General features: G+C 28.9%; 10 protein-coding genes and 1 long non-coding RNA gene across 14 annotated transcripts; 7 read left to right on the top strand and 4 right to left on the bottom strand.

The window, feature by feature from the left end:
• Positions 1-565: 565 nt before the first annotated feature.
• Positions 566-15,933, bottom strand: LOC145757340 (uncharacterized). Its single transcript, XM_082572433.1, has 17 exons — positions 15,805-15,933; positions 11,978-12,100; positions 11,308-11,409; positions 11,087-11,111; positions 10,727-10,874; positions 10,044-10,248; positions 9,501-9,682; positions 8,886-9,072; positions 8,223-8,496; positions 7,694-7,843; positions 6,886-7,052; positions 4,894-4,986; positions 3,558-3,763; positions 2,297-2,446; positions 1,824-1,978; positions 1,540-1,677; positions 566-1,191 (listed from the first exon to the last, which is right to left on the bottom strand). The coding sequence occupies exons 1-17, from the start codon at positions 15,890-15,892 to the stop codon at positions 792-794; spliced, it is 2,793 nt and encodes a 930-aa protein (XP_082428559.1). The 5' UTR covers positions 15,893-15,933; the 3' UTR covers positions 566-791.
• A 3,299-nt stretch (positions 15,934-19,232) lies between these two features.
• LOC145763566 (uncharacterized) lies at positions 19,233-22,662 on the top strand. The gene is made up of 4 exons (XR_014288435.1): positions 19,233-19,383; positions 19,731-19,810; positions 21,807-21,868; positions 22,065-22,662. It is a non-coding gene; the product is annotated as an uncharacterized LOC145763566 (long non-coding RNA).
• Positions 22,663-24,356: 1,694 nt separating this feature from the next.
• LOC145763528 (long-chain-fatty-acid--CoA ligase 1-like) lies at positions 24,357-36,484 on the top strand. Of its 2 annotated transcripts, XM_082574987.1 has the most exons (15): positions 24,357-24,450; positions 24,942-25,076; positions 28,977-29,091; positions 29,543-29,610; positions 30,115-30,316; positions 30,869-31,077; positions 31,531-31,659; positions 31,803-31,906; positions 32,348-32,456; positions 32,752-32,879; positions 33,090-33,205; positions 33,696-33,964; positions 34,634-34,750; positions 35,085-35,285; positions 35,476-36,484. In XM_082574987.1, the coding sequence occupies exons 1-15, from the start codon at positions 24,400-24,402 to the stop codon at positions 35,611-35,613; spliced, it is 2,091 nt and encodes a 696-aa protein (XP_082431113.1). In that variant the 5' UTR covers positions 24,357-24,399; the 3' UTR covers positions 35,614-36,484. The 2 variants fall into 2 exon arrangements, with proteins under 2 accessions (XP_082431113.1, XP_082431112.1); XM_082574986.1 differs by lacking the exons at positions 24,357-24,450; positions 24,942-25,076 and adding an exon at positions 27,842-28,071.
• A 3,609-nt stretch (positions 36,485-40,093) lies between these two features.
• On the top strand, positions 40,094-54,384 carry LOC145763525 (long-chain-fatty-acid--CoA ligase 5-like). The gene is made up of 15 exons (XM_082574985.1): positions 40,094-40,804; positions 41,269-41,383; positions 42,709-42,776; positions 46,319-46,520; positions 47,305-47,513; positions 48,211-48,339; positions 48,682-48,785; positions 49,292-49,400; positions 49,647-49,774; positions 50,168-50,283; positions 50,890-50,961; positions 51,622-51,818; positions 52,116-52,232; positions 52,738-52,938; positions 53,811-54,384. Exons 1-15 carry the CDS (start codon positions 40,127-40,129, stop codon positions 53,946-53,948), a joined length of 2,583 nt encoding a protein of 860 aa, XP_082431111.1. The 5' UTR covers positions 40,094-40,126; the 3' UTR covers positions 53,949-54,384.
• On the top strand, positions 44,120-45,878 carry LOC145763529 (uncharacterized). The gene has a single exon (XM_082574988.1). It carries the CDS (start codon positions 44,138-44,140, stop codon positions 45,461-45,463), a length of 1,326 nt encoding a protein of 441 aa, XP_082431114.1. The 5' UTR covers positions 44,120-44,137; the 3' UTR covers positions 45,464-45,878.
• A 1,230-nt stretch (positions 54,385-55,614) lies between the features above and the next one.
• Positions 55,615-57,051, bottom strand: LOC145762185 (ribitol-5-phosphate transferase FKTN-like). Its single transcript, XM_082574632.1, has one exon. It carries the CDS (start codon positions 56,971-56,973, stop codon positions 55,633-55,635), a length of 1,341 nt encoding a protein of 446 aa, XP_082430758.1. The 5' UTR covers positions 56,974-57,051; the 3' UTR covers positions 55,615-55,632.
• A 607-nt stretch (positions 57,052-57,658) lies between these two features.
• On the top strand, positions 57,659-59,674 carry LOC145752638 (CDGSH iron-sulfur domain-containing protein 2 homolog A-like). Its single transcript, XM_082568946.1, has 3 exons — positions 57,659-57,842; positions 58,350-58,564; positions 59,177-59,674. The coding sequence occupies exons 1-3, from the start codon at positions 57,746-57,748 to the stop codon at positions 59,270-59,272; spliced, it is 408 nt and encodes a 135-aa protein (XP_082425072.1). The 5' UTR covers positions 57,659-57,745; the 3' UTR covers positions 59,273-59,674.
• LOC145752628 (uncharacterized) lies at positions 59,562-63,903 on the bottom strand. The gene is made up of 6 exons (XM_082568934.1): positions 63,782-63,903; positions 62,387-62,526; positions 61,667-61,790; positions 60,914-61,520; positions 60,567-60,718; positions 59,562-60,379 (listed from the first exon to the last, which is right to left on the bottom strand). The coding sequence occupies exons 1-6, from the start codon at positions 63,887-63,889 to the stop codon at positions 59,873-59,875; spliced, it is 1,638 nt and encodes a 545-aa protein (XP_082425060.1). The 5' UTR covers positions 63,890-63,903; the 3' UTR covers positions 59,562-59,872.
• Positions 63,904-67,958: 4,055 nt separating this feature from the next.
• LOC145742272 (uncharacterized) lies at positions 67,959-74,208 on the top strand. The gene is made up of 2 exons (XM_082560058.1): positions 67,959-70,441; positions 71,362-74,208. Exons 1-2 carry the CDS (start codon positions 67,978-67,980, stop codon positions 73,953-73,955), a joined length of 5,058 nt encoding a protein of 1,685 aa, XP_082416184.1. The 5' UTR covers positions 67,959-67,977; the 3' UTR covers positions 73,956-74,208.
• A 244-nt stretch (positions 74,209-74,452) lies between these two features.
• Positions 74,453-81,746, top strand: LOC145753408 (uncharacterized). 3 transcript variants are annotated; one of them, XM_082569823.1, is made up of 12 exons: positions 74,453-74,589; positions 76,055-76,285; positions 76,682-76,806; positions 76,908-77,010; positions 77,223-77,258; positions 77,875-77,910; positions 78,003-78,038; positions 78,695-78,730; positions 79,437-80,749; positions 81,338-81,373; positions 81,547-81,582; positions 81,711-81,746. In XM_082569823.1, the coding sequence occupies exons 3-9, from the start codon at positions 76,708-76,710 to the stop codon at positions 79,466-79,468; spliced, it is 378 nt and encodes a 125-aa protein (XP_082425949.1). In that variant the 5' UTR covers positions 74,453-74,589; positions 76,055-76,285; positions 76,682-76,707; the 3' UTR covers positions 79,469-80,749; positions 81,338-81,373; positions 81,547-81,582; positions 81,711-81,746. The 3 variants fall into 3 exon arrangements, with proteins under 3 accessions (XP_082425949.1, XP_082425957.1, XP_082425963.1); XM_082569831.1 differs by having other exon boundaries at positions 81,550-81,582; XM_082569837.1 differs by lacking the exon at positions 78,695-78,730.
• A 42,670-nt stretch (positions 81,747-124,416) lies between these two features.
• On the bottom strand, positions 124,417-125,771 carry LOC145742283 (uncharacterized). Its single transcript, XM_082560068.1, has 4 exons — positions 125,712-125,771; positions 125,153-125,281; positions 124,971-125,120; positions 124,417-124,902 (listed from the first exon to the last, which is right to left on the bottom strand). The coding sequence occupies exons 1-4, from the start codon at positions 125,769-125,771 to the stop codon at positions 124,417-124,419; spliced, it is 825 nt and encodes a 274-aa protein (XP_082416194.1).
• Between the last annotated feature and the right edge of the window lie 18,408 nt (positions 125,772-144,179).

Raw genomic sequence — 144,179 nt, forward strand, 5'->3', positions numbered from 1 at the left:
AACATTTTCGGCGGTAAGGCTAATAAACACGAACCAATGTAAATAGAAAATTCGTTTCTGCTAGGACCCTATATATACATATATTCCATAGACGCATAGCCGTGTTTTTATATAGATCGTATTAAATAAAACTGTAATCAGTCATTAAGACGGTCCTAATATATATTGAACATATTAGTATTGCTTTCGTTTTCGTATTTGCTTGTCTGTTAGAGTAAAATAATATAAATAAGTTAAAAATGTTTGTTTGTAAAACTCTTGGTGTTTGAAGTTTATTTGTCGACCTTGTTCTTTTAACACATAAATATTAAAGCTATAAATCCTAAGACTCTTTTGCAAATAGAAAATTTTACGCAGTTTTTGTAGTTTTATTGTCACTGAGTTTTTAATAACACGACACAATCGTAGAAATAACATACGTTGTAATTGTAAATACCTGCTTTTTTATTTCGAATTCTGTACATAAACATAAAAACAAAACAACATCAAGCATCGATAATAAAATAACAATTACAATAATAACTTCATGAATTAATTTTTTTTATTTATTTACATGTTTTGGGATGAAGTTTTTTCCTATAGACTTGAGGTAGTTTTTACAGATTGCTCGTTTAATAAAACACGTCGAAAACATAAAACGATTAGATATTGCGTAAAAAGTTATCATCTTTGCAATGGTGTGGTATTTCGGTTTCAATTTGAAGCGCTATTTGCTTAAATTAATCGTCTTTTTTACGTGAAAACGTAATTATGAGGTAAAGCGTGTGTTGAAAACGCTAAACAGTTGCTTTTTAAACTGGACTATTAGCGTGGCCGTTAGTAATAACAGTACTATCAGCCATGCCATCAATATTAACTGTAATATCGCCTGGAAATAGTCCAAGGTCACTGTTAGGTATATGTCCGTTACTGATAACAGTACCACTTCCCTCGTTGCTCGTAGGCGCTTCAGTGTTGTTCAAACCGGTTTGAACACAGCCGTTAGGTTGCGCTGTGGAGTTGTCACGTCTTCCGATATCAAGTTCGTATTGCGATGCGTCGAAATCTTCTAAGACTGAAATAGTTGAGCTTAGGTTGAGGTAAGTTCCGTTGTTTTTGCTGTCGAATGTTTGGTTGAGTTTGTCTTCGAGTTGGGTAAATGTTGGTCGTTTCAAAGCCTCCCATTCCCAACAGGACAGCATTATGGTGTATCTGAATAAAGTTAAGGGTCAAAATATGTTCTACATCAGATTATAAGTTCATCTTAATAAACAAAGTGCACATGGCTAATTATAACATAACCACTATTAAATTAAACTATAACCCTACTTGCCCTAATGATATCAATTAACTTAATCTACTACCCCGCTTGCCCTAACCATATAAATTAACTTAATCTACTACCCCGCTTGCCCTAATCATATCAATTAACTTAATCTACTACCCCGCTTGCCCTAACCATATAAATTAACTTAATCTACTACCCTGCTTGCCTAAACCATTTAAATGAACTCAATTATGATTACTAGTATACTTTTATAAAAATTAAACAAAACTTACAAATAATCACTGCATGAATGTGGACGTGGCATCCTGTATCCCTCTTTTAATGAATTATAGATTGACACTGGGTTCATTGAAGGATAAGGTGCGGAGCCCAGGGTCACCATCTCATATAATAATATTCCGAACGACCATCTAAAAATTTTAAAATAAAGTTTATTTATTTATTTTTTTAAGTATTCGTTTTATAATTTTAAAATATTCTTTTTTTTTACAAAAATATTTTTAGCCATGTTTTGAAATTATTTAAGTACCACAAGGTGATGCTAATAAGTACTTACACGTCACTTCTCCATGTAATGGGGCATTGACCCCCTGTCATTCGTTCGGGGCTTACCCATTTAAAGGGGACTCTTCTTTCTGTTGCCCCTTTAATCATCCCATATCTGTATACGTCATTTGCCAACCCAAAGTCTGATATTTTGCATTGTAAATCCTGTAAAAAGGGCAAGATAAACTTAACGCTAAAGTACGTGCTAAAATATTATTTACTTTTATTAAAAAAAATGTGTTGGTATGTCCTTCCATTGTAATTAAAGCTTTAATTAAAAGTCGATATAATATACTGGTTGTATATATTTTATTTAAAAATTATTATATATAAAAATTTGTAAATAATTGCAATAAAAAATCAATTTACTATTTTTTAACTCAGAATTAGACTACTTTTAATAAGATTTACAAACGTAATTTAATCTAAAAAACAAAATACAAAAAGCACTCTATATCATCATAAAAATGTTTATTCACTCACCTCTCCCACAAGTATATTCCTAGCTGCAACATCACCATGAATTACTTTCGCTTTTGATAGAAATCCTAACCCACTAGCTACTTGTCTTCCTATGTTGTTTAAATTTAACTCAGTGAATTCGTAGTTTGGGTCTTTAACATGCCAGTCAGGCTGTAAAAATAAAAAATTTAATGTTAATGTGGATGACGTATTTGAAATTTTTTAAATTTTTATACTGACTTAGTCATGATGAGTTAAAATCACATGTAATAATTTTTTTTTATATATATTTATCCTCATGTGAGAAGGTCGAATGCGCGACTTAGACATAGAGTAACAACAGTTACCTCGACCAAGTCTCGAGTTGACTTTAGCAGTTTGGGATTTTATATAGATAATAATTGCCCGATAGTTAAGCTGCTGATAAAGTGCTGACTAAGCAGAAGTTAATACCGTTTATAGCGCCTTACTCAAGTGCGCTACAGCATGAGAGCAGTGGGGATTGAACCCGCGACTCTATGATGGTGTAGCAAGTGTTCTTACCATACATCACGCTATTAATTCCAGGCAACTCGAGACTGGGTCGGAGTAACTGATGTTACTCTATGTTAAAGTCGCGCATTCGACTTTTCCACATCGAGAATAAAGGTATATACAAAAAAAATTGAATAACTGTGCTTACATTTTAGAAAATGGTTTTACATTTTTTCCATTGCGTTAATACATTGTAGAATTCAATATGTTACTATAAGTTAATAAATAAATTTATGCAAAAAATATCAAGGCGTTATTTTAAATATATTATACAAAAAAAATTAGTTTTTTTACTTTACGTGGTATATCTGAGTGTTATTTACTAGGCAAAATCTATTTTCCGACTTGTTTTTTAACCTTTAGTATTTGTTTGTATATAGACAAAGATATCTTTTAATCTAGAGTAAATTTGGGGTCAGAATTTGTGGTCACAGTGAGGGCAAAATTTACTTTCCTAGAAATTTTTTACAGGTTTTATCGAAATTTGATTATCAACAGTTAGCATTTACTAAAAATAAAACTATTTTTAAAGCCCCTTTGTATGATAATATTTAATTGTTTTGCGTTTGAAATGGAGAAAAATGTAAAATTCTTGTTACGAAATTTAGGAAAATTAATTTTTCTTATATATTTGCAATTAAAATTAAATTTCTTACCCAAAAACTTTAATTTTAAGATCTATTTTTTAAATTTCTTAAAATTTAAAAATTTCTCTTTGTCAAAAAATCAAAAAATATATTTTGCTTACATCGCGGGCCTTCCATAGAAAGTGCAACAAATCCCCGTATTTCATAAACTCGGTCACTAGGAGGGGTGATTTGGGGTCATCATGGTCACCCATACCCTCTGTACACACCCCTAACACCCCCATAACGTTGCTATGGTGACCTAGTGAGATTAGAAGACCCAGTTCGGCTAGAAAATCTTCTTGATGGATGGTTGAATAACAACATCCTTTAATTTAAAGTTTATTTATTTAGTAAAACTTAATACTCAGTTTAAGTTTGGTAGGTAAAGAATTAGATTTGTTTAAACAGACTTATATTTTGATCCATTTAAAAATTTTTTTTAGTATCTTTTAGTAGATTTTTAAAAGCTTGAATTATTTTTGGAGTTTCTGATTTTAAATCAGGTGTCAAGTTATGTTTTTGTTTTATCCGAATTATGTAGAAATTGGCGAAGTACAAAGAGTAAAAGTTTTTTTAATTTTTAAAACGTTTTTTATACAATTACTTTCAAGTGTAACGAAGTTGAAATTCATAAACATGCAAATTTTAAAATTTGGTTAGTCATGATATATTCATTTGGTTTAAAAATAGAAACTTGGTCTGTTCGATTTCCATAATTTCCAGACTGTTTCGTAATTTTTGGCAAGGACTTGTGTGAATTTATGTTTAAAGTTGTAGATACAAATGTCAAATAGTAAATGAGTTTTTTCGTAGAAACGTGGTCACTTTAATGTTTTTGTGGAATATTTAAAAAGTTAATTACAATTTTGCAGTAATGTTGTTTTACAATATGATTAAAGTATGACGTGTTACAAGGTTTATAAATAACACAAGTTGAAAGGGTCTAAACAAGGCATAAAACATTGTTTTTTTTTTGTTTTTTCTTCATACCCCCTTAAGAGAATAGGTTTTTGGATATTTTTATCGGGTAAGGGTGTGCGGTTTGGGACGTGTGTGAGCTATTCGTGAACGCCGGGCTCAAGGGCGAATAGTGTGGCAATGGTGCGGATTGAACCCGAAACCTTTCGGCTCGTAGTCCGATGCCATGACCGGTTTACCACACTACCGGACCAAAAACATTGTTCCAAAAAAAAAAAATTAATAGCCTGCCCTCTAATTAGCGTTTAAATTGTCGTAATATGATAGCAATTTAGAACTAATAATGTCAACCAAAACTGTAGTTTTTTTTTATTTTGTGGGCCTATAAATTAGACATATAATATCCACAAAGCCTTATCATTTATGTATAAGTAAATTAACTTACAAATATAACTGCTATAGTACGACAGGTTTTGTAGAGTATTATTTGGAAAATATATAGTTCAGTTTAGATATAAGATTTATACTATATTGTACCTGATAAGGACTTAACAGCAACAACTTTTTCCTTTCCGTCTTGATTCAAAATCGCTTTATGAACAACTCCAAAATTTCCCCGGCCGACAACACCTGATAGAATAAAAGCTTTATTTATTTGTGTGTTTATAGAAACGTCATTTTTTATACAGTCTTTAGATTAACACTTCACAGAATTCAATGTTTTTTACTCTGAAACGTTTTATCTCCTTATTAGTAATTTGGGTTAATTGTCCGTGGAATAATAGCGTTTGTTTAGCCAACAATGGAGCCGTGCCGATACCTTAAGTTGTCGTTATTGTTTATGGTATTGTTGTAAATAAAAGCAGAAAATGTCGCCGCCATTTCTTTGCTGTTACGGCCTTCATTTAAATCGTTATCTTAATATAAACCATAATAAATAGAGCGTCAGTTGTATAGGTAAGCGGGTTAATTTATTGAAAGAATTTTATCTGAAAACTTGCGTGAACTTTCTTGTATTTGGAGGTAGTTTTTTTCATGTCCACGGGCTGCTATGTCGTGATTTCTTATCAATTTCAAAACAATAATTTCGCTGAAATCTGGTTTGTGTGTTACGTTTTTGATACAGTTTTCTTTAATATTTTATAATATAAAATCCTTATTTTGGGTTCGCTTTTTTTACTGAATAAAATTAAAATAAATGCATAACTTTTTTTAGTAGGTTTAATATTAAATTTTATGGTTTCTATGTTATATTGTTTTATCTAATACATATTTGTTTAATTTAAGATTTAAAACTTAATCTTTAAATTTTCTTTTCAATTCAAAAAGTTATATTCGTATTAAAAATATATGTTTTTATTCTTGTTAAAACTTTCAAAATAATTGTAATTTAAAATAAGTATTTTGTAATCTTTTATTTTTATTAGACCTTGGGTTAAATTTGTATATTAATCTTATGTAATATCAAGTTTTCGTTGAGTATATTTTGGACATTAGTTCTACGTAAAAACTAATTCAAACATTGATAATATTAAAATTATATATTATAATTTTTTTATTATAGTAGTTATGGTGTATTTTTGTAATAATAATAATGATAGATTTTTTAAAGATGATATACTTAAAATTTTTCCTTTTAAAGATAAGGACTTCGTTCGAATAATGTCTAAAAAATTAAACTATAAACCCAATTTAATCTTCTATTCCACGAAGCCGTTGCCATTTGAAATATCGCAGAACTAACTGCGAAGAGTTTAAAATTTAAACAATGCCTGTAATGTGGTATCTTCTATTTATCCGACTTAAAAAAATTACCCACAAATACATACAATAAATAAAAAATTAAGATACGTCAAAAACTAAATTAAAATATGTGTTTTTCTAGTTTAAGTATAAGTCAAACTACAATACCTATAGGCTTATTAATTAATTCTTTCATGTTAAATGCCTTTAACTTATGGAGGGTTGATGTATATTTCTAATAATAGTTTTCCGAGTCATGTTACTCACATAAGTTCCCTAATTAATCATCGCACTATTGTGCCTATAGGGATGTCACTATGTTTAAAAACGGATTAAAATAAATTTTATAAAAATAAACACTTTTAAGCACAATGAAAATGACGATTATTTTAATGTTTTTGTGTGAATTACACAATTGTTCTTTCTTAATTTTAACTTCATTTATGTAATTTTTTTTTAAAGACTTTAAAGCTATTATTTTTTGTTACTTTTTAAATTTTTAAGTTTGTCCCTGACTTTTTAAAGCTCAATAGGTAAAAATGGCAACATGCAACATAATATCCTGGGTTGATTCCCTGATTTTATGTCTAAGCAACCTTCAAGAAAAGGCTGATTGTAATTACTCATACTGAACCAAAAAACCAGCGGTTTAATGATTAAACAAAATGGTCAATAATATTTAAAAAATGGACTTAGCTATATTAACAAATGTTACTTCATGTTTATGCTGTGAATTCAGCCTTTTTGCATCAAGGATAAATATATATAAAAAACAATTAGAGTTACCTTGTTGTTCTATATCCTCTCTCGCTATCTCCCATTTACTACCAAACACTTCTCCACCAACAGACACCATCCTATTTAACTGGTTGTTATTGGTGAAAACCAGTGGCATGGTGTAACCAGGTCCTGTTCGACCAGCAATAAATTTGGAGTGTTTAATTTCCAACGCTCTAAATATTAAAATAATTGATTTTTTTTACAGGATTTATAAAAATAAAAAATATAATCGTTTTTTTTAACAAAATATATACACACATCTTTTTGTTTAGTTTTTTTCCCGCGTTATTTAAAGTAATTAAAAGATTAACAACACATGATATATTGAAGCGACGGAAAAAGTGACAAAATCAATTTATTGGTTGAAAACATGTAATACATAATAACAGACCGGCAGCGTGGTGTAGTGGTAAGAACATTTGCTACACCACACATGAGGTCATGGGTTCAATTTCCACTTATCTCATGATGTAGCGCCCTTGGGTAAGACGCTATAAACGGTATGAACTCCTGCTGAGACAGCACTTAATCGGCAGTATAATTTCTGGTCAATTATAATCTATATTATATTCCAAACTACCACAGGCAACTCGAGACTGGGTCGGAGTAACTGATGTTACTCTACGTTTAAGTCGCGCATTCGACCTTCCCACATCGAGGATAAAGATATATACAAAAAAAAAGTTTTTAAGATTGTATAGCGCATAGTCACCAAATCTAGAATTATTGAGAAAAATTGTTTTACGTTATCAAAAAAAAAGAAATGTTGTTCAACTTAAAATAATTTGGTTTTAGTTCAAAATAAAAACCGAACCTTTTCTGTAGCACTCTGTATTTCCAAACCACAATCAAAACAATAAGAATAGAAATAACTGCTACCGGTATCCCAACACTTATCCCTATTATGAGTCTTTTCTCTGTGCATCCCGTGCCATTGATGTAACCATCGCCGTAATAACTATCTCTAAAAATTTTAACATGACATATTGAGATTAATTTATACCTCTGATGTTTGTGGTTTGTTGTTTAAGATGGTAAAGTTACATCTTTGCTTAAACTCTATATCTTTGTTACTGTTATAGTTGTTATATAGATTTAAATTAGGTTAATTGTATAGCCTAGTTATTATTACATGTTTGCTTACTTTTTAGTCTAAACTTTATGGATAAAATTTTAATGATTTTTAAAACCAAAGGTGCCTATAAGAATAAAAAGCATATAAGCTATACCAAAAACTAGAAAAGGGTAATTTATCGCTGAAAACATAACATTTTACTCGTTATAGAATTATCTTAAAATCCAATCTACATCCGCTTCAATAAAAATAATTTTTGATTACTCACGAGCAAAAGCACGTGACTCCAAGACTGGGTGGATCGTCATCAACACAATTAGCTTGGGAAGAACACGTGGTCTCGGTCACACCACGTGACTCACATGCGTTAAAGTTTTTACATCCCGTGCCATCATCCCACGTGACTGCTATTCCGTTGCCCTGGAAACCGGGGGAGCATTGACAGAATGCTTGTACATTGAGTGTCATGTTAGCGTCATTGCATGAAGCATTGGCGTCACAATAACGCGCGTCTTTTTCAGTAATTGCGCATGCGTCGATGTCTGTGTAAAAAATTTACTCAATTTGAAACAAAAATGTGTTGAATGTAAAATTATTGCTTGTTTAAGTTGCTTTTGAAAATATATATGCGCACCACAAACAGCAGTTTTAAATAATTTTGTATTCTTATTAATTGAACATATAGTGTCCACGAAAACTTATTACATATCGATTGTTTTTAGTTCAACGAAGGGATATTAATTAACATAACAAAGATTAACATTAAGTGGTGCAGTTGTCTTGGCCTTAATCTACGGACCGCAGGGTTTGGGGTTCGAACCGCACCAACGCTAAACTATTGACTCTGCAGCTCAACGTTTACTTATCCATTAAAAAGAACAAACATTGAAGTAATGGAAAAAAAAATTACAAATTGGTAATATCAACATACCTCTAACTTCGAAAAAAACGCTAGCTGCGTCTCCATAACTTTCACACTGTGTTCCACAATTCTCATGACTGGGTCGTTCTAATAGGGGATATAATGTTACTGTTACTGTCTGATTGTAGACTACTCCGACTACTGTGGTGTAATAATGGGGGTCACTGCCCTCGGGTTCAAAGTTTGACCTTCCAGGCTAAAAAAAATAAATATTACACTTTTAGGTAAAAGTGATAATTTGTTTGTTGTCTTATTTACTTGGCAAAACGTATATGAATTTACGTTAAGTAGACTAAAATTAAGCAAAATGGCGATTCTTCATATATTGCTTTTTGTAATACTATGTTCAAAAGTTAAAAAAAGTTATCAAACATCTTGTTCTAATGTTTTTTTGGTGCAAATATAATACCATAAACTAGAAAGGGTTTTGTACGGCTATAGGTTAATTAATTTAATTTTACAGCATTTCTATACCTACATAAATTATATTAACTTTCTTAACGTTGTTTACGCGTTATATTAAATATATACGCAATGAATGGCAACCAGTGGAATCAAACCCAGAACCCTGTGAAGTAAAGTTTAAAACATTACACTAACTAATACTTTTAAACTTTAACTTACTATTTGTGAGTTAATTAAGGATCCTTCTCCCTGAAAAGCCAACACATAACTTGTTACATTTCGACCTTGTACAACATCATGAGGTGGCAACCAGCTCAATATCACTGTCGCTGTGTTATCGTAGTTGTGACTTATATTGTAAACCCTAAAGTTAACTGGAGAACTGGACACAGTTGATAGTTCTGCAAAAAATTAAAGTTTTTTATATTTATATAACTTTAATGTTGACCTCACGACCTAAACATAGAATAACATTAGTTACCCCGTCCCAGTCTCGAGTTGCCTTTGGCAGTTCGAAATATTATCAATTTATAATTGCCCAATATTAAGTTTAGTTTAACGGTTTATAGCGCCTTACTTAAGGGTGCTACAGTATGAAAGTAGTGGGGATCGAACCAAAGACCTTATGCAGTAGATCTGGGTGTTCTTACCACTACATCAAGTTTTTATATTTTTTGTTATTTTAAATATCCTATTTTTATCATATTTGGGTTTTTAAAAAGGTTTGACCAAGTATATTAAACCGCAAAAATTTAAACTTACCGCTTATATTTTGATTGGCTGTGCAAAACTCATAAGCAACCAATCGGGACACGTTTAAGGTTTCGACTAAGTGATGACCGCAGTAAATTAAAACTTTCTCTGATCTAATAGTGGCTTGAGAATCAGGGGATAACCCAGAGTAAGGAGTTATTTCAAAGGTGTATTTGCGACCAAATTTAGTTGGCAATGTTATGTTGCGAACGTCCTATGTAAAAGTTATCAAATAATTAATAAAATTTATATACATAGGAGCTTGGTTAAAGTTATACGTCATGTATAACCATGATAAATAAACTGCTGTTAGTGGTGTGGCTAAATTTATCACTGGCAATTATCAGTAGGTAGTTGCGACCATATTACAACAAATAAAATGCCGACAGAAAGGTGGGCTATCGACTCTAGCAAAAAAGCAAACTTTTTCCCCCATTTCAATAAATAATTAACATTTTGTGTTTTTATGATGCTGTTTTAATTAGGCTAATGGTCGATCAAAAAATCATTAAGTTTTTCTTAATTTGTTCCTGAAATAACTTTTTTTTTAAAAGGCATGTAAAAAAGAACAACACAACAATTTGATTTGTTTTTAAATTACTTTAAAGAAAAAAAATTGAAAACTTATTTTTTTAAACTAACTAACTGTTATTTAAATTTATTTTCGATCAATTTTAGTTAAAAAAAGTTACCTTTTGCAAAACTTTGCAGTTATTCTGAAGGTCTGAGCAAAGTCTGCTAAAAAAACAATTTAGGTCGCCAAGTTCTTTCTTGCAAGGTGCACTACAATTTGTATAAGTTCCATTTATGTCATGAACCCAAATATTTTCACCTTCGCATCTGTAAAAAATAATTTAATATTTTTATTTAACTTTAGTTTTTTTTTATTATTAAATTTTAAATTTTATTTTTAACTACAACAATTTTTGCAACAAGTTATTTTCTGAATTTAACTATTTCTAAAATCATCAATTCTTGATTTAAAAAATAAAACTTTAAAGTTGTTAAAAAAAAAACAATGTTAAAAGAATTTAAAGATAAATTTAACTTACCCTGAGTCTTTTGGTAGCGGAATTACTAAAAAAAACAAAATTAAATATTACCAACAATTTTAAAAAACTTGGTAAAATTAACTCAATTATGTGTTTCAATTTTTATTTTTTTTATTTATTTTATAATCTTAAAAACTCACAAACTATGCACTACATATAAACCTTAGTAAAAGGTAATAGTACTATACGCTTTATAGTCGTTAAAATAATTTCTAATTTACCTCCACCGTTTCCAAAAGAAAAAATTGATCTTTTTGAGAAAGCCGCCAAACTTTTTTCATCTTTGTCATGGAAACAGTAAATAAATCCGTCTAATTTATTGTCTACAAAAAAATTTAGTTTTTGTTATTTTTTTAACAAATTTAAATAAGTTTTTCTACTGATTTGGAATCAACAGAGGTTATTTTAGGAAAATTTTTGTTACATTGGCCAAGTCGTGAGCTGACTGAGCTAGTTTTGAAATCTGAACTTTTAATCATTATTTGCCAAAGTTATTTGCCAAAACTTTTAATCATTATTTGCCAAAGTTTACCCTATACTCAAAGGCGACACAAAAGCAGTGGAAATCAAACCACTGGCATGCCTTTTTTAATTAATTTTTTCTTTGGTGTGAGATGCTCGACTTTACAGCCTTAACTTGTAGTAACATCAGATACCTCGACCCAGGCTGCAGTTGCCATTGACAGTTTGGATTATTTTAGATTATAATTGCCCGAAATTCACACTGCTGAACAAGTATTGGTTCAGCAGAAGTTTATACCGTTTATAGTACCTCAATTAAGGCGCTACACCATAAGGGATCAAACCCAAGACCTGATGTAGTAAAGCCAAGTGTTCTATTCGCTACAACACCCTGTTGGTTTTTCTTTTTTAAAAACATTAGTAACTAACCAGTTGGGACATGAACGTCCCAGGTATACGTTGTCGATATTTCGTAATCGTCCAATTTCGTGTAATCGGTTAAAGTAAAATTAACATGTTCAGTTAGATTGGATATCACTACGTTTGGTTGACCTAAAAAAGTGATTGTCAGTAAAGTTTGTTAGTCTTCTTTAAAATGCTAGTTTATATTATTTACAATTATTTAAATTTATTTTTTTAAACAAACGTAAAACTTAGGTCTTATTTTCAAAATTTAAGTAAAGTTAAATCATTTTAAAATTTCTTTTAAAATTATTATAGATGTTTTAAAAACACTGTTTTTTTCATTTGCAAAAGCCCAATCGTTTTGAAACAAAGCTTAAAATAGTTTTCGAAATAGGATTAAATTTGGTTGTATTGTGTGGTCTTAAACTATCCTTTCTCAATATTTTCACTTAATTCACAACACGTGAAAATAATCCAAGAGATAAACATTTGATTTTCTGCTAAATTGAGTTAAAACACACGATTCTTCATGGTTTAACCGCTTTTTGTTAAAGGGGGAATAGATAAACAATATTTGTGTAAAGGTGTTACTATTTTAAAACACAATACTTTTAAAATTTAGTCAAATATAATATACAGGTATTTTTTTTAAATTTTTTACACATTATGTTATTTTTTAAATTATTTTTTAATAAACAAAGGTTTATAAAATAAAATATCGCTTTACCAAAAATAAAATATCGCTTTTTTTTGTTACGTTATATTACAAAACACATTACTAAGAAAATCAAAATAACAATCACGTTTATTTTAACAATAAAAATAACATATGTTAATTATCAAATTAAAACGAAATGAGTTGTTTTATATAGAAAAAACGTATTGCACGTTATAGGTAGATAGGTTAATCATAATAAAAGCGTGTTATTCCTTTATCACAAACCGTTTAAGGTCGTATGAACGTTTAACACGTTGGATTAATGCATTTCACGTTTACTATTGATACATTGTATTGTTGTAGATATGTTTTTTATGGGCGTGTTAGTTTAAATGCGTTTTTGTATGTCATGTTTTTCACATCCTTTACCCTACATTTTGTAGTAAGACATTTACATTAATACCACGACCTATTGATACGTACATACATCCTTATTTAAACAATTTATCAATTTTAAACTAGGCTTTAAGTATCTCTATAAATGATAAAAGTTACCAAGTTGCCCAATTTAAACTAGTAACAGTTTAGTTTTTAATTTTTAAAAACGATATGACTTACCTATTAGTATGATCTAATAAAATCATATATATATATAAAGGAAAATTTTATTAAAATTTATATGTATTTAGAGAAATATATTTAATTTAAATTTCAATACTTGAATGGAATATTTAAATGAATAACATTAAACAGCTGCATTCAAAGATACAAAAACTAATTAATTTTGAATAGGCCTTTCAAAGATATGCATTTAAAGATACTAAAATTTATTCAATTTTGAATAGGCCTTTGAATTTAAAACATGGGAAATTTAAATATCGAATTATCTGATTGTCTAAATGTCATTGAAATTTAAATGATTTATTGAAAAACGAAAATAAATTCTAAGAACGAATTTAATGGTTTCAATCAACTGTGGAATTTAAGCTATTAACCACATAATTATTCTTTGTATATTAATCATTTAATATTTTGCAAAATGTGCCTTTTTTGGTTTATAATTTTTTAATTGGTCAAAATCTTTTTTTTTGAACTTTAATTTTATTCAATTTAAAATATTAAAAAAGATTTTACAAAAAAATTAAAGTTTTTGTAAAAGTCGTTCGTCTTGATTTTAATTAAGTAAAAACAATAAATATTTATATATTTGCGGCTTGTGACGTCATAATATAATAAATACTAAAAACGAATAATCAAAATACGAAATCTTCAAGTTCTAGAATTTTGGATATTTTATCTTTTTATCGAATATATACAAACTGTCTTTATTTATTTTGGTTGGTTTCTTTATTTTTACTTAGAATTTTGACTTTGGAAGATTTAAAAGGTTGATTTTGACTTAGTTTTTAATCTTTTTTGTGAATTTTTAATATTAAAACATTAAAATTTTATTTTTTTTTAGTAATTAAAAAAAATGGGCAAAAATTTTTAAAAAATTATAAGTCTGAAAAAAAAATTTAAAATTTTTTTTTTTCTTAAAATCTGTTTCATTTTAATTTTCACCTTAAGTTGCAGCTATTAATTAAAACAAAAGTTCAAAGGTTCCGGTAATAAAAGTTCAAAGGTTCCGGTGAAACAAGTGAATAATTGTTATTGTAAAAATCCAAAAAAAAATTTCAAATTTAAATTTTGCAAAAAAAAAATTTATTTTTTTTAAATAAAACTTAAAAATGTTCAAATTTTTTTTAAATTTTGTTTACTATAAAAAAAATGTTTTTAATTAAAATTTTCGAAAAATATTTTTGTTTAAAAAAATTCGATTTACTAGAATTATGATTTTGCACAAAATTTCTAAGTGTTAGTTTGTAATGCAACATTTTTAATCCAAAAACTACGTCATAAAGCCAACAAAAATGGCACAAGGCCAGCAATTACCAGAAGTAAGTATGTAATTTCTACTTGTAAATTGTTAAGCCCGTTAAAAAAACAATAATAGTTAAAATTTTGAGAATTTTTTTTTGTTTTGGAATTTCCCAAGTTGTGTTTAAGCAAATGCATTTATTTATTTACCAATTAAACAATATAAATGCATAAAATAATATAAAAAATATATCAAATTTGTAAATTAATTTTAGGCAACTAAAATTTACTTTTTACATTATAATAAAAAATTTATTAAAAATTATGAAAAAAATGATTGGTACATTTTTCAAAAGACTAAATAATATTATTATATGGTCACCATGCTTTATTTAAATTTCTTTATGGAGTTAAATAAAGACATTTTTCCTTTAAGTTTGTATAGATTAAGTTTAGGTGTTTATTTTCTATTTAAAATAAATTGCTCTATAATAAGGCTTATAATTCACTTGGATTATGGTAAATCCCAGTTTGTATAACAAAATTATAAATGTTTATTACTTAAATACTCTGGTCTTTATTTAACAAAAAAAAAATCATTTTTTATAATATTTCATGTTAAAAAATTTTGGTTGTTTTTTTTATAATTATTATTTTTTTTGTGATTTTAATAATTTAAATTCTCTTTTTAATAATTTTTTGTTTTATTTTAAATATGCAGCGTTAAAACGTTACGTAAAAAATCGTTTTTTATTTTTTTGATAACTTATCAAACTATTACTACTGTAAATATTATTAAATTTTTTTTCTGTATAAAGTCGAAACAAAACAATGTGCACGTATTTCGGCATAATACCGCGTAAGTGTGACGTCATAAGTCGCATTATGCTTTGGCAATCAAATCAGATCAATCAAACCAGGTTTAAAAAAATCATTTTTTTGGCTTTGTTTAGAATTTTGGTGAGATTAATAAATTCCGAATCGTAAACTTTTAACAAATCTGAGGTTGATCAGATTTATGTTAAATTGAATGGCCAACGGCAATTAAAGAGAAAACTCGAATTTAGGAATATGTTTTTTTAATGAAATGGTTTTATCATTTTTCATTGAATGATAGCTAATAATTACAAATATTTCAAATATTTTTTACAATAAATTTTATTTAAATTTCCGTACGAATATTTTACATTTTTGTAAACATATATATAACAATAGATTGTTCCTATATAAATATACAATATTAACATAGTAAATGTTTTCACAAATTTTTTGAATCTATAATGATAAAAAAAATTTTTTTTTTTGAATTAAAAATTAAAATTTCTAAACTTACCGTTATTGGCTCCAATACAGTTGGCTTGACTTCGCTGGCAAAAAATTAACAAAAAAGTTAAAATTATAAAAAATTTAATTTTTAACATTTTATTTATATTATTTTGTTCTTATAAGTAGAAAATTCATTCTCTAAAAATATAAAATAATCTTTTATTTTAATGTTTATTTTATTTGAAAATCAGTCAGTTTAATAAATTTATTATTGTTTGCAAATATTTGCATATTTTTATTTATCACTAAATTTTTTATTTTTAAAACATTTTTAAATTATTTTTTAAGGCTAATTAAAATGCTTAGATGCCGGTTAATTGCACACTAAAATATCAGTATTGCTTGCATTATATATAGGGAAAAACAAAACCGCAAAATATATTTTTTCTCAATATTTTTAGTTGCGTTTGGGAATTGCCTTTGAACTAAGATTTATGAAAATTGTATTTTGTACCGAATTAATTTAACTAATTGTTTTTTAATCGCAAAATGAATTTAAAATAGTTGCACGCTAACTTTATGTCAGCCGGAAACAGAGACACAACCCAATAAATGTCATTTGAAAAATGATCAGAAATTCTTGGCACTTAAAGCACTTTAGTCTGATTACAATTACTAAGCATTTTTGATTCTCAAAATTAATATTTTTTCTTGTAAAAATTTCTAGGAAACATGTACTTTGTGCTGGTTAATTTATTTTTAATTAAATACATTTTTTTAGTAATATATTCCTTTAGTAATATATACCCTTATTTGTGCTGGTTAATTTATTTTTTTAATAAATTGCATTTTTCAATAATCTATACCCTTATAAATTTGAATAAATAAATTTTAATGGAAATTTTAAAAGACTTCGAATATCTTGTTTACCGCTTTAGCCTCAACGAAATTTTTATTCTATGAGGTCAGTTATTCAATTCTAGTGTTTCGTTATTATTTGCCACTAATAACGTCACAATCTCAGTTGTTACGTGCGATCCTAATTGTTAATTTCAGCTGAGGTTAATTCTCAAACGCCTTAAAACCTCGGTTGGAATTATTTTTAATTGAAATTACTGACATTTTTAAATATTAGTGGTAATGTCTATTCAATTTTTTATGTCGGAGAAATTCAATTCACTTTTTAAACAATATTATATGCAAATATCATATTCTATAGATATTTAAAAAAACATTTTTCTAGCTGGTATTTTGTTAAAAATTAGGTAAACAACTATATTTAAAAAACACAGGAATTTCCATGTTTTTAGCTTTATGATATTACCTATTTATAACACACACTATACTACTAACATTGACTTATAAATCTAACTTTGATTCGAACTGCAATTTTCTCTTTATGCAGGTATGTCAAAAAAACTTTTATATCACTTCGTCATATCGTTAATAACACCGCTTTACAAGCGTGATTGATTAGGTAAAGATTAGGCTTCGACAGTTGCTTGCGTTTTTCGTGATTTTCTCTCAAAAAAGGTGATTACTTTAGTAATGTTTTTACTGTTATTTAAATGGGTAAGAGTTTTTTTTTAAATCGTTTGAATGTATTTAAATTAAAAATGAAATTTTATTTAAAAATTAAATCTAAAAAACTTAATTTTTTTTAAATTCTTAAACAAAAGAGTTTTAAAAATTTATAAAAAAAGAAGAAAACTTAATTTAAAAATAAATAAATAAAAATTTCTGTGTTTTCTTTCCTGTAGTTTTTTTTTTATAGAAATCGTGTTGTTTATTAAAAACAAAGTGATGAGAAATATTTATTTATTATATTTGCGGTTTATAAAGTTTTTTAATCGTTTTTTTATTACCGGCTTTTCTTCAGCTCCCGCTAACGGTAGAAAAATTACTGTTTTGTAATAATTAATATTAAATTTCCTATTTAAGTTGTTGTTTGTGCTGACAAGAAGTTGCAGACAAAATATGAACGATTTGGACATTTTGTTAAAAGAATATTTATTTTCAACCTAAGTAACTTAATATTTTATTAAATTTAATCTTCTGTTAAAATTGCAAGGTTAAAAGACATGTATAAAGCTGTCTTTTAACTATGTTCAAGGCCTAATACGGGACGTGTATAATTTGTCTTTCATTTGCATAAGGACGACTTCTGGTTGCCATTGACTACCATTCGCAGGACGACGACTTCTGGTTGCCATTGACTACCATCCGAAGAAAGACGACTTCTGGTTGCCATTGACTACCATCCGAAGAACGACGACTTCTGGTTGCCATTGACTACCATCCGAAGAACGACGACTTCTGGTTGCCATTGACTACCATCCGAAGAACGACGACTTCTGGTTGCCATTGACTACCATCCGAAGAACGACCACTTCTGGTTGCCATTGACGACTATCCTCGGGACGACGACTTTTGGTTACAATTGATTATCATCGTGACCATTTTTATGTTAATGTTAGATGAAGGTGTGTCAAGTTACATTTTTGCTGTTGGATGAAGGTGTGTCAAGTTACATTTTTGCTAAACAAAGAAAAAAGTTTGGGTATTAATTTTCAACGCTGTTTTATATACCTGATATTGTATTTTATTCTTTTAAAAAGGTGAAACTACAGTAACCTGACTTTATTGTTTAACGACAAAAACATTGTAATACAGTTATCGAGGAAATTCAATAGTATAAATATGTTTTGAAGTTTAAAAAAATGTCTTAGTATTATTAAAGAGTATAAAAAAATTAATATGTAGGTAAAGAAATTATTATGGTCGGTAGGTAACAACGTCAGTTTAAAATTTTTAAATATAACTTTGTTGTTATACTATAAGAATATATAAGGTACAAAAATGATAGAATATTTTTTACGAAATCTTCGTAAAAATTTACGAAATCTTACGTAACTTACGCAAACTCACATACGTGTGAACGACTCTGTTCATTTTAAAAGGTTGCACAATCTTGCACTACGTTACGTTGCGTACGCCGTGTGAACGGGCCTTAAAGCGCAATAAATATCATTGCGAAAGTCTTTGTTTAACGAATCAAAAATTAACAAACCATAAAAATATCTAGGCCCATATTTGATTTACATCAAACAGTTTAAAAGTAAAATATTAATTATTACTCAAAATAAATAATCCGTACCACGCAGTTAAAATGTTTATAGCACTTACTGGAGCCACAAACAGTTTTGTGAATGTTTAATAGAAATTTATTATTTGTTCATTAAAAGTTTTGTTAATTTTTCAACTTACAATTTATTCCCTGTTGCATTTCATCATTTAAAATGTCACGTAGGCTTTTCATTTTTGCTTTAAGATTCAAAAAAATACTTTATACCAAATTATTAAATAAGTGAGCTCGGCGATTTTAGAAGCATAAAAGATTAAATAAAATTAATTAAAAAATTGGAGTCATTAAAATTGTGGTTTTTACTTTAAGGTAACTGTAAAACTTAGGTTTAGGCCATTTGGGGAATTATTAAACAGCTCAAAATTTTTACGTTAAAATATCGTTTATATTTATAGCAATAGACTAGAAGTAAAGGTTAAATTGTTATAAATGATTGTGGACACACTGTTAGGCAAGTTGTATTACATTTACTAAATAGGAAAAGTGATTTTGAAGAAAAACGTAAGTTTCTTACAAATTAATTATTTTAATATTTTATATTTTTATTAAATATTAAAAATTAGTTTTGACTAGGAATTTTACTTGTAAAATTTAAAAAAATTATATTAAACTACGAGTTTGTAAACGTTTATTACATAGGCATAGTTTGCGCATGCGCGGATTTGGTTCCGCTTTCGTACTTTAATTTCTAAAATAAAATAAAATCAGTTTTATCTAAAAATGTCTCTTTTTCCGCAAATAATTGAATATTTAAAAGCCATTTTAATCCCAACTGAGGTAAAACGTCTTTTCAGTATAAAATCAGAGTTATACTGTAGTGACTAAATGTGTTTTTACTTTATGTTTAGGTAGAAAGGCTTGAAGCTTTTCTGAAAACCGATTTTTTGAGAGGAGCAAATAATTTTACGGTTTGCATTTATATATTCAGGTAACTAAACTATACTTTAAAAATAAAAATCTAAAATGCTTAAGTTCAAGTTCAAACGACAAATATTTGAAAATAAAAATAAGACACAGAGTTTTAGAGTTTCCTAACTATTAAACTTGCTAAAACTAAACCCTTTTGTTTATACCCCTTTTAAACTAAATCTTCTGACATTTAAACCCTCCTTAATCCCCATACATTTACACACAACCTAATCCCGCTACTTGATTAACTTAAAACTAAACCTACTTTTGAAAGAACCACTAATAATTAAAACCTATCCAACTCAACCATCTTTTCATTTTTTTATATCTTATTTCACTCATTCAATTTCTGAAAAAAAAGGTTTAAACAAAAAGGTTTAAAAAAGCAGTTTTTTGTAAGGTTCAAATGTAAAAGTTTTCCAAAAAATAGTTTAAAAAAGGGAGTGTAAATAAAATGGGTTTAAATTAAGAAGTTTACTTGTAAAGTACCTAATCAAATGTGCTAAAATATAAGGGTTTTAATGTAGAGGGTTAGTTGTATAGAGTTCAGCTAAAAGGAGTTTCTAATAATTAGGTTTAGTTTAAAATTAAAGGCGTTCAGATGTAAGATGTATAAATGTCATAAATACATTTGTAAACGGTTAAAATAAAAGAGCTTAAATTAAGAGGTTAATATGAAATAGGTTTAAAAAGAAGTTTAGATATACAAGTTTTAATGTAGGAAGTTTTTACGTTTGCAGCCACTTGAAGATTTCCAAACAAAAGTAAAATAACATAAATTGTAAATTGGTGAAGTTGTAATTTTTTTCCAACTATACGGTATTTTGTAATATAAGACTGTTAGGTAAATTGGTGAAGTTATACTTATTTTCCAACTATACGGCATTTTGTAATATAAGACTTATTCAATATGGTTTATATAGTACATTTTTTATACAAAAAAATCTAAAAACATTTAAAGTGCCATTTAGACATTACTTTTCTAATAAAATAATTTAGTGTTACAAGCTAACAATAAAAATATCAAGCAAAAAATTGATTTAAATAAACGCCTTAGAAACAATAAATAAACTTTTTGCAAGGTGTAAAAATAATCCGTATAACATATAGTTAAAAAGGGTACCATTAAAAAGCCAAACTTATTTCCACTAAGATTATATTAAACTTATAAAAAGATCACTGTAAGAATAGTATTGCTAAAAAATTGCATAAATAACAAATCCATATCCAATCTGTTAATCTTTTATTAATCTTGCACAATAGTGCAACAAATAATATTTCTGTTAAGCTGTTTAAAGAGAAATTTTATATCAAATTTAAAACAAGTACTTAACAGGATCTTATAGCATATATATAGTTGCCTTAAATTTAGGCTAAGGATTTGGATAAGAGTATTTAAATAAGAGAGATTTAATATCGAGGTTTAAAAGTAAGGAGTTTAAACAAATGGGTTCAAAAGTAAACCATTTCGCTTAGGGGTTTGGGTCATGTATGTTGTTCGGTTTTAGACAAAACATAATTTTACTACGGGTCTCTTAAACTAGTATGTAGTAATTTTATAGCTAATTTATAGCTGATTTATAGTAATTTTATAGCTGATTTATAGCTGATGTTTATTATTTATTGCATTTTATGTTTAATATTTGCACTCTTACAAGTAGAAAGAACACATAAAAATTTGACACAAAACATAATTATTCGAGAGATTTTTTTCCTATTGTAAACGGCACGTTTTTTTAGTAGAACAGGACAACATACGATACAGGGGTTTTAAACATAACAGAGTTGAAAGGGCTATATATATTTGTTTACAAGTTCCTTCGTTTATAGCCAAGTTTTATTGTAGTATAACATAAATTGTAAATTTGCAACTTATAATTTTTGAATGGCAGTCATTTAAATTTATGAAACTAATAAATTTGTAAACCGTTGTAATTATAGTAATGCTTAAACAATAATTAACTAGCAAGTTGTAATGTATAAGCACTTCAATGGAATATATGTTTTGTTTCTAGCAATCCTAATGATGCTGGAAACAACCCAGTAAACATGGCTTACGTAAGCGATCAAAGACTGGGTAAGAAATGTGATTACGATGACTCTTCTGTTAAAACTGGTGTTTATATAATGTTACACATAAGGAAATTGTTATACCAAATGCCTTTTACATACTAGTATTGCTAAATTTAACGTATTACTTCAGGAAAGTAACTAAGCTTTTATTGAACATTTTAAATTGTAATAAAGCCAAAATTGTTTTGTAATTATTTTAGACTTTGCTATTGGATTTAAACGTGAGATTATTTTTAAAAATGAGCCAATGGACGACCTGGTAACGCAAATAGCAGAAGAAATTATGGATGACATCAACAATGGGCTATTTTTTTTGTTTAGTTAAATGCAGAAGGCATTTATCTGATTTCTAACTATAAATTTATCCAACTGCCAAACTATAAATGCATGCTATTTTACCATATTTTTTACGTTTAACATTACTTACTACAAACATCTGAAATATGGTCATTTTTTAAATATATTTTTTTTAAATTTGGAATTATAGAATTTTTTAACTTCGTAGTTGCTTTAGGTGTTTCCATTTTTGCTGCCATTGTTCGAATAAAATTTCTAAAACAATTTATTTGCGTTAAAATGTAGAATGAAAATTTGTATTGCGTTTGCGAGTATTAAAAAAAAAGTTAAATCTTATTTAGTTAGCACTTAAACTTTAAAACCAAAAATATCAATGAAATTAAAAGGATGACTATATGTTTGATTCATTGTAGTTTATTGCGCATAAACTAACTTTTTATTGACATTAGAAACAATTTAACATATTTGGTTGGAATTATTTGTTATCGTTTTATATTTCATTAAAACTTAATATTAACTCCTATATTAATACTTATTTTCAAGACATATTTCACTTTTCAACTTGTTTTTAAAATCTGTGGTATTTTTTTGAAATCATAGTGTTAGTGTATTGTTTTGTATTATTTTTTAAATGTAATGTAACCTTAGCAGAAAAAATAAATAAATAAACTTAGTTAATTTGGGTTTTGTTATTAACTAGTTAAATTTACAAAAATGCATGGCTTTAACATATAAAGTTAAAACATATATTTTTTATAAATAAATTCATTTTTAATTAAAAAAATATACCAAAACTATAGGACTTAAATTTAGCTATTTTTAATTTTTGGTAATGTAGATTTAGAAAAGCGCATTTTTGTTCGAAAACAACGTTTTTTAAATCGTAAGATGTCAATGAACCATACAAAATTTGTATATTTAAGACATTTTTGGTACTTACGTACTTTATCTAACAAAAGCACATTAATGTAACAAAAGTTAAAAGATCCGTTTATAATTTTTTTTAAGTTAACTTAAAAGTTAAATTTTAACGAGAAAGTCAACTTCGTTAATCAACGCATTAACGGTTTGGTGCCCACCTTTGGTTAAATTTTTCTTAATGTCGCCGATGGTAAAAAGTTTTTGAATTTTTTTAAGGAAAGGGTGTGCTGTTGTGTTGTGTTTAAACTATCTGTATTCGGCATAAGGGCGAATAGTGTGGCATTTATGCGGCTCAAACCCGAAACCTTTCGGCTTGTAGTCTGCTATGAACAGTATACTACAATACCAGAAAAAATTTTAAGATTACGGTAATACACGATTTTATTTTGTAAAACCCACTGACAAAATCAAATTATCTTATTAAAATATTAAAAAACTTGCGGATAAATTTAAAATAAAATGACTCACTAACGTTTAATGAAGCATTTCATGAATCAGCGATTTAAATTTCGCAACACGGAAAAAAAATGCAAACGAAAAATTTTGATGATTCTGAGAAAATTAGGAAAAAAATTTGAATACGTTTTAATTCTGACTAAGAAAAAGTTTAGCGTTAGTTTAAAATGAACTAGTTAAATATATACACAAGGTTTTAGGCTTTTGAATATGCTGGGTTTTAGGACTAAATATTACTAAATACCGGCAGCGTGGTGTAGTAGTAACTAGTAAGAACACTTGCTACACCACCATGAGGTCGTGGGTTCAAACCCCACTGCTCATATGTTGTAGCGCCATTTTAGTCTAAGGAAGGGCAGTTTTCGACGAAATCTCGTGCGTGCAAGCGTAAAAATTGGCGTGTCCGCGCGTGCACACGTACTAACAGATTAAAATTTTCAATCTACGCGTGCACGCGTGATTTATGTTAGCGTATTTACCTTTAATTTTGCATTTACTTTTAAAGCCAGGCGTGCAAAAGTAACAGAGTGCAAAGTTAAATATTGACAAAACTAGCAAATAGGTTTTGTTAGTTTGCGGCACACCACGTGGCTTGGTGGTTAGTTACATTGTTTGCTTAATTGAAATAAGTTATGTATTTGTATAACCACTTATAAAATTGACAGTTTGGTAAATTGTGTAAAAAAATAGCAAGTTAGCATAATTTTTAATAAATTGATTTACGCATGTACTTTTACTTTAAGTAGTTTTAAACTGTGGACTGTACAATTAATATATATACTTACTGGTTAATTCATTATTTTAATGTTTTTAGAAATAAATTATTTAAAAACTTTTGTGTATCAAATTAAAATATACAAAATGTCGCAGTTAAAGAAATTTATGCCTGACTATGCAGCATTTTTTGAACAGGTAAACTGTAAAGTTACAATAATATTATTTTCAATTTTTTAGTAAATGAATTCTAATGCATATATGTTTATAGTATATAAGCATACTATAAACCGGCAGCGTGGTGTAGTGGTAAGAAGACTTGCTACACCACTATAAGGTCGTGTGTTTAATTCCCACTGCTCTCATGCTGTAGCACCCTTGAGTAAGGCATTATAAACGGTGTAAACTCCTGCTGAGCCAGCACTTAATCAACAGTATAATTATCGGGCAATTATAATCTATAATATCCCAAACTGCCACAGGCAACTCGAGACTGGGTCGGAGTAACTGATGTTACTCTATGTTTAAGTTGCGCATTCGACTTTCCCACATCGAGGATAAAGATATATACAAAACAATATATATATATATAGCATACAAGAATACTATAATTACACTGATTAAAAAATGAAGTTTTTTTAATTAATTGATGTTTTCTGACAATATTTAATAAAAATTTTTGTTTTTAGTTATCAACGAATCAACTGCTAGGCCTTGGTGCAGTTGCAATAATTACTCTTTATTGGTTGATGAAAAAAGATGAAAGAGAACCACAAAAACATTTAATTAACATCAACAAACAATCTGCTATTACTGGACATGAGGTAAAAAAATCATCGTTTTATTTTTGTTATTTAAAATTTTCATAAAACTTAAAAGTGATTTTACTTTGAAATTTTGAAAGGGTTTTTGAAATTATTTTAAATTTGTAAAGTCTGTATATATTTAATCTAAAATTAATTCAGAATATTTCCTGCAAGGACGTGCTTTGTAATTAGTCATTACGACACATAATTAATTAAATGTTCGTTACTCATTTTTTTGTTTGTATAGTTTACACTTTAAACCAATAACATTTTCCTTACACATAGACACTTTTTTGTTGGCTGTTTTGTGATATTTATTGTTTTAAAATAGAAATTAAAACCCCTTTTTAATGTTTGAATAAACTATTAGTTTAAATTTTTAACAGTTAAATTGGTAGCTAGTTATTTTTCACCTTTAGGATAATCAATAATTTTACAAACATAATTAATTATACTTAACTACAGTAAAACATGGCAAATACTTACAAACCTAATTTATCTTTTATTTGTATTCAGTGTTGTAAATTTTATTTATAATTTTACTTTAATATTTGGTATATATAAATAGGCTATATAACAAATATACAATTTTAAGTTAAAAAAAAATTTTATCAAAATTTATTTTTCAAATTTTTAATTTTTTTTATTTATTTTAAAAATCTATTTCTACAAAATAATGTTAAACCAAACCTTTAAAAAATTCAAATTCCTAAGTAAATGAAATACGATACCTAACAACCTACGCCACGTTTTGCTTTCAGGTTTTAGCATAATAACCGTTCTACCGGTTGTATAGCTTCGATTACTTCTTTAAGTGGTAGTGCTTTTATTCACTATGTGTAGTAGTCTAAAGAAGAGTGTTTTTTATGGTAAAAGCGTAAATGGAATTTTAATATTAAAGTTTTTATTTAAGTTTATGTATTTATTAAAAAAAAAACTTTTACATATTTTTATGCATTAGATTTTATGCTATTATTTAACTTAAGGTTATTTTGTATAGTAATGGTGTAATTTTTGGTAAGCCTTTTTAAAATCAATATCTACAATTGCTGTTATTTTATGAGTATAGTTATAGTGTAAGATGTTATAATATTAGAATGAGTAAAAGTGACTAACTAGAGCTAATAGTCATATTTTTCAGGGTAGTAGTTTAGGCATTAGCCACACAAAAATATATCATCAAAATTATATTCTTAAAAACCTTATAATATATATCGTGCAAAATTAACATTTTATTTAATTAAAATAAGTTTAAAAGCGTTATCTTTAAAAAATAAAACCAACTTGATATTTATTTTAACAAAACGTGTGTTAAACAATCACGCTATATTATGACGTCATACAATACGTTGTTTATCGTACGCGGACGAAGCTTACTACGCTTGAGAACACACCAATACCTCTGTAGTCTACATACAAGCGATAGATTTTCGCCCCCGGGCCAGATTCGCGGTTAGAGCGCCTTAGGCCGGACCGTTAGTTAGAGCTACTACATTTTTTAAGATTATTAAAGATGACGTCAGCCTGGTTGTTGTAGATAGGGCGGTGGTCAGTACGCAGAGCATTTTTTTTGCAAGATTGACATTACGCGATATTGATGTTAATTGTAAATTATTAAATTAAATAAATGTATGTAAATATTATAGTTAGTAATGAAGCGCTATTATGTTTTTTTTTTTTTTTTTTTTTGCGCATTGATAAAAGTAAATAATAAATACGATATACAATTAATATTACAACAATGCAACTGGAAAAAAATGACAAAATCAATTTAATGATTTAAAACATGTTATTTTAACTTTAGTTATTTTAGGTTCTGTAAGTAAGGATTGTTTAGAATCGGATAAAGCTATGTTGTAACGTTGTTATGAGTGTATTGTTATATATATTTAGAAATACCTGGAATTGTAATTTAAAGTGAAATATATTGGGTCACGTGGTTTATTTTTACCTACTATTTCTTGTTAGTTAAATTACTTTCTGTTTTTATTTCTAATATTTTTAATAAATTTAAATTTAAAAATTTCATTATAAGAAGAAAATATGGTTTAAAAATAAAAAAAAGGTTTTTCTGAATTTTGAAATCAAAAATTTCTGCCTCTGATAGTTAAATAAAACTTTAATAAAAATATTAATTACAGAAAAAATTTTAAAATATTTTTTTTACGTCGACTATATAGCCCGACATAGTTAAAATTTTTACTTTGTTTGTTTAGGAAAAGTAAACAACTTCGCATAGTATTATACGCGTTGCTATTTTATTTTCTGCAACTTTTATGACACTCTTTAAAAAATATCGAATAGTAGGTAGTTAAAGTTCTATATAATAAATTATGTTTTTTATTGTACTTTACCCTTAGTTTCAATCGTCGCTGACAATTGACATTTTGGTTGAAACTTTCTAAATAACGTTGAATGTCAGCTAGAATTTAAAGTATTTATTGTTAAGGTTATACATGGTTTGCAGCATTATTTTTGTCTGCTGCAATAAAAAAACGTTCTCAAAAATTTTGAGAGTTGGCTGTTTTAAAGAATCCATGTTTTTAGAAAGGGTTTTATGTTTTTTTGGCAATTAGAATATAATAATGTGTAGCCAGTGTTATATAGTTTAGGCAATTTGTAGTCTTATATAGGTAAAAAGTAGTTAAATATCAAAATTACATTTTGTCCAGATTGCAAAAAAATTTTTTTGGTAATATTAAATTTTCAAATAGTTTGCGATTATTTTTACGGTTCACATACAAATGCAGCACAGCTTGTAAACTTCGACATTTTTCAGTTTTTTCAGCGTTGTTAAAAGTTACTAAAAAATTTGTTAAAAATGTCGGAGCAAATTGAAACGGTTGAGCAGTCAACCCAGCAAGCCGAAAACATTCAAGAAAACGAAGAAAGCCCCCAAGAGCCGGTAAACGGTCACGTCACAGGCGATGACGACACGGCCAATGATGACGTCACGTTTTTTAATAAAATGCCGGTGCCCGAAATTTGCGCAAAACAAACAGTTTTTGTTGATGTAAGTTTGCAACGAAATATTTGAAGAATTTTTTTACAAATTGAATTGTTGCCCTTTTTTATGAATTTATTTTTGCATAGTGTTGGGTTGCAACATTCTAGAACGATTTTATATTCTAAAAGGTACAAAAATAATGTTCTTGTTTATATGGAACTATATCTAACTAGTTATTTCATTTTTTGTTGTTGCCAGGAAATTTGTTATTTTTATGACGTCATGTATAAAATGACGTCAAAGTTTGTGATTGTTTGTATAAATCAATTTAAAAAATTTTAATTAATCTGACATTTTTTGCAAGTTTTTTGCAACAACCCGTGATTAAGAATCGCGTCACTCTGTTATTGTTCCGTCGGCGAATTTAATTATGACGTCATAATTGTTTTCTGTTGCGTTATAAAGCAAGAGTCATCAATTCGTCACCTGCGATCGTTTTTTCGCGTTTCGTTTAAAAACGCGTCATAAAATGACCTAACAATACTTCCATTGTTTTAGATAATCACTCTATTATGTATGTTGTCCATTTCATTGGTTGTTTCTGTAGGTAACGTTTTAAAATATCGTGATTTAGAAATGTTTAGTAATATCCTCTTACATGAATGTATCTCTGTATTATTATTTCTGTGGGAATTTAATAAGTGTTGGACTTTGGATGGGTTGGGATGATTTTATATTCTAAGTTGTAAACATATTTGTCATGCTGTTCTTCAACAGTTACTTAGTTACTTAAATTGCTGTCATAGAAAAATGTCTTGTTTTTGCAAATTATTTTCTGAAAACAACTTTAAAAAATGCAAATAAAAAATCCACCAATTTTTAGTATGTCCCATAAAAAATATAAATTTTTTCACAAAATTGTAATTTTTTTAATGTCATGATGTAACAATTGTTTTATTATGACATCACAGGGTGAAGAACAAGTGAGAGCCTCACCCTTAATGAAACCGGGGCAACCAATTACTTGCCTCAACCCGGGAGTTGACACTCTGCATGCTGCTTTCATGAACGGACTTAAACTATCGGGTGAGGGTTGATCTTTAGTTTTCATTTTATTTAACTTTTAATGTTCAGGCTTCCAAATTGGCAGGATGGTGTAGTGGTAAGAACACTTGTCTTCACTACACGAGGTCCTGGGTTTGATCCCAATTGCCTTTATACTGTAGCCTCCCTGGATAAGGCGCTATAAACGGTATCAACTCCTGCTGAGTCAGCACTTAATCAGCAGCATAATTATCGGGCAATTATAATCTATAATATCCCAAACTGCCACAGGCAACTTAAGACTGGGTCAGGGTAACGGATGTTACTTTATGTTTAGATGAAGTCTACCTTCTGACATCATGAATAAATTTAAAAAAATGTCATTTTTATTTACAGTTTAATTGGTTTTTAGCTTTCAATGCAGGATTTTACTTTTATTTCTTTGTTAGGTTGATTTGATTTGTTTAATGTCAATTTTTTTTGATTTTTTTAGAGGGAGGACCTTGCATTGGTTGGAGACCAGCACCTGGAAAACCATACAGTTGGTTCACATACCAAGAGGTGGTTGTTTAAATTGGTATTTACCCATACTACTAAAAACCATTTGAGAACGAAACTTTTGCCTTAAAACAACATTTTACTTAAATTTGGGTCGGTTTTTTATATAAATTAACTGGCACTTTTTAGAGGAGGGGCAAGGGTAGAACGGGGTTAATAAAAGAGTTTCTTTTTTTGGGCATATGATTATTGGTCAGATGGTTTTTAATTAAATGACAAGGAACCTTTTAAAAGTTACATTTAATTTTTATTAAACATTTATTATTAATGTCAAAAAAGTTATTTAACAGCTCGGCATAGCTTTTGATACCCCCACAACCCAAGCTTAAAATGCCTTTTTCTATCTAATATATATTTTTTAACTTAGTTTTAATTTTTATCCATGCTTATATGTATTTAAATCCTTTATTTGTGTTTTATTTCGAAATATTTATAACATTTTGTACATATCTTTTTATTAAAAATTTTTACGTAAAAAATTGTAAAATGTTTTTTCTTGATTTTCAGGTTTTGGACAGAAGTCAGCATTTTGGTTCAGGATTAATCCACCAGGGGGCAGTAAGCGATCCTTCTCAATTTATCGGAATTTTCGCTCAAAATCGACCGGAATGGAAAATAACCGAACAAACCTGCAACTCATTCTCAATGGTGGTGGTTCCCCTCTATGATACTCTGGGACCAAAATCTATCCAGCATATTATTACACAATGTAAGTTACGGAACTATTTTACAATGTAAAATATTTATTCAATTTTCTAAATATATTATACTAGAAAAATTTGCAGTAACTAATTCAGTCTCAAGTTGTACTAAATTATTAATATTGGCCTTATGATATTCTCTGTTATTTATTTTACTCTTACATTTATAACTAGCAATGGGAAATTGTGATTAGTCGTTTAATTTAAATACATAACATGCCATAAGTGGAAACCAAACCCTGTCCTTAGTTTTTGAAATAAACCATATTTACAAAAAATGATTTTAAATAAATTTATGTTAATATTTAAATTAGTCGATTGCAAGCCCTATAAGCTGCATTTATTGTTGTAATATGGTGATAACTTTTAACTAATATTTGCCAGCAACAATTTACCAGCCAATTATTTTGTAGGCCTTTAAATTGATCATACATATTTTATATACTTATACACTTATTCATATCATCCACCAAGCTTTATTATCTTGAAGAGCATTATTTGTAAGGGTTTTGATATGATTTATTTCATTGTAATATTTTGAATATTGTTTTATTATTAAGGTGAGCTTAAAATCCTTGTGGTTGATAACAATAAGAAAACAGAAACAATTTTAAATGGGGTAAAAGAAGATCTATACAAGGTTGAAATCATTATTTTGATGGATGATGCTAGTGACGGTGTTAAAGCACTTGCTGCAGAGACTGGAGTAAAGTTATTGGGATTCAATGAAGTCATGGAAATAGGAAAAAATAATCTTAAAGACTTTGTAGTAAGTGTTGTTGAATTTTCATTTTGTTACCTGTAAAATATATATTATTCACTATTTATATAAATTTTAATTTATCAATTTTTGAGCGGTATATTGTTGACGGCATTTTGGTCAGGGAACTTGACTTTATTACACAAGGTTCTGGGTTTGATTCCCACTGCTACTTTAAGTCGATTTTTGGAGTATATTGATATATACAGTATGAACTTCTGCTGAGCCAACACTTAATCAGCAACTTTATTATCAGACAATTTTAAATTTGTAATATTTTAAACTGCCAAAGTCAACTTAAGACTGGGTCAGGGTAACAAATGTTACTCTATATTAGTTAAGGCTGTAAAGTTAATCTTTCTACATTAGACTTCAGGTATAAATAAATATAAAAAGGTTTAAAAAACACTAAAATATCCAAAAAATGTAATTTTAAACTTTATTTACTTATCTACCCTTTAGCCTCCAAAACCTGATGATCTTCATACGATTTGTTATACAAGTGGAACCACAGGGTTGCCAAAGGGTGTGATGTTAACTCATGGTAATCTTGTAGCTAACATAAGTGGAGTATTTGCTATTGGAAATGATGTAAGTTATTTAAAATAAATAAAAATCTGTTTAACCGATTTTTAAAATTTGGCAATTCAAGGTTCGTAAAATCACCAACTCTTAATAAACTGTATTAAATTTTTTTTTATGCAAATAAAATTATAGCTTTTATTATTTTTTAGTCTTTCTTGAAAATGAACAACCAAGATGTCCATATATCTTACCTGCCACTTGCTCATGTGTTTGAAAGAGTGGTTGCAGCCCAAATGTACAATATGGGAGGAAGGTAAGTTTATGATAGAATTTACAACATACTAGATTTTTTAATGTTCTAGCCTCTAAATGTGTTATGGCTTATACAACCTGCAGCATGGTGTAGTGGTCATAACAACTGTCTTTAGTGCATGAAGTCCGGTGTTTGATCCCCACGGCTCTCATGCTGACCTTACCACATTAAAGATAAATATATGTACAAATAAAGTTATATATATATAGTATTACCATGACCCAGTTTGGATAATTTTTAGGTTTAATTATTGCCATTTTCACTTTTGGCCGTGACTTAGCTAAAATATTTAAGAACTCTATTTGTTATTTTGGACATTTTGGCTTGCTAGCAGTTAGAATTAAACCCCAGACCTTGTGGTAAAACACATAAAATGTTTACCAACTACATAACAATATTCACAGTATTTCAAAATTAACTTTTTAATTTTTTATATTTTAGTGTTGGGTTCTTTCAAGGAGATGTTAAGCTATTATTGGATGATGTAGGTGTATTGAGACCAACTGTTTTCCCTATGGTTCCAAGGTTAATTAACAGAATGTACGACAAAGTAAGTTTTACATTTTAAATATTATTTATTTTTGCCTAAACCTAACTTTTTCTATTTTATTTAAACTTATTAATAGTTGACCGTTTTATAAGCATTTTTAATTGTTGCAATATTGTCGCAACTTTTGGCTTATATTTGCCTCCAATAATTTATCCGCGCACCACAAATGGCAGTTTTTTTATTATGTAGGTCTATAAATTTGACTTATCTCATCAACTAAGCTCCAAGCTCCAGTGTTCGGCCTTTAAAATTAAGTTTAAAATTTTCAAAAATAAAAATAAAACATTTGTTTTAGATCAACGCTGGCGTCTCAACTTCATTTGTTAAAAGTTTCTTGTTAAACCAAGCTTATAAATCAAAACTAGCAAGTTTGAAAAAGGGAATCATCTCTAGGGACACATTCTGGGATAAAGTTGTGTTTAAGTAAGTAAAAAAATGGGGGAAAATCTTTCTTAATGATCTTTTTACTATTTTTATATTTTTTAGTCCCTTAAATGAGTAATTTTGCAGTAAAAAAGGCAATTTTGATTTTACACATTTTGATCCTAAAAAGTTTTATTTATTTAGTTAATTTTTTGTCTGCAATTAATTTTTTGTCTTTTTTAAGCGTTTTATTTTTGTTCATCTTTTTAGAAAGGTGCAAAACATGATGGGAGGACGTGCAAGGATCTGCATCACAGGAGCAGCTCCTGTCTCCCTGGAGGTCATCAACTTCATGAGATGTGCTCTTGGAGTCAACTTTACCGAAGGTCAGTATTCATATAAAAAAGTAAAACGTATAAGTTTAAACTGCAGTTTGCTGTGCATTTCTTTACTATTTAAATTTTATTGTTGACCTATGTACAGTGCTGTGAGACATGCAATTAGTGGTAATTGAACCAAGAACCTTATGTTGTGGTGTTAAGTCCCTAACTGCCTCATTTAAATTTTACCTTAGGCTTAGCTTATGTACATATAGTGCCTATAACTTTATATGTACAACATGCAGTCAGTAATAATCAAACCCAGAACCTTATATAGTGATGCACAGTGCCTTAACCACTTAGATAATTCTTTACACATGTTGGTCTATAATGATACTGCCTTTAGTTTTAGCATATATGACATAAAGGCAGTGGTAGTCGAACCAGGAACCTCATGTGGTAATGCTCAGTGCCTTAACCACTTCATAATGCCATTTTTTTGGGTAAAAGTACCTAGTACTTATGATAAATTAATAAAATGCTTTACAATTTTCAGGATATGGACAGACTGAAGCCACAGCTGCTATCTGTATAACTGTACCTGGAGATTTCCAAACTGGGAGCGTTGGAACTCCAGTGGTTTGTAACACAGTAAAGTTAGTTGACGTTCCTGAAAAGAATTATTTTGCTAAGGATGGCAAGGGTGAAGTGTGTGCAAAAGGAACAAATATATTCAAGGGTTATTACAAGAATGAGGAGAAGACCAAAGAGGCTTTAGATGAGGATGGATGGCTGCATACTGGAGATGTTGGAATGTGGCTTCCTGTTAGTTTTATTTATTATTTTATTCAGTTTATCCTCAATATTTAAAAAATTTTTTCTGTTTTAAAGCAGCAAGTTTTTATACTTTTGTATATTTAAAAGTTATTTTACAATTATCCATATGATATTATCTTAGTTAAAGCTTTATTTTGTACAAGTTGAAAATATTATTAGCCTTATGCTGTTGCATTGACTAAGACAAAAGTTATTGACCGTTATATGCTATAAGTCCGGCAGCGTGGTGTAGTGGTAAGAACACTTGCTACACCACACATAAGGGCGTGGGTTCAATCCCCACTGAGCTCATGCTGTAGCGCCCTTAAGTAAGGCACTATAAACGTTACAAACTCCTGCTAAGCCAGCACTTGATCAGCAGCAGAATTATCTGGCAATTATAACCTATAATATCCCAAACTGCCACAGGCAACTTGAGACTGGGTCGAAGTAACTTATGTTACTCTATGTTTAAGTCGCGCATTCGACTTTCCAACATCGAGTATAAAAATACATACAAAAAAAAGTCGATATATTTATTTTGGAAGACTATAACCTGGACATGAATACATCTATATGTTGTTTACTAAACTTTGGTATATATTGATTCACCCTCAATTGGCAATATTTAATAATTTAACATACCATTAAAACTAATATAATTTTTACTGTTTTTAGAACGGTTCACTAAAGATAATTGACAGAAAGAAACATATTTTTAAACTGGCTCAAGGAGAATATATTGCCCCAGAAAAAATTGAACAAGTATTAGTTCAATCTCCAGCAGTTGCACAGGTATCAATAATTTGTTTTTTTAAGCAAATTACATTTTGCATTAGTTAAAACATATAAGATGTTTTCTATGGTACAAAAAAATTAACTTTCCCTTATTTTGTTGTGCTTTTATTATTTCCCCATTTCATTTACTAGCTGGTGACCTGCTATTGAGTCAGTTTTTTTAGATATCGTAATGTTGTTCTAACTAATATTTTTCGGCGATAATTTACTTGCGCACCACAAATGGCAGTTGTAATTATTTTGTAGGCCTATAAATTAAACCCAAAGATATGTGTATGTTCACCAAGCTCTATTACATATAGATAAGATATTTAAATCTGTTTTTTTGCAGGTGTTTTTGCATGGTGAAAGTCTTAAAGCTTCCCTTGTAGCAGTTTGTATCCCAGATCCTGAAACCTTTGTGCAATTCTGTAAAGATAAGGGTGTAAATGCCTCATATGATGATTTATGTGGTAATAAAGATGCAAATAAGTTGGTTTTGGAAGATGTTCTGGCCATTGGAAAAAAGAGGGGACTAAAATCTTTTGAATTGGTAAGTTTTTGCTTTTTTAAATAATGAATATTATAACATTTTGTTAATAGCAGTTTGTCGAATAATAGCAAGTTTTTTTTGTATAATTTTTATTGTATTAAGCCTAAAAAAACAAGTCAATTGTAAAACAGGGTATATTGTATTTTTAACTAAACAGGCACATTTCCTTAACTTTTTGTTTTGTATTTAGCCCAAAAAGATTCACCTTTCCAGCGAGATGTTTTCTGTTGAAAACGAGCTGATGACGCCAACATTTAAATCTCGAAGACCTCAACTTCAGACAAGATATCAAGCTGAGATCGATGAAATGTATCAGGGACTTGATTAGAATATTGGATTTTTAAAAAAGTGGAAATATATCTTGTGTATTGATAATTGTTTGATATATGAGATATGTAAATGAAAACTTTTTCATATTCAAAATATTACAAAGTATAATGTAAATAATTAAGTTTCGGTAAAGAGTACTACTTCAATATAAGTATATTCCATGGATCTGGACCAAATTTTGTTGTAAAAAGTAATACTTATGTTTAAATTATAGGAACCAAATATTTATAGTTGTCTGAACCAATAATTTAGGTGTTGTATATGTAAACCAAATCCCTAACTAAATATTAAACTATTTCATTATTATTTTAAAATAAAAATAACCTTATTTTGCTTTTAAATAGTTAAGTTATTAAAATACACAATTTTAAAACTTAAATATTTAAGAAAAGGTGTAAATTTTTTTTTTAAAATTCGAAAAACAGAACAAAATAAATAACTTATTCTTGTAACTTATTTTTATAAAAATGTAAAACTTTATGTTAATAAACGACGAATAATTTTGTTAAAATTGTATCATAAAAAATGTAATTAATTAATCCTAACAGTTTGTAATAATTTCTGTAAATTTTTGCAGGTAATGTGTAAATTTTTTTGTTTGAATTAATATGAATTTAATTTTGTTATGTAGCAAGAAGTATTTTATGTTAATATAAAATATTATAACTTAACAATTCCAGACTCAGTTAATATTCTATGTGTGTATTGTATTATGTAAATGGTATTTCCTTATTTAAAAACTTTATAATCCAAAGTTAGGAATTTTAAAATAGTATAAACTATTATTAAATGCTATGCAAATCAATTACAGGTTTTTGACCAAATTTAATGCATGAAAATGTATGTTTTTTTTCACTTGAAGGCTTTAAATAAATGTATAATTTTGTATGTGTTGTGTAATTCTATAATGGTTGAATTTTTGTTAATTTTTATCTTTCTGTATTGCAAAAATGTAACGAACAATAAATAATGATATTTACCAAAAAAGTTAAAGTTGATATTATGTTTTAAGTAGGCAAAAAAGAATTGCAAAAATATAACTAAACTGTAAAAAGTGTTTTGACCACTACAACACACTGCTGGCCAAACTAGTAAATATGCAAATACGAAATGCAAACATGTTGAACAATTTTTTTTGTATATATCTTTATCCTCGATGTGGGAAAGTCGAATGCGCGACTTAAACATAGAGTAACATTTGTTACCCCGACCCAATCTCAGATGCCTTTAGCAGTTTGGGATATGATAGATTATAATTACCTGATAATTATACTGCTGATTAAGTGCTGGCTCAGCAGGAGTTTATACCATTTATAGCGCTTTACTCAAGGGCGCTACAGCATAAGATCAGTGGAGATTGAACCAACGACCTCATGTGTGGTGTAGTATGTATTCTTACCACTACACCACGCTGCCGGCGGAGCTAGTAAATATGCAACGACAAAATGCAAACATGTTAAACAATTAAAGTCAAATGTAAAGGAAAACTAGATTTTTTTGATAAATTAAATTTATTATACAAAATACTGGCAAAGCCTTTTGATACATTAATTCATTTGTTCTTTTTAAGTAAGTAAAAAGTAATGCAAGCATATCTTTGTTTATATATAAAAAATTGTGTAAAAAAAATTTATTTCAAATCATATTATTTATTGAATAAATCTGTTTATCATTTAAATTTAAAATTCTATTTTTAGGATAGAAATAATATTTAATTTAAAAAATGTCTGAAATTTTTCCCGCCCAATTTGGACTTTGAGCGAAACGTAAAAATGTTTTGAACTTTAGTAACCCCGATAGTAACACGAAACTAGAGTTTAAATCATGATATAATAATATTTGCCAATTTAGGTTTCTAAAACACTTAATTGTATTATAAAAGTATTTTAAACTTAGAAATTAAAGTTTAAGATATAATTTAATGTATATTAATAAATTGTTAGGATAAAAATATAATTTTTTAAGCCTATAACATAGAGTTAGCTTCAGCAGCGAAGCATTTTCCTAGTTCAAAATTTTATGACAACTTACTTAATATTTGCTTTCAATTTTTAAGGTAAGAAATCGGTACCAAAATGTTTAGTTAGTATTAAAACTATTGCAAAGAAGGGTACAGCTGAATTGTTATCGTTAGAAACTTTACCTCAATAATCGTGAATTAAAAACGTGACAGTAAATTGTTAAAACATATTATTTTGTCATGAAAAGCCAATTTTTAATAATTTTGCTACAAAATTGCGCGGACTTTAGTCCTAAGCAGTCTGGCATTTTAAAATTAACAAATCTAAGATGGGCGTTGGTTAGACTAGATTTTGCTATAACTGCTTGCTAAAATTAATTACAAACCGGCGTATAAAAATCAAGCTATGACATATGGTATTAGAAGCTTATAATTGCTATCATTCGTAGCAGTAGCAGTAATATAACTGCGCAAACCTAAGTCTTGCGGCTATTATCTTACTGTTTATTTATAGTGGACATTTTTCGTTGTGCTTGGTTTGGTATCTATAGATTAAGAAAGGAATGTAGTAAAACGCCAGTATGTTGTAAGGAATTTAAACTTTAGTGTAAGTAAAAAGGTAGGTTACTTTTTAAAGGATAACTTGTAATTTACGCTGTAGTTACTATATAGTTTGGGTATATATAGGCAGATAGGGGTAAACTTTATAAATATGCATTTCATCAAACCGCAAAAAAATATAAATTTGACCAAGTTTGTAAAGGTAAAAAGATCGTTTAAAGACGGTAAATACAAGTGATTCAAATTCATATTTTGACATATTAACACATTTGTATTATATGGCAAACAGCAGACTGTAACAAAATACAGTAGCCGGGGAATTAGTATTGCCGGAAAACTGATATTATAATAAATTGTCTTTTCCTATTGTAGAGTATTACGAGTTATATCATGTTAAAACGTTGTGGATGGAGTTGTACCCAAATTCAGCTTAAAAAGTCGACAAAAATTTATATAAAATTCCTAAAATTTAATATTACTAGAGTTATTATTAGTTTTAATAAAACATTATTTGTAAAAATCGGTTTAAGGACATATAACATTAAATGTTCTGCTTTAAAATTAGTCTATTACATGTAAATGGTATCATTACATAATGTTTTTTATTTGTAGTTAAGTTACTACAGCGTAAAAATCGCACTTCGATCAGAATACGAACCGCACGAATAATGCTTCATGCGCAGGTCCAAAATGTTAAAAATACGCTGAGTTTGGGCCTGAAACGAGCAAGGAAGCAATAACACTACTCGTCTGCTCGTATTGCGCAGCTAGGAAACAGCAGGTCGAATGCTTGGGTGCTTTATGGTTAGGTTACAAAAGTAATGTTGTGGTAGATGCATAGGTTATAGTCATAGTAGTAGTGGTTGAGTAAAAGGTGATGTCATTTTTTGGTTGATTTAACTTAAGTTATTTATGTTAATTTTAACCCAGTTTTAAAAGTTTTATTAGGTGTAGATTATACGCAAAACTTAAATATATTTAAGTAAAAAAGCGCATAGTTACAAAGGTTGTGTTTATTTTTGCAAACTACATATGAAAATTACTACACCTTTTTTGGCGTTGAAGAGAAAAGGTCTATTGTTTAGTTTTTACGTTTTTGATAAATCTGTTTAAAGAATTACCGTATATTTACATTCCTTAAAAAATTTACCATTTCTTTTGCTTTAAATGGTAAAAATATCAGAAAAATAAAAGCTAAAAACGTTAATTTTTGATTAATTGTCGTTTACAATCTAAATAAACGGTTAGTTATAGTTTAAACTATTATTACATGCGTAACTAACCTTAATTATTAATCATCTTAAAAGCGTTTTATTGGAAGTATCAGGCAATATACAAAGCACGTATTTATTATCATAGGGTAGTTAATATGTTATGTGTTATATTTGCAGTTTTACGTGGGTAGACATTTAATATTATAACGGTTATTACGTAGGAGCCTAAACTACGTTGACTTTATTAAATTTAGCGTAAAAAAATACAAAAACGTCATTCGATTTTTCTTCTGCTAGTATAATAAATCAATTTTACAATTTTGTATTGGCATATATGTTTTTATCAATTTTTTTTTATGTTTAATAAGCATGATAAGGCAACAATAATAATTTAGGTTATAATAAAATGGAGGAAATTAACTTATAAACTCAGTGTTTAGGGATTAAATATTTCTGAATGTTGTAACTTGGTGTTTTTTATGGGCTTCACTTAAATTTTGATATAAATTGATAACAAACCATAACTGTCATCACTTTGTCATTTATTTGTTTACAATTGAGTTATATTTAGTTAATATTTTAATTAAGTTTTTACAACAAACTTTTAATATATATATACTACTATAAATAAAGAAGTTTTAGCTTTAACTGTTACAAAGTTATTTTTAAAATAAAAAACAAATGCTTAAAAATATTTATTTTTATTTTATGAATGTTTTGCAGCTATTTTAATTTATATTAATTACAATTATAAACAATAAAAAACACCATTTAAAATGGATCCGATTGACACCTGCCCTCCAACCGAACCAGAGGTTAAACCAATTGTAGAAGAACCATCGCAACAACCAGATGAAGCATCACCAAACAATGATGAACCAGTTGAACAAACTAAGGAACCAGATGTAGAAGAACAAAAACCAGCGGATTTCGAGACACCAGCTGAACAAGAGCAAGATAAACCAGATCAACAAGAAGAAACACTAGATCAGCAAGAAGAAACACCTGATAAACAAGAAGAAACGCCAGCTCAGCAAGAAGAAACACCAGTGCAGCAGGAAGAAACACCAGTACAGCAAGAAGAAACACCAGTTGAGCAAGAAGAAACACCAGCTCAACAAGAAGAAACACCAGCTCAACAAGAAGAAACACCAGTTCAGCAAGAAGAAACACCAGTCCAACAAGAAACACCAGTAGAAAATGAACCAGAAGCTGTTCAAGAACCAGTAGTTGCAGCACCAGAACAAGAAGAGTCAAAACCAGATACACAAGAACCAGTTAAGGAACCATCAGAAGAAACACCAGCAGAACAAGAACCAGAACCAGGTCAAGAACCAGAGGAAAGCGACAAAACACCAGCAGTAAATGGAGCAGCATCAACCAGTATTGAGGAACTTAATTACAAACCAATGATGGTTCCTGAATTGCTTCAGATGCAAAGTATTCCGATTGATGTAAGTATATAGTAACACAACTTTTTAATTTAATCTAAAAATACAAAGATAAAATAAATTTTGATATGAGAAAACCAAATTTACAGCCAATTGTTTATTGGCATAACTTATATAATGGTATCACATAGGCTATTATAATTGTTTGATACTAAAGCTGCAAATTAAGTGTTTGCTGAGCAGAAGTTTAAACTGTTTATAGCGCCTTAACTGGTGTTACAGTATGAGAGCAGTAGGAATCAAACCCAAGACCTTATGTTGTAAACCTAAGTATTCAAGTTAGGTTAAGTTTTACGATACATTGACTATGTTGTAATGACTTTAAAAATGGTTTTGAGGGCTCGGATAGTCCTGTACTGCAAAATCAGCACTGATAATAATGTTATGCTCCGCTAGCAAACAACAAAATGTCCTAAAAATTTAGTTTTTATTAATGTTAGTCACTTCATATTTGTTAATATTAATAGAGAAATGAAGCTGAACGGGCATCACCAATTATGTTACCAGGAAAACCAATTCCTTTCTTAGTAAAAGGTGTAACAAGTCTACATTACAGTTTTCTGCATGGAATGAAGGCATCAAGTAAGTTTTTTTGTATATATCTTTATCCTCGATGTCGGAAAGTCGAATGCGTGACTTAAACATAGAGTAACATCAGTTACTCCGACTTAGTTTTGAGTTGCCTGTGGCAGTTTTGAATATTATATAGATTATAATTGCCCAGTAAATAAGTTGCTGATTAAGTGCTGACTTAGCAGGAGTTCATACTGTTATAGCGCATTACTCAAGGGCGCTACAGCATGAGAGCAGTGAGGATTGAACCATTGATCTTATGTGTGGTGTAGTAAGTGTTCTTACTAATACTCCACGCTGCCGGTCTATTTTATAAAAGTTTCTTTATGTAATGGATGGCAGTATTTAAATAATATTTACAATTACCATTAATAAAGTTTGGTATACTAGTCATGGCATTAAACAAGAGTTAAAGGATTTCGTGTTTAAGCTAGGAGAATGCCATACTATTCGCCCTTAAGCCTGGTGTTTACAGATAGCTTAAACTTGTCACAACACACCTTTCCTTAATAAAAATATAAAAACCTGTCATGAAAATAAAATAAGTTAATGCAATTATCAAAGTAAAAAAATCAAATTTAACTAATTAAGATTTTGAAATATTTTTAGTAAACAAACTAAAAATAACAATATAATAACATTTTTTTATATTTTTTTGCTTTTAAAAATGCTTTAAAAAATATTATTAACAAAATGTCTCGTTCGCAAACCAAGTTAATTTATTTTTAACTTTTTCCTGAACCCTTCACTTAAATAATGCCAAGGGGAGTCAATTAAAAAGTTATTTTTAAAATAAATTATTATTTTTAGGTAATAATTGTGCCAAATACCGGAACTTCATAACTTTTTTGTATCTCAATTGTTTAAATTTAAAACTAGCTATATAGTAGAACAACATAACAACTTATAAAAAAACTACATGTATTTAATAAAGTTGGTTACTTCAAAATTATAATAATCAAAATAATTTGGATTTCTCTTTATTTCACTTTTAAAATGATTTTTTTTTGGTAGCTTTTAAAAGATCTTATTTATTAAAATTAAATTGTGTCATATTTTAAACCATTTATTTTTGTACCATTTACAATAAATAAAGTTTGGTAGACAATATATACAAATAAATGTAATTACAAATTATAAGCCTACAAAATAAAAAAATGCGTTGACGGTGTGTAGGTAAATTATTGTAGACAAATTTCATTTAAAAGTTGCAACTATATTAGGAGAATTAAAATGCCAATCGCAGGGCGGGCTATTAACTAGTTTTAATATTAGTTTTTTGTTCGGATTGTGTTATCAGAAATGCATAAAAAAATATTTATTTTAAATTCTAGATAATGGACCTTGTGTGGGGTGGAGACCAAAGCCAGATTCAGCATATCAATGGATGTCTTACCAGGAGGTTAATATTTGTTTTTATTAACTTACATTTATTTATTCTTCATGTAGATATTTCATCCTAGTTTTTTTTTATTTATTTTCAATATTGAAAGGTCGGCTTTCAGACTTAAACATAGAGTAACATTTGTTAACCCAACCCAGTCTCAGGTTGCTTTTGCCAGTTGATATTGATCATATTTGCCCAATATTTAAGCTCTGATTAAGTATTGACTTAGCAAGAGTTCATATCATTTATAGCACTTTACTCAAGAGCACTACAGTATATGAGCTAATTCAGATAAAAATTTTTGGCCTATATTGGATCAAATTATTTTTATATTTTTAAACAAATGGGTTAACTAATTCAACCGTTTTTAATGTTATTTGTGAAGATCAAAATGGGTCCAAAGATGCAGTAAAAGGGATAAATAAACAAACATTTTAATTTACAAATTACTTAAGGTCACTTTGGCATATAGGCAGTTGGGATTTAACTCAGGGCATTATATAGTCATGCCAAGAGCTTTTCCTTTTGAATTTTTATAATAGAAAATACTAAGGCCTGTAAATAAATTTTTGTCTGTACTTGAAATAATATGGTTGTACCTGTATAACCTTTAAAAATTAAAAGAAAAAATTTTTTTTTTTTTTTTGATCCATGTGAAATTGTGTTGTAATTTCTACCTAACTATTTTGAAGTGGGATATTATAATTATACTTACATATTGTTAAATATTGATTAGTCAATGGGGCATTTAAGTGAATGACAAAAAGTAATTTTCAACTTTAGGGAATTACCCCTTTTTTTCTCACAAAAAAGGTATATATACAAAAAGGGGTTACATCATGCTTTGTTAATTTATTTGAAGAGTAAATGAGAATGATTATGTATGGTGTAACTTTAAAAGCCCAGTTTATAGGTATACAGTATTAAAATAAAGGCTTTTTTATTTTTTTTACAAGTTGGCATTATTTATTTTTAGCTACGTTATTATATATTTTACGTATAATAAGTCTTAATTGTCTACCTAATTAGGCTTATGTAATTTTCTTTTTTTAAATAGGTTTGTTAATTGTGAACAATAGATATACTTAGTTGCAGTTTTACTGTATAGGTATTACTATTTAAAAAAGTTTTTAAGCATGGGTGTTTTAATCTATTATATAACAAAAAAAAATATAACAAAAATTTCTAACTGCTAAGGTTATGTAGAATAATTAAATTTAAAAAATATGTTTAACTTTTAAACAAGGATTAAGAAATAACAGTTTTTGTAGTTTATAACGTTATGAAGAGTTAATAACAGATATGAAAAAAATATGAATGTTTTGTGATACAAAATGGTATTTTTTTTAGAATTTAGATATTTATTATTTCTAAAAATGGCAAGAAAAGTGACTTATCAAGAAGCATATCAAAAAATTAAGAATGGATCAAGATTACCTATAGAAGAATTTTCATTACCAATAGAACAGTTTGATTCTAAAAATTTAAATGAACTGAGTTTGACTTTGATTAGAAAATGTGAAGATATTGTCCCTTTTCGCAAAAAAAAGGACCCAACAATTTCATTTTCATTCTTTGAATTTATAAGGTTTAAAAAAATTGGTCATTTATCTGGAAATGAGTTATTAAAAGCCTTTATAAGTATTTTAAATGATAAACAATACTGCAAGGAAGGAAAGTGTTTACTATTTTCAACTGATGGCAAGACTTTACAATTTGCAATTTGCTTTTTTCACAAATGGCAACCTTGGTTAGTTCCCTATCAAAAAAATGAACCACATTTAGTTAGAAATTTGCATGAGAAGTTATTTGACGAAGCGACCTGTCAATCAAAAGCCTTTTCTCAAAGAAGCTGTCGTTTTCATTATTCAGACGATCATTTGAAAAAAATAAGAAAACAGTGTTTTTCAAGTTTTCCAAAGTTTATGTGCAATAAAATAAACGAAACTAAGCTCGATTTTCAACATGCTTTCGCTGGTATTCTTCTTTATATTGCAAATTCTTTACAGTATTATGACAGGAGTTTTAAAAATGATCCTGTAGCTGATCTACCAGTAGCTGCAGCTGTTAAACTTGCCATTCTTGACACGAAAAAACCTGAAAAATTGCAAGCAGTTTTTGGACTCCATAATCAGCTAATTAACCCAGACAACCACTTGCCTTCAAATGGTTATGTTATAAAAAAAAACATTCGATCCAAAAAGGCTAGATTAAGAAAAGAAGCTATTGAGCCAATTATAAAAAGTGCTTTGTTTAAAGGAATGGATGGATCAAACAAGTATAGATTAGATTATATTAATTCTGTTGTATGTGAAATTAGAAAATTTTATCAGCTCCCCCCTCTTGAACTTGAAAATACTCATTCCACAAAAACTTCGTTAAAATCACCCAGTATTAATAGAATCAAAAGCAAAAAATTCAAGGTTGTTGACAATCCTTTATCTCCGGCTTGGGATATCGGGTTTCCTCAATGTTTAACCAAGCGTAAGAAAGGCAAAAAGTACAAAAAGCCGATCAAGAGTCAAAAACCAAAACGAAATTGGAAGATCAAAAAAAAATATTTGGCCGAATATTTCTCTCAGCTGAAGCAATGGGTATTATTAAATCGACCCAGAAACTTTAGACCTGTTATAAACTCCGCGCTTTTTTTGATTTTTTTTTTATCTTTGTTAGCTTTAATGTTTCCTAATATATGGATTTAATGAATATGTGCAATGATTATTAAATATTACTACTTTATTTTACCGATGATGCAATTTGCTAATTTTTTATTAACCATTTCTTTTCCAAATATTCATAAACAAACTTTTGAACAACTTTATCAAAATTTTTTACCTTTACAATTTTTTTATTTTACTCTTTTTTATAAATTTTATATCTAATTCTGTGTATATATATGCCTTACACTGTATTGTTAAAATCTTGAATTTTTTGTGGTTACTTTTATTATTATTATTATTGTTTCTATAAATTCTTACGTTCAAATAAGTGCACTTCTTCTTTTTCTTACAGTTTTTATTTTTTTATTAGCAGTGTCTCACATTTTTTATTTTTTTATATTTAATAAGTTCAGTATAGAACTGTAAATTGCAAAATATTGTTAAAATATGTACAGAGTTTGGCAATTTGTAGACCATGAAATAGTGTTTTATAATTTTCTTATTGCATTTATATTTTTTTTTTGTATGTTTTTTGTAACTGTCGCTGGTACGTGAAATAAGTCGAATAAAAATTACAAAATACACAAACATTTTAATTTCATTTTTAAGCATTTGTTGTCAGCTTTACTGTAAGAATAAAGTTAACATATAACTTTTACAATATTTGGTTATTAATATATTCTTATATTTTTTACTTTGATTTTTTTTTATTTTCACTGCCCTAAGTCAGCTATATTAGTTTAATTTGGGGTTTATTTTAGTTTCCATTAACTCTGTATTAAATAATATTTCCTAAATTTAACTTAATACAAAAACTTATAACATTTTGTACACATTTTTTTTATATTTTATTAAAAAAATTTAGAAAATTGTAAAATGTTTTTTCTTGATTTTCAGGTTTTGGACAGAAGTCAGCATTTTGGTTCAGGATTAATCCACCAGGGGGCAGTAAGCGACCCTTCTCAATTTATCGGAATTTTTGCTCAAAATCGACCAGAATGGAAAATAACTGAACAAGCCTGCAACTCATTCTCAATGGTGGTGGTTCCCCTCTATGATACTCTGGGAGCTGATTCAATCCAGCATATTATTACCCAATGTAAGTAGTCTGTAATACTTTGTACACATTTAAATATCTATTTGTGGTATGTTTTATTAGATATATATTTTTAACCTTGATGTAAGAAAGTTGAATAAAAATTACAGTTTAAATAAGCTTCGGTTTCATTTTTTAATCGATATTGTATTACAAGTTTTCTAAAGCCTTTTTTTTAAATATTACTCCATACCTGCATAGAGAATTAAACCCAGGATATTTTTTTTTAAATTGCCACAACCTCATTAAAAATGCAATCTATAAAATAAAACTTTAAACTATTACTTGATTGCCTGTTCTTAGATCAATATTTTAATTGTCATAATATGGTCATAACTTTCAACTATTATTTGCCCAGAATAATATTCTGGTCACTACGAACGACTTTTTTATTTATTTTATAAGCCTATAAATTGGACATACATATATATTTATTTTTTTGTATATATATTTATCCTCGATGTTGGAAAGTAGAATGCGCGACTTAAACATAGAGTAACACCAGTTTCTCCGACTCAGTCTCGGGTTGCCTGTGGCAGTTTGGAATATTATGAATTATAATTGCCCGATAATTATACTGCCGATTAAGTGCTGGCTCAGCAGGAGTTCATATCGTTTATAGCGCTTTACTTAAGGGCGCTACAGCATGAGATCAGTGGGGATTGAACCCACAACCTTATGTGTGGAGTAGCAAGTGTTCTTACCATTACACCACGCTGCCGGATTAATATTGTCCACCAAGCTTCATTATATATATATAGATAATTGTAAAGTTTATTTAAAACAGGTGATCTGAAGATATTAGTGGTCGACAATGTCTCAAAAGCCACAAATTTAATATCGGGAGTTAAAGATAACAAATTTTCACTAAAGATTATCGTTATAATGGATGAAATTACTGACGAACTGAAATCTTTTGCTGAAGGAACTGAAGTTAAACTTTTTGGTTTTAAAGAAATTGAGGAGATTGGAAAAAACAATCTTAAAGATTTTGTGGTAAATAATTCTTTCTAAATTTTACTGACAGCAACAAAAATAAAAGAATTAAAGTGGTACTATATATATTACAAAAAAATGTTATGAAAATTTATGTGGAAAGGCTGACTACACAGCCAAAGCATAGCAATTGTAACTCAAACCTAGTCTCAAGTTGTTTTTGGCAGTTTGGGATATTATTGATCATATTTTTTTTGTATATATCTTTATCCTCAATGTGGAAATGTTCAATGCGCGAACTATACGTAGAATAACATCAGTTACTCCAACCCAGTCTCGAGTTGTCTGTGGAAGTTTGGGATATTATAGATTATATTGCCCAATAATTATTCTGCTAATTAAGTGCTGGCTCAGCGGATGTTTATACTGTTTTACTTAAGGGCGTTACAGCATGAAAGCAGTGGGGATTAAACCTACGATGTCAAGGTGGTGTAGCAGGTGTTCTTACCACTACACCACGTTGCCAGTTTTTTTACCACTGCACCATGCTGCCGTAAATATTGTAATAATTTAAAGCTAACCATTTTTTGGGCTTTGCAAGTGTGTGTATGTATTTAGAATTTTACTTTAAAGCACTACAACATAAATGAAAGCGGTGGGAATTAAACCCAGGACTCCAAGTCAAGGCACTACATCACCTTAAAAACATTTAGTATTTTTTTAAATATTTTTCAACTTAATCCAATTTTCTTTTTAGCCCCCTGGATCTGAAGATGTTCACACAATTTGTTATACTAGCGGGACCACAGGTTTGCCTAAAGGTGCAATATTGACCCATGGAAACTTGATTGCTAATATGGCTGGGGTGTTTGCTCTTGGAGAAAGGGTTTGACCAAATTTTTTGTATTTTTTTCCAAATTTTTTTCCAAATTTTTTTTTTTTTTGAGAAAGGGTTTGACCAAAACTTAATATTGAAAAAAATTTACAAATAATAAAAAACCTGCTGATAGTTTTTTAAAAGGAATTTACACTATTTAAAACACATTTCTACAAAGTTTAACAAACGTTTCAAGTTAAATTTTTTTTTTTATTCTTTTACTTTTACATTTTAATTCAGGGATAAGCTATTTCGACTATGTCATTAACTAAATAAGTTTAAGTGTTTTTAACAAATATTAAACTAACAACATAAATTATAACACAAGTAATGATATTCTTGTTTTTTTAGACCTATTTAGATATGACCAGCAGTGAGGTTTATATTTCATATCTACCTCTTGCTCATGTTTTGGAAAGATTGATTGCTGCTCATGTTTACTTTATTGGTGGAAGGTTTGTGTTTGTTCATATAAAATATAAAACAATTTTGTAAATAGTTAAATCAAGTAGGTAGTAGGTGATTAATGTTTGTTGTTTATGCACTTGTTTGTGAATGCTTTTTTTGCAATAGCATTTACCCTATTAAATCCTGAGTTGGATTTCTACTGCTAGTATGTTGTAGCTTTTATCAGTAAGTTGTTTACTGTACTAACCCTTCCAAGCTAATATGATCAATTGTATTATATTAAGTTGCTAAAGGCAACTTAAGCCTGGGTTAGGGATATCAACTAACATTTAGGCTATGGTGTTAGATATTTTTCATCTTTGGAAAAATTGCAATATCAAAATTTTATCTATATTTTGAGGGTATTTATGAATTAAGAGACTGAATTAAATGGTTTTAAATTAAAAGTGTATCTTAACCCTTTTGCAATTCATTGAATTCATATATTTTATTGAATTCTGTTTGTTGTATAGGTACTGATATTTGGATTTAGGTTTTTGTTTTAAATTTTTAGAGTTGGATTCTTCCAAGGAGATATCAAGTTATTATTGAATGATATTGCTGAGTTAAAACCAACCATTTTTCCCATGGTTCCAAGGTTAATGAATAAGATTTATGACAAGGTTAATTTAGTTTAATGTTTTATTTATTTACACAATAATTATCTTCCTAAATTTGATATTTTTGTAAGAAAAAAATTACAAACTTTGTTAAGACATTTTTAAGAATATTTATTACTTTGTGTAGCAAAGTATATTAACTTATACAAATTTGTGAATTATTTTATCTAAAATTTTTAATACTTTATTGTATTTAGCTAACTACAACTGATTAGTTTATAAAATATAAATATGTTGTTATTTGTTTAGATTTGGGCCGGAGCAAACCAGTCAATAATCAAGAAAACTCTTCTGAAGAAAGCTGTTAAATCTAAGATGGAGAAACTAAACAGAGGAATAATAACAAGGAAAACATTTTGGGATAAAATTGTGTTCAAGTAAGTATAAGATAGTGAAGTTTACTAAATTTTTGTATAAATATCTTTATCCTCAATGTGGGAAGGTTGACTTCACCTAAACATAGAGTAACATTTGTTACCCCGACCCAGTCCTAAGTTGCCTTTAGCAGTTTAAAATATTATTGATTATAATTGCCCAATAATTAAGCTGCTGATTAAGTGAAAAAAACTGTAATATCTATAGAAAATACAAAATAATTTTTTTAATAAAGTAAAATTTAAAAAAAAAGATTTATTTTTAAATTTAAAAACTAATATGTAACTCACAAAATTATTAAAATAATTTAAACTTTTTAAATTTTACTAATATATATTTTTTGTGTTAATTAATATTGGTGGGACATAAAATTAAAATAATTTTCATTGTTACAGGAAAGTGCAGAACTTGGTTGGGGGTCGTGTAAAATATTGCATCACAGGGGCTGCCCCTATTTCTCTAACTGTTATCAACTTTATGAGATGTGCTCTTGGTGTAGATCTCACTGAAGGTAGTTTTTACATAATTACCCTTTAATGTAGAAAAACTGACTTTATTCCAGTACAGAGCTCTCTTGGGCAATGTGTAGTTTTTTAAACAAAAATAAAAAAGTTAAACAAAAATAAATCTACTGATCATTTTCAGTGGAAATTGAACCATGACGTAATTTAATGAGGCCAGTTGTTTCAACTACTAGACCATGCTACTGTGTTTATCAGCATTTACCAAATTTTGATTAATCTATTAATAGGGTTTTGGACTTCTATAAATGCTTAACCAATCATGTTTTTTGTATATATCTTTATCCGCGATGTGGAAAGGTTGAAAGCGTGACTTAAACATAGAGTAACATCAGTTACTCTGACCCAGTCTCGAGTTGCCTTTAGCAGTTTGGGATATTATAGATTAAAATTGCCCGATAATTTTGCTGCTGATTAAGTGCTGACTCATCAGAAGTTCATACCGTTTATAGCGCCCTACTCAAGGGCGCTACAGCATAAGATCATGAGAGCATAAATAAGAACACAAACCCAGTCTTTTTCTTAAGTTCTTAATAATAATTGAAATTGTATTGTTGTTACAATTTCTATACTGTTAATATCACCAAACTGTTTAGGTTATGGACAGACAGAAGCCACTGCTGCAATAACAATCAGTGTACCAGGAGATTTCCAATCTGGAAGTGTTGGTAAGTTAATTAACATAAATATGTAAGCAACAGCTCTGTACAAACCGTATTACTTTCGGGTGTAGTGTAGCTCCAAACTTATTTTTTAAAAGCGAAATTTAAAGAACATCTAAAGATGTATAAATACATTTTTTTTAAATTTTTAACCTCGATGTGGTAAGGTCGACCTCGCAACCCGAACTTAGAGTAACATCAGTTACCTGACCCAGCTATAAGTTGCTTGAAGTAGTTTGGGGCATTGATTATCTTTGCCTGATAATTACAGTGCTGAAATATAAGTAACCCTATAGTTAGGCAATGATTTTTGTCTTGGTATAAAAAAGGATATAATAAAAATATGACCGGCAGCGTGGTGTAGTGGTAAGAACACTTGCTACACCACACATGAGGTCGTGGGTTTAATCCCCACTGATCTCATGCTGTAGCGCCCTTGAGTAAGGCGCTATAAACGGTACAAACTCCTGCTGAGCCAACACTTAATCAGCAGCATAATTACCGGGCAATTATAATCTATAATATCCCAAACTGCCACAGGCAACCCGAGACTGGGTTGGGGTAACTTATGTTACTCTATGTTTAAGTTGCGCATTCGACTTTCCCACATCGAGGATAAAGATATACACCAAAAAAAAAAAAAATTTATATTTAAAACTTCTTTAGGTACTCCTGCTGTTTGTAACACAATCAAGCTAGTTGACGTTCCTGAAAAGAATTATTTTGCCAAGGATGGCAAGGGTGAAGTGTGTGCAAAAGGAACAAATATATTCAAGGGTTATTACAAGAATGAAGAGAAAACCAAAGAGGCTTTGGATGAGGATGGATGGCTGCATACTGGAGATGTTGGAATGTGGCTTCCTGTTAGTTTCAATATTTTATTTAGTTTATCCCAAATTTTGGTTGCTGGTGAATTATACTAAATTAAACTAAAATTAAACTAGCTAAAACTATTGTTGTCAATTTGATAAAAGTAAGGCAGAGGTTTTACTTTTTTTTACTAACATTGACACATCACCACGGAGGTTTCGGGTTTGATTCCCAATATTTCTATCTTAAAAAATTTTAATATAAAGTTATAAACTATTTAACCTTTTATTGAGAATAAGATTTATCCATCAGTAACGAACAGTTTCTAAAAGAAATGGTATATTTTACAGAGTGGTGCTTTGAAGATTATTGATCGAAAAAAGAATATTTTTAAACTGGCTCAAGGAGAATATATTGCTCCAGAAAAAATTGAACAAGTATTAGTTCAATCTCCAGCAGTTGCACAGGTAATATGGATATTTATTTAAATGTTACAATAACAATTGAATGAATGCTGTAAAGCTTACTAATAACAAAGTTACCGTGCCTAATTTTTGTTTAAATTGTGTGTGTTTTTGTTTTAACATTTTTGCATACAATTCAAATTATTTTTGTCAAGGTTGCAAAAAGCTTTCCTACAAAATAAAGCTTTAAATTTTTTATATATATTTTTATCCTCGATGCGGGAAGGTTAAATGCAAGACCTAAACATAGAGTAACATCTGTTATTCCGACCTAGTCTCTAATTGCTTGTGGCAGTTTGGGATATTATTGATTATGACTTAAAAACTGATTAAATGCTAGCTCAGCAGGAGTTCATACCGTTTATAGCACCTAAACTAAGGGCGCTACAGCATGAGAGCAGTGAGGATCGAACCCAAGACCTCATGTGTGTTGTAGCAAGTGTTTTGACCACTACACCACGCTGTCAGTATTAATGTTTATAACATGACCAATTATTATTATTTTTAGATCTTTATCCATGGTGAAAGTATAAAGGCATCTTTAGTTGGAATTTGTATTCCTGATGTTGAGACCTTTCAGAGTTGGTGTAATGGTAAAGGACAAACAGGAACATTTGAGGAATTATGTTCCAAGGATGAAGTGAAAGCACTGATTATGACTGATTTGTGGGAGATCGGAAAACAACGAGGTTTAAAATCATTTGAACTGGTAAATAGCTGTTGTTATTTTTGTATTTTAAACTTGGAAATATTTGGACCAATCAAATCTTTAGTTGTAAGCAAACTTGGGTTGTAATTGATCTTTATTTAAATTTTATAACCCTTTAATCAATTTAGGTGCATCTGTATGCCAATTCAATATTTAACTTAGTATTATCTTAGTTTTGTAATATGTAAAATTTTTATTGTGTGTGGTTTTAAAAAGCATTACCTAATATACTGTAATAATACCTAAAAAATGATATAGCATAACATAACAGTACAAAAAAATTGAGAGTAAGCAGCGTGGCGTAGTGGTTACAGAAATTGGCTTTACACTTAACAGTCATTGGGTAAATTTTAACCATTTTCATGTGTTAATACCCAGGCAAAAATGCTCAATAATATGACCGGCAGGGTGATGTAGTGATAAGATCACTTGCTTCACCACGCATAAGGTCGTGGGTTCAATCCCCATTGCTCTCATGCTGTAGCGCCTTAGAGTAATGCGCTATAAACGGTATGAACTCATGCTGAGCCAGCATTTAATCAGCAGAATAATTATCGGGCAATTATAATCTAAAATATCCCAAACTGCCACAGGCAACTCGAGACTGGGTCGGTGTAACTTATGTTACTCTATGTTTAAATCGCGCATTCAATTTTTTCACATCAAGGATAAAGATATATACAAAAAAAATAATTATAAAATTCAAAAGTCAACTTAGCGTTGGGTTGGAGTAACAAATGGTTTCCTATTTTTAGACTATTAAGTCAGCTTTTTAACATTGAGGAAAAAGATATAGAAAAAAACAACAAAAAATGTTTGATTTTTTGTTATAAGACTTTGATGTTTTGTAAAAAAATTGTTCTGTATTTTAGCCAAAGAAAATTCACCTTTCAACCGAGTTATTCTCAGTTGAGAACGATCTTCTAACCCCAACTTTCAAGTCAAGAAGAATTCAAATTCAGAAAAGATATCAAGAAACCATTGACAAATTGTATGAAGGTTTAGATTAAAGTTTCATTAAATTTATAATTAACTTGTAAGTTACTATAACACAGTTGTCTTAGCACTGCTGTTGCTATTTCATGTATTTTTTGAGGCAGTCTGTTTCTAATTTATCATCAATGTTGAATAGTACATATCTCATTATTCTGACTTAAATGTATATATATATATATACTCCCTATACACATACCATGAACAAATATTGCATTTTTACACTTCTTGAAATGACTAATTGTTAAACAAAAATAAAAGGGTTTATTTACCTGACATATGCATTATGCAAGTATAATAAGTGTAGCAATTCACATTCCAAGTTTTTTTAACTTTAATGCATAAATTTTTGTTTATCCTCAATGTAGAAAATTAATTCAAAAACTTTATATCCTATATAGGTGATAATTAAAGTTATAAATGCTTGTTAAGTACCTATAAACTATTTTTTCACTTGCAAAAATTATATATATATATAGATTACTTTTTGTTGAAATTTTTTTGTAAATGTTGTATATAAATATTCCCCATTTAAATGTATATGCATATATCGGTACAATCCTATTTGTTAATATGCATCATGTATTGATTGTAAATTAAAGTATTTTTAACTACCTACTATTAAAATGAAAAAACTAATATAACTTTAAAATGTTTTGTTGAAATGATTTAAATAATTATGTTGTTTGTTTCATTTTGTTTGTATATATATTATGTTATAATTATTAATGATAAAAATTACTAATAAAATCATTTACAGAAATTTTGCTTTTTTTGATAACTCATGACTTTTTGTATTTTAAGTATAATAACTTATTTTATATATAAAAATTAACCCTATCTGTATTTATTGAAGCTTTGTCGATAATCTATACAAGTCCAATTGAAATGCCCACAAAATAAATAAAACTGCTGTTTGTGGTGCGCGGGTAAGTTATCACTGGCAAATATTAGTTAAAAGTTGCAACCATATTACAACCGGCAGCGTTGTGTAGTGGTGAAAACCCTTGCTACACCACACATAAGGTCTTTGGATCAATCCCCACTAATCTCATTCTGTAGCGCTCTTAAGTAAGGTGGTATAAACTTTTGCTTAGCCAGCACTTAATCAGCAGCATAATTATCAGGCAATTATAATCTATAATATCCAAGTCAACTTAAGACTGCGTTGGAGTAACTGATGTTACTCTATGTTCAAGTTGCACATTCGACTTTCCCACATTGAGGATAAAAATATATACAAAAAAAAAACAATTAAAAATCTGACCAAAAAGGGGGCTATTAACAAGAATAAATAAAGAACTTTATTAAAAACAAACTTGAAACAAAACAATTGCAAAAAGTAAAAACATAATTTAAATGTAAAAAAAAACTTAATAACTCAACATACAAAAAACGTGCAACAATTGCAAAAATTATCGACAAAACAAAAATAAAAAATGGCAGTAGTATATCCATTAAATGACACAGTCTTGTTGTAACACTATTTGGTAATTAAGTATTTAGTTTTTGTTAAATTTAGTTTTTAAAATATTGTTTGTTTATATAAAAATACATATAATTTTTTTAGTTATTGCTTTACAATCATAATCAAAGTTTAATTTTTTTTCGGAATCTTATGATTATATATTTAAAATTAACGTGCATAATTTTTGTTAGATTTTAATCAATTTAGGGATTTTTTTATTTTTTAAAATTATTTTAATCGTCAAATTTCCAGTTTTTTTGAAACTCCACTTCTTTCTTTTCATCACTCAATTTATCAAACTCCGGATCATTTCCAAGTTCCTCAATATTCCTCTGTTTATCCTCATTTCTATTGACCTCATAAACTTGAACCATTTCATCAATTTCATTTGGGTCCCAAAACCCATTTGTTTCAACATTGGGTGGGTCTAGATTCCAAACCCAATTCTTGACAGGTACTCTCCAATTTTTGCCATAATTTGCTTCAATGTAGGTCTCAGTATCACACGGTACTCTTAACTTCATGTTTTTAAACTCAGTCCAGCATAATTCAAATAGTTTGAATTTATATTTGTATTTTTTTCCATCATGTGCTTGGGTTCCTCCATTCCAATAATAATCTTTCTCCTTGTAAAAGAAAAATAAATCTAATTTGATTCCTTCTTCGCCTGTGAACGATAACTCGAGACTATCTCCATGACTCCCAAATTTATGAGTTAAAATTAATCCTTCACTTTCCATACTTGGAATAATTGTTTGCTGAAAATCACACGCCCAAATTCCAAAATCTACATCAACACTATGAGGTATAATATCACATTGTCGTAAATACCCCAAACAAGTCCCACTGCTCAACCAGAATGGAATTTCTAAATGGTCTAAAACCTTTTTAGCTTTAAGAATTAATTTTGTTGCATCGGTTTTAAATTTAACATCTTTTTTGGTTAGCGATTTTTCATGAACTTTTTTAAACGCTTGCGCACCAATATAATCACATTCAATAAAATGTGAATTTCGATATTCAGCCAAAAACTTTTTAATATGATAAGGAACATTTAAGCGATGTCCATCAATATCTAAAGGTAAACCTAAAAACCTTTGGCTTTTGTCAAATGCATGAGCATATCTCGGAAACTTTAATTCTATTCCATCCATGCTATGCCAACCACCTGTTAATGCAGGTTGTAGGGCTTGTACCGTCTCATACCAATCTTTATTGGTAACAGGGGCAGCCCAAACATAATCACTAGTTCTTTCATGCAGTATCGTAACTTGTATCACATGATCTTCATATGCTAACCATATATAAGTTGGGATATAATGTTTATTAGTTTGTACATGGAATCTTGGATCGGGATGGTATGTTACATGATGGGTAAATTTTGCAATGTCTAATTCCTCTTCAATATTTTTAAGTTTTCCCATTAATTTATCTGCCGATACAGCAAATGTAATAAGGTTTTTATCCTCAGGGTGGTATTTACACAATGTTTTACATTTGTGGTTCGATTTATGCCATGACGGAGGTCTAGCTTGAAATAATTCAGGAAGTATTTGAATGTCGAATAAAATCATTGGTACTTTATTGTTTTTAAATATTCGAAGGAAATGATTAAGACATTCTTTTTGAATTGCAATACTCTGTTCCGATAGTTTATGAAATTTGTATTCTTCGACTGTATTATAAGTGTATATTGTGGAAAGTAATATCAAAACAAAGACAAAAAACAAAAAAGTTTTAAATTTTATGGATAGCAAATGCTTGCAAACTGCCTTCATGGTTGTTTGAATTGACCTAACTATAAATCCCTAAACAGAAAATTATAAATATATTAATAATTCTATAATTTAACATGAGTTTTACCAAATTAATTTAATTAAAACTATCGGTCTGCTGGTGATACTTATAACACTCCTTAAAAAGGTTGTGTTATGTAGGAATTTACATTTAACATGTTTAGAATAAAGTTTTAAATCCCTAAATATAACATAAAAGTTTTCTTTCACACGTGCTTTTTATTTTCAAAACAATAATATTTCGAGCGTGAAAAATATGAACTTTAATGAACAGTATTTATTTCTGTTAAATTTCTTAACTATCATAAAATTAAAATTTTCAACAATATTTTTTTAAATATTTTAGATGTCAAGTTTGTTTATTTGTGCTCTATATTAAAAAAGAAGATAGTCTAACGTCATTTTCTGAAGACAACGACATGTTTTGATTACAATCTTTCGAATAAACTTCGCACATCGGTTACAAGTCGTGTTAGGTCATTTGCATACTTTTTGCAAATTTAAAAATTAACAAATTAATTTGATAAAATAGTTTTTGAATACATTTAAAATGGAAAGCTTGTCGTACGTGGTCCGTGAAGCCATTCCAGCTTATTTTAAAAGTGTTCCAATTCCGAAGACTTTTCGTGGGTTCGGTGATTTGTCGGGTAAATTTAAATATTATTTTCAAAAATTTTTTTTCGTTTTTAAGCTGTGTGCCTTGTGTATATGTTGTATTAAACCAAAGACCCAACAGTTCCATGCATTTGAAACAGTTTTGGATACACGACAATGTTTAATATTGGTTTTGTTTTTGGCAAGACTTTTACAGATTTTGTTGGCAAGCAGACAAGGTCAAAGTGGTCAGGACTTTTAAAATTTACTGGCAGTGTGGTGTAATTATTGAAATACTTAACTTTACTTCATTAGTCCTTTAATTTTCACTGGTTTAATGGCAAGGCAATTATAATTTGTAATACTCCAAAATGCAAAAGTTAACTTGAGACCGGGCAGATGGGTTAGGGTAACTGATGTTACTCTATGTTTACGTCATGTTGACCTTTCCACACCAAGGATATACATATACAAATACAAAAAATTAAGTTATTAGAAATAACTTGTAATATTTTTGTTTTTAAAATTTTGACTAAACACTTTTTGTGTTTTAAATTTAGTAAAGGAATGGGTTCATCTACTTGCTTTCTCTGCTGTAGTAGGTGCAACAGGTTATCATTCATTTAAGCCCATTTATGACAACTACACTGGTAAGAAGAAGGCTCCGATTATCAACCAGAAAGTTTGTAAAAGTCAGGATAAAGTTTGTGATATTGTTGATATGGAAGATCTGGGTGAAACTACAGCTTTCTGCAGGTGCTGGAGATCAAACAAGGCAAGTTTATGTTTATTTTTTATTTTAAAAATGCAGTTGAAAAAGCAATTTAAATTAAACTTTAATTAGTGCACAAAACTATGGTTTAATCATGGCTTCTGGGTTAAATTCCCACATTTTTATGCTATAGCGCACTTGGCCTTTAAGTAAGATGCTATAAACGTTATAAACTCTTGCTGTGCCAACACTTAATTATTTTAAATTGCCAAAGACACCTTGAGACTAGGTTGGGGTAAGTGATGTTACTCTAAGTCTTTGTCATAAAGTCGACTTTCCAACATCGAGGATACCTCATATAAAAAATAAAATTTAAAATTAAAACAAGCTACATTTAGTAGTGTTTAGGATCTTATGCAAAAACATTTGGCACAAAACAAAATAGTGGTTGTAACTAAACTTAACTAGTGTATATTAGGGTTACTTATGCAAAATTTAGTAAACTAAACTGTGCACTAACTTTCTGATCATAGAGCCCTACTTTAACTCTATACATAATAATTGTTTTGTTATTTTGATATACATTGGATCGGGTTTTTAAACATAGTTTATCGTATGATACAAACAGCAACGTTTTATTGACAAAATAACATAAAAATATCAATATTTTTTTAGTTCCCATACTGTGATGGTTCCCACATGACTTTTAATGAGGAAACTGGAGACAATATCGCCCCACTAATCATTAAAAGAAAATCTGGTGATAACTAAGTATTAGGTTTTAAGTTTTTTATATATTTAAGTTTAATGACTAAGCATTTTTTTAACTCTAAATAATTTTGAACTTTTTTATAGTTTTAAGTTTTTTTGCCAATGTATTTTTTTGATCAAAATTATTTATAAATTTTTGTTTTGTATTTACTGTTCGGCTTTTAAAGCCAAAACTTGCCAATTTGTTTTTCTAAATTGCCAAATTTTGTAAAACTATTCCAATTTTTTACGTGAAAAAAAGAACTGAATATGTATTGTCTTTGCACAAGTTTATAAAAACGCATTCCAGTGTTTGTAAGAGTTTATTAGCAACATTCGTGAACAAAATTTGAATTGTATTCAACAAAATATGCATTGTATCAAAATACATAAAAAATGTTAATTTGAAAACATTAATTTTGAGTTACCTCATTCTTAAGTTAGTAGTATAGGTGTATATTGGAAACTGTTCTTAAAAAACAAAATGGGTAGTAAACCTTTTGTTATAAAGCAAATTATTTTCAAGGAACTAGTTGTTAATAGGATATCATTAATACCCTATTTTTTTGTATTTTTAGTCGGATAATAAGACATTAAGTTAGCTGCTTTTTAGCTTAATTCCTAAGAAGGTATTGTAAATCTTGTGCTGTTGTTGTTTTGTTTAGATTGTAGGTACATCGCCAATCCTTTTCTTGTACCTACATCTAAATCGTCGATGGATCGTCGTCGATTTTTCAGGATCGATTTACGTGGTATAACAGTTGCGTCTTTGCTTTTTCCCAAGTCGCTTAACTTATCGCCTATCTCTTCTAAGGCTTTGTTATAATCCTCGTCGTTTATTATATTGTCTGGCGTACTGTTGGAACCTCGATTTTTCCGTGAAAATGTTGTCTTTTGTGTTGGAGTACGTCTCGTACCCGCGGAGGATAACCTCGATGGTTTCGATCTCATCGGCGGAATTTCCTTGATTACAATCCCGCCTTTCTGTCCCGATTGTTTTCGGGGTTCTGTCTCGCCCTCTACGGGTTTTAAACCCTTCATTGCCCGTTGAAAAGTGGGTGATCCACAAGGTAAACTTGTGTTAAGTAGAACTCGCTTGCGGAGGGAACCAGGTGAAATGTTTTGGTTCTAAAAAATTAAAAATTTTAAACTCCATATTTTCTCACACTTTAAGGTTATAGGTTTATTATGTTTTATTGAAAAAAAATGTGCTGTTGTGACATGTACAAGCTATTTGCATTGGTGCGGCTTAAACTCATAAGCTCTTAGTCCAATGCCATGAAAAAATCATTTTAATTTGATTGTCTCTACTTACTTGAGGCGAACCATTTGGTTTTGGACTTAGTAAAGTTTTGTTTTTATCTTTTGTCATTTTTGCGATGTTTGGAGCTCTCTGGCGACTTCTCGCGGATGAAATATTACGTGTTGAGTTCAGGTGAATGTCAGGCAGGTGGTCGTTTTGTATTCCTGTTAAATATGGGAATTTATGACTTAGCACAATTTTTATCATTTAAGTTTGTCAAAGAATATTGTTTTTTTTACCCAAGTTTATTAAAAAAGGGCCAATTTTTTTTTAATTATATGATATTTTGGCAAATAGGACAGATTTTACTTTTAAATATTGGAATTACTAGTTATTTATGGTTTACACAATTTGCTCACCGTTAAAACTTTGGCTCAAATCTGCATTTAAAATCGTTTTAAAAGTACTCCGTTTATATCGACTTATAACAGGAGAATTATTCAGCGAAATAGGAGGTGAAGTTTTTGGGCTACCACACTGCGAAGAAGTGCCTTTGTTTTCGTTAAAAAGGTGGTGTAACCTTGGCGTGCGCGGCGGTGAAACGGAGATACTACGTCGTCGAAAATTCCGTTTGTTTCTGTAATATAATCTTAGTTCGTTCTCGTATTTTTCTTGTCCTGTTAGATTGATTGATTTATCGATTGAGCCAACCGGCGAGGTGTCTGCTGACTTTGTCTCTGGTTTAAGGGTATGGGTAAGTTTAGATCTTCGTGTTAGTAATTTCGTCGGCTCCTTTTTTTCAGAGTATTTGTCTATAGTGCCCTCGTATGGCTTGTTAATAAACCGCGAAAGTTTTAAACCGATTTCGAAGTCGACCTCGCTTCTCTTTCGTGTCCTCGCCTTTCTCTTTTGCTCGAGATAGGAATTGTCTCGATAATCGTAGAGTTTTGCCTTCTTCTTTTTTTGTTTCAAAAGAGGACTCTCGTTCTTGTTTTCTTCTACCTTTTCTTCTTTTGGATCTGACGACTGCATTTTTTATAAATTTAAGATTTTAAAAAAATTAAATTTTTTAAAATAATGTTTCATTATAATTATAATGTTAGCATATTTAATACTTTAATAAAAAACATAATTTTAATTGTTTTTAAATTGTAAAATTTTATAAATATTACCTGAAATACAAGTTGGGGTAAAATATGATCTCCGTGATATTCAAATAACTGTGGAGTTAATTTTTCTTCGGCGTTTAAAGATTTAATAAATTCTCGTTCATTTGTATGTCGAGCAGAAGTTGGTCTAAAAAAAATTAATTTAAAATAAAAAAAAATATTTTTTCAAGTCCATTTGTAAAAATTTTTAATTCACTATTTTAAGTTATTTTTTCATCAATAAAAATTTCAACGTTTAATTAAAGTCTCCTTAACGCCCTGTTATTGTTTTTCTCTTAACATTTAAGTGCACGGTAATTCATTAATGCTTTTTAATTAAAATTAATAGCCTAAAAATAGATTTAAATTTCTGTATTTGAACAATCTTAGTAACCGGTTAAAATCGTAAGTAAGTTATTAAAACCCAAAATTTGTTTAAATATTTTAATTAAATTTTAATAAACTTTTAAAATGTTTTTTTTTTGAATTTTTGTTTTAAGTTTACTTTAAAAATTCTTTTCTTAATTATTTACCACTTCAGTGCTACTTAAAAGATAAGTGTGTTTGCTATTGTTAAATTTGGTAACTTTGAATAGATTAAGGTTTCACTATTATCTTAACTTAAAACTATATAAAAAAACCTTATAATATCACATTTTTTTGCTAGTTTTGGTATACTAATATACAATGTTTGATTACGGTAAATACTTTTTATGTAAAACGAACTTGGATAAAATTACTTACCGTTGATTTCCCTGTTCTTCTAAGTTGTTTCGATTAATATCAAAAATACTAAAGTTTTTATTTTGTTCTGCTTCAACGTGATGATATTCAAACGAATGACAAACAGGAGTTATTATTTCAGTTTTTATGTCGTTTATTTCCTGTAAAAAAAATAAAAATTTTAGAAAAAAACTGCGAATAAATTTTGAATTTTTTGGTAATAAGGTTTTATATACATTTGCTATATAGAAACTAGAGGTATAACCTATAAAAGCTAACTTATACCTACTATTGGTTATTTTAAAAACAAACTTTTTCAGGTAATCAATTTAAATTACAATAAATATTAAATTTGTTAATGGCACCTATTATACAGAAAAATTTTTTTTTTAACTTTTTCAAAATTTTAATCTAATAATAACACAGACATTTTATACACGCACATATAGCCTCCATCCTTTTTAGAATAAAATTTGATTTTTTTGTTTGTAAAGGATCGGGCTATTTATTTGCCCTAAAACTGACCGTATCATTTATCATTAATTTGCTAAACCTTTAAAACCTAACTTTGTCCGATGTTATTTTAACTTTTGCCATCGCAGCAATAAAATCAATTGACAGCCTTGCAAAATTTTCTTCTTTATAGTAGTCTAATCCTGGGCACACGTTGCTTATTAAAACAACTTTCAACTTACAATAGACTTGTTATTTCAACTTTCTTGTATCTTTTAACTTGGTTATTGTTCCTTTGACCCTTTACAAAGTGTTCATTTTGTTAACCTACAGTAGATCAACTTTAACGAAAATAAACGCAACTGAAAATGTATCCAGTATTTATTTAATAAAATAACACCCTCACTTAGAATGCGTTGGTACACCGTAGGTCGCATATTACGTCCATGCTTACGTCATAAATTACATGTTAATGTATCTAATTTTCAATTTCTCTTTACATTTTTTTTTCAGTGTGAAAAATATATAATAAATCTCACGTAAGTATTATCCCGTATTATATTTGTATTGAACGTTATTGTTTAATTTACTTATCCTATTCAAGTGGCACGTACCGAAATGAACTTGAAAAATAAAAATACTTAACTTTTTAAGCTTTATAGGCTTAGACCACTTAAGCACAAGTCTAAGGATTTAGTTGTTTTTTTTAGCGATGAATAAGGACTATAATATCTTGATACCACAAAAGGTATTTTGTTAAAATAATATTTTCTTTGTTTATAAACTGTAAAGCCAATGTTAATAAATAATTTAAATTAGGTATTACATAATTATAGAGTAATGAATTTTATTTTTAGATATATTTATATTAATATTTAAAATTTAAATACGCTATATTTAATAAGCAATAATAAAATTACAAATTTAACGTAATTTAGGCCATTGCTAAAACACAAAATTCACCTGTTTATCAATTTGATCTTCCGAACCAGAATCGTCTTCTTTAATAGAATGTAGTCGGACAACTTTTATATCAGATTCTCCTACTTGATTTTTCGAAGTGTTCATCATTTCAAATATGCCCTTTTTTCTTTCAGGTTTGTATACAAAACACTTACTCTATTATTGACAAATCTTTAATTCAGTAAGCTGTGATATGTTGGCGTATTTAGTTACTGTAATGGAACCCCTGTGTTAGTTGTATCAACATTATTATCAGTTTACACGTTACAGAAATTGAATATTAATGTTTAATATATCACGTATATACACTTTAGATAATGTATTATTACTTGAATACAACCTGATTATTATGTAAGAGTTACTGTTGCTAGGTAAATTATAAAATAAATAAATCGTTCTAAAAACCTTAATACATAAACACTGAATAAATTTATTACCCAAATTGGATTTTTTAACCCTTTATATTACAAACAACTACTAAGCTGTGTTTTGTTTTAGTCAGTGTCTCAGATTGTTAAACAATTGATTGGTATACTTGTATAAGTGTTGAATGTTGTGGGCTTTAAGTTTGAGGGTCACTTTCGCTTAGAAGTACTTTCAACAGCCTACTTCTGTGATTCAGTCCCGTAAAGAGGTAGGTTAATTTATTACCCATGATTAGGGTGAAAGGTATTTAAATAAGGATGTCTAAAAGCCGCATAATGTTAATAATTTCCTTCTTTTGGGTTTGTGTAATAGAGGGGGGTTTAAAACACTTCGGTTAATGTAATGTACTGTGTTTTCTTGGTATCATCATCTTTCTGGTATGACGTTATTCATTCTACGTCGTTCCCTTTTTCTAGTTTACCGCCATTTCGTATGTTAGTTGTAGTTCTGGCTTTAGATTGGAGGTAGTTTAATTAAATCATAAAATTGTATGTGTCTTTGACGTATACATTAATAAGGTTTTATTTAAAAGAGGTCTGCTGTTAAAAAATTAACAAACTAAATAATGTTTTTCTTAAATATGAAATTAAGAAATTGGTTAACGGGTTTTTTACGTTATTTTTTGGGTAAATGATTCTAAAACTGTTATATATTAAATATATTGGCCGTTAAATTATAATTTTTTATTTTAAATCATAAGTTTTAGTATTTTAAGTTGTCTAGCAAGTTTATTTATAAAGAAGTTTAAATTTCTAAAAAGGTTAAAAAATTAAGGCACAATTAGGCGACCAAATCTTTAAAAGGGGTTTTTTTTAACTGTCAATCAACAAACAACGTCATAATAAAATTTCATTGTCTTATATATAATAGATATAAAATATGTATAACAACCGCAATTGTTAAGTCATACGTAAGCGCAAAACAGTGTCGCTTTTGTTGGTATCAAAAACTTGTTTAAAATGTTATTTTAAAGTAATACAAGTTCTAAAAAATACCCTTTTTTATATTATCTTAATATAAATGACGTATTTAAAATGAAATTTAATAGAAGTGTTTTATTCAGCTATTGTAGTACATTAAAAAAAAATACAGGCGCTATTTTTTTATTTGTTTTAAACATGTTGTTGTTATTTTACATTTAAATTAATTAATTTTACGGATATTTGATTTTATTTTTACAATTATTAAGTTAACATTTATAAATTTCCTACCGCTCTCATGCTGTAGCGCTCTTGAGTAAGGCGATATAAATGGTATAAACTCCTGCTGTGCAAGCACTTAATCAGCAGCTTATTTATCGGACAATTATAATCTTTAATATCCCGAACTAGCAAAGGCAATTTGAAGCTGAGTCGGGGTGATGGTTGTTATACTTTTTGTTTAGGTCGTAAAGTCGACCTTTCCACGTCAATGATAAAGACATACAAAAAAAAACAAATTTTAGTGACTAGTTTTAAAACATTGATTAAATGCTCTTAAAGTTTCGTTTTTAAAATTTATTCACAGGTAAACTTTACGCAAGGCTGCATTCATTTGTACATAGATATAAATTTGACAGCTACTACTTTTATTCATGAATTTCTACGACATAATTGTTTCCGTTCAAGACAAACTTTAAAAGGTCACTAAAGTTCAAGAGTTGTTTATTAAAAGTTTGAATCACTTTGCTGTTTGCGACCTAAACCAAGCATTTTAAATTTTTTTAAGGGAACCTTTACTACAAGTGACTATATATTCTACCCTTAGTGTAAAAAGGTCGACCTTACAGCCTTTCAAATGGGTTTTTATATCACCCTAACTATAGGTATTAAAATAATGTTTTTAAAATGACTACATTGTGCAGTACTGATTTAGCAATATTGGGTGGTTAGAATAAAAAAAACAGAAAAAAATATTTAAACCTATAGTTTATCATGACATTTTTACCAAACTGGATTTAAAAAAATATTAGCCTTTTAAGACTGTTAATACATTGCCGTTTATATAAGTCGATTAAATTGAAAGTAGTTGATAAGTAAACAAAAGTAACTGTTTGCTTTTTGGACTTTATACTAGTTGTATTTTTTCGGTAAGTTAATTTAAACCGATTTAACTGAATGAAACACAAGGTTATTTACAAACCAAATATGTGGACAGCATTGAAATTCTTTTGTTAAATTAGGCCTATGTTTAAAAGGAATTACTAGTTGCTTCAAGACAGGGTTTTGTGGTATTAAATTACAGGTTAAAAGCTATATTTGACCGTACGCCTAGGCTTATAGTTATAAGCGTGTACTAACAATTATGCGCTCTCGAGAAGTTATCTCTTTTAAAAGTGTTTTTTCTATGAGTACCTAGTATAGAAAGGACTGTATTTTATTCTGAATAAAATTATGCAATGTTATTAACTAAAGTTATAGCTTTAATAGTAAAGGCACTTAACTTTATTTCATTGATGCAAAGGATATTTTATTTATGTTGTTTAGACAAAAATGTTGATAATTTAGTAAAACTACAAGGTGTAAGTCTAGACGAAATTTGCTAACATAGCATTACCGCTCGTCTAGTGACAAAAAAGGCGTTCTGCAACGTTGCTTGAAAACATCTTCTCCAAAAATGAACTGAGATTAGTTACCAGTTTGTAATATTAGTGAAATTTTATTTTAGTGAGTTTTAAATCTAAAATAATGTTGTTTTGAGTTTAACATCATAAGTTATTAAATGTTACGTCATACAGAACAGGTTTAAAAATTAAAATTGGTGTTTTATGCTGTTTTGAAGTAGTTCTAGTAAACTAGAATAAGAAAAGCTCAGAATAGCTTTGCACGCCCTACTGTAAACAAAAAGCTTTTACGCTCTGACTCAGTTAAATGGAGGTGAAAGCTAAGGGAAAACTTATCGCTAGTTTTTCAGTCGCTTACTAGCAGCTATTGTTAATATTTTTAAATCGCTCTTTTGTATTTAAAAGACGTTTTGTTATTATTTTAACATGGAAAACTACTTTGAAAATGATTTGTTTAAAACGTTAGAAAGTTAGGTAGATTGGTGAAGTTTTTATGCAAAATTTAATACAGATTTTAATCCAACATTTAAAGGTTTTTAAATTACTAGTTTTTCCAAACAGTACGATATTAATTTGTTAATTTTACCTAGACAAAAATATAAATAGCAATCGATTAAAACGTTATTATTGATAACGGCTCTCGTTTATATTATAATTACGTTGTTTGGACTATTACGCTAAGCACGATCTATATATGGGAAAATTGCTTGGGCTTTGGTCTAGTTTTTCCTATAATAACATAATAGAAATATAAGATTAATATATTAAATAAGGATTTTAAATTTTGGTTAGCTGGTAAAAAAATTTTAAAATGCGAAAAGTGTAGATTGTTGCTATGGCAATAAGTGAAGTTACAAATGAAGGTATTTTACTTATTTTTTTATAAAATATTTAACAATTTGATTTTTTTTATAAAAATGTTTTTCTTAAGATTTAAACTAGTTTAATAAAAAAGTGTAACCAAAAATATTAAGAGGACAAGCAGTTTATAAGAAAATGAAATAAATTTAGACTGTTCAAAAAAATGTAATATCTACAGTTGAAAATTACAAACAAATCATTCATTATTAAAAATTGTTTAAATTTGCATTAGGCTTAATTAACATGGTTAACTTAATTTATGGTTGCAATTTTTAAATCAAATATATAGTGTTGTTTATTTTATGTTAGTAATAAGTACTCAACTACTATTTTTAAAGTATATATATTTAAAAAAAATAAACTAAAAATGACTGAAGATGAAATTATTCAACAACTTGCACAAATTTGTGACCCCGATGGAAAAGAATTAAAGCCAAAACAATCTGCAAAACTTTTCCATAAACTTGGGTTGATTTATAAAACTGAAGGTTTACAACAAGCTGACAAAATTAAATTAATTCAAAGTGCAGCCTTGCTTAATGCAGCTATTGTTAGAGATCCTGAAAATATTGAAGAAATTAAACAAGATCTATCTCAATTTTGCTCTGAATTAGTTAATCTTGCAAAAGCAGAAAAAAAAGAAGCCAATTTAGTGAAATACGCTAAATTAATTGCTGAAGATGTAATAGAAATGAGAAAGGGGGTAAATGAAAAACTTGCAAGCATTTGCAAAATTTCCGATAAAATTCCTGATATTGAATTTCAAAAACTAAAAATTGAAAAAATTATTTCGGTTAGTAACCTGCAGAATTACATAAGTGAAGAATATACAAAGATTATGAAACGTCTTGCAGGGTTTTGTGAAGAAATAATGGGAAATCCCCCATGTGAATATGCTTTAGTTGGACTTGGATCACTTTCACGAAAGGAAATAACTCCTTACTCCGATTTTGAAAACGTTATAGTTTTGGATGACAGTATCGCAGAATTGTCTAAAAAACGCCAAGAAGAAGTAAAAGAATACTTTAGGTGGTTTGCTGTAATCTTTCAAATTATTTTGATTAATCTTGGAGAAACTATTCTTCCTGCTGTTCATATCCCGAGTTTAAATAGTGGGGATTCAACCAAATTTAATCTTTACGACGCAATAACACGTTTAGGTATTTCTTTTGATGGAATGATGCCACATGCTTGTAAATCGCCGCTTGGAAGGCAAATGAAAACTGAAAATAAACAATTTATTCTTGAGTTAATTCAAACTGTAAGCAAAATGGCCAGTTTCATTGGGTCTGATGAAAATATAAAAAATGGTTATCACTTAGCTGATATGTTAATGACATCATGTTTTATCTCTGGCAGTCAACAAGTATATCAACAATTTAAAGAACTTGTTGAAAAGGAGGTCAAGTCTTTGGACAAAAAAAAATTTTTGTCATCAGTCGAAGAACAAATTAGTGAAAACAGAAAAGATTTTCGAGTTTTAACACAACTTGAACAATTAAATGAAAAATATAAACTTAACATTAAAAGAATGATTTACAGAAGTTCCACTTTATTCGTTTCGGCAATTGGTAAAATTCATGGCATTAAAAGTGCCTGCTGCTTCGACATTCTAGACACACTAATACAACAAAAACTAATAGCTGAAAATGTTGGTTGTGATCTTAAATTTGCCATTGCTGTTGCATGTGAGATACGACTAAGGGTTTACATGGATAAGAAATCACAAGATGATATGGTTCAACAATCCGAAATAAAAAGAAAAATTGTAGACGATACAGTTGGAATAAAAAGTCTTTTAGAGTATTTTGTAATAATTACCCCATTTCAAGAAAACATATCTGATTTGCATGACATTACAAAACCCAGTATGTACATAGTTCCACAAACATGTTATTACTTACATAATTACAGATATGCTATAGAGTGGGGAGATACTCACCTTAAAAGTAAAGCTACTGAAATCATTAACGCAACGCATAAACTAAATTATGGATTGTCGTTTTATTGGGTGGCTGTTTGCAAATACGAGCTAAAGCAATTTGAAGAAGCCTCAAAAAATTTACAAACCTCACTTGAAATCCATCTACAAATTCCTGAGGATTCTACTAAAAAGAAATGGATTTCGATTTATCACTACTGGGTTGGAAGATGCAAATATGAGCTACAACAATATGAAGACTCATTCATTGATTTGCTTTCATCGCTTAAAATGCAACAACAAATTACAGAGGATCCATCTACAGACACATGGTTGGCTAGTTGTCATTTTTGGTTAGGTTTGTGCAAATATGAACTTAAGCAATATCTAAACTCGATAACAAATTTGAAAATGGCTCTTCAAATACATGAAGAAATTGCTAAGGATCCAACTAAATATAACTGGATTGCCATTTGCAAATATTGGATAGGAATGTGTGAGTATGAACATGGTTTGCATAAGGAAGCTTTAAAAGACCTGCAAACTTCACTTGACATACAAACTCGAAATACTCAAGATCCAAATAAAATTGGTTGGGTTGCCGGATGTCATTATTGGATAGGAATGTGTCATTATAAGTTTGAACAATATGAAGAAGCGTTAATAGCACTGCAAGCTTCACTTAAAATCCACAAAGAAATTGATGTAGATAAAAGGGATTGGATAGCTACTTGTTATTACTGGATTGGTCTTTGCAAATACGAACAAAATAATATCAAAAAGGCTCTAAATAATTTGGAAAATTCACTCGAAATTCGAGAAATTATGTCAAAAGATCTTGGCACTGACGAAAGTGTTTGGATAAATCTGTGTCAAATTTGGATTGAAAAATGTAACTTGAAAATGGAATGAAATTCAGGCTCATTTAAAATCATGATCGATTTAAACAAAAAATTATAAATATATATAACCTTTTTCTTATAAAAAAATGTGATTATGAATAAAAAGATAACACCATTTGTTATGCATGTTTTATTGTTACCCAAAAAACCTAACATACGTAACATGTGTGTTTTTTGTATAACCTATTTTAATCTCTGTACAAATTTATAAATATAGGCTATACTTTGAAATAACGTATTAAAAAAAAATTGGATATTTTTTATATATAGCTTATTGTTTTTTTTACCTTCAGCGTATTTTTTAAAAATTATATAATTGATATAATATGTTTTTGTTATCACTAGTGTGCTAAAGTTTAATTGGTGCAAAATTTTGTAGATCTAAATGCTTTCTATTAATTACTAAATATTCAATTTTTTAGGTACTTAACTAGGAGTTTTTACTCTTTAAATTGTGTATTAATATAAAACAACTACACAAATCTGACATGAAAAGAAATATCAACAAACTGCAATATTCTGACTAGTCAATTTTCCACCCGACATGCTACATTTAAATTGGTTGCAAAAAAATGGTTGCAACTGATAAATGCCTGTGATAATTAAGTTTAATTAATGTGTTTAAGGTAGATTTGTAAAGAGGGCAAATAGTTTTTAAAGAAGCGTGTTAAGCTAAATTTGTCTTTTCAAAAAATCTTTACGATTTATGGATAAAGGTTACATATATTTTATATTTAATAAAAACTGTTCAAGTTAACATTAAGCTTAACATTGTAACTTTTAAATCTTGTAGAAATTCTATTAAAAACTTAATCCCATTTATAATATTAAATGGTCGATAATCTTTGTTTATTTTCGTTAGTAGTAAAGTAGATCAATCAAATTCTCATTGTATAAATTTTTAAAAATTAACTAAAAATGGCTGAAGACGAAGTTATCCAACAACTCGCAAAAACTTGTGACCCCGATGGAAAAGAATTAAAGCCAAAACAATCTGCAAAACTTTTCCATAAACTTGGGTTGATTTATAAAACTGAAGGTTTACAAGAAGCTGACAAAATCAAATTAATTCAAAGTGCAGCCTTGCTTAATGCCGCAATTTTTAGAGATCCTGAAAATATTGAAGAAATTAAACAAGATCTATGTCAGTTTTGTTTTGAATTACTGATAAGTGCAAATGCAGCAAACCTAGAGGCAGATTTAGTAAAACATGCCAATTTAATTGCTAAAGATGTAGAAGAAATGAGAAAAGAAGTAAATAAAAAACTTGTAGACATTTTAAAAATTCCTGATCAAATTCCTGAAAGTCAATTTAAAAAACTTAAAAGCAAAAAAGTTGGTTCTATTTACAACCTGCAAGTTTACATAAGTGAAGAATATACAAAGATTATGAAATGTCTTGCAGGATTTTGTGAAGAAATAATGGGAATTCCCCCATGTGAATATGCTTTAGTGGGACTTGGATCACTTTCAAGAAGGGAAATAACTCCATACTCCGATTTTGAAAATGTCATAGTTTTGGATGACAGTATCGCAGAATTGTCTAAAAAACGCCAAGAAAAAGTAAAAGAATACTTTAGGTGGTTTGCTGTAACCTTTCAAATTATTTTGATTAATCTTGGAGAAACTATTCTTCCTGCTGTTCATATCCCGAGTTTAAATAGTGGGGATTCAACTAAATTTAATCTTTACGACGCAATAACACGTTTGGGTATTTCTTTTGATGGAATGATGCCACATGCTTGTAAATCACCGCTTGGAAGGCAGATGAAAACTACAAACAAACAATTTGTACTTGAGTTAATTCAAACTGTTAGCAAGATGGCCAGTTTCATTGGGTCTGATGAAGATATTAAGAATGGTTATCACTTAGCCGATATGTTAATGACATCATGTTTTGTCTCTGGCAGTCAACAAGTATATCAACAATTTAAAGAACTTGTTGAAAAGGAAATATCTTTGTTGGACAGAAAAACTTTTGTGTCTTCAGTTCACAAACAAATTCGTGAAAACAGTAAAGATTTTCAAATCTTGAAGCAACTAGAACAATCAACTGAAACATACAAACTAAACATAAAAAGAATGGTTTATAGAAGTTCAACTTTATTTGTTTCAGCAATTGGAAAAATTCATGGCATTGAAAGTCCATGCTGTTTTGACATTTTGGAAAATCTTATTCAACAAAAATTAATACCTAAAACGGTTGGCTGTGATCTTAAATTTGCCATTGCTATTGCTTGTGAAATACGACTACGAATTTACATGGATAAAAAATCTCAAGACGATGTGGTTCAACAATCAAAAATAAAGAGTAAATTTATAGATGAAACAGTTGGAATAAAAAGCCTTTTGGAATATTTTTTAATAATTACCCCATTTCAGGAAAATATATTTGATTTGCAAAAAATCGCAAAACCTGACACATATTTAGTTCCACAAACATGTTATTACCTTCATAATTACACATATGCCATAGAGTGGGGAAATCAAAACCTTTATGAAAACTCAATAAACAATACTTTGTACAAATTTCGAACTCTTAACCTGGGTTTATCTCACTATTGGGTGGCTGTTTGCAAATACGAGCTTAAGCAGTTTAAAGAAGCCTCGACTGATTTACAAATTTCACTTGAAATCCATCAACAGCTTCCTGAGGATGCAACGAAATCAAAATGGATTTCAATTTATCACTACTGGATTGGAAGATGTAAATATGAGCTACAGCAATATGAAGACTCATTTATTGATTTGCTTTCATCACTTGAAATGCAACAACAAATTACAGAGGATCCATCCAAAGACACCTGGTTAGCTAGTTGTCATTTTTGGTTAGGTTTGTGCAAATATGGACTCGGGCAATATGAGAAATCGCAAACAAATTTACTTTCTGCATTTAATATTCACAAACAAATTGTTGAAGATCCAAATAAAAGTAATTGGATATCTCTTTGTCATTATTGGATTGGTTTGTGCAAATATGAGCTTAATCAATTTGAAGAAGCTTTAGAGCATGTCGAAACTTCATGTAGAATTGAAGAGAAATTACCTCAATATCCAAACACTGTTGTAAACATAGTATCTTATAACTATCGCATTGGACTGTGCAAGTATAATCTTAACCGGCGTGCAGATGCTCTACCCAATTTTAAATCTGCACTTGAATGCCAAGATTTATTGACTCAGAATCCAAATTATGATGGAGATGTTGCAAATTACCATTATTGGATAGGATTGTGCAATTATGACTTGAGCAACTTTAAAGTAGCTTTGCCTGACTTGCAACTATCTTTAGAAATTCGACGAAATATTTCCAGAGATTTAAACAATGATGAGAAAGTTGCAAAATGTCTCTATCAATGTGGAATGTGTAAATACTTTCTAAATCAATACCAGGAAGCAATGGCAGATCTGCAGGCTGCACTTACAATTTACAATAAAGCTACAAAGAGTTCTAGGAACAGTCAAAAAATAGCTTATTGTTATCATTGGATCAGCAAATGCAAAACTGATATTAAACTTTAAAAACAAAATAAATCTTTTCTTTATAATTTAAAAGGGTGGTTTTTGTATTTTGATTGCAAATTAAATTAAAAAAGAGCTATTAGAATTCAAAAATTATAATTAAATCATTTCTAGACTTTATATTAGTTATTTTTTTGGGATTATGTTTACTTTACCTTTCTCAAACTTACTTGTTTATTTGCAGCTTAAAATGTTATTACTTTAGGGCTTTTTAATAGGTTTTTTTTTTTTTTTTTTGAAATAATACATATATTTTCTGGTGAACCCTAAAAATATGTAGCCTTGTTAAATTTATTTAACCCAAAATATGGGTATGACAATATTGTTTTAAAAAAATGTTGGGTGTTTAAAATGTTTAATGGTGATTACATGTCTGATATATGTTTTTGTTATTGTTAGTATGCTTAAGTTTAAATTGTGTACTATAAGATATTTAATCTATTAAACAAGCGTATAATCATACCTTTTCTATTACTTACTAAAACCATTGTATTTTTAGATGCAACTAGAGATTTTTTTAAATGTATATAAATATGAAACCTAACCTTGACATGGGAAAAAGCTTCAACAAACTTGTCACTGTTATTTCAACTCAAATCAAATATCTTAATTTTTCATTGCTGAATTGAAAAAGGTAAATTTTTTTTTTTGTATATATTTTTGTACTCGATGTGGGAAAGTCGAACGCGCAACTTAAACATAGAGTAACATCAGTTACTCCGACCCAGTCTCGAGTTGTCTGTGGAAGTTTGGGATATTATATAGATTATAATTGCCAGATAATTATGCTGCTGATTGCGTGCTGACTCAGCAGGAGTTCACACTGTTTATAGCACCTTACTCAAAGGGCTACAGCAAGAAAGCAGTGGGGATTAAACCCACGACCTCATTAGTGGTGTAGCAAGTGAGCTTAATTACTATAATAAGTTGTGAATTGATTTGCAACTATTACTTAAACAAAACAACCATTGTGAGCTCCTGAATAATTACTTTGTTTACTAAACTGGTGTAAAAACAATCGAATAAGAAATAATTACCCTTAACAAAAGATACATTGTAAGATATGATTGAAGCAAAGATTTCTACTATTAAAAACACAGTTTTAAATAATGTAAGCAAGTACAGTTTACACAAAGCATAAGCGCAGATGCCTCCTGATCTGCAAGATTTAGTTAATTCACTTTGGTTTGCTGCATTATTTTTTAATATGTTATCATATTTTTGTTGTTATAGTTTAAAGTAATAATTTTTAAATATATACATTATGTTTTAGTTTTTAATTTGTAGCCTAGCATTTCTGTAAGTACTACTAACACAGTAAAATTGGTTTAATTTGCTTATTTAATAAAAAGTTAACTTTTAGTTCTTCTTACAACCACTTTGAAGTAATAAATGTATAGAAGCAATACTTCTTCAGCTAGAGGCTATGTGCCTATTATTTTTTTTAGTGCTTCAATATAAAAGTTCCAAGAGACTAAAATTTTATAGTTTAAGTTTTATTTATTTAATGGAAGGGTGCACTTCAGATTTGTTGATTTAAATATGTAATAAAACTGTTCTTTTTAAACAGCTCAAGTTGTAGGTAATGATTAGCTAACTTAAAATTAGTTTTTAATATCGTTCCCCTAATTTAGTTCCTTTATATTTTATCAAAGTTATTATTCACAACTAAAAGCTATGTAACAAATAAAATGAACAAGTTAGTTTTAAGTTTGATAATTTTAAGTTTAAATGTTGTAAATGGGCAACAATGGTTTGCTCATGAGAATGTAGAATATTACTTTAGTGTAGCTAAGGTTAATTACGCAACAGCAGTGACAAGATGTGCAGAAATAAACTCAATGTTGGCAACGCCCAAGACATCAAGAATCCATGATTTTATTAATCAAACATTATATTTTTTTGAAGGTAAAGATTTTAAATTTAAAAAATTAAATTTATTGTTGGTTGTATGTAACTGGTTTAGTGGTTTTATTTAAATTATAATTATTGTTTGGTTTCGTTCAAAATGTGATTTGTGATTCGGTTACGAAAAGATTAACCGAATCACAAAATCTTTAAAGATTCGGTTACGAAAAGAATTAACTTTTATATTTAAGGAAAAATATACCTTTACTGGATCGGTCTAACAAGAACAAACTCCTCTTTACCTTTTAAGTGGAGCGATGGAACAACTTTGCTAAGAAACCAATCTTACTGGGGTTATGGCCAACCTGATAATCACGGAGGGTTCCAGAATTGTGTTCTGTTAAGGCTTGTAGACACAAGGTGGTATGATGATCAATGTCGTTATAATGGCAGATTTATTTGCCAACGAGATTTACCGGCATGTAAGTATGTTTATATTAATTTCCAATTTTTTTTTTGTATATATCTTTATCCTCGATGTGGGAAGGTTGAATGTGGACCTATACATAGAATAACATCAGTTACTCCAACCCAGTCTCAAGTTGCCTGTGGCAGTTTGGAATATTATAGATTATAATTGCCCGGTAATTAGGCTGCTGATTAAGTGCAGGCTTAGCAGGAGTTTGTACCATTTATAGCGCCTTACTCAAGGACGCTACAGCATGAGATCAGTGGGGATTGAACCCACTTCCTCATGGTGGTGTAGCAAGTGTTCTTACCGCTACACAACGCTGCCAGTAGATTTTAATCTTTTTACTTCGTTTTAAATAATTTTTAGCAATGTTTTGCTGGTGTAAAAATGTTTTTCTGTTGTACAGCTACAAGTGTTTTGACAACAACTACCATGACAACCAAAAAGGTAAACTCAGGCTTTATGACTACCTCGATTGAAACAAAAACAATGTTAAATCTAACGACAACTTCGTCTACAATCTTCTCTAAAGTTAGTATTTAATGTTTATTTTTCTTAATATAATTTTTAATAAATAAAAAAAATTTAGAGTAATCTTTACTAAAATTCTTTACTAAAAACTTTGTATTTAGGACGTTCTACTAATTATAGCATTGTCAATCATCGGGACATTTTTACTCATTTCTAATTTCACTATTTTTTATCTACTCTATAACCGAAAAATCAATGTTACATGTAAGTTTATTTTATGGCCAACTTGAATATAGGTTATATTTTTATTATCTAGCTTTTGAGTTATAATTGCTATTTTTAATATTATTGACCAGGTTTTTTTTTAATATTATTTTGCCAGCTGTTTTTAAATACTTAAAGTTTGACACTAGTTAGCAGATTTTGGTTTATAAAATAAGTTTTGTCATTGAACTAAATTGTAATTTATTTTACAGCAAAACCAGGAAATGAATACATAGACGTTGTTGCATGTAAGCTATGTATATTTGTTTTTATTATTACTTTAAACTAACTCTTGCAATCAGAGGTAGTGTGGTATAAGGGTCATGGCAGCTGACTTCGATGTTTTGAGCACAAGCCGCACCATTGCCACACTATTTGCCATTAAGCCCGGCATTTATTAATAGCTTGAACACCTCACAACCCAACAAAAATACAAAACCGATCGTCTTTACAGTATAAAAAAAGCTGTATAAGAAAAGCACATTTGTGTTGGTCCTTTTAAACTTCAATTGGTGTTTGCAAGTCGTGGTAAGAACCGGCAGCGTGGTGTAGTAGTAAGAACACTTGCTACACCACACATGAGGTCGTGGGTTCAATTCCCACTGATCTCATGCTGTAGCGCCCTTGAGTAAGGCGCTATAAACGGTACGAACTCCTGCTGAGCCAACACTTAATCAGCAGTATAATTATCGGGCAATTATAATCTATATAATATCCCAAACTGCCATAGTCAACTCGAGACTGCGTCGGAGTAACTGATGTTACTCTATGTTTAAGTCGTGAAGTCGACCTTCCCACATCGAGGATAAAGAAATATACAAAGAACTTTTGTTCCTATTTACTAAATTTTATTTTATATCACAGCTCGACTAGAAAATAAATATACGGAAAATGTTGAATGTAAGTATGTGAGTTAAGATCATTAAAACAAATTTAATAAACAGCAGATTTTTGTTTACGATTTTGAACAAAGTTTTAATTTATTTTTACAGCCGAATCAGAACATGAATATGCTGAAATTGTGGCAGGTATGTATATATTTTAATATCTTTTTTAATAAACTATATTTAAATATATAAAGGAACAAATTAAGGCCCCTTTTACACGGTGTACGTAACGTAACGTAAGTTTGCGCAACCATTTAAAATGAACAGGGTCGTTTACACGAACGAAAGTTTGCAAAAGTTACGTAAGATTTCGTAAGCGGTATACTTGTCATAGATATTTTGTATTAATATTTAAAAAGAAATCCCTAGAACACGCAAAGTTACGAAACGTTACGCAGCGCAATGCAACGTTACCTTGTCGTGTGAACAGGCGTTTACCTATAATTAATTATATGCGAAACAGTCAAATAATCTGGCTATAATATAGATTTCTAGCTATTTAATTAAAAAAGTATCTGTTTTAAATAAATCTTTGTCATAGTTTAAAGATAAGTTTGGTTTGTTAAAGTAAAAACAATTATAATTTTGCTAGCCTAACTTTTAGTTACTCAGCTTTATTTTTTTTGCTTCGTTTGTTACCATAACAACGATTAAAGATTGAATTGCGCCAGATGAGTCGCCCAAGAGCAGTTCTTAAGCGGGGCTTTACTCGAACTTAGTTGGGTCAGGTTTTACTTATAGGATTATTTAGCAATTAAAAATATATTTTTGGTTTTAAATTAAAATTTTTATTCTAGTCGAACCAGAAAATCGATGTAAAGAAGTTGTAGTACGTAAGTTAACGTGCATTTGCACAACTTAATTTCTTTAATTTAATTGTTTTAATCAATACCAACGGTTTTTAACTTAACATTTTACGATATTTACTTCTTTAAACTCGCTTTAGTTCCGCGATAAAGCTGTGTAAATACTCGTTTAATTTATGTTTCTATCATACCATACCACAAGTTACCAGTATAGTCGCCTGATTTTTAAAATGGGAGATAGATAATAATTTAACACAACTCGCTTGTTATTACGTTAATTTAATGGATAATAAACTCATTATTTTTGTCAGCTGTGTTAAAATAAGCATATATTTTTTAATCATTTTTATAGATTTGGTTATACTCTTTTTGTAACTCATTTCTCCGCTTTTTAGAAATAGAATTAAATAAAGGTCTGTTCACACGACAAGGTAACGTTGCGTTGCGTAACTTTACGAGTTCTAGGGATTATCAAATACAAAATATCTAGTAAAAGTATACCGCTTACGAAATCTTGCGTAAATTTCGCTTCGGCTACAAAACTTTACGAAATCTTACGTAACTTTCGCAAACTTTCGTACGTGTGAACGACTCTGTTCATTTTAAATGGTTGCGAAATCTTACACTACGTTACGTTGCGTTGCGTTGCGTACGCCGTGTGAACGGGCCTTAAAGAATAATAATTTGAGGTGGTCATGAATTAAGTGAATAATATTAAAAATTATTTTTACAGGTATTCTTGATGGAATTTACTTTAACAGATAAGTTTACACTTTTTCTCTGATTTTGTAAATATTATCGTGTTTTTAAATATTTTTTTTTGTATATGCTAATATTCTTGAAAATTTTTACAGTAATATTCTTTTTGTTATTGTTTTTCCATTGAAATTTTTTTTTTATAACTAACAAAGTCAATTTTAAGATTTATACTTTTTTGAGATTTTGGTCAAAAAAATGTCGGTTTTATTTAAAAACATAATTTAAATATATTCTTTGGTGTTTCTAAGTATTAAACAATAAATTAATTTAACTATTACTTAATTTTTGTTTTTTAACTTTTTAAATCAACTAAATCGTCAGTTTAGTTAACTGTGTGGCCGAACTTTTTTTTTTTACAATAAGTGAATTAAAACTAGCTGTAGTAGGTAAAGTTTATTTAAGTAAAAGTTTATGGAATATTTTCAACTATAACAAATAATAATTGATAAAGTAAAATAAGGAAAGAATATTCATTAATTGTTTTTGTATTCTATATCTTGTAATTTAATAATGATGTCATAATCTAGTTTATTGTGTTCAACGATTCGGGAAGTTCTGACACTTCTACTAACTTTTAAACTTATTGTCTTGCTTTTTTATTTTAATTATTACAAAATTTAAAAAAGACAATTCATGTCAAGTGAACAAATCTTGTGTACTCTGTATATTATTTGTTAGGCTTTTATTTTCAATTAAATTTTTTTGAAATTACGAAATGCCATTGTGTATTTTATTTCGGTTTATTTTATAATATTTATTTACAAGCAAAAATGCACCACACAAAAACTTAACACGACCGTTCAGCAGGTTGTTAACAATGCCACTCCACATAAAACAGAACTCTCAAACTTAAGTTAATCACATGCCACTAAACAGTGACGCCCTAAGTAATACCGCTGTTTGACGCCCTAAGTAATACCGGACAAACTAAGTAATACCGCTATTTGTTACAATATTTACGGCCCATCTTTAAATATAATCTTGCAATAATAAAATGTGTGTGAGCACCTGTTAATGTCAAAAGAACAAATAGTTTAAAATTGCTGCGACTTAGACATTAAACCTTATGGCCATTAACTCTGTGTCAAGGCCAGTAGGACAATTCATAGTTTTAACAGTAGTTGGTGTCTTTATTACTTCAAGTGGTAATGTTAGTGCCCAAACTAGTAATCTAAACATATTCATGTAAAATATTAAATCGTGTTTATGTAGGTTTGTAAATCTTGGTTTAAATTGGAATTTATTTTGCAGGCGAACCAGAAAATGGAAATGCAGAAGTTGTCTTAGGTAATTTTTAACATTTTATGTCACTAATGGCTACAACATGGTTGTTATATTGGTATAATAATACATTAGCGTTTATATACCACTTCGGGATAATACTTGCTTAAAAATTGATTTTGCAAATAATAAATGTTAAGTTTGTAGAACTTGTTGAATTTATTTGCGAACCTTATTGTATAATGTAATAAGAATAACATGTGTTAACAGCAAGTTTGCTATAACGTTAACTCATTGGATAATAATCTACTTTCTATTGTAAGCGGTATTATAATTTGCACTCTTTTTTACTTCCTCTTACTTATTGTGTATCGTACTACACACAACTAACAGTTTAGTTTTATTTTCTGTATATTTACTACCTGTAAACGTTAGGCTTAAGCGCGATTAGTATGACATTGCTGCGAATCGAACCCAAAACCTTTCAACCAGTAACCAACTGTTTAAATGTTTCAGTAGTGGAATACTTGCTACAACAAATGATAATGTATCTTATTTATCAAGTCACACCATATTGCTGTCTATATATAAGAACCTATATTGTTTATGTAAGACTAAGTTTGTTTTTATGTTTAATTAAAATTTATTTTGCAGGTCAACCAAATCCTGGATATGTAGAATTTAATGCACGTAAGTTAATTTTAGTATTTTGTTTCTTAAATTAATAAACTAAACTTTAACATGCAACGGTTTAAAATTGTAAAAGTAAGCCGTTCTAATCTGCCCTGTTTTTTTAATATTTAAAAATACTTAGGGTACAGAGTGTTTACTAAATCTTGTTTTAAAAGTAATTTATTTTGTAGCAGAAGCAGATGATGGATATTTAGAATCTGTTGCGCGTAAGTTTAATTTAATATTTTGTGTTATATTACATCATGGTAACCTGCCATTAAATCGGCCTTAATAGAGTACGTAGGGTATTGGGTTTTATAACTAATTCTTAATCTAAAAATAATTTATTTTGCAGCTGAACCGACTTATGAACAAGTAAAATATAAAGCAGGTAAGTTTATTTAAATATTTTTTGAAATATTATTTAACTAAACAGTTATTTGCCTTATAAATTGTATTTACAAGCAGTTTTTACATGTCCTTGATTTCTCGTGTATTATTTATTGAATTGTAATTTATTTTGCAGCCGAACCGGAAGATGGATACGTAGAAGCTACTGCACGTGAGTTTATATTAAATATATTTTTATAATATGACACTTAACATGCAAAGGTATAAAAATTTGACATTTTTACTCTTGTAAAAAACTAGGAAATTTTAAAATGGGACTGGTTTTAATTTAAGTTTGTTTGTGCGTTAGCGAGGTTCAATGTATTTAAGGCTGTCAATTGTTTATATTTTATTAAACATTTTATTATCTCCATATTATAATAAGTTATTTTGTCTATATTGCTAAGCTGTTTAATAAAGCGACTTATTAATGTTAGCGTACGTAAACTAAATTTTGATTTCTTTTTACAGACCCACACAACGTTTACATCAATTCTCGTAATTAAATTTACATCAAAATCATTTTCTGTATTTTGTTTGAGAATAACTTTGTGTAAAATGTGTTAAAATATTTAAATTTTTTTTATTTTTGTTCATTTTATGTTTTTGATTTTTTTAGTTTAATTTTAAAACTAAAAATGGTAACAGTGGGTATCGAACCATCGATATCAAGGCTTCTAAATGCGCGATGCTAAGCCTTTTTAAGACATGCACTGCCTGTAAAAATACTTTAAAACTTTAAATAATTTTGTCCAAAAATAATTATAGTTTAAAAATTGTTATCCATTTTTTTTGAAAGTCTTATTATTTTATTTATGTAAATTATATCGCTTTTTAAATGCGGAAAATTGTGTTTTGTTTACCCCGGGCTTGGCTGGGGTAATATAGCTTATATATTTTGTATTACAATATAACCTAAACTTTATATACTCTTTTAACATAAAAATACAAATAAAAACTCGCATAATTATTTTGATTTCGTTTAGAAATTTTTGTTACACTGTATCTCTTTTTTACTGATGATTTTTTGACAACTAGATACGGGTAAAATTGTTTTAATATCCATCGCATGTATTCGCTTTACGTTAAAATTTTTATGTGAACAATATAACAAGATAAAAAAACTTATGGAGTGTTAGTTATAGAGTTTTAACAAAATATATAAACTACTTTTGTATTTTATATCCTTAGACAATAAATCAATTTAAATACTTCCGCTATAGATAAACTAACGACAGGCTAATAAACAAGCAATATTTGCTTAAATTATCCAAAATAACCCAAAAAATACATTCATTGTATGAATTTTTAAAATAAACATAACTTTTATTTTTGTTAAATGATATTTTTCGGACATTTACAAGTAATACTTTACATATTAAGTTACAATATGTGCTGCTAGCGATGTAGCCTTGTAAGCAAGTACAATTTACACAAAGCATGAGCGCAGATGCCTCCAGACCTCCAAGTTTACTTAGGTCGCTGTGCGGTCATTGGTGCGTGTTACTAGTTGTATACACTTTTATATTGCTTGATTTACTGTGTTGTTAAGATATAGATGTGGTTTACTGTTTAATATACACAGAGTGTACAGAATGCCTGGAACAAAATGGTGATAATAGCTGTGCTTTGTATTGAAGAAACTAGATTTATTTGTTTTTATTTACATCACAACGAATCAATAGGATTCACAATTTCCATAGTATGATGCAACGACAGGTAAGAATATTTTTAAGAAACTACAAGTTTAAAAACTAAATTTAAAAAAAATAGTTATGGACAATGCAAGGCTTACGTATTTAGCTGTAAATTGTAAAAATAAACTACATAACACAAAAAAGATTTAAATATAGTTTGTAGTATTGAACAGGTAATTACCTATTGTATTAACAACTACTAAGCTTTATTGAAAATATATTAATATAACAAACTACAACCCAAAGGTTTTAGGTTCGAGTCACTCCAATGCCACACTATTCGCCCTTAAGCCTGACGTTTATAGATAGCTCTAACACGTCACAACAGCACATCCTTACCCAATAAAAATATTTCACATATTATTTTAAGATACTACAAAAAAAAGAAAAAAAATTATATTTAACTTTTAATTCATGAATCATATAATACAATGGTGACGTAACAAACATGGTTTATTGTATTTAACAGTTCAAGAAATCATGACAACTCCTTAAACTTTTAAACTTATAGTCTTTTTTGTAATTATTATTCTTAAAAATATAAAATATATAAAAAGATATAGATTTACGCAATAACAGGAAGTTTATAGTCTTTACTTGACGCTTTTAAATGTAACATTTTATGATATTAACCGAACTATACTAAAGTACGGGATACGGGATAGTGAGGGATCATATGTAAACGTTAACAAAAATTCGGGGAATGCGAGACGGAACCGCATTTTTGGTATTTTACTTCGGGATGAATGCGGTACTTACCTATTATGCGGGATCGACTTTTACGGCCCGTTCACACGGCGTACGCAACGTAACGTAACGTAAGATTTCGCAACTATTTAAAATGAACAGAGTCGTTCACACGTACGAAAGTTTGCGTAAGTTACGTAAGATTTCGTAAAATAGAACTCGTAAAGTTACGTAACGTAAAGCAACGCAATGCAACGTTACCTTGTCGTGTAAACAGGCCTTAAAGGTCAAGAAATAATGCGAAGTCGACTATAAAGCGCAAGGGAAGATTAGAAATGGTTTAAAATTCCGTATTATTCCGTATTTAGCGATTTTTTTATGAGGACCATAGTGTAATTATGTTTTGTGTGGAATTTTTATGTGTTCTTTCTACCTTTAAAAGTGTAACTATTTACATAATAAACATCAGCTATAAATTACTATGGACCGTAGTGTAATTATGTTTTGTCTAGAACCGGACATCATATGTGACCCGCATTTCCTTATAGTAATATTCTGTTTTTTTACTGTTATAAATTACAAGGCAGCAGTTGGAATCGAACCTATGCTACCAAGTCTCATAAAGACAAACCACCACTGCGTTTTCATTCTAAAAATTATAATTAAAGCTTTGTTTGTTCTGCTTTAAAATTATTAAAATCTTTGTTTTTTTTTAAATGTAGACTCTTACATTTTTGTGGAATGGTAAAATTCTAAGTTCAAAAATGTTGAATTTTAAGTTATTTTTAAATAATCATTAAATTCCTATTAAACTTTATCGTTAAATAAATGTTTATTAAACTTATTCAAATAAATGTTTGTTTTAATTAGAAATTTTAACAAAGTTTTTAAATTACAAGAAAATTATAAATTTTTACCGAATTTAAAAACCGTTAATATTGACTCTTATTTAAAATATAATCTACTAGTAGTCGACATGTTTGGTTAAAACCTGCAAAAATTTGATGGTTAGTTGAACAATAAAAGTCACCAAATGATTGATAACAACATTTTAAATGGATTGTAAAATATTAATATTTCAGTAACAAAAATCTTGAATTAATATTATGGTTAAAACTGTTGTGTATTCACATGGTTAAGTATATAACATATATTGATATAAATACTAGAACTACATTTTTTGCACTACAACGTGGGTGTAGTGGGAATCGAACCAGGGGCCTTAGTTTTAATTAAAAATACAACGCGACGTTGTTTTCTTTTTTTAATTTAGATAATTTATTTATTTTTTTTGGTTTTTCGCACATTGATAAAAGTAAATAATAAATACGATATACAATTAATATTACAACAATGCGACGGGAAAAAATGACAAAATCAATTTAATGATTTAAAACATGCCAAAAGTATTAATGTTTACATAAAGATTTTAAGTATGTTATGGCATGGTCACCAAACCTAATATTTAAACAACAACAACAAATATGAATTGAAGTAAAATGTTAAAATAAACTAAATTATTTTTGTAAACACTTTAAAACACAATAAAAGTGTTATGAATATTGTTCGTAGTATTGAACAGGTAAGTATCTATTGTCTTAATTATCTATTCACGCTATAACAGGAAGTTTATAGTCTTTACTTGACTTATACTGCCTTCACCTAAATTTTTTATCACCTCATTCATACAACAAACCGAGTAGTTACAAAATGAACAAGTTGGTTTTAAGTTTGATGATTTCAAGTTTAAATGTTGTGAATGGGCAACAAAATACAGTAAAATCAGAAAATGGGCGTCTTTGGTTTGCTCATGAAAATGAAGAATATCATTTTAGTGTAGCCAAGGTTAATCATGAAACAGCAGTGACAAGATGTGCAGAAATGAACTCAATGTTGGCAACTCTCAAGACATCAGGAATCCGTGATTTTATTAAGCAAACACTTTATTCATTTGGAGGTATTAAATTGTTTAATTTTTGTTATGTTTTATAAATCTTATTTTATTAAAAGTTAAAAATTAAAGAATAAAAATTTTCCATTTTTACGAAGGCAGTTTTGCTTTTAAAAGCTGTGTCTTTGGTAAAATTTGTGGGTAGGCTGGACTTAATAAAAAATATCTAATTGTCGATAAAATGACGTTTTCGAACAAATGTATTTTCGGTAAAATGGTTTTTAATCGTATGACCGTATTTTTTTATTTTGTCTGACTTTAAAATGTTTTTATCTAACCCAGCATAATTTGTCCACACTAAGCTTATATAATCCACACTAAGCATATCTTGAAGTATTGTTATATTTTTTTAACTTTTATATTATTAGGAAGAAATGTTAATTACTGGATCGGCCTTACAAGAACAAACCCAGCTAATGAGGATTCCTCTTTTAAGTGGAACGATGAAACAACTTTGCAGAGCAGTCAAGCTAACTGGGGTGGTGGTCAGCCTAATAACTTTGAAAGAAATCAGAATTGTGTTTTGTTATCGGGGAAAAATGCAAAGTGGTTTGATAATCCATGTAATCGTTTTTAATTTTACATTTGTCAACGAGATTTACCAGCATGTAAGTAACTTTTACTTTTGACTTTGTTTTAAATAATATTTTAAACTTTTTAGCTAAACTTGTTTGGTATAAATCATTTTCACTTTGTAGTCGATATTTTTAGTTTTTGTGTTTTATAACTTTTGTAAAAATATATTAAAACTAACTATACAATAATTCTAATTTAAGTAGCTATGAATTAAGATTTAATAGATTTAAAGAATCTGTGTTGGGTTTGGTTAACACTGATCGTTGTTTTTTGTTTTTGTTAAATTGATAAATAATATAGAAAAATATAAAAAATTATAGTAAAATATATTTTTAACAAAAACAGCTACAAACCAAACAACGGAGGTACTGACAACCCAACAACAATGTAAGGTTAGTATTAACAAACTAGTTTTACAAACTTAATTTTTTTTATGTAGGCTTTTGGCGTATTATTATTTTGGTTTAACCACGACTTTTTATTCAGAACCTTCCATTGATAATAGGATGGGTAATTACTGGAGCACTTCTTCTTATTTCTGTCATGGTCATTTTTTATCTAATATGGAAAAACAAGGCTATAAGTAAATATAGTGCAATCATTTTATATAAAATATGATGTAAGGTAATATTTACGGCCCATCTTTAAATATAATCTTGCAATAATAAAATGTGTGTGAGCACCTGTTAACGTCAAAAGAGCAAATAGTTTAAAATTGCTGCGATTTAGACATTAACATAAACGTTATGGCCATTAACTCTATGTCAAGGCCAGTAGGACAATTAATAGTTTTAACAGTAGTTGGTGTCTTTATTACTGTAAGTGGTAATGTTAGTGCCCAAACTAGTAATCTAAACATATTCATTTAAAATGTTAAATCGTGTTTATGTAGGTTTGTAAATCTTGGTTTAAATTGGAATTTATTTTGCAGGCGAACCAGAAAATGGAAATGCAGAAGTTGTCTCAGGTAATTTTTAACATTTTATGTCACTAATGGCTACAACATGCTTGTTATATTGATATAATAATACATTAGCGTTTATATACCACTTCGGAATACTTGCTTAACAATTGGTTTTGCAAATAATAAATGTTAAGTTTGTAGAACTTGTTGAATTCATTTGCGAACCTTATTGTATAATGTAATAAGAATAACATGTGTTAACAGCAAGTTTGCTATAACGTTAACTCATTGAATAATAATCTAATTTCTATTGTAAGCGGTATTATAATTTGCACTCCTTTTTACTTCCTTTTACTCATTGTTTATCGTACTACACACAACTAACACTTTAGTTTTATTTTCTGTATATTTACTACCTGTAAACGTTAGGCTTAAGCGCGATTAGTATGGCATTGCTGCGAATCGAACCCAAAACCTTTCAACCAGTAACTAACTGTTTAAATGTTTCAGTAGTGGAATACTTGCTACAACAAATGATAATGTATTTTATTTATCAAGTCACACCATATTGCTGTCTATATATAGGAACCTATATTGTTTATGTAAGACTAAGTTTGTTTTTATGTTTAATTAAAATTTATTTTGCAGGTCAACCAAATCCTGGATATGTAGAATTTAATGCACGTAAGTTAATTTTAGTATTTTGTTTCTTAAATTAATAAACTAAACTCTGACATGCAACGGTTTAAAATTGTAAAAGTAAGCCGTTCTAATCTGCCCTGTTCTTTTAATATTTAAAAATACTTAGGGTATAGAGTGTTCACTAAATCTTGTTTTAAAAGTAATTTATTTTGCAGCAGAAGCAGATGATGGATATTTAGAACCTGTTGCGCGTAAGTTTCATTTAATATTTTGTGTTATATTACATCATGGTAACCTGCCATTAAATCGGCCTAAATAGAGTTAGGGTATTGGGTTTTATTACTAATTCTTATTTTAAAAATATATTTTTTTGCAGCTGAACGGACTTATGAACAGGTAAAAGTGAAAGGAGGTAGGTTTATTTAAATATTTTTTGCAATATTATTTAACTAAACAGTTATTTGCCTTAACTGTATTTACAAGCAGTTCTTACATGTCCCTAATTTCTCGTGTATTATTTATTGAATTGTAATTTATTTTGCAGCCGAACCGGAAGATGGATACGTAGAAGCTACTGCACGTAAGTTAATACTAAATATATTTTTATAATATGACACTTAACATGCAAAGGTATAAAAATTTTACATTTTTACTCTTGTAAAAAACTAAGGAATTTTAAAATGTGACTGGTTTTAATTTAAGTTTGTTTGTGTGTTAGCGAGGTTCAATGTTTTTAAGGCTGTCAATTGTTTATATTTTATTAAACATTTTATTATCTCCATATTATAATAAGTTATTATGTCTATATTGCTAAGCTGTTTAATAAAGCGACTTATTAATGTAAGCGTACGTAAACTAAATTTTGATTTCTCTTTACAGACCCACACAAAGTTTACATCAATTCTCGTAATTGAATATTCATCAAAATCATTTTCTGTAATTTGTTGGAGAATAACTTTGTGTAAAATGTGTTAAAATATTTAATTTTTTTTTATTTTTGTTCATTTTATGTTTTTGATTTTTTTAGTTTAATTTTAAAACTAAAAATGGTAACAGTGGGTATCGAACCATCGATATCAAGGCTTCTGAATGCGCGATGTTAGGCGTTTTTAAGACCTGCACTGCCTGTAAAATTACTTTAAAACTTTAAAATATTTCGCCTAAAAATAATTATAGTTTTAAAATTGTTATCCATTTTTTTAAATGATTATTAATTGGTTTATGTAAATTATATCGCTTTTTAAATGCGGAAAATTGTGTTTTTTGTACCCCGGGATTGGCTGGGATGATGTAGCTTATATATTTTGTATTACAATATAACCTTAACTTTATATATTTTAACATAAAAATACAAATAAAAAATCGCATAATTATTTTGATTTATTTTATAAATTTTTGTTACACTGTATCTCTTTTTTACTGATGATTTTTTTACAACTAGATTTTCGGACATTTACAAGTAATACTTTACACATTAAGTTACAATATGTGCTGCTAGCGATGTAGACTTGTAAGCAAGTACATTTTACACAAATCATGAGCGCAGATGCCTCCAGACCTCCAAGTTTACTTGGGTCGCTGTGCGGTCATTGGTGCGTGTTACTAGTTGTATACACTTTTATATTGCTTGATTTACTGTGTTGTTAAGATATGGATGTGGTTTACTATTTAATATACACAGAGTGTACAGAATGCCTGAAACAAACTGGTGATAATAGCTGTGCTCTGTATTGAAGAAACTAGATATATTTGTTTTTTTTACATCACAACGAATTAATATGACATCACAATTTCCATATTATCATGCAAAGACAGGTAAGAATATTTTTAAGAAACTACAAGTTTAAAAACTAAATTTAAAAAAAATAGTTATGGACAAATGCAATGCTTACTTATTTAGCTGTAAATAGTAAAAATAAACTACATAACACAATAAAGATTTAAATATAGTTTGTAGTATTAAACAGGTAATTACCTATGGTATTAACAACTACTAAGCTTTAATAAAAATATATTAATATAACAAACTACAACCCAAAAGGTTTTGGGTTCGAACCACACCAATGCCACACCATTCGCCCTTAAGCCTGACGTTTACAGATAGCTCTAACACGTCACAGCAGCACATCCTTACCCAATAAAAATATTTGACATATTATTTTAAGATACTACAAAAAAATAAAAAAAAATTTATTTAACTTTTAATTCATGAATCATATAATATAATGGTGACGTAACAAACATGGTCTATTGTATTTAACAGTTCAAGAAATCATGACAACTTCTTAAACTTTTAAACTTATTGTCTTTTTTGTAATTATTATTCTTAAAAATATAAAATATATAAAAAGATATAGATTTACGCAATAACAGGAAGTTTATAGTCTTTACTGGACTTATACTGACTTCAGTATATTTTTAAATCATTTTATCTAAACGATAAACCGAGTAGTTACAAAATGAACAAGTTGGTTTTAAGTTTGATGATTTTAAGTTTAAATGTTGTAAATGGGCGTCTATGGTATGTACATGAGAATGTAGAATATTATTTTGGGTTAACTAGGGTTAACTACACAACAGCAGTGAGAAGATGTGCAAAAATGAACTCAATGTTGGCAACTCCTAAGACATCGGGAATTCGTGATTTTATTTATCAAACAATATATTCATTTGGTGGTATGGTTTAAAACTTGAAATTTTTATTTTATTGTTATATGTTTTAAACTAATTTAAAACAACTTTTAAAAGTATGATTTAGTTATAAAAATATTATCTTTTATGTTGTAGGACAAAAATACGGTCACTGGATCGGTCTAACAAGAACAAACTCCTCTAATGACGATTCCTCTTTTAAGTGGAGCGATAACACAACTTTGCTGAGTAACCAATCTAACTGGTATGATGGTGAACCTTATAATTGGGGAGGGGATCAGAATTGTGTTTTGTTATATGGTGGTGATACAAAGTGGAGGGATTATTCATGTGATGATTATAACAGATATATTTGCCAACGAGAATTACTAGCATGTAAGTAACTTTTATTACTAATTATTTATTTTTAATTAGTGTCTTATTTATTTAGGCTAAAACTAGTTTAGTTAAATTCAATTTATTGTTTTTTTTAGCATTTACATTATTTAAAGATTTTAAAATAAACTATTGTTGTTTAATTAAATACTGACGACCATAAATTGTTAAAACGGAGCGAATTATATTTTAAAAGATATGACGTTACTAAAAATAGAATTACGAAAATAATTCCAAGTTACAATGCGAAAAATAATACAAAACCGGCGAAACGCAAATCACGTGACTTTCTAAAAACGCTAGAAAAAAGAAAAACCTAAATGCCTAGTTCAGAGGTGTGCAACCTTCATTACAGGAGGGCCAGATGCAAATGACTGGGTAAAACCGCGGGCCGCACCTTAATTTAACACTTTTGCCTATCAGCTGGTGCTTTGTCAACGTCTGTGGTAAATGGCGAGGAGAATATATCAAACAAATGTTTATAAGATTTAAAATCCTTGAAACGAGCCAAAAAATAATACAATAATTTTTCAAGTTGGTCTGAAAATTCAGTTTTCTTCTCAGGTTGCATTTCAGAGTCTCTCAAAGTTGGAAAGTGGAAAAGATTTCCTGTTTCTATGTGAGATTTCCAAATTCGTCATTTGTTTATAAATGCTTTTATATGACTATACATATTATTCGCACACTGGCTTTTTCGCTGCAGTTTTGTATTGGGTATATTCAGGTGCGAATCAATTAAGAAAGCTAGATCGCACAACCAAGTTTCGTCTTTCATTTCAACTATTGGATGCCCTTTAAGTTTCAAAAAAATTGTTACCTCTTTCTGTAGTTAGTAAAACTTTCAAAACTGGCGAGGGTTAAGCCCTTGTGCTCTAATAAAATTTACTGCCTTAACTGGGCTTAATATGTGTTTGAATTTCAAGGATCTGCTGGTGAAAGATGCAATGAAAAATTTCAATATTGTCATTGATTTTTTTCTCTCTCTAAATACAGACTTTAAGAGACTTACCAATCTAATGCTAGTTCCTAACATGGAGCACCATCAGTTGTGATTCCGCATAAGCTGGATAAGTCTAGTCCAAACTTGTCAAAAGCATCAGGTACTTTAGTAAAGATATCAGCACCAGTTGTCGTTTCCTTCATTGACTGAAGTGACAGAAGCTCTTCTGTTTCGTTTAACTCTTTGTCCACTCTTCCGTTTTGTTTAACTCTTTGTCCACCCCTTTATCATCGATACGTCTCGCTATCGTCCATCGTGACAGACTTTATTTTCTCGGACCCACTCTTTATTTTAAGGCACATTTCTTCTGCGTCATCGATAAGACACTGCTTTACAAAATTACCGTCAGAATACGGTTTCATAGTTTGGTAAAACAACTAATAATAACATTAACCGGTTCTCCTTTGCAAGTATAAAACAATTCTTAACTTTCTGTCATTAAAATGCTCATTGCTCAGTTATTGGCAACTGTTTGAATTGCGTGTTGTTCCCAGTGGCAAAGCTTGTGAGGCCATTGTTACGTCATAAGCATAGATAATACATACGTAATATATTGGACTAAGGTGTAAGTTTTGCAACGCGAAGGTATAGAACTACTCGCACGTACCAGATTATAAACTAAATTAAAAACTCGTTTCGTTGGCCGCACACCGTTCAAAATTGGTTTTTCTCCGCGGGCCGCACAATTTTTCTTTGCGGTGGAAAGTTGCACACCCCTGGCCTAAGTGATAAAGCGATAAACACAAATAATGCATCCAACTATGTTAAATTCGCATTTAAAATTAAAAGAAGGAGAAATTGATTTTATATAAATTGACTCAACAAAATATAAATAAAAATATAAAGGCTCCTTTTTTAGAAAATAAATTAAAATCTTTTGTTATTATACAACTACAACTACTCTCATTGTGACAACAACTACTACAAAACCTTTGGCAACAACTACTTTACCAACGTACTCTACAGCGACACCTACCATGACAACAACACTTATAAAGTCTACAAAAGTAATAACACAAAAACAGTTTTATAAAATAACGGGAGTACATACTAAGTTTAATTTTAACTTTCTGTTTAGAACAATTCTCAAATAACTGGGTTGATAGTTACTGGAGCACTTGTTGTTATTCTTTTAGTTTTCTTTCTTATTTTTAAACTGAAAAACAAAATTGCATGTAAGTATATTAAAATTTATTGTGTTATATTATTTAATTTTTAAAAGTTTAAAAAGCAAATCACATTTTGCCTCTTATTGCTTCGATTACGTCTTGATTTGTCGTCATCATTTTAAGATATTACTAGATTTGCCCTATCCATTAACAGAAATTCACAAGTTAACTCACTTGTTAAAATATTTAACAAATGGTTAAATCATTTGCATATAGGTATATTACATTAAGTGGTGATGTCTTAACTATTAAGCGACGCTTCATTAAGTAGTTAACAAATTTGTCTATTTACAAAATATTTTTGTTTTATATTTCTAATTATTATTTTACTTATAGCCGGATCGGAACCAAATAACGAAGAAGTTGTTGTAGGTAAATTTCAGTGTTTTGTGTGATATTATTACATTTCTTTAAAAAATTGATTTATTCTTGTTAGACTTTGTAAACTTGGTATAGTTTTGGTAACATTAGGTTCAATAATAATCTTAAGTTATGGTAGTTGTTTCTTAATCACATATCCATACTTAACTATAGTTTATTTTTAATTGATTATTTATTAAAGAGTTTGGTTACATTTTTTGTTTTTTATTTTAAATTCAATTTTATATTACAGCCCTAAACAGAATACTAAGACCACAAGAACCAGACTATATTGACGTTGCTGCAGGTACCTTATATTTATTGTGTAATATTATTTTATTGATACAGTATATAATTAAAATTAACATTTTATAGTATATAATTAAAGTATATAATTAAAGTATATAATTAAAATTAACATTTTACAGTATATAATTAAAATTAACATTTTTAAATTCTACTTTTTTGCATGATGTTTTTTTATTTTTTTTATATAAAGAAATATTTATATCGTATATTTAAATTTAACTTTTATATCGTATATTTAAATTTAACTTTTATATCGTATATTTAAATTTAACTTTTATATCGTATATTTAAAACTAATATTCAATATAATGTTACAGCAGAATTAGAACCACAGTATCTTGACTTTGTGGCAGGTAAATTTTACTATTTTGCATGAAGTTTTTTTTATTTAACTTTTATATCGTATATTTAAATTTAACATTCAATATTATGTTACAGCAGAATTAGAACCACAGTATCTTGACTTTGTTGCAGGTAAATTTTAGTTTTTTGAAATTTATATTTATGCTAGACTTTTTAAACTTATTTGTAGAATGACTTATTTTCTTACCCGACTTTTAGTCTTAATTTTTGTCGAGACATAATTCACCTTCTCTGTTGTTTATTTAAATATTTGATGACTAATGTATTTTACAGACGAACCAGAATATGAAGAAATTGCAGGTATGTTTTATTTCTAAAAGTTCTATGACATTTAAACACCTAACAACTAAACCCTTTTAAAGGATTCATTAAAAGAGTGTTTAAATGTTGGCAGTTCATATAAGAGGTTTAAATGTTATGGTTAGACAAAGGGGTTTAGATGGATATGTTTAGATAAGGGTTTAAATTTTAAGGGTTAAGATAAACGGGTCCAAATGTAAGGTGTTTAAATATATTGGATTTAAATAAAGGGGGTTAAATGCAAGGGGTTAAGATAGTGGAGTTTTATTTGTTAGGGGTTTAAACAAAGGGGTTTAAATGTAGAGGCTTCAGATATAAGGGTTTAAATGTAGGGGTTTAAAAGTATAGGGTTAATACTAAGGGGGTTAAACGGTGGGTGTTTTTATAAAGAAGTTTAAATTTAGGGGGTTTAAATAAAGGGGTTTAAATGTAGGGGTTTAAATTTAAGGGTTTAAAAGTGGGGGGTTAAAGCTAAGGGGGTTAAACGGGTTGTGTTTTATAAAAAATTTAAATGTAAGGGGTATAAATAAAGGAGTTTAAATGTAGGGGTTTAAAAGTAAGGGTTTAAAAGTAAGAGATTAAGACTAAAGGGTTTTCCATAAAAAAGTCTAAATATGAGGGGTTTAAATGAATGGGTTAAGTAAAAGGATTTTAAAAGTAAAGGGTTTAATTGTAAGAAGATTTTTTAATGCATAGGTTTTAAAGAAACTTGTTTATTTAGAAAGGGTTTCAACTTCTGGCTACTATTTAATTAATGGTTAGGTTTAGGTTAGCATAGTCATCGCATAAAGTTGTGGTGTTGGGTAAATTAACCGCTTTGTCATACTATTGTTTATAAATATGATCTTACACTGCTTATTGAGGGTGTATTATACTATTTTTTGTTTCTATTTTAAATTAATATTTAATTAACTTTTACAGACGAACTAGAATATGCGGACGTTGAAGTAGGTATATATTAAATGTATTTTAAAATATTTTTTCCTTGTTAAAATTATTTGTTTTCCAAGTTCGTGGTTATATCTTAATAACTATAAACAAACATTTGTTGCCCTAACTCAGTTTTGAGTTGTCGCCACAAATTTAGATATTATTGAATTTTCATTTTTATTAATTTTTTGTTTATTAAATTAACGGTTTAGAAAGGTGTTTACACTCTTGAAACTTTAAATGGTAATGGTATTACCTTACCTAACACTAAACCACTTATAACTAAATTGTTTCTAAATTAGCAATGTTAATGTTTTTATTTATTTTGCAGGTAGACCAGGCCCAGAATATGTTAACGTTGTTAAAGGTAATTTTGATTGTTTTGTATGACAATATTTTATTTTATATTGTGTATTCGAAATTAATATTTAATCTAATTTTACAGCACTGCCAGAACCAGAATACATTGATGTTGTTGCAGGTAAATTTTAATGTTTTATGTCAGATCTTAACGTATAACTGGCAGCGTGATGTAGTGGTAAAAACCCTTGCTACACCACCATGAGGTTGTGAATGCAATTTCTACTGCTCTCGTGCTGTAGCGCCCTTGAGTTAGGCACTTTAAACAGTATGAACTCCTGCTGAGCCATTATTTAATCAGCAGCATAACTACCGGGCAATTATAATCTATAATATTCCAAACTGCCACATGCAACTCGAGACTGGGTCGAAGTTTTAGAGTTTATAGTTATTTATTTGGCTGACGGGTTTACTTGAAAAGGTTATTGACTCCTTGTTAACTAGATGGCTAGCTAATTTATTGACAACTTGGTTGTATGATAACAGTTTACACTTTTTTTATTAGTGAAACGGCGTAAACTTTGTGATACATAATAACAAATGCGAATAATCGCAACGTTAACTATACTTTTAACACATAATTTTATATCCTCTGAAAATCGAGTAAAATAAGTCCAATATATATATATAAGCGATTACATCAATCAAATGAGGGAAACAAATGACGTATCACGCGATACGAAATAATAAATGATTGACATCACATTCCGGAGTTTGTCCATAAACCATTATTCGTGTTCTCGTGAAGCTTAATTCTTCCTGGTGCGTTTAATATTGAGTTTTAATTAAAAATATAATCTACTAGTAGTCGACATGGTTGGTTAAAACCTGCAAAAATGTGATGGTTAGTTGAACAACAAAAGTCCCCAAATGATTGATAACAACATTTTAAATGGATTGTAAAATATTAATATTTCAGTAACAAAAATCTTGAATTAATATTATGGTTAAACTGTTATGTATTCACATGGTTTAGTATATAACATATATTAATATAAATAGTAGAACTACATTTTTTGCGCTACAACGTGGGTGTAGTGGGAATCGAGCCAGGGGCCTTAGTTTTAATTAAAAATACGACGCGATGTTGTTTTCTTTTTTTAATTTAGATAATATTGAAACAACAACAACAAATATGAAATGAAGCAAAATGTAAAAATAAACTTAATTATTTTTGTAAACACTTTAAAACACAAGTTGTCATAAATATTGTTCGTAGTATTGAACAGGTAATTACCTATTGTCTTAATATCTATTCACGCTATAACAGGAAGTTTATAGTCTTTACTTGGCTTATACTGCCTTCACCTAAATTTTTATCACTTTATTCATACAACAATCCAATTAGTTACAAAATGAACAAGTTAGTTTTGAGTTTGATGATTTTGAGTTTAAATGTTGTGAATGGGCAACAAAATACAGTAAAATCAGAAAATGGGCGTCATTGGTTTGCTCATGAAAATGAAGAATATCATTTTAGTGTAGCCAAGGTTAATCACGAAACAGCAGTGACAAGATGTGCAGAAATGAACGCAAAATTGCCAACTCCCAAGACATCGGGAATCCGTGATTTTATTAAGCAAACACTTTATTCATTTGGAGGTATTAAATTGTTTAATTTTTGATATGTTTTATAATTCTTATTATCTTAAAAGTTAAAAATTAAAGAATAAAATTTTCTCGTTTCTACATTGGCAGTATTGCTTTTAAAAGCTGTGTCTTTAGTATCAGCTCATATAACCGAAAAACTATTTAACCGAATTTCCTTTTTCCCGAAAACTGATTTTCAAAACGCCAATTTATCAAAATTTGTGGGTAGTGTGGGTAGGCTGGAATTAAAAAATGTCTAATTGTCGATAAAATGGCGTCTTCGAACAAATGTTTTTTCGGTAAAATGGTTTTTAATCGTATGACCGTATTTTTTTATTTTGTCTGACTCTAAAAGGGTTTTTATCTAACCCAGCATAATTTGTCCACACTAAGCTTATATAATCCACACTAAGCATATCTTAAAGTATTGTTATTTTTTTTAACTTTTATATTATTAGGAAGAAATGTTAATTATTGGATCGGCCTTACAAGAACAAACCCAGCTAATGAGGATTCCTCTTTTAAGTGGAACGATGGAACAACTTTGCTGAGTAACCAAACTAACTGGGATCGTGGTCAACCTAATAATGTGAGAGGGGATCAGAATTGTGTATTATGGGGTAGTCATACAAAGTGGTTTGATAATTCATGTCATCAAGTTGCGCGATATATTTGCCAACGAGATTTACCAGCATGTAAGTCATTTTTATTCTTAATTTTTATTTTTAAAATTATTTTGATTGTTTTTAATTAATATTTTAAACTTTTTAGCTAAAACTTGTTTGGTATAAATCATTCTCACTTTGTAGTCGATATTTTTAGTTTTTGTATTTTATAACTTTTGTAAAAATATATTAAAACTAACTATACAATAATTCTAATTTAAGTAGCTATGAATTAAGATTTAATAAGTTTAAAGAATCTGTTTGGGTTTAGTTAACACTGATCCGTTGTTTTTTGTGTTTGTTAATCTTATAAATATTATAGAAAAATATAAAAAATTATAGTAAAATATATTTTTACCAAAAACAGCTACAAACCAAACAACGGATGAGGTACTGACAGCCCAACAACAATGTAAGGTTAGTATTAACAAACTAGTTTTACAAACTTAATTTTTTTTATGTAGGCTTTTGGCGTATTATAATTTTGGTTTAACCACGACTTTTTATTCAGAACCTTCCATTGATAATAGGATGGGTAATTACTGGAACACTTCTTCTTATTTCTGTCATGGTCATTTTTTATCTACTATGGAAAATCAAGGCTACAAGTAAGTAGTGTAATTTATTCTATATAGATTTATTGTAAGGTAATATTTACAGCCCATCTTTAAATATGGTCGCACATTAATGGAATGTGCATGAGTTCTTAACGTCAAAGAAGCAAATATATTTGCTCTTTTGACTATAGTTTGAAATTGCTGCGACTTAGACATTAACATGAACTTTATGGCCATTAACTCTGTGTCAAGGCCAGTAGGACAATTAATAGTTTTAACAGTAGTTGGTGTCTTTATTACTTCAAGTGGTAATGTTAGTGCCCAAACTAGTAATCTAAACATATTCATGTAAAATATTAAATCGTGTTTATGTAGGTTTGTAAATCTTGGTTTAAATTGGAATTTATTTTGCAGACGAATCAGAAAATGGAAATGCTAAAATTGTCTTAGGTAATTTTTAACATTTTATGTCACTAATGGCTACAACATGCTTTTTATATTGGTATAATAATACATTAGCGTTTATATACCACTTCGGGATAATACTTGCTTAAAAATTGGTTCTGCAAATAATAAATGTTAAGTTTGTAGAACTTGTTAAATTCATTTGCGAATCTTATTGTGTAATGTAATAAGAATAACATGTGTTAACAGCAAGTTTGCTACAACGTTAACTCATTGGATAATAATCTACTTTCTATTGTAAGCGGTATTATAATTTGCACTCTTTTTTACTTCCTCTTACTCATTGTTTATCGTACTACACACAACTAACACTTTAGTTTTATTTTCTGTATATTTACTACCTGTAAACGTTAGGCTTAAGAGCGATTAGTATGGCATTGCTGCGAATCGAACCCAAAACCTTTCAACCAGTAGCCAACTGTTTAAATGTTTCAGTAGTGGAAAACTTGCTACAACAAATGATAATGTATTTTATTTATCAAGACACACCATATTGCTGTCTATATATAAGAACCTATATTGTTTATGTAAGACTAAGTTTGTTTTTAAATTTAATTGAAATTTATTTTGCAGGTCAACCAAATCCTGGATATGTAGAATTTAATGCACGTAAGTTAATTTTAGTATTTTGTTTCTTGAATTAATAAACTAAACTCTGACATGCAACGGTTTAAAATTGTAAAAGTAAGCCGTTCTAATCTGCCCTGTTTTTTTGATATTTAAAAATACTTAGGGTACAGAGTGTTCACTGAATCTTGTTTTAAAAGTAATTTATTTTGCAGCAGAAGCAGATGATGGATATTTAGAACCTGTTGCGCGTAAGTTTAATTTAATATTTTGTGTTATATTACAGCATGGTAACCTGCCATTCAATCGGCCTAAATAGAGTTAGGGTATTGGGTTTTATTACTAATTCTTATTTTAAAAATATATTTTTTTGCAGCTGAACGGACTTATGAACAAGTAAAAGTTAAAGCAGGTAGGTTTATTTAAATATTTTTTGCAATATTATTTAACTAAACAGTTATTTGCCTTAACTGTATTTACAAGCAGTTCTTACATGTCCCTAATTTCTCGTGTATTATTTATTGAATTGTAATTTATTTTGCAGCCGAACCGGAAGATGGATACGTAGAAGCTAATGCACGTAAATTTATACTAAATATATTTTTATAATATGACACTTAACATGCAAAGGTATAAAAATTTTACATTTTTACTCTTGTAAAAAACTAAGGAATTTTAAAATGGGACTGGTTTTAATTTAAGTTTGTTTGTGTGTTGGCGAGGTTCAATGTATTTAAGGCTGTCAATTGTTTATATTTTATTAAACATTTTATTATCTCCATATTATAATAAGTTATTTTGTCTATATTGCTAAGCTGTTTAATAAAGCGACTTATTAATGTAAGCGTATACGTAAACTAAATTTTGATTTCTTTTTACAGACCCACACAACGTTTACATCAATTCTCGTAATTGAATTTACATCAAAATCATTTTTTGTAATTTGTTTAAGAATTTTTAAATAACTTTGCGTAAAATGTGTTAAAATATTTAAATTTTTTTATTTTTTTTTTATTTTTGTTCATTTTATGTTTTTGATTTTTTTTAGTTTAAATTTAAAAATTTTTAAAATGGTAACAGTGGGTATCGAACCATCGATATAAGGCTTGTAATGCGCGATGCTAAGCTTTTTAAGACATGCACTGCCTGTAAAAATACTTTAAAACTTTAAATAATTTCGTCCAAAAATAATTATAGTTTAAAAATTGTTATCCATTTTTTTTGAATGATTAATATTTGGTTTATGTAAATTATATCGCTTTTTAAATGCAGAAAATTGTGTTTTTTGTACCCTGGGCTTGGCTGGGATAATATAGCTTATATATTTTGTATTACAATATAACCTAAACTTTATATACTTTTTTAACATAAAAATACAAATAAAGAAATGCATAATTATTTTGATTTATTTTATAAATTTTTGTTACACTGTATCACTTTTTTACTGATGATTTTTTGACAACTAGATACGGGTAAAATTGTTTTAATATCTATCGCATGTATTCGCTTTACGTTAAAACTTTTATGTGAACAATATAACAAAATAAAAAAACTTATGGAGTGTTTGTTATAAAGTTTAAACAAAATATATAAACTACTTTTGTATTTTATATCCTTAGACAATAAATCAATTTAAATACTTCCGCTATATATAAACTAACGACGTGCTAATAAACAAGCAATATTTGCTTAAATTATCCAAAATAACCCAAAAAAATACATTCATTGTATGAATTTTTAAAATAAACATAACTTTTACTTTCGTAAATGATATTTTTTGGACATTTACAAGTAATACTTTAAATTTTAATACATTAAGTTACAATATGTGCTGCTAGCGATGTAGCCTTGTAAGCAAGTACAATTTTACACAAAGCTTAAGCGCAGATGCCTCCAGACCTCCAAGTTTACTTAGGTCGCTGTGCGGTCATTGGTGCGTGTTACTAGTTGTATACACTTTTATATTGCTTGATTTACTGTGTTGTTAAGATATGGATGTGGTTTACTATTTAATATACACAGAGTGTACAAAATGCCTGGAACAAACTGGTGATAATGGTTGTGCTCTGTATTAAGAACTTTATTTATTTGTTTTTATTTACATCACAACGAATCAATAGGATTCACAATTTCCATATTATGATGCAAAGACAGGTAAGAATATTTTTAAGAAACTACAAGTTTAAAAACTAAATTTAAAAAAAATAGTTTTAGACAATGCAAGGCTTACGTATTTAGCTGTAAATTGTAAAAATAAACTACATAACACATTAAAGATTTAAATATAGTTTGTAGTATTGAACAGGTAATTACTTATTGTATTAACAACTACTAAGCTTTATTGAAAATATATTAATATAACAAACTACAACCCAAAGGTTTTAGGTTCGAGCCACACCAATGCCACACTATTTGCCCTTAGCCTGACGTTTACAGATAGCTTAAACACGTCACAACAGCACATCCTTACCCAATAAAAATATTTGACATATTATTTTTAGATACTACAAAAAAGAAAAAAAATTATATTTAACTTTTAGTTCATGAATCATATAATACAATGGTGACGTAACAAACATGGTCTATTGTATTTAACAGTTCAAGAAATCATGACAACTTCTTAAACTTTTAAACTTATTGTCTTTTTTGTAATTATTATTCTTAAAAATATAAAATATATAAAAAGATCATAGATTTACGCAATAACAGGAAGTTTATAGTCTTTACTGGACTTATACTGACTTTAATATATTTTTAAATCATTTTATCTAAACGATAAACCGAGTAGTTACAATATGAACAAGTTTGTTTTAAGTTTGGTGATTTTAAGTTTAAATGTTGTAAATGGGCAACAATGTTCTATAAAATCAGAAAATGGGCGTCTATGGTATGCATATGAGAATGTAGAATATCATTTTGGTTTAACTAGGGTTAACTACACAACAGCAGTGACAAGATGTGCGGAAATGAACTCAATGTTGGCAACTCCCAAGACATCGGGAATTCGGAAATTCATTAAACAAACATTATATTTATTTGGAGGTATATATAATTGTATTTATTAAATCAAATAAAAATATATTTGAAAAACTAGTTTTAATTGTTATGTAGTATTGAAATAACCAGGTTAGAAAACGTTAAAACTTTTATGTTGTAGGACGACATACCTTTACCTGGTACTGGATCGGTCTAACAAGAACAAACTCCTCTAATGAGGATTCCTCTTTTAAGTGGAGCGATAACACAACTTTGCTGAGTAACCAATCTAACTGGGGTGGTGTTCAACCTGATAATGATGGAGGGAATGAGAATTGTGTTCGGTTTTATGGTTATGATACAAAGTGGGTGGATTATCCATGTGATTATTATGGGCGATATATTTGCCAACGAGATTTACCAGCAAGTAAGTAACTAATATAATGATTCCAAGTTATTTATTTTATTCTAGTTTTTAATATTTCTAAATTCTATTAAAACTTTTGTTAATTTTTACTTGTAGTTAATATTTTGATGTTGTTTTTAGTATTATATTGTATTGAAATAAATATTTAAAATCTTGATTTTTTTCTCTTAATCATTGGAGGATACTTTATTAAATTGTTGTTGTTGTACAGCTATAACTACAACCACTATTGCTAGTATGGCTACAGACAAGAAAAAAACAAGTTCTGTAACAACAAAAAACATGAAAACAGAAAGCACGAGCAACGATGGGCAACAATGTTTAAATTCCGTAAACGGGCACTTTAAGTTTATTAATGAGAATGTAGAATATCATTTTAGTTTAACTGAGGTTACCTACGCAACAGCAGTGGAAAGATGTGCAGAAATGAACTCAATGTTGGTAACTCCCAAGACATCGGGAATCCGTGATTTTATTAACCAAACTTTATATTTATTTGAAGGTATGGTTTAAAACTTGAAAATTTTTTTTTATTGTTATATGTTTTAAACTAATTTGAAACAACTTTTAAAAATATGATTTAGTTACAAAAATATTATCTTTTATGTTGTAGGACAAAATACCCGGTACTGGATCGGTCTAACAAGAACAAATTCTAATGAGGATTCCTCTTTTAAGTGGAACGATGGAACAACTTTGCTGAGTAACCAATCTAACTGGTATGATGGTCAACCTGGTAATAGGGGAGGGTATCAGAATTGTGTTTGGTTACGGGGTGATGATACAAAGTGGATGGATTATCGATGTGATCGTTATAATCGGCGATATATTTGCCAACGAGATTTACCAGCAGGTAAGTAACTTTTATTACTAATTATTTATTTTTAATTAGTGTCTTATTTATTTAGGCTAAAACTAGTTTAGGTAAATTTAATTCATTGTTTTTTTAGCATTTACATTGTTTAAAGATTTTAAAATAAACTATTGTTGTTTTAAGAAATACTAAGAACCATATAAATATTGTTAAAACAATGCGAATTATATTTTAAAAGATATGACGTTACTAAAAAATATATTTACGAAAATAATTCCAAGTTACAATGCGAAAAATAATACAAAACCAACGAAACACAAATCACGTGACTTTCTAAAAACGCTAGAAAAAAGAAAAACCTAAATGCCTAGTTCAGGGGTGTGCAATCTTTATTACAGGAGGGCCAGATGCAAATGACTGGGTAAAACTGTGGGCCGCACCTTTATTTAACACTTTTGCCTATTAGCTCGTGCTTTGTCAACGTCTGTGGTAAATGGCGAGGAGAATATATCAAACAAATGTTTATGAGATTCTTCTTTTTGCAGTTTGTAAAATCGTTGCAACATACAGACCTTGCTTACCCAACGCACCTCGGAAAAGTACACTAGATCGTGATGTGTGGTGTTGAGATCACCCAGAAACTTTCAAAACTGGCGATGGTTAAGCCCTCGTGCTCTAATAAAATTCACTGCCTTAACTGGGCTTAATATGTGTTTGAATTTTAAGGATTTGCTGGTGGATGATGCAATAAAAATTGTAATATTGTCATTGAGTTGTCTCTCTCTCAATACAGACTTTAAGAAACCTACCAATCTAATGCCAGTTCCTAACATGGAGCACCATCAGTTGCAATTTCGCATAAGCTAGATAAGTCTAGTCCAAACTTGTCAAAAGCATCAAGTACTTCAGTAAAGATATCAGCACCAGTTGTCGTTTCCTTTATTGACTGTAGTGACAAAAGCTCTTCTGTTTCGTTTAACTCTTTGTCCACTCTTCCGTTTCGTTTAACTCTTTGTTCACCCCTTTATCATCGATACGTCTCGCTATCGTCCATCGTGACAGACTTATTTTCTCGGACCCACTCTTTATTCTAGGGCACATTTCTTTTGCGTCATCGATAAGACACTGCTTTACAAAATTACCGTCAGAATACGGTTTCATAGTTTGGTAAAACAAACAATAATTACATTAACCGGTTCTCTTTATTTCTTTTTTAAGTATAATCAATTCTTAACTCTCTGTCTTTAAAATCCTCATTGCTCAGTTATTGGCAACTGTGTGAATTGCGTTGTTCCCAGTGCAAAAGCTTGTGAGGCCATTGTTACGTCATAGGCATAGATAATACATACGTAATATATTGGACTAAGGTGTAAGTTTTGCAACGCAAAGGTATAGAATTACTCGCACGTACCAGATTATAAACTAAATTAAAACTCGTTTCGTGGGCTGCACACCGTTTAAAATTGGTTCTTCTCCGCGGCCCGCACAATTTTTCTTTGCGGGGCGAAAGTTGCACACCCCTGGCCTGAGTGATAAAGGGATAAACACAAATAATGCATCCAACTATGTTAAATTCGCATTCAAAATTAAAAGAAGAAGAAATTAATTTTATATAAATTGACTCAACAAAATGTAAAGACTCTTTTTTTTGAAAATAACATAAAAATTTTTGTTATTATACAGCTACAACTACTCCCATTATGACAACAACTACTACGACAGTAAAACCCCTTACGCTAACTGCCATGACGTCAATTACCATGACCTCAGCATCGTTTAAATCAACTACTTTAACAACGTACTCTACAGCGACATTTACCATGACAACAACATTTATAAAGTCTACAAAAGTAATAACACAAAAACAGTTTTATAAAGCAACGGGAGTATAGACTAAGTTTAATTTTAACTTTCTGTTTAGAACAATTCTCAAATAACTGGGTGGATAGTTATTGGAGCACTTCAGCTTGTTTTTATTCTTTTAGTTTTCTTTCTTATTTTTAAACTAAAAAACAAATTTGCATGTAAGTATATTAAAATTGATTATGTCATAATATTTTATTTTTAAAAGTTTAAAAAGCAAATCACATTTTGCCTCTTATTGCTTCGATTACGTCTTGATTTGTCGTCATTATTTTAAGATATTACTAGATTTGCCTTATTCAATAACAAAAATTCACAAGTTAACTTACTTGTTAATATATTTAACAAATAGTTAAATAATTTGCATTTAGGTATATTACATTAGGTGGAGATGTCTTTACTATTAAGCGACGCTTTATTAAGTAGTTAACAAATTTGTCTATTTACAAAATATTTTTGTTTTATATTTCTAATTATTATTTTACTTATAGCCGGATCGGAACCAAACAATGAAGAAGTTGTTGCAGGTGAATTTCAGTGTTTTGGTAACGTTTAGTTCAATAATAACCTTTAGTAATGGTATTTGTTCCTTAATCATATATCCATACTAAACTAGTTTATTTTTAATTAAATATGTATTAAAGAGTTTGGTTACATTTTTTGTTTTTTATTTTAAATTCAAATTTATATTACAGCCAGAAACAGAATGCTTAGACCACAGGAACCAGACTACATTGATGTTGTTGCAGGTACCTTATATTTATTGTGAAATATTATTTTATTGATACAGTATATAATTAAATTAACATTTTATATGATTTTACAGTCGGGCCAGGACCACAGCATATCGACTTTGTGGCAGGTAAATTCTACTTTTTTGCATGATATTTTTTTATTTCTTTTATATAAAGAAATATTTATATCGTATATTTAAATTTAACTTTTATATCGTATATTTAAATTTAACATTCAATATAATGTTACAGCAGAATTAGAACCACAGTATCTTGACTTTGTGGCAGGTAAATTTTACTTTTTTGCATGAAGTTTTTTTTATTTCTATTGTATATCGTATATTTAAATTTAACATTCAATATAATGTTACAGCAGAATTAGAACCACAGTATCTTGACTTTGTTGCAGGTAAATTTTAGTTTTTAAAATTTATATTTATGCTAGACTTTTTAAACTTATTTGTAGAGTGACTTATTTTCTTACCCGACTTTTAATCTTAATTTTTGTCGAGACATAATTCACCTTCTCTGTTGTTTATTTAAATATTTAATGACTAATGTATTTTACAGACGAACCAGTATATGAAGAAATTGCAGGTATGTTTTATTTCTGAAAGTTCTATGTTCATATAAGGGGTTTAATATAAGGGGAATAAATATGTTCATATAAGAGGTTCATATAAAAACTAGAATAAATATGTTCATACAAGAGGTTCATATAAGGGGTTTAAATTTTATGGTTAGATAAAGGGGTTCAGATGGACATGTTTAGATAAGGGTTTAAATTTTAGGGGTTAAGATAAACGGGTTCAAATGTAAAGAGTTCAAATATATTGGGTTTAAATGCAAGGGGTTTAGATAAAGGAGTTTAAATGTAGGGGTTTAAAAGTAAGGGATTAAGACTAAAGGGGTTAAACGTTGGGTGTTTCCATAAAAAAGTTTAAATGTGAGAGATTTAAATGAATCGGTTAAGTAAAAGGATTTTATGAATCGGTTAAGTAAAAGGAATCGGTTAAGTGAAAGGAAGTAAAGGGTTTAATTGTAAGAAGATTTTTTAATGCATAGGTTTAAAAGAAACTTGTTTATTTAGAAAGGGTTTTAACTTCTGGCTACTATTTAATTAATGGTTAGGTTTAGGTTAGCATATTTAACGCATTAAGTTGTGGTGTTGGGTAAATTAACCGCTTTGTCATACTATTGTTTATAAATATGATCTTACACTGCTTATTGAGGGTGTATTGGACTATTTTTTGTTTCTATTTTTAATTAATATTAAATTAAACTTTACAGACGAACTAGAATATGCGGACGTTGAAGCAGGTATATATTAAATGTATTGTAAAATATTTTTTCCTTGTTAATGTTATAGGTTTTCCAAGTTCGTGGTTATATCCTAATAATTATAAACAAACATTTGTTGCCCTAACCCAGTTTTGAGTTTTGGTGGCAAAACATTATTAATTTGTTTTTTTTATTAATTTATTGGTAGCCTATATTAACGGTTTAGAAAGGTGTTAACGTGGTTGTAACTTTAAATGGTGGTGGTATAACCTTACCTAACACTAAGCTCTTTATAACTAAATTGTTTCTAAATTAGCAATGTTAATGTTTTTATTTATTTTGCAGGTAGACCAGGCCCAGAATATGTTAACGTTGTTGAAGGTAATTTTGATTGTTTTGTATGACAATATTTTATTTTATATTGTGTAATTAAAATTAATATTTAATCTAATTTTACAGCACTGCCAGAACCAGAATACATTGATGTTGTTGCAGGTAAATTTTAATGTTTTATGTCAGATCTTAACGTATAACTGGCAGCGTGATGTAGTGGTAAAAACCCTTGCTACACCACCATGAGGTCTTGAATGCAATTTCTACTGCTCTCGTGCTGTAGCGCCCTTGAGTTAGGCACTTTAAACAGTATGAACTCCTGCTGAGCCATTATTTAATCAGCAGCATAACTACCGGGCAATTATAATCTATAATATCCCAAACTGCCACAGGCAACTCGAGACTGGGTCGGAGTAACTGATGTTACTCTTTGTTTAAGTCGCGCATTTGACCTTCCCACATTAAGGATAAATATATATAAAAAAAATAAATAAAAAATACTATAACTATATTTAACAACACTACTGTTTTTTTCATTGTTTATATTATTGTTTAAAATAGATTTTGTCGTCGCATTTTTGTTATAAGTTAACATATAGGCTGTCGCCTATAATTTAATTCGCAAAAAGTAGATGTTAAATTTGTTTAAGTTATCGTTGCTGTGCCTTTAGTAACCACCCATATTAAGAACAGTTATTCAGAGATTTAAAAATAATATTTCAATTGATGCCTCTCTGTTAAACAATGACTCATGTATTGATAAAAGATTTTTAATTGTACAACAAACTGGCGTAATAGTTATGTTCTGTTATTTATAGATTTTTTAAAGTCTTAAGTTCAAAAAACTTAATTTGAATTTAATTTTACAGAAAACGCGGAAGTACTTTACATGGTCCCTTTCAATTGAGAATTCGTTAAGCAAAAAACTTTATTATTTGCTTATATATGAACTATTTTTTTTTTTGAATTTTAATCGATTCATAAATCATTTTTTGCAAATTATGACCTGTCACTAGGTGTTGTAACCTTTTAATAATATTAAAATCAAGTCCGGTAGTGTGAACCGGTCGTAGCGTCAGACTACGAGCCAAAAGGTTTCTGGTTCGAGCCGCACCAATGCTACACTATTCGCCCTAAGGCCTGGCGTTCCCGGATAGGGCAGACTTGTCCCAAACTGCACACCCTGACCCGATAAAAATTATTAAAACTTATGATATTTTTAAGAAAAACGAAAAAAAAATAAAAAAAAATAAAAAAAAAACCTTAAGGGGATATGAAAAAAAACAAAAAAAAACATGAAAAGAAATGAAATTTAACATTTTTGTATTAGATGGAAACTATTTTTGTTATCGTTTCACGATTTCATCAAGACTTTAAACTCCTATTTGTTTTTAATCTTTAACTTGTTTTTAAATCCCTAGTATTCTTTGACATGTTATTCCACTCTGTACTATTCTTATTAATCAGATATTTCTGTGCCTTGCAAGCAGTTATATCACGCCTTGCTGAAAAGCAGTTGTAATTTTGGAGATTTGGATTTTAACATTTTTGTTTTTATCGGTTTTGTTTTTATTGGTAAGAAATTGCCGTATAATATAATTAACTGTCAGTAACATTTATCTAAAGCATTCCGTTTGGGTCGACGGAGACCGCTACAGTGTTAAAACTGTAAATTATATGATTACTTAAAATGCGACGTTACATCAGTAGGAATCGAACCCACGACACCAAGTTATCTAACAACGCGAAGTTCGCGTTTTTAACCCCAGCTTTGGCGAGAAAAATTCTAAAAAAATTGTTTTTCAAAATTATGAACATTTTTCAAGTTGTTATCGCATTGAACTCCTGCAAGTTTGTTATCTATTGCATACTACATCGCGTGTACTAAAAATTATCAAAACATGTTGTTATATATATTCAAATAACGAAATTAGAGTTTACTTAATTTGTGTTAGTTTATTGTTTTAATCAATAATGGTTTTGTTATTGTGGATTTTAGGTTGCTTGTTTACCCCAGGCTTGGCTGGTGATGTAGCTTATATATTTTGTATTACGATACAACCTAAACCTTTATATACTCTTTTAACATAAAAATACAAATAAAAAATCGCACAAATAATTTGATTTATTTTATAAATTTTTGTTACTCTGTATCTCTTTTTTACTGATGATTTTTTGACAACTAGATACGGGTAAAATTGTTTTAATATCTATCGCATGTATTCGCTTTACGTTAAAACTTTTATGTGAACAATATAACAAGATAAAAAAAACTTATGGAGTGTTTGTCATAAAGTTTTAACAAAATATATAAACTACTTTTTTATTTTATATCCTTAGACAATAAATCAATTTAAATACTTCCGCTATATATAAACTAACGACAGGCTAATAAACAAGCAATATTTGCTTAAATTATACAATATAACCCAAAAAATACATTCATTGTATGAATTTTTAAAATAAACATAACTTTTACTTTCGTAAATGATATTTTTCGGACATTTACAAGTAATACTTTACATATTAAGTTACAATATGTGCTGCTAGCGATGTAGCCTTATAAGCAAGTACAATTTACACAAAGCATGAGCGCAGATGCCTCCAGACCTTCAAGTTTACTTAGGTCGTTGTGCGGTCATTGGTGCGTGTTACTAGTTGTATACACTTTTATATTGGTTGATTTACTGTGTTGTTAAGATATAAATGTGGTTTACTATTTAATATACACAGAGTGTACAGAATGCCTGGAACAAACTAGTGATAATAGCTGTGCTCTGTATTGAAGAAACTAGATTTATTTGTTTTTATTTATCACAATGAATTAATATGACGTCACAATTTCCATATTATGATGCAAAGACAGGTAAGAATATTTTTAAGAAACTACAAGTTTAAAAAATAAAATTTTTAAAAATAGTTATGGACAATGCAAGGCTTACGTATTTAGCTGTAAAATGTTAAAATGAACTACATAACACAAAAAAGATTTAAATATAGTTTGTAGTATTGAACAGGTAATTACTTATTGTATTAACAACTACTAAGCTTTATTGAAAATATATTAATATAACAAACTACAACCCAAAGGTTTTAGGTTCGAGTCACTCCAATGCCACACTATTCGCCCTTAAGCCTGACGTTTATAGATAGCTCTAACACGTCACAACAGCACGTCCTTACCCAATAAAAATATTTGACATATTATTTTAAGATACTACAAAAAAAATAAAAAAAATTATATTTAACTTTTAATTCATGAATCATATAATACAATGGTGACGTAACAAACATGGTCTATTGTATTTAACAGTTCAAGAAATCATGACAACTTCTTAAACTTTTAAACTTATAGTCTTTTTTGTAATTATTATTCTTAAAAATATAAAATATATAAAAAGATATAGATTTACGCAATAACAGGAAGTTTATAGTCTTTACTTGACGCTTTTAAATGTAACATTTTATGATATTAACCAAACAATACTAAAGTACGGGATACGGGATAGTGCTGGATCATATGTAAACGTTAACAAAAATTCGGGGAATGCGAGACGGAACCGCATTTTTGGTATTTTACTTCGGGATGAATGCGGTACTTACCTATTATGCGGGATCGACTTTTACGGCCCGTTCACACGGCGTACGCAACGCAACGTAACGTAAGATTTTGCAACCATTTAAAATGAACAGAGTCGTTCACACGTACGAAAGTTTGCGTAAGTTACGTAAGATTTCGTAAAATAGAACTCGTAAAGTTACGTAACGTAAAGCAACGCAATGCAACGTTACCTTGTCGTGTAAACAGGCCTTAAAGGTCAAGAAATAATGCGAAGTCGACTATAAAGCGCAAGGGAAGATTAGAAATGGTTTAAAATTCCGTATTATTCCGTATTTAGCGATTTTTTTTGAGGACCATAGTGTAATTATGATTTTGTGTGGAATTTTTATGTGTTCTTTTTACCTTTAAAAGTGTAACTATTAACAAAATAAACATCAGCTATAAATTACTATGGACCTCAGTGTAATTATGTTTTGTCTAGAACCGGACAACGTACGTGACCCGCATTTCCTTACAGTAATATTCTATTTTTTTACTGTTATAAATAACAAGGCAGCAGTGGGAACCAAACCTATGCTACCAAGTCTCATAAAGACAAACCACCACTGAGTTTTCATTCTAAAAATTATAATTTAAGCTTTGTTTGTTCTGCCTTAAAGTTATTTAATTTTTTTTTAATGTAGGTTTTTACATTTTTGTGGAATGGTAAAATTCTAAGTTCAAAAATGTTGAATTTTAAGTTATTTTTAAATAATCATTAAATGCTTAATAAACTTTAATTACTTGAAAATTATAAATTACTTGAAAATTATAAATTTTTACCGAATTTAAAAACCGCTGATATTGACTCTTATTTAAAATATAAACTATTAGTAGTCGACATGGTTGGTTAAAACCTGCAAAAATTTAATGGTTAGTTAAACAATAAAAGTCACCAAATGATTGATAACAAGATTTTAAATGGATTGTAAAATATTATTATTTCAGTAACAAAAATCTTGAATTAATATTATGGTTAAAACTGTTGTGTATTCACATGGTTTAGTATGTAACATATATTAATATAAATAGTAGAACTACATTTTTTGCGCTACAACGTGGGTGTAGTGGGAATCGAACCAGAACCTTAGTTTTGATTAAAAATACAACGCGTTGTTTTTTTTTAATTTAGATAATATTTAAACAACAACAACAAATATGAACTGAAGCAAAATGTAAAAATTAACTAAATTATTTTTGTAAGCACTTTAAAACACAATGAGGTTGTCATAAATATTGTTTGTAGTATTGAACAGGTAATTACCTATTGTCTTAATATCTATTCACGCTATAACAAGAAGTTTATAGTCTTTACTTGACTTATTGTTTTTACTTAATTACTTTAAAAAACACCGAAGCGATAAGTAACAAAATGAACAAGTTAGTTTTAAGTTTGGTGATTTTAAGTTTAAATGTTGTAAATGGGCAACAATATACAGTAAAATTAGAAAATAGGCGTCTATGGTTTGCATACGAGAATGTAGAATATTATTTTTTTGTAACCAGCGTTAACTACAAAACAGCAGTGACAAGATGTGCAGAAATATTTTATTTTATATTGTGTATTCGAAATTAATATTTAATCTAATTTTACAGCTCTGCCAGAACCAGAATACATTGATGTTGTTGCAGTTAAATTTCAATGTTTCATGTCAGATCGTTACGTTTAACCGGCAGCGTGGTGTAATGGTAAAAACACTTGCTACAGCACCATGAGGTCGTGAAAACAATTTTCACTGCTTTCGTGCTGTAGCGCCCTTGAGTTAAGCACTTTAAACGGTATGAACTCCTGCTGAGCGAGTATTTATTCAGCAGCATAATTGTCGGGCAACTATAATCTATTTGACCTTCCCACATTAAGGATAAATATATATACAAAAAAATAAATAAAAAATACTATAACTATAGTTAACAATACTACTGTTTTTTTCATTGTTTATATTATTGTTTCGAATACATTTTTTCGGCGCATTTTTTGTTCTAAGTTAACACAGGCTGTCCCTTATAATTTATTTCGCAAAAAGTAGATGTTAAATTTGTTTAAGTCATTGTTGCTGTGCCTTTAGTAACCACCCATATTAAGAACAGTTATTTAGAAATTTAAAAATAATATTTTATTTCAATCGAAATATTATAATATTTCAATCGATGCCTCTCTGTTAAACAATGACTCATGTATTGATAAAAGATTTTTAATTGTACAACAAACTGGCGTAATAGTTATGTTCTATTATTTATAGATTTTTTAAAGTCTTAAGTTCAAAAAACTTAATTTTAATTTAATTTTACAGAAAACGCGAAAGTACTTTACTTGGCCCCTTTCAATTGAGAGTCGTTAAGCAAAAAACTTTATAATTTGATTATATGAGAACTATTTTCTTTTATTTTGAATTTTAATCGATTTATAAACCATTTTTTGCAAATTATGACCTATCACTAGGTGTTGTAAATAACATTAACTTCAAGTCCGGTATAAGTGAACCGGTCGTAGCGTCAGACTACGAGCCGAAAGGTTTCGGGTTCGATCCGCACCAATGCTACACTATTCGCCCTAAGGCCTGGCGTTTCCGGATAGCTCAGACTTGTCCCAAACTGCACACCCTTACCCGATAAAAATTATCAAAAACTTATGATATTTTTAAGGAAAACGAAAAAAATAAAAAAAACAAAAAAAACCTTAAGGGGATATGAAAAAAAAACAAAAAAAAACATTAAAAAAAATGAAATTTAACATTTTTATATTAGATGGAAACTATTTTTGTTATCGTTTCACGATTTCAACAAAACTTTAAACTCCTATTTGTTTTTAATCTATAACTTGTTTTTAAAATCCGTAGTTTCTTTGACATGTTATTCCACTCTGTACTATTCTTATTAAGCAGATATTTATGTATCTTGCAAGCAGTTATATCACGCCTTGCTGAAAAGCAGTTGTAATTTTGGAGATTTGGATTTTAACATTTTTGTTTTTATCGGTTTTGTTTTTATTGGTAAGAAATTGCCGTATAATATAATTAACTGTCAGTAACATTTATCTAAAAACTTTCCAACTAGGTCGACGGAGACCGCTACAGTGTTAAAACAGTAAATAATATTTTTACTGAAAATGCGACATTACATCAGTAGGAATTGAACCCACGACACCAAGTTATCTAACAACGCGAAGTTCGCGTTTTTAACCACAGCTTTGGCGGAAAACATTTTTGAATTCTAATTGTTTTTCAAAATTATGACCATTTTTCAAGTTGTTATCGCATAGAACTCCTGCAAGTTTGTTATCTATTGCATACTACATCGCGTGTACTAAAAATTATCTCAACATGTTGTGATATATATCCAAATAACGAAATTACAGTTTACTGAATTTGTGTTTGTTTATTGTTTTAATCAATAATGGTTTTGTTATTGTGGATTTTAGGTTGTTTGTTTACCCCAGGCTTGGCTGGGATGATGTAGCTTATATATTTTGTATTACAATATAACCTTAACTTTATATACTCTTTTAACATAAAAATACAAATAAAAATATCGCATAATTATTTAGATTTATTTTATAAATTTTTGTTACACTGTATCTCTTTTTTGCTGATGATTTTTTGACAAATAGATACGGGTAAAATTGTTTTAATATCTATCGCATGTATTCGCTTTACGTTAAAATTTTATGTGAACAATATAACAAGATAAAAAAAACTGATGGAGTGTTTGTTATAAAGTTTTAACAAAATATATAAACTACTTTTGTATTTTATATCCTCAGACAATAAATCAATTTAAATACTTCCGCTATATATAAACTAACGACAGGCTAATAAACAAGCAATATTTGCTTGAATTATCCAATATAACCAAAAAAATACATTCATTGTATGAATTTTTAAAATAAACATAACTTTAACTTTTGTAAATGATATTTATTGGACATTTACAAGTAATACTTAACATTTTAATACATTAAGTTACAATATGTGCTGCTAGCGATGTATCCTTGTAAGCAAGTACAATTTTACACTAAGCATGAGCGCAGATGCCTCCAGATCTCCAAGTTTACTTAGGTCGCTGTGCAGTCATTGGTGCGTGTTACTAGTTGTATACACTTTTATATTGCTTGATTTACTGTGTTGTTAAGACATAGATGTGGTTTACTATTTAATATACACAGAGTGTACGGAATGCCTGGAACAAACTAGTGACAATAGCTGTGCTCTGTATTAAAGAAAGTAAACGTGTTAGTTTTTATTTACATCCCCAATGAATTAATATGACGTCACAATTTCTATGGTATGATGCAACAACACTATAGTTTTCAGGTAAGAATATTTTTTAATAAATAACCAGAGTGAAAACCTATTTTTTTTTCGAACCTGGACCCAAATTTTAACTTAAAAATAAAGCGTAACGTTGGTTAAACTTTAACAACAATTTGAACGAAATTTTAACAATAACAAAAATTTAGTAAAATGAAATATAAAACTTAATAATTTTTCGTTAATATTTTAAAACACAATGAAGGTGTCATAAATATTGTTCATAGTAACGAACAGGTAATTTTTTATTGTCTGAATTATCTTATTGTTTTTGAGAGGAAGTCAATAACAGTCTTTACTTGGCTTATAGTGTTTTATTATTTTTACATCACTTTTTTAAAATGATAAACCGATTAGTTACAAAATGAACAATTTAGTTCTAAGTTTGATGATTTTGAGTTTTTATGTTGTAAATGGGCAGCAATGGCATGTTTATGGGTTTGTGGAATATTATATTAGTTTAAATGAAGTCGACTACAAAAATGCAGTGACAAGATGTAGAGATTTGAATGCCAAGTTGGCAATTCCAAAGACATCAGGAATTCGTGAATTTATACAACAAATAATAAATTCAATTAAAGGTATTGATTTTTTATGTCTTGTTTTAACCTGAACAAGATAATGAAAGTAATCTGTTTTTTTAACTTTGTCGGAAGCTGAAATGTTTTGTTTTTTGCTCTTATTAACCGTTTTTTTTCACAAGCACACATAATTTGTTTACATCAAACCTGTATTTTATTTGCATATCTAAACATAAGTAGTTACTTAAACATAAAGAACAGCTATAGAAAGTTTTAACTTCTATATTTAGGACAAAACGCAATTTACTATATTGGCCTGACAAGAACAAATTCCTCTAATCTCGCTTCCTCTTTTAAGTGGAGCGATGACACAACTTTGCAGAGTGACCAAGTCAACTGGGATGATGACGAACCAAATAATTGGGGAGGGATTGATAATTGTGTGGTGTTACGGGGTGCTAATGCAAAGTGGTGGGATAACCCATGTGGAAAGAAAATCAGATATATTTGTCAACGAGGTTTATTAGCACGTAGTTTTTTTGTTCTTAATTCAACGTTTTACTTGGTAGTCGATGGTTTTAACTTTTAGATTCTACATTTTGCTTACTTAACATAGTTTAAAATTACCAATGTGTAAGTTAGGCTCACAAACTTTTTATAATGCATTTTATATTTGTGCAGTGCTTAGTTCAGGGTCAAATTTTTATAAGATACATCATTAAAAAATGTTATTGTACAGATACTTTTATCGTAACGACAACTGTCATGACAACGAAATTCTTGAAAACAACTCCCATGACGACAACAACTATGCCAACAACATCCATGGCGTCAACACTGGTGATGACTAAACCCATGACAACGAAACCATTTACAACAAGTACTATAAAAACAACACTTGAGACAACAAAAAGGAATTTAAACCAAACAACTGAATTATTCACAACCCAACCGCAATATAATGTAAGTGTTTTTAAACTAGTTTTACAAACTTAAAATGTTTAATTAAAGTTGTTTAAGTTGCTTATGTGAAATAATGGTCTAGTTTTTAAATTTGATTTAACGACTTTTTATTTAGAACATTTCTTGGATAACAGGTTTGATAGTTATTGGAACACTTCTACTTATTTCCGTTCTTGCATGCCTTTATATACTTTACAAATGGAAAAACACGGCTATATGTAAATATACTGTTATACTATATGGATTTACTGTAAAGTAATATTAACAGCCCATCATAAAATATATTCCCACATAAATGGAATGTGTGTGAGCTACCTGTTAATGTCAAAAAAACGCACAATAACGTTGCTAAAATTAAAACTTCTTTAGGTCAATAACACGCTGTCATCAAGCCACGCCAATTTGGATATTTTAATTTTTTTATGTAATTTTAGAATGGTTTGGTTTATAATTTTTATTTAGGAAGGGTGTCTAGTTGTGATGTGTTTAAGCTATTTGTGAACGCAAAGCTCAAGGGCGAATAGTGCGGCATTGTTGCGATTCCAACAAAGAACCATTAGGCAAATAATTCCGCGATAGAGTCAGTTTGTCTAGTCACCGGACAATCTGCTGATTAATGGTTAAGCTTATGTCATCAGTTAGTGACGCCACTACCTTAGGAAGCGCAAATTTAACAAAGTCATGTTTTAATGCGTTGTGTGTATACTATTTTTATTTTAAATTGAATTTTATATTGCAGCTGAACTGAGATCTGAATATCCAGACGTTGTTTCAGGTATTTTCTTAACTTAACTATTACTAATGCAAACAACATACCTGGTACATCTTTAATTTTTATTATTTAAACTATGTTAAAAATGTTTTTATTATTTAATATATGTTTTTATGAATTGAGGGTTGTGCATAAAACAATGTGCAGTGCAGTTAAGACGGTCACTTTTTATGTTTAATGAAAATTTATTTTGCAGGCCAGCCAAATCCTGGATATGTAGAATTTAATGCACGTAAGTTTATTTTGAAATCTTAAACCCTTTGTCAATAGACTGAACCGTGACATGCAATAGTTCACAGTTTTATAAGTAATTTGTTTAAATATAACATAGGTTTTTACTTTTATAAAATTTTAAACTTTTGCATATCATGGCTTAGTCTATTTTAATTTGCAGCAGAAGCAGATGATGGATATTTAGAACCTGTTGCGCGTAAGTTTAATTTAATATTTTGTGTTATATAACAGCATGGTAACCTGCCATTAAATCGGCCTTAATAGAGTACGTAGGGTATTGGGTTTTATTAATAATTCTTGTTTTAAAAATAATTTATTTTGCAGCTGAACCAACTTATGAACAAGTAAAATTTGAAGCAGGTAGGTTTATTTGAGTAATTTTTGTAATATTATTTAACTGAACAGTCACCTGCCTTAACTGTATTTGTAAGTAGTTTTTACAGGTTCTTAATTTCTCATGTATTATTTATTGAATTGTAATTTATTTTGCAGCCGAAGCAGATAATGGGTATTTAGAACCAGTTGCGCGTAAGTTTGTTTGAATATTCTGTGTAAAATTATTTAACTGAACAGTTATTTGCCTTATAAATTGTTTTTAGGAACAGTCCTAAAATGTTTCATGTATTATTTAATAAATTGTAATTTATTTGCAGCCCAACCAGCTGATGGATACTTAGAACCTGTTGCACGTAAGTTAATTTTAGTATTTTGTTTCTTATGTTAATAAACTAAACTTTAACATGCAACGGTTTAAAATTGTAAAAGTAAGCCGTTCTAATCTGCCCTGTTCTTTTAATATTTTAAAATACTTTGAGTACAGCGTGTTTTAACTAATTTATTCTTATTTTAAAAGTAATTTATTTTGCAGCTCAACCAGTTTATGAATATGTAAGATTTGGAGCAAGTAAGTTTATTTAAAGTAACTAGTAGATAGCCTGCCCTACAGGCGGAATTTTATTTGTCATTTATAAATACAGCTCTGACCGCCTAAAAATAAAGGAAAAAAAATGAAGGAACCGGAAAAAGTGCGAAATCTTAAATGATAAAGCGCAAAAATAGTATTGACTGTTTATTTGGGGTTGGTGTCATTTAATTAAAAATTGAAAAGCGACAAAGAGGCATTTTTTTACCCCAGCTGACTTTATTCTAAAAAATACTCTCTAATTTCAAAGTATCATTAACCCTAATACGAATAAACAGTCAATTACATTTTTTCGCGTTTTATATTTTTAAGATTCCGTCTTTTTTTTTACCTACCTTTAATTTCGTTTTTTCATTTTACGTTTTCCTTATCTATGTTTCTTAATTTTTAGTTCCCTTACATTCCGGTTTCTTTATTTCTTCATTTTCTGCTGCTTTATTTCTCGGTTCTTTTCTTTTTGTTTTCGTATTTTTAGTTGGTTTATTTTTCGTTTCTTTATTTCCCATTTCCTCATTTTCCATTCCTCATTTTCCATTTCCTTATTTTCCGTTTCTTTATTTTCCGTTTCTTTATTTCCCATTCACTCATTTTCCATTCCCTCATTTTCCATTTCCTTATTTTCCGTTTCTTTATTTTTCGTTTCTTTATTTTCCGTTTCTTTATTTTCTGTTTCTTCATTTTCAGTTTTTTTTGTTTTCCGCTTTTTAATTTTCAAGTTCTTTCATTTTCTGTTTCTTCATTTTCTGTTCCTTCATTTTCTGTTTCCTTATTTTTTGGTTTTTTTATTTTTCGTTTCTTTATTTTTCATTTCTTTATATTCCATTTTTTTTCAACGTATGCCACACAACCAATAAAAAATAATTTTAATTTTAGTTACAGACAGGCGAGATGGAGAATATGTGGATTTTAATGAACGTGAGTTTACTTTAATATTTTGTGTTGCCGACATTGTAACCTGGAATTAAACTTGCTTAACTGGTTATTTTGCCAATAGTGTATAAACTGCTGCTTAATCGACTTATCAATGTATTTAAACTAAATTTTAATTTCTTTTACAGACAGTCCACAAGGCGATTACATGATTCCCCAAAATTAAGAAAAGATGAAAACGTTTTACATGTTTATATAAAATTTGTGTTCAAATGTTATATTTAAAACGGTAACAGTGGGAATCGAACTCAAGATACCAAGCCTTATAACTACGCAATGTAAAGCGTTTTAGGATCAGGACTTTTCAGTCAAAAACTTTGAATTGTTTTGTTTCTAAAAATATTTAAAATTAATAAATGGTTTTTAATTTCTTTTAAAAGTTTTTATTACTTTGCTAATGTGTTTATTTTGCTTTTATTACAAACAAAAAATAATGTTTTTTGTTTGTTAAACCTAATCATTTTATTTTTGTAAATATTTTGTTATTGTTTTGATTTTTGTTACCCCGGACATGGCTTGGATGATGTAGCTTAGTTATCTTGTATTACGATATAACCTTAAACCTTTATATACTCTTTTAACATAATAACGTAAATATAAACTTACATTATAAATGGCCTGCCGCTTATTTTGATTTATTTGGTGGTTTCCTATTACATTGTTTTTCTTTACTTGAAAATGATTTTTTGACAACTTAATTAGAGTAAAATTGTTTTAATATCTATCGCATGTATTCGCTTTACGTTAAAACTTTTATGTGAACAATATAACAAGATTTGAAAAACTCATTGTGTGGTTAAAGTGGAGTTTAAAATATTTTATAAACTTCTTTTGAATTTTAAATCCTTAGACAATTAGCCAATTTAAATACTTCCGCTATATATAAACTAACGACGTGCTAATAAACAAGCCACATTTGCTTAAATTATCCAATATAACCCAAAAAATACATTCATTGTATGAATTTTTAAAATAAACATAAATTTTATTTTCGCAAATGATATTTTTCGGACATTTACAAGTAATACTTACATATTAAGTTACAATATGTGCTGCTAGCGATGTAGCCTTGTAAGCAAGTACAATTTACACAAAGCGCAAGCGCAGATGCCTCCAGACCTCCAAGTTTACTTAGGTCGCTGTGCGGTCATTGGTGCGTGTTACTAGTTGTATACACTTTTATATTGCTTGATTTACTGTGTTGTTAAGATATAGATGTGGTTTACTATTTATACACAGAGTGTATAGAATGTATGTAACAATTTGGTAATAACAGTTGCTGCGGTCTTTGTAAAAGAAATAGAATTACTTGTTTTTGTTTACATCAACAACGAATTAATATGATTTACTAAATCCCAATAGTTTAATGCAACAACATTATGGTTTTCAGGTAAGAATATTTTTTAATAAACTAAAAGTTTAAAATTTGATTTAATTTAAAAAGCTTTACACAATGCATAATAACAAGCTTGTGTAAGGCCATATATAACTTTAATTTCAATTAAAAATTGCAATGCAAAATTGATTTTTATTGGTTTTAGAAATTTAGACGATAACAAAAATACAAAAATTAAATAAAATGTAAAAATAAACTAAGTTATTTTCGTAAACATTTAGAATATGATAAAAGTGTTATGAATATTGTTCGTAGTATTGAACAGGTAATTACCTATTGTCTTAATATCTATTCACGCTATAATAGGAAGTTTATAGTCTTTACTTGGCTTAAATTGCCTTTACCCAAATTTTTATCACTTTATTCATACAACAAACCAATTAGTTACAAAATGAACAAGTTAGTTTTAAGTTTGGTAATTTTAAGTTTAAATGTTGTGAATGGGGAGCAATATGAAAAAAAAACAGAAAATGGGATAATTTGGTATGTATACGAAAATGTAGAATATTATATTGGGGGTTCTTCAGATACGGGTAATTACGAAACAGCAGTAATGAGATGTGAAGAATTAAATGCAACGTTGGCAACTCCCAAGACACCGGAAATCAGGAAATTAGCAAAAGTTCACGGTATCGATTTTAAAATTTGAATTATACATTACATTTGTTTTTCTGTTATTCTACGCGGGTAGCGCTTAAATCGTGTAAAGTATAAAAGTAAAGCCTTGCCTTATTTTTAGTAAGAATAAGACTAAGCCTAACTTAACTCTACATATGCAGTCCTTGGTGATTGCCAATTAAATAAGGCTACTTTTAGAGGTAAAAAATAGACTGCGTTAACGAGAATATCGAATGGACGCTGAATCTTTGGCACAAGAAAAAATTTAGAACAGATCACAAGCTACTTTATTAGGCTAATCTTGTAATCACAATTTAAGTTACGCTGAGGTTTACGTCTAATAACAGTTAGACAACCCATGCCATAAATTGTATTTGGTGACCATGCCATAATATCTTTCAAATCTTTAGGTAAACATTAATACTATGACATGTTTTAAATCATTAAATTGATTTTGTCATTTTTTTCCGTCGCATTGTTGTAATATTAATTGTATATCGTATTTATTATTTACTTTTATCAATGCGCGAAAAACAAAAAAAAAAAAAAAACGTTTAATAACGATTGATCACGTTTGATTACGATTTTTGAAGTGTGTATTTATAACCTTATTCAAATAGAAAAAAAGTGGTTAGTATAAAGAAACTAAATAGTAAAATACTTATGCAAAAATAAACATTAACTATAGTATACTTGTAAATTGCGCAACTAAACACGTACAGTAAGCGTACACATAAGACTAACATAAGATCTTGGTATCACATAAAGAACTAGGCTTTACGGTTAGACATAACTAAAATATAGGTATTATTACGAAAACAAGGAAATTTAAAGTGAAAATCCTAATTAGTTTACGCAATAAATTGTATGTCCCAGTCGCGGTCTAGAACCACTGACAAGTAATAAAGAAAAAAAGGAAATAATCAGGTGTAAAGCCGTTTAGAAATTAAAAGCAACAGCGCCGCGCTGCGTAGGATGTAGCGACGCCGTACCTTGCAATACACAAAATAAAACACAAAAATAACGTAAGTAAAATATGTTATTGTCTATAACAGATCGTCTTTAGTAAATATTTGTTGTAAATATTTCTTTTATCATTAGTAAAACAAAAGTATTTTTTAATTTTGTTTTAAACCTAAATAACAAGAAACGAAACGTTAAAACTTTTATGTTGTAGGACAATTACAGTTATACTATATCGGCCTAAACAGAACAAACCCAGCTAATGAGGATTCCTCTTTTAAGTGGAACGATGGAACAACTTTGCTGTGTAGCCAAGCTAACTGGAAAGATGGTCAACCTGATAATTTTAGGGGGAATGAAAATTGTGTTATGATACGGGCCGAACAAACAACGTTTATAGACGCCAGTTGTGGTGCGGGGAGAGGAGTTTTTTGCCAACGGTGTAAGTTAATTATTTTTACTTTTTTAACTAAAACTTGTTTAGTAAAAACTTTGTTTTTACTTTGTAGACGTTATTTCTAGTTTTTTAAATTTAATATTTTTTATAAAGCAATTTGATAATTTAATTACTAAAAATAATTATTAATGTTTTAAATAATTGCTAAGTTTCTTAATTTCTAATTTAATTACTTAATTTTCAATTTACCTTGAACTAAGATAAGGCGACAAGTCCGAATTTACTACATTTAAAAGAATGCGTTGGTTTTAATTAACACTGATTGTTGTTTAGTTGTGTTGTTAATTTAATAAAATGTAAATTTAAATTATAAGACTACTTGTCACGTTTTAAACAAGTGTAAAGTCTAAAGACGTAACGGTGGAAACGGGTTTGATTGGCACTACTTTAAATGTCTATCGAAGACCCTATAGACTTGAAGTTATAACGACACAGTTTACTTAGCAAAACACGTTTTTTTCGCTTGGTGGGTGAAACGGTTTAATAAGTTCAACGGCCACTTTTTTAAACAGTGTATCCATCAGTTGTTGAATGGGTACCTTGGCAATCTTTCCCTTGTGAACAGTTTTTTGGCATATACCGCATGATCTGCAAAAACGTTTGATGTCGTCTTTTATTCCCTTCCAGTAGAAACTGGTGAGTATTTTGTCACATGTCTTTTTGATGCCCATGTGTCCTACCATTATTGATTCATGTGCGACCTCCACAAATTTTCGTCGGAGAATAGTAGGAACAACAAGTTGTCTTATGCCTTTTCCATAGTTTACATTGGAATGTGTAAACTCTTGATATAAGATGTCGTTATTTTCTAGAAAACGTATCGTTTGATCTCCCTTTATCTTTGGCTTGGTGAGTTGGCGCAGTGCTCCCAGCGTTTTATCGTCTTTTTGTGCATTAACGAATTTAGTTTTATCCAAGAAAGGCCACTTTGTGGATTCAGTCATTTTTAACGGGATATTTTGATCCCTTTGGCGGCCTGGCAACGTGTAACAACATATGCTCTAGTTGTCCAGTTCAAATCAGGGTCTTCAGCATTTCGAGCTCCAGGGATGTTTCCAATCATCAAATCATATACTGTTTCAGGTAGGCATAATGCCTCTACTTCACCTTTGTAGTATGGAGTGTCGATGTCGATATAAGCTACCTGTTCCTTACGCACCAAAGCATCCAAAAAACTTCCACTGGTTTTGTTAACTGGTTTTCTTTTACAAAATTTTTTTTGATTATAACACCGGTACAGCCAGTATTCCTAAGTGTGTTGACCGTATGTAACCCGACTTGTCCTTGAACGACTGGCAATCCCATCTTTGATTGTTTGCAAACGCTGTTAAAAATTTGTAATCATTCTCCTTTTGGAAGTATGACATAACTTCCCGAGGTATTTTTGTGGTCCATTTGTGCCTCGTTGTAACTTGTTTCTGGTCTCGCATTGGCAGCTGTAGCTCTAGATCTGCATTCGCGTGCTATATGGGCGCTCTTGTTGCATTGAAAACATCTCCTTGCGTCTCTTATTTCTGCTCTTCTGCAGTTGCTTGAATAATGTCCATATGAATTGCATATGCTGCATTGGATATGCTGCATGCATATGCTGCATTCACTGCTGTATAATTTCGAATGTTTGCTTCTGAAGTTAGCATTGTAGTTGACTGAAAGGGTTTTTTCATGTGCTGTCAAAAATTGGTCGGCAGAGCTTGTTCTCGTAGATGAATGATAGTTCCTTATAACAAGAGTTTACAAATTGCTTTTTAACAAATAAATTACGTGCTTCTTCCCACGTCGTTGGTGTTCCCGACATCCACTTAGTTAGCTAGCTGTTAAGTTTTACCACAAATTGTTTGGAACTTTTGCTTGTTTCTGGCTTTGATGTTTTAAATTTATTACGATATTCATCTTCTGTGAAATCGTATCGCTTCAAAAGCGACTCTTTTACACGTTTTTATTGAACAGCAATATCATCAGATAACCTTAAGTATACGTCCAAGGCTTTGCCGGTTAAAAGAGCGCTGAGAGTCGTAGCCCAATCTCGTTTCTCCCAGCCGCTTGTCACGGCGAACCGTTCAAATCGGAGAAGGTAGCTGTCCAAATCATCTTCTACAAAGGGCGGACAATCTCAATTTTGCGACCCATTACATTCTGCTAACGCAATTTCTAAGTTTTTCTTTTCTAATAAATCTAAATTAGCTTTTTCTTCGGCTTTTTATGCTTCTTTTCGAGCTTTTTCTCTGGCTACTCAGCGCGCACCTCGCGTTCACAAGCTTGTAGTTTATTAACGAACGTCCTTAACTCCACTCCTTCGTGCCTAGCATCTGTCCAGCTGCTATGTGTTTCTCCATCTCTTCGGTAACTTACCGATAAAATACGCCTTGTATTTTTGACTATCTGTAGCTTTTAAACACTCTGATCCCGGACGAGCCCCAGATGTCACGTTTTAAACAAATGTAGAGTCTAAATGCGTAACGGTGGAAACAGGTTTGACTGGCACTACTTTAAATGTCTATCGAAGACACAGTTTACTTTGCAAAACACGTTGATTATAAACAACGGTAATAAGTATCTCAACAACTTTAAAAGCTGAAATATGATCTTGTTAACGGAATGTGCACAGTTTTTATAATCAACAATAACAATAGCGTGGCGGGTACTTGCGAGTTGGTCCCACAATCGAACAATATGACAGTGGGATAAGGCTACAAGTCTGATATGGTCAAAGTGCGATAAATCTATTGTTTAATTTTAAAGTTGATAAAGTGTTCGATAACAACGATTTGTAACACTACACTTTTTTAGCAAATTGGAAAAAAAATTTGAATTTTTGTTATCGTACAGCTACAACAACAACTCCTACTACAACAACTCCTACAACAACAAAACCTTTGACAACAACTACTACAACAACAAAACCTTTGACAACAACTTTCTCAACAACAACTCCTACAACCACAACATTCATGACAACAACAGACAAGATAACAACAAACCCTATGACATCGAGCCTCTTGACTACAACCGAATTACCCCAACCACAATCTAACGTGGGTGTTATCAAACAAATTTTAAAATTTTTAATGAAACTTATTAAAATTTTTTAATTTAAAAAACTATTCCAGTTTTATTGTAATGTAACAAAGACTTTTTATTTAGAACTTCTCCCTGATAATAGGATGGTCGATTACTGGAACACTTTTTTTTATTTCTGTTATTGTCATTTTTTATCAATTCTGTAAAAAAAAGGCTACAAGTAAGTATATTGTAATACATTCTTTATGAATTTTGTTGTAAGGTGATATTTACAGCCTATTATAATTTTCTTGCATTATTGGGATATATGTGGGCTACATGTTAACATCACGAGAGCAAATAGTTTAAAATTGCTGCAATTCGAACTTTAATAAAAACATAATTTTTGTATCAAGGGCAGTGCAAAGCCAAATATAACTTTGAAATTTATTAAAGCATGGTGTGTAAATGTAGATTTGTTAAATAATCTTAACTTTATTTTGCAGCTGAACTAGGAAATGCAAATGCAAGAGTTACCTTAGGTAATTTTTATTATCTTTTGTGATTTAATAACGTGCAGTTAGGATGGTCATTTTTTTGTGTCTAATTTAAAATTTATTTTGCAGGCCAGCCGAATCCTGGATATGTAGAACCTGTTGAACGTAAGTTAATTTTAATATTTTTCGTTATATTATTAAACTAAAATGTGACGTACAAAGGTTCAAAGTTCAGTATGCTCCTATATACCCTGATTAAATACTTATTATTTAAAAATACCTGAGAATGTTTAAATAGAGTTTTAGGTTTACATTTATTTTAGTAACATGACTTGATGGCTTATTAAATAATTGTGCTATACATGAGAAAGGACTGTTTTTAAGACGGTCAACTATTAAAACATGTTTATATTTATTATCCCTTTTTTGTTGTCTTATCAAACAATTATTTTGTTTAACAAATAACAAAATTTCTAAAAGTCGTGTGATTACTATAGGCTGTTTTTACCAATTCTTGAACTAAAAATATTTTATTTTGCAGCTGAACCAACTTATGAATATGTGAGATTTGAAGCAGGTAATTTTATTCAAGTATTTTTTTGTTTTTTTTATATAACTTAATTGTCGCATGCGAGCGATGGTTGTTTATGTTGAGTACTTTAAACTTTTAATATTCAAAAAGAAAATAAACAAAACATTATAATTGGCACTCGTTTTAAGTATTTTTTTCAAGTAGAATATTTTGTTCATAAATCTTTATTTTTTTCCAAAGAAAACAGTGGATGCAAAGTGTTTAATTGTTAATATTTAATTAATAGTAATTTATTTTGCAGCCGAACCAGACAATGGATATGCAGAAGCTGTTGCACGTAGGTTTATTTTAATATTTTGTGAGTTGAATTATTACACTCAACTGTAGCGGTAACCTGTTATTTAACTTCCTTAAACAATGTTGAGGTATAAGTAGTTATTAATGTTACTTATTTTAAAATATAAAATTTATTTTGCAGCTAAACCAAATTATGAAAATGTGAAAGTTGGAGCTGGTAAGTTTATTTAAGTATTATCGGTTTTGTTTTTACCTAAAAATGCCACTTACGGTTTAAATGTATGTGTTCTTCTGGTATCTTTGACTTAATGTATAAAAAAGTTTAACAAATGTTATTTTTGGTCGCTGTGGCGCGCTGTTTAAAATTTTAATAAATGGTTGTTAATTTCTTTTAAAAGTTTTATTACTTTGCTAATGTGTTTATTGTTTTGCTTTTATTACAAACAAAAAATTATGTTTTTTGTTTGTTAAACCTAATCATTTTATTTTTGTAAATATTTTGTTATTGTTTTAATTTTTGTTTACCCCGGACATGGCTTGGATGATGTAGCTTAGTTATCTTGTATTACGATATAATCTTAAACCTTTATATATTCTTTTAACATAATAACGTAAATATAAACTTACATTATAAATGGCCTGCCGCTTATTTTGATTTATTTGGTAGTTTCCTATTATATTGTTTTTCTTTACTTAAAAATGTTTTTTCGGCAAATTAATTAGAGTAAAATTGTTTTAATATCTATCGCATGTATTCGCTTTACGTTAAAACTTTTGTGTGAACAATATAACAAGATTTTAAAAAACTCATCGCGTGGTTACAGTAGAGTTTAAAATATTTTATAAACTTCTTTCGAATTTTAAATCTTTAGACAATTAATCAATTTAAATACTTCCGCTATATATAAACTAACGACGTGCTAATAAACAAGCAATATTTGCTTAAATTATCCAAAATAACCCCAAAAAATACATTCATTGTATGAATTTTTAAAATAAACATAACTTTTATTTTTGTTAAATGATATTTTTCGGACATTTACAAGTAATACTTTACATATTAAGTTACAATATGTGCTGCTAGCGATGTAGCCTTGTAAGCAAGTACAATTTACACAAAGCATGAGCGCAGATGCCTCCAGACCTCAAAGTTTACTTAGGTCGTTGTGCGGTCATTGGTGCGTGTTACTAGTTGTATACACTTTTATATTGCTTGATTTACTGTGTTGTTAAGATATAGATGTGGTTTACTATTTAATATACACAGAGTGTACAGAATGCCTGGAACAAACTGGTGACAATAGCTGTGCTCTGTATTGAGAACTTGATTTATTTGTTTTTATTTACATCACAATGAATTCCTATGACGTCACAATCTATGGTATGATGCAACAACATAATGGGGTAAGAATAATTTCGATATTTAACAAAATTAAAAACTTATTTACTATTTAAATAAGTTTACACAAAGAGCAAAACTTACAAATTCAACATACTTATTTTAAGGTCATAGCAGGATTGCATAAGGCTATAAATATTAACATAAAAAAACATAGAAATTTTTAATAACTGTTAAAACTGTGTTTAAATTTTTGTATGTAGTAGAAAATATTGTGATAATGTTTTATTTACAAACAATAATATTGTTTTTGTGTTATTATTTTTGATCTAAGAACGACCTCCACGACCTAAACATAGAGTAACATTTGTTACCCTAACCTAGTCTCAAGTTGGTTCTGTCAGTTCAATATATTATTGATTATTAAAAAAATTCAACCGGCAGCGTGTTGTATTTATAAGAATCCTTGCTACACCACACATGAGGTCGTGGGTTCAATTCCCACTGATCTCATGCTGTAGCATCCTTGAGTAAGGCGCTATAAACAGTATGAACTACTACTGAGCCAGCAATTAATTAACAGAATAATTATCTGGCAATTATAATCTATAATATTCCAAACTGCCACATGCAACTCGAGACTGGGTCGAAGTTGTAGAGTTCATAGTTATTTATTTGGCTGACGGGTTTACTTGAAAAGGTTATTGACTCCTTGTTAACTAGATGGCTAGCTAATTTATCGACAACTAGGTTGTATGATAACAGTTTACACTTTTTTTATTAGTGAAACGGCGTAAACTTTGTGATACATAATAACAAATGCGAATAATCGCAACGTTAACTATACTTTTAACACATAATTTTATATCCTCTGAAAATCGAGTAAAATAAGTCCAATATATATATAGGCGATTACATCACTCAAATAAGGGAAACAAATGACGTATCACGCGATACGAAATAATAAATGATTGACATCACATTCCGGAGTTTGTCCATAAACCATTATTCGTGTTCTCGTGAAGCTTAATTCTTCCTGGTGCGTTTAATATTGAGTCTTAATTAAAAATATAATCTTCTAGTAGTTGACATGTTTAGTTAAAACCTGCAAAAATTTGATGGATTGTTGAACAATAAAAGTCACCAAATGATTGATAACAACATTTTAAATGGATTGTAAAATATTATTATTTCAGTAACAAAAATCTTGAATTAATATTATGGTTAAAACTGTTGTGTATTCACATGGTTTAGTATGTAACATATATTAATATAAATAGTAGAACTACATTTTTTGCACTACAACGTGGGTGTAGTGGGAATCGAACCAGGGACCTTAGTTTTAATTAAAAATACGACGCGATGTTGTTTTTTTTTAATTTAGATAATATTTAAACAACAACAACAAATATAAATTGAAGCAAAATGTAAAAATAAACTAAATTATTTTTGTATCCTTTTTAAAACACAATGAAGTTGTCATAAATATTGTTCGTAGTATTGAACAGGTAATTACTTATTGTCTTAATTATCTATTCACGCTATAACAGGAAGTTTATAGTCTTTACTTGACTTATACTGACTTAAGTATATTTTTAAATCACTTTATCTAAACGATAAACCGAGTAGTTACAATATGAACAAGTTAGTTTTAAGTTTGATGATTTTAAGTTTAAATGTTATAAATGGGCAACAATGGTATGCAGATGAAAATGTAGAATATTATTTTGGGTTAACTAAAGTTAACTACACAACAGCAGTGACAAGATGTGCAGAAATAAACTCAATGTTAGCAACTCCCAAGACATCGGGAATCCGGGATTTTATTAAACAAACATTATATTCAATTGGAGGTATGGTCTAAAACTTGAAAATTTTATTTTATTGTTATATGTTTTAAACTAATTTAAAACAACTTTTAAAAATATAATTTAGTTACAAAAATATTATCTTTTATGTGAAATAACCAGGTTAGAAAACGTTAAAACGTTAAAACTTTATGTTGTAGAACATTATCCCTGGTACTGGATCGGTCTAACAAGAACAAACCTAGCTAATGTGAATTCCTCTTTTAAGTGGAACGATGGAACAACTTTGCTGAGTAGCCAATCTAACTCGGATCGTGGTGAACCTGATAACTGGGAAGGAAATGAGAATTGTGTTGTGTTATATGTTCGTGATTCAAAGTGGAAGGATCACCAATGTCAACATCTCATTAAATATATTTGCCAACGAGAATTACCAGCAGGTAAGTAACTTTTATTACTAATTATTTATTTTTAATTAGTGTCTTATTTATTTAGGCTAAAATTAGTTTAGTAAAAATCATTTAACTTTTTTTAGCATTTTTAAAGATTTTAAAAGAATCTATTGTTGTTTTAATAAATACTGACGACCATTTATAAATCGTTAGAACGGAGCAAATCATATTTTAAAAGATATAAAATTTGTTGTTATTGTACAGCAAAAACTACTGCCATTATGACAACAACTACCGTGGCAACAAAACTACTCACAACAAAACCTATGATAATAACACTCAACAGAAGTGATAACAATAAAAAGACGTCAACAAAAGTAATGACAGCAAAAACAGCTACGGGAGTATATACGAAGTTTAATTTTAACTTTCTGTTTAGAACAATTCTCAAATAACTGGGTTGATAGTTACTGGAGCACTTGTTGTTATTCTTTTAGTTTTCTTTCTTATTTTTAAACTGAAAAACAAAATTGCATGTAAGTATATTAAAATTTATTGTGTCATATTATTTAATTTTTAAAAGTTTAAAAAGCAAATCGCATTCTGCCTCTTATTGCTTCGATTACGTCTTGATTTGTCGTCATCATTTTAAGATATTACTAGATTTGCTTTACCTAACAACAGGAATTCACAAGTTAACGTACTTGTTAATATATTTAACAAATAGTTAAATCATTTGCATTTAGGTATATTACATTAAGTGGTGATGCCTTAACTATTAAGCGACGCTTTATTCAGTAGTTAACAAATTTGTCTGTTTACAAAATATTTTTGTTTTATATTTCTAAATATTATTTTACTAATAGCCGGATCGGAACGGAATAATGAAGGAGTTGTTGCAGGTGAATGATAGTGTTTTGGTAACGTTTAGTTCAATAATAACCTTTGTAATGGTATTTGTTTCTTAATCACATATCCATACTCAACTAATTTATTTTTAATTGATTATGTATTAAAGAGTTTGGTTACATTTTTTTTTTTTTTTTTTTAAATTCAAATTTATATTACAGCCAGAAACAGAATACTTAGACCACAAGAACCAGACTACATTGATGTTGCTGCAGGTACCTTATATTTATTGTGTAATATTATTTTATTAATACAGTATATAATTAAAATTAACATTTTATATGATTTTACAGTCGGGCCAGGACCACAGCATATCGACTTTGTGGCAGGTAAATTCTACTTTTTTGCATGAAGTTTTTTATTTCTTTTATATAAAAAAATATTTATATATTTAAATTTAACATTCAATATAATGTTACAGCAGAATTAGAACCACAGTATCTTGACTTTGTGGCAGGTAAATTTTACTTTTTTGCATGAATTTTTTTTTATTTCTATTGTATATCGTATATTTAAATTTAACATTTAATATAATGTTACAGCAGAATTAGAACCACAGTATCTTGACTTTGTTGCAGGTAAATTTTAGTTTTTTGAAATTTATATTTATGCTAGACTTTTTAAACTTATTTGTAGATTGACTTATTTTCTTACCCGACTTTTAGTCTTAATTTTTGTTGAGACATATTTCACCTTCTCTGTTGTTTATTTAAATATTTAATGACTAATGTATTTTACAGACGAACCAGAATATGAAGAAATTGCAGGTATGTTTTATTTCTAAAAGTTCTATGACATTTAAACACCTAACAACTAAACCCTTAATGGATTTATTTTAAGGGGGTTTAAATGTTGGCAGTTCATATAAGGGATTTAAATGTTATGGTTAGATAAAGGGGTTTAGAAGGATATGTTTAGATAAGGGTTTAAATTTTAGGGGTTAAAATAAACGGGGTTCAAATGTAAGGTGTTCAAATATAATGGGTTTAAATAAAGGGGAGTTAAAAGCAAGGGGTTAAGGTAGTGGAGTTTTATTTGTTAGGGGTATAAACAAAGGGGTTTAAATGTAGAGGCTTCAGATAAAGGGGTTCAAATGTGGGGATTTAAAAGTATAGGATTAATACTAAGGGGGTTAAATGGTGGGTGTTTTTATAAAGAAATTTAAATGTGGGGGGTTTAAATAAAGGGGTTTAAATGTAGGGGTTTAAATGTAAGGGTTTAAAAGTAGGGGGTTGAGACTAAGGGGGTTAAACGGGTGGTGTTTCTATAAAAAATTTAAATGTAGGGGGTTTAAATAAAGGAATTTAAATGTAGGGGTTTAAAAGTAAGGGTTTAAAAGTAAGAGATTAAGACTAAAGGGGTTAAACGGTGGGTGTTTCCATAAAGAAGTCTAAATATGAGGGGTTTAAATGAATGGGTTAAGTGAAAGGATTTTAAAAGTAAAGGGTTTAATTGTAAAAACATTTTTTAATGCATAGGTTTTAAAAGAAACTTGTTTATTTAAAAAGGGTTTTAAATTCTGGCTACTATTTAATTAACGGTTAAGGTTTAGGTTAGCATAGTCATCGCATTAAGTTGTGGTGTTGGGTAAATTAGCTACATTGTCATACTATTGTTTATAAATATGATCTTACATTGATTATTGAGGGTGTATTATAATATTTTTTGTTTCTATTTTAAATTAATATTAAATTAAACTTTACAGACGAACTAGAATATGCGGACGTTGAAGCAGGTATTTATTAAATATATTGTGAAGTATTTTTTTCTTGTTAAAATTATTGGTTTTCCAATTTCGTGGTTATATCCTAATAACTATAAACAAACATTTGTTGCTCTAACCCAGTTTTGAGTTTTGGTGGCAAATTTACATATTATTGAATTTTCATTTTTATTAATTTTTTAATTTATTAAATTAGCGGTTTAGAAAGGTGTTTACACTCTTGAAACTTTAAGTGGTGGTGGTATTACCTTACCTAACACTAGTCACTTATAACTAAATTTTTTTCTAAATTAGTGATGTTAATGTTTTTATTTATTTTGCAGGTAGACCAGGCCCAGAATTTGTTAACGTTGTTGAAGGTAATTTTGATTTTTTTGTATGACAATATTTTATTTTTTACTGTGTATTCGAAATTAATATTTAATCTAATTTTACAGCACTGCCAGAACCAGAATACATTGATGTTGTTGCAGGTAAATTTTAATGTTTTATGTCAGATCTTAACGTATAACTGGCAGCGTGATGTAGTGGTAAAAACACTTGCTACACCACCATGAGGTTGTGAATGCAGTTTCCACTGCTCTCATGCTGTAGCGCCCTTGAGTTAAGCACTTTAAACGGTATGAACTCTTACTGAGCCAGTATTTAATCAGCAGCATAATTACCGGGCAATTATAATCAATAATATCCCAAACTGCCACAGGCAACTCGAGACTGGGTCGAAGTAACAGTTGTTACTTTATGTTTAGGTCACGCATTTGACCTTCCCACATTAAGGATAAATATATACAAAAAAATAAATAAAAAATACTATAACTATAGTTAACAATACTACTGTTTTTTTCATTGTTTATATATTATTGTTTAGAATACATTTTTTCGGCGCACTTTTTGTTCTAAGTTAACATATAGGCTGTCGCCTTTAATTTAATTAGCAAATAGTAAATGTTAAAATTGTTTAAGTTATTGTTGCTGTGCCTTTAGTAACCACCCATATTAAGAACAGTTATTCAGAAATTTAAAAATAATATTTCAATCGAAGCCTCTCTGTTAAACAATGACTCATGTATTGATAAAATATTTTTAATTGTACAACAAACTGGCGTAATAGTTATGTTCTATTATTTATAGATTTTTTAAAGTCTTAAGTTCAAAAAACTTAATTTGAATTTAATTTTACAGAAAACGCGGAAGTACTTTACTTGGCCTCTTTCAATTGAGAATTCGTTAAGCAAAAAACTTTATTATTTGCTTATATGAGAACTATTTTTTCTTTTATTTTGAATTTTAATCGATTTATAAACCATTTTTTGCAAATTATGACCTGTCACTAGGTGTTGTACCCTTTTAATAATATTAAAATCAAGTCCGGTAGTGTAGTAAACCGGTCGTAGCGTCAGACTACGAGCCGAAATGTTTCGGGTTCGATCCGCACCAATGCTACACTATTCGCCCTAAGGCCTAGCGTTCCCGGATAGGGCAGACTTGTCTCAAACTGCACACCCTTACCCGATAAAAAGTATCAAAAAAAAGTTAAAAAAAACAAAAAAAAACCTTAAGGGGATATGAAAAAAAAACATTAAAAGAAATGAAATTTAACATTTCTATATTAGATGAAAACTATTTTTGTTATCGTTTCACGATTTCATCAAAACTTTAAACTTCTATTTGTTTTTAATCTTTAACTTGTCTTTAAAATTGGTGTTTTTCTTTTGACATGTTATTCCACTCTGTACTATTCTTATTAATCAGATATTTATGTGTCTTGTAAGCAGTTATATCACGCCTTGCTGAAAAGCAGTTGTAATTTTGGAGATTTGGATTTTAACATTTTTATATTTAATCGGTAATGAATTTGGACTTTCTTTTGAATAAGAAATTGTTGTATAATATAATTAACTGTCACTTTCTGATAGGGTCGATGAAGACTGCTACATTGTTATAACACCTAATTTTATTTTACTGTAAATGCGACGTTACATCAGTAGGAATCGAACCCACGACACCAAGTTATCTAACAACGCGAAGTTCGCGTTTTTAACCCCAGCTTTGGCGGGAAAACATTTTTGAATTTTAATTTTTTTTTTAAATTATGAACATTTTTTAAGTTGTTATCGCATTGAACTCCTGCAAGTTTGTTATCTATTGCATACTACATCGCGTGTACTAAAAATTATCAAAACATGTTGTGATATATATTCAAATAACGAAATTAAAGTTTACTTAATTTGTGTTAGTTTATTGTTTCAATCAATAATGGTTTTGTTATTGTGGATTTTAGGTTGTTTGTTTACCCTGGGCTTGGCTGGGATGATGTAGCTTATATATTTTGTATTACAATATAACCTAATCCTTTATATACTCTTTTAACATAAAAATACAAATAAAAAATCGCATAATTATTTTGATTTATTTTATAAATTTTTGTTACACTGTATCTCTTTTTTACTGATGATTTTTTGACAACTAGATACGGGTAAAATTGTTTTAATATCTATCACATATATTCGCTTTACGTTAAAACTTTATGTGAACAATATAACAAGATAAAAAAAACTTATGGAGTGTTTGTCATAAAGTTTTAACAAAATATATAAACTACTTTTGTATTTTATCTCTTTAGACAATAAATCAATTTAAATACTTCCGCTATATATAAACTAACGACGTGCTAATAAACAAGCAATATTTGCTTAAATTATCCAAAATAACCCAAAAAATACATTCATTGTATGAATTTTTAAAATAAAAATAACTTTTACTTTCGTAAATGATATTTTTCGAACATTTACAAGTAATACTTTAAATTTTAATACATTAAGTTACAATATGTGCTGCTAGCGATGTAGCCTTGTAAGCAAGTACAATTTACACAAAGCATGAGCGCAGATGCTTCCAGACCTTCAAGTTTACTTAGGTCGTTGTGCGGTCATTGGTGCGTGTTACTAGTTGTATACACTTTTATATTGCTTGATTTACTGTGTTGTTAAGATATAGATGTGGTTTACTGTTTAATATACACAGAGTGTACAGAATGCCTGGAACAAACTGGTAACAATAGCTGTGCTTTGTATTGAAGAAACTAGATTTATTTGTTTTTATTTACATCACAACGAATCAATAGGATTCACAATTTCCATATTATGATGCAAAGACAGGTAAGAATATTTTTAAGAAACTACAAGTTTAAAAACTAAATTAAAAAAAAATAGTTGTGGACAATGCAAGGCTTACGTATTTAGCTGTAAATTGTAAAAATAAACTACATAACACAAAAAAGATTTAAATATAGTTTGTAGTATTGCAGGTAATTACCTATTGTATTAACAACTACTAATCTTTATTAAAAATATATTAATATAACAAACTACAACCCAAAGGTTTTAGGTTCGAGTCACTCCAATGCCACACTATTTGCCCTTAAGCATGACGTTTACAGATAGCTTAAACACGTCACAACAGCACATCCTTACCCAATAAAAATATTTGACATATTATTTTAAGATACTACAAAAAAAAGAAAAAAAATTATATTTAACTTTTAATTCATGAATCATATAATACAATGGTGACGTAACAAACATGGTCTATTGTATTTAACAGTTCAAGAAATCATGACAACTTCTTAAACTTTTAAACTTATTGTCTTTTTTGTAATTATTATTCTTAAAAATATAAAATATATAAAAAGATCATAGATTTACGCAATAACAGGAAGTTTATAGTCTTTACTTGACTTATACTGACTTTAATATATTTTTAAATCACTTTATCTAAACGATAAACCGAGTAGTTACAAAATGAACAAGTTAGTTCTAAGTTTGATGATTTTAAGTTTAAATGTTGTAAATGGGCAACAATGTTTAAAATTAGAAAACGGGCACTTTAAATTTATGCATCAAAATGTAGAATATCTTTTTAGTTTAACTGAGAATACCTACGCAATAGCAGTAACAAGATGTGCAGAAATAAACTCAATGTTGGCAACTCCCAAGACATCGGAAATCCGTGATTTTATTAAACAAACAATATATTCATTTGGAGGTATAATTGTATTCATAAAATAAAGTAAAAACATATTTAAAAATCTAATATAGAATGTTTATTTAGTTTTTAAAATAACCAGGTTAGAAAACGTTAAAACTTTCATGTTCAAGGGCAATACAGTTATTACTGGATCGGCCTAACAAAAACAAACCCAGCTAATGAAGATTCCTCTTTTAAGTGGAACGATGGAACAACTTTGCTGAGCAGCCAATCTAACTGGCGGTATGGTGAACCTTATAATTCGGGACGGAATGGGAATTGTGTTTTGTTATTTGGTCTAGATACGAAGTGGGTGGATGTTCAATGTGATTATAGTCAGCAATATATTTGCAAACGAGATTTGCCAGCATGTAAGTAAATTGTATAATAATTCCAAGTTATTTATTTTATTCAAGTTTTTTAATATTTTTAAAATAAGTTGTTAAAACTTTTGTTAATTTTTACTTGTAGTTAATATTTTGATGTTGTAATTTTTTAGTAATATATTGTATTTAAATAAATGTTTAAAATCGAAATCCTTCTCTTCTAATTTTATGGAATACTTTATTAAGTATTTGTTGTTGTACAGCTCTGACTACAACCACTATTACTAGTATGGCTACAGACAAAAAACAAACAAGTTCTGTAACAACAAAAAACATAAAAACAGAAAGCACGAGCAACGATGGGCAACAATGTATAAAAGTAAAAAATGGGCGTCTTTGGTTTGCATATGAAAATGTAGAATATATTTTTGAAATAACTAAGGTTAACTACACAACAGCAGTGAGAAGATGTGCAGAAATAAACTCAATGTTGGCAACTCTTAAGACATCGGAAATCCGTAATTTTATTAATCAAACAATATATTTATTTGGAGGTATGGTTTAAAACTTGAAATTTTTATTTTATTGTTATATGTTTTAAACTTATTTAAAACAACTTTTAAAAATATGCTTTAGTAACAAAGATATTATCTTTTATGTTGTAGGACAATATACAAGTTACTGGATCGGTCTAACAAGAACAAACCCAGCTAATGAGGAATCCTCTTTTAGGTGGAGCGATAACACAACTTTGCTGAGTAACCAATCTAACTGGTATGATGGTCAACCTAATAATAGGGAAGGGAATCAGAATTGTGTTTGTTTGAGGGGTGTTGATTTAAAGTGGTTTAATTACCCATGTTATTATAGTCCATGTTATATTTGCCAACGAGATTTACCAGCAGGTAAGTAACTTTTATTACTAATTATTTATTTTTAATTAGTGTCTTATTTATTTAGCTAAAACTAGTTTAGTTAAATTTAATTAATTGTTTTTTTAGCATTTACATTGTTTAAAGATTTTAAAATAAACTAATGATTTAAGAAATACTAAGAACCTTATAAATATTGGTAAAACAATGCGAATTATATTTTAAAAGATATGACGTTACTAAAAAATATAATTACGAAAATGATTTCAAGTTACAATGCAAAAATAATACAAAACCGCCGAAACACAAATCACGTGACTTTCTAAAAACGCTACAAAAAAGAAAAACCTAAATGCCGAAGTGATAAAGTGATAAACACAAATAAGGCACCCAATAACTATGTAAAAGTCGCATTCAAAATTAAAAGAAAAAAATTTTTTTTATATAAATTGACTTAACAAAATTTTAATAAAAATATAAAGGTCGCTTTTTTTAGAAAATAAACGAAAATGTTTTGTTATTGTACAGCAAAAACAACTGCCGTTATAACAACAACTACCGTGGCAACAAAACTACTCACAACAAAACCTATAATACTTACACTCAACAGAAGTGATGACAATAATAAGACGTCAATAAAAGTAATGACAACAAAATCAGCTACGGGAGTATATACGAAGTTTAATTTTAACTTTCTGTTTAGAACAATTCTCAAATAACTGGGTGGATAGTTACTGGAGCACTTCAGCTTGTTGTTATTCTTTTAGTTTTCTATCTTATTCGTAGAATTAGAAACAAATTTGCATGTGAGTAAAATTTATTGTGTCATATTATTTAACTTTTAATAGTTTAAAAAGCAAACCACATTTTGCCTCTTATTGCTTCGATTACGTCTTGATTTGTCGTTATCATTTTAAGATATTACTAGATTTGCCTTACCTATTAACAGAAATTTACAAGTTAACTTACGTGTTAATATATTTAACAAATAGTTAAATCATTTGCATTTAGGTATATTACATTAAGTGGTGATGTCTTAACTATTGAGCGATCTTTTATTAAGTAGTTAACAAATCTGCTATTTACAAAATATTTTTGTTTTATATTTCTAATTATTGTTTTACTAATAGCCGGATCGGAACCGAATAATGAAGAAGTTGTTGCAGGTAAATGATAGCGTTTTGGTAACGTTTAGTTCAATAATAACCTTTAGTAATGGTATTTGTTCCTCAATCACTTATTCATACTTAACTAGTTCATTTTTAATTGATTATTTATTAAAGAGTTTGGTTACACTTTTTGTTTTTTATTTTAAATTCAAATTTATATTACAGCCAGAAACGAAATACTTAGACCACAAGAACCAGACTACATTGAGTTTGTTGCAGGTACCTTATATTTATTGTGTAATATTATTTTATTAATACAGTATATAATTAAAATTAACATTTTATATGATTTTACAGTCGGGCCAGGACCACAGCATATCGATTTTGTGGCAGGTAAGTTCTACTTTTTTGCATGATGTTTTTTTATTTCTGTTATATAAAGAAATATTTATATCGTATATTTAAAACTAATATTCAATAAATTGTTACAGCAGAATTAGAACCACAGTATCTTGACTTTGTTGCAGGTAAATTTTAGTTTTTTGAAATTTATATTTATGCTAGACTTTTTAAACTTATTTGTAGAGTGACTTATTCTCTTACCCGACTTTTAGTCTTAATTTTTGTCGAGACATAATTCACCTTCTCTGTTGTTTATTTAAATATTTAATGACTAATATAATTTTACAGACGAACCAGTATATGAAGAAATTGCAGGTATGTTTTATTTCTAAAAGTTCTATGACATTTAAACACCTAACAACTAAACCCTTAATGGATTTATTTTAAGGGGGTTTAAATGTTGGCAGTTCATATAAGAGGTTTAAATGTTATGGTTAGATAAAGGGGTTTGGATGGATATGTTTAGATAAGGGGGTTTAAATTTTAGGGGTTAAGATAAACGGGGTTCAAATGTAAGGTGTTCAAATATATTGGGTTTAAATAAAGCGGGGTTAAATGTAAGGGTGTAGATAGTGAAGTTTTATTTTTATAGGGGTTTAAACAAAGGGGTTTAAATGTAGGGGTTCAGATAAAGGAGGTTAAACGGTAAGTGTTTCCATAAAGAAGTTTAAATGTAAGGGATTTAAATGAATGGGTTAAGTGAAAAGATTTTAAAAGTAAAGGGTTTAATTGTAAGAAGATTTTTTAATCCATAGGTTTTAAAGAAACTTGTTTGTTTAAAAAGGGTTTTAACTTCTGGCTACTATTTAATTAATGGTTAGGTTTAGGTTAGCATAGTCATCGCATAAAGTTGTGGTGTTGGGCAAATTAACTACATTGTCATACTATTGTTTATAAATATGATCTTACATTGATCAATAAGGCTGTATTATACTATTTTTTTATTTTAAATTAATATTTAATTAACTTTTACAGGCGAACTAGAATATGCGGACGTTGAAGCAGGTATATATTAAATGTATTGTAAAATATTTTTTCCTTGTTAATGTTATAGGTTTTCCAAGTTCGTGGTTATATCCTAATAACTATAAACAAACATTTGTTGCCCTAACTCAGTTTTGAGTTGTCGCCACAAATTTAGATATTATTGAATTTTCATTTTTATTAATTTTTTAAATCATTAAATTAACGGTTTAGAAAGGTGTTTACACCCTTAAAACTTTAAGTGGTGGTGGTATTACCTTACCTAACACTAAACCACTTATAACTGAATTGTTTCTAAATTAGCAATGTTAATGTTTTTATTTATCTTGCAGGTAGACCAGACCCAGAATATGTTAACGTTGTTGAAGGTAATTTTGATTGTTTTGTATGACAATATTTTATTTTATACTGTGAATTTGAAATTAATATTTAATCTAATTTTACAGCACTGCCAGAACCAGAATACATTGATGTTGTTGCAGGTAAATTTCAATGTTTCATTTCAGATCTTAACGCTTAACTGGCAGCGTAGTGTAATGGTAAAAACACTTGCTACACCACCATGAGGTCGTGATGCAATTTCCTTTGCTCTCGTGCTGTAGCGCCCTTGAGTTAAGCACTTTAAACGGTATGAACTCCTGCTGAGCCAGTATTTAATCAGCAGCATAATTACCAGGCAATTATAATTTATAATATTCCAAGCTGCCACAGGCAACTCGAGACTGGGTCGAAGTAACAGTTGTTACTTTATGTTTAGGTCGCGCATTTGACCTTCCCACATTAAGGATAAATTTATATACAAAAAAAATAAATAAAAAATACTATAACTATAGTTAACAATACTACTGTTTTTTTAGATTTTTTTGGCGCACTTTTTTTTGTCACCTATAATTTAATTAGCAAAAAATATATGTTAAATTTGTTTAAGTTATTGTTGCTGTGCCTTAAGTAACCACCCATATTAAGAACAGTTATTCAGAAATTTAAAAATAATATTTCAATCGAAACCTCTTTGTTAAACAATGACTCATGTATTGATAAAATATTTTTAATTGTACAACAAACTGGCGTAACAGTTATGTTCTATTATTTATATATTTTTTAAAGTCTTAAGTTCAAAAAACTTAATTTTAATTTAACTTTACAGAAAACGCGGAAGTACTTTACATGGTCCCTTTCAATTGAGAATTCGTTAAGCAAAAAACTTTATTATTTGCTTATATGAGAACTATTTTTTCTTTTATTTTGAATTTTAATCGATTTTTAAACCATTTTTTGCAAATTATGACCTGTCACTAGGTGTTGTAACCTATTAATAATATTAACATCAAGTCCGGTATAGAGTAGTGGACCGGTCGTAGCGTCAGACTACGAGCCGAAATGTTTCGGGTTTGATCCGCACCAATGCTACACTATTCGCTCTAAGCCTGGCGTTCCCGGATAGCTCAGACTTGTCCCAAACTGCACACCCTCACCCGATAAAAATTATCAAAAACTTATGATATTTTTAAGAAAACGAAAAAAAAATTTAAAAAAAAACAAAAAAAAACCTTAAGGGGATATGAAAAAAAAACAAAAAAAACAAAAAAAACATTAAAAAAAATTAAATTTAACATTTTTATATAAGATGGAATCTATTTTTGTTATCGTTTCACGATTTCATCAAAACTTTAAACTTCTATTTGTTTTTAATCTTCAACTTTTTTTGAAAATCTGTAGTTTTCTTTTGACATGTTATTCCACTCTGTACTATTCTTATTAATCAGATATTTCTGTGTCTTGCAAGAAGTTATATCACGCCTTGCTGAAAAGCAGTTGTAATTTTGGAGATTTGGATTTTAACATTTTTGTTTTTAATCGGTTATGAATTTGGACTTCCTTTTAAATAAGAAGTTGTTGTATAATATAATTAACTGTTACCTTCTGATAGGGTCGACGGAGACGGCTACATTGTTAAAACACCTAATTTTACTGTAAATGCGACGTTACA

Source organism: Corella eumyota, chromosome 1 (assembly GCF_963082875.1).
Source record: "Corella eumyota chromosome 1, kaCorEumy4.1, whole genome shotgun sequence".
In the NCBI taxonomy this organism is placed as follows: domain Eukaryota; kingdom Metazoa; phylum Chordata; class Ascidiacea; order Phlebobranchia; family Corellidae; genus Corella; species Corella eumyota.

Excerpts from the sequence above, each read along its gene's own strand:
- LOC145757340 (XM_082572433.1), bottom strand. The coding sequence starts at position 15,892 with ATGTTAAAAATTAAATTTTTTATAATTTTAACTTTTTTGTTAATTTTT. Across the intron at positions 11,410-11,977 it reads GGACGTTCATGTCCCAACTG|ACAATAAATTAGACGGATTT; the intron begins GTTAGTTACTAA and ends ATTTTTTTGTAG. Across the intron at positions 1,979-2,296 it reads GGAATATACTTGTGGGAGAG|GATTTACAATGCAAAATATC; the intron begins GTGAGTGAATAA and ends CCCTTTTTACAG.
- LOC145763528 (XM_082574986.1), top strand. The coding sequence starts at position 27,880 with ATGTCGGAGCAAATTGAAACGGTTGAGCAGTCAACCCAGCAAGCCGAA. Across the intron at positions 31,078-31,530 it reads ATAATCTTAAAGACTTTGTA|CCTCCAAAACCTGATGATCT; the intron begins GTAAGTGTTGTT and ends TCTACCCTTTAG. Across the intron at positions 32,457-32,751 it reads TTAACAGAATGTACGACAAA|ATCAACGCTGGCGTCTCAAC; the intron begins GTAAGTTTTACA and ends CATTTGTTTTAG.
- LOC145763525 (XM_082574985.1), top strand. The coding sequence starts at position 40,127 with ATGGATCCGATTGACACCTGCCCTCCAACCGAACCAGAGGTTAAACCA. Across the intron at positions 49,775-50,167 it reads TGGGATAAAATTGTGTTCAA|GAAAGTGCAGAACTTGGTTG; the intron begins GTAAGTATAAGA and ends TCATTGTTACAG. Across the intron at positions 52,233-52,737 it reads AATCTCCAGCAGTTGCACAG|ATCTTTATCCATGGTGAAAG; the intron begins GTAATATGGATA and ends TATTATTTTTAG.
- LOC145763529 (XM_082574988.1), top strand. The coding sequence starts at position 44,138 with ATGGCAAGAAAAGTGACTTATCAAGAAGCATATCAAAAAATTAAGAAT.
- LOC145762185 (XM_082574632.1), bottom strand. The coding sequence starts at position 56,973 with ATGATTTTATTCGACATTCAAATACTTCCTGAATTATTTCAAGCTAGA.
- LOC145752638 (XM_082568946.1), top strand. The coding sequence starts at position 57,746 with ATGGAAAGCTTGTCGTACGTGGTCCGTGAAGCCATTCCAGCTTATTTT. Across the intron at positions 57,843-58,349 it reads TGGGTTCGGTGATTTGTCGG|TAAAGGAATGGGTTCATCTA; the intron begins GTAAATTTAAAT and ends TTTTAAATTTAG. Across the intron at positions 58,565-59,176 it reads GGTGCTGGAGATCAAACAAG|TTCCCATACTGTGATGGTTC; the intron begins GCAAGTTTATGT and ends ATATTTTTTTAG.
- LOC145752628 (XM_082568934.1), bottom strand. The coding sequence starts at position 63,889 with ATGATGAACACTTCGAAAAATCAAGTAGGAGAATCTGATATAAAAGTT. Across the intron at positions 61,521-61,666 it reads TACCCCAACTTGTATTTCAG|TCGTCAGATCCAAAAGAAGA; the intron begins GTAATATTTATA and ends TAAAAAATGCAG. Across the intron at positions 60,719-60,913 it reads TTTGAGCCAAAGTTTTAACG|GAATACAAAACGACCACCTG; the intron begins GTGAGCAAATTG and ends CATATTTAACAG.
- LOC145742272 (XM_082560058.1), top strand. The coding sequence starts at position 67,978 with ATGACTGAAGATGAAATTATTCAACAACTTGCACAAATTTGTGACCCC. Across the intron at positions 70,442-71,361 it reads ATGTAACTTGAAAATGGAAT|ACGAAGTTATCCAACAACTC; the intron begins GAAATTCAGGCT and ends AAATGGCTGAAG.
- LOC145753408 (XM_082569823.1), top strand. The coding sequence starts at position 76,708 with ATGACAACCAAAAAGGTAAACTCAGGCTTTATGACTACCTCGATTGAA. Across the intron at positions 77,259-77,874 it reads ATACATAGACGTTGTTGCAT|CTCGACTAGAAAATAAATAT; the intron begins GTAAGCTATGTA and ends TTTATATCACAG. Across the intron at positions 78,731-79,436 it reads ATGTAAAGAAGTTGTAGTAC|GTATTCTTGATGGAATTTAC; the intron begins GTAAGTTAACGT and ends TTATTTTTACAG.
- LOC145742283 (XM_082560068.1), bottom strand. The coding sequence starts at position 125,771 with ATGTCGGGAACACCAACGACGTGGGAAGAAGCACGTAATTTATTTGTT. Across the intron at positions 125,282-125,711 it reads TATTTGTTAAAAAGCAATTT|ATGGGATTGCCAGTCGTTCA; the intron begins GTAAACTCTTGT and ends AAACAATCAAAG. Across the intron at positions 124,903-124,970 it reads ACTGGACAACTAGAGCATAT|TGGCCTTTCTTGGATAAAAC; the intron begins GTTGTTACACGT and ends GAATCCACAAAG.